The following is a 110,754-nucleotide window of genomic DNA, read 5'->3' on the forward strand; positions in this document are numbered from 1 at the left end:
ACTGTGGAGGTCAGTTCACAAACACTACTGGGGGCAATCCTTCGAAGAAGGATGTCAGCCCAAAAAGCAGGTGATGCAGAACATGATTTGGTTGGGAGCTCAGCTTGCAGAGTCTATATGCACTATAGGTTCATGGATTGCACCTTGCCTGCACAGCCCAGCCAAGCAAGCTTTTCCTAGCAGACTGAACTGAATGACCAGCTACATACTGAATGACCTGCCCATTAAGTCCAATGTTTGTAGCTCTAAATATCCTGATTGTGTCCCAGATCTGTTTTTTCCTTTGATTTTTATGATAGGCTTTACCCCATGTTATTCCACACCCAGCTCACCTTCCCCAGTTCAAAATTGGGGAAAAGCAGGTTGGAGAGAAACTTTTTTGTTTTGTCCACTCCTTATTTATCAGTATTGCATTATATCTATTCTACCTTTTCTCCAAGGAGCTCAAGGAGCCATTCACAGCAACCCTGTGAGATGGGTAAGGCTCGGAGACAGTGGCTGGCTCAAGGTCACATACAACAAGTTTTCATGGCTGATGTTAACACTGGCTTCCCAGATCCTAATCCACTTAATATCCCTCTATCTTATTCCATACTCTCGAAATAAAGATGCAGACGTGAAAAGGCGTGATTTCAACCATATGAAGTGGAAGGGAGGTGCGCTGAAATCGTGCAAGTTAAATCCAAGCAAGGCAGAGAGTTTAAAGGCACTCTTTGTGCCAGGTCTGCTTGGGGTTACCTGGCGTATAAAGAACTTTAAAGCTCTGCTTTGCTTGAGGTCTAAGGCCTGCTCAGTGTGCTGGTTCAGGGATCCTTGCATAAGATTTCGCAGTGCCATCTGAGTTCCTGCAAGATCTCGTGCAAGCATCCTTAGCCTTCCAGAGCTTGCCTGCTGAGAGGGCCTTACCTGGCAGCTTCTAAGCTCTCCACCTTGTTTCCCAGGCAAGGCCCACTTGGCATGTGGGCTCTGGGAGTATTGGGGGGGGTTCTTCCTCTCCCTACCACTCACTTGCACCTCCAAGAGTTTGAGTATACTGATTTTCATGTATACACAGAACCCTTGGAACTGAACCCCCACATACGAACACCTGAACAGGCCTTTCCCAAGAGGTAGGTGACACTGGATGGAGAAGTCAAAGGTGAGTAAGCAGAAAGACATCAGCACATGACCCAACACAAAATCTCAGCTGGGGTTAAAGCAAAGTTTTTATTTTGGCAAATGCCTGGCTGCTTTCGGGAGCTTCTACAACACTGACCCCAGACCAAACCAGAAGAAATATGATGATTGTGCAAGGGGATTAAGGAACCACTTTTCCCACGTAAAGATTACCCTGATCCAGGGAACTCCCAAGTATAACAGAAGCCTGTGCACATGTCGGCTGCTGCTCACAGGAAGAAGAGTATGCTCCTAGGAGACCAATCTTCATGCTTCCAAATGGAGATTCCTGTGAAGACCCACATGTGGTAACAAGTTGCTGGTCCTCCCCACCCAGACCCTCTCGCAGAGGGTTCTTGGGCACTCAACACAATTCTGCATGCAGAAAATCTGTTTCCACACATGGGATGCAGATTCTGCACTGGAATGAATATCTCAGGTCCTTGTGGCAAAGAGGAGGGAGGTTTTATCAACCTCAACTATTCTAGTCGAAAAAATCTTGGAGAGAAATGCACATATCAATTCCTATGGAGCAGTCCTCCTTAAGGACCAAATGCATTATTTCTAGTAAAGGCAAAGGGACCCCTGACCATTAGGTCCAGTCGTGACCGACTCTGGGGTTGCGGCGCTCATCTCGCTTTATTGGCCGAGGGAGCCGGCGTACAGCTTCCGGGTCATGTGGCCAGCATGACTAAGCCGCTTCTGGCGAACCAGAGCAGCACACGGAAACGCTGCTCTGTAAATTCTTTCTAGTAAAAGAATTATTCTAAATCTGGTCCTGTATGAAATCTGCAAGTCGGAAGGGTGGCGACTTGGACGATAATGAGTTATTAATGGAGAGAGATAAACTACATTTTGCCAAACTGAAAGTATTAGTGAGTTGGACATCACCACCCACACTTTCAAGAGTTAAATCTGTTTTCCTATGCAATGGAACCCACTGAGGCAATGGCTGGAGAACACTATTCTGAAAACACTGGACAGCATACCTTGAGAGAAGCAATATCTGCCACAGGGACTGTTGAATTGGAGGAAGCAGAGAGGGATCCTTTTGACAGTGGGATGTATTTAGTAAAAGTAGGTGGCAAAAAAAGTTATCTGAAAAAGGCTGCTAGGAAAACCAAGGACGCTTTCCTACAATTTCAGAGTCAGATTCAAAAGAAAAAACATGATTCAGAATTTACCTTTTTTAGCCTCCTTGAGTGTTTCAGACTTTTGAGAATTTGGCTGATACAAAATTAACTCCCAAAGGATCTCACAGTGAGATTAAACTCCACTTTCAAGGCAAGATATCCAAGCATGGCTTTAAAATTTTGGTGGTGGAGAGGAGGGGGCTGGACTGAGGAATCTATTTTAAAAACTTTTAACACCTTCCTATGTGTAATCCATTGCTGTGCCAACAATCATAGCAGGGCAAACGAATTATAGCGCTACAAGAATTCTCTCTGTAGGAGAGAGCCAAACAGAATCAACTTGAAAGGTGAAACTGTCCAATCAGGATTGTCCTTACGTGACCAGTCCTTGCCTACAATCGAAGAAGCTCGATTCCTCTTCGGGAAGGGCTGGGCTCAGGTACAGTGCCAGAGAATGCTGGTGGTGACAGTGTGTGCACCAGGGCACTGGGAGATTTGAAGGATGGCTTTACATGTGGGCCTCCATGGCTGGAGAACCGGGGAGAAGCTCTCCGTTCATAATGGTCTCTGAAACCAGCATCTTGTCTTTCCCAGAATCCAGCCGCTTCTTCCTGAGCTGTCTTTGATGGATCAGAGGAACAAGAGACAGAACTAGACCCCCAACAATGGGAGGAACACCAGCAAAATAGAAGGCGAGGTGGTAATTCCCAAAATGTTCACCAAGAAATCCTACAAAACAGGAAAGAATGGTTTTATCACCAGCTTTTGCCAACCTGGTACCTTCCGCCTGTTTTGGAATGCACTCGTGGCTGTGCTACTTGGACAGCGTTCCAAATTCCCCAGGTGCCAGGCACATTTTGGTACTGGTGCAGGTCCAATTGCGGCTACATGGAGATTTCTGGGCTATAAGGCAAGAGCCCAGTATGAGTCTGCACACCCTTTATCAATTGCTTATGCCTCTGCAGGGAGAAGTCCTGTTGGATGTTCCAAAAACCATTTACTCTGATCAAGGTAACCCAGCCTGACAATTCACTTACCTGCAATTGGAGGACCTGCTGTCATTGGAATGGCCATAAGTCCCAGGAGATAACCAATGGCTTGAGATGCCTGCATGGGCCCAACCAGCTCGAAAGCAATGGGAGCCATGATGGTTATGAAGAGTCCATCACAAAGTCCAAGGAAAAGGCAGACAATAATGACCCCCCAAAACTCTTGGCACTGTGGGATCATCATGCACATTATACCCAAGAGTATAAAGGAGGCAACCTGAGGAGACAAAATACTGGTGTCATTCAGGCAACAAACTTGGAGCGACTCCACCACATCCAAGGGGGTTAAGAGACTGAAAGGACTGTAAACTAGGAACAGCACGCAAGAGGAAGGATGGCTGATTTGTGTATTCTCAGGGCCCAGTGATTCTATCCTCATCAGTGGTCTGGGGGCCAGACAACTCACCCCTCTCACAGATGCTCCAGTTAAATATTAAAAGTAAGTATCACCTGTAGGAAGGGCTTAAATGCACAGAGCACCTGCACTCTGAAGGCAGGAGGTCACTGACTGGGCCATGAAGAAATGGACGGCCTTCCCAAAAGATTATTTGAAGAGGCGGACTGGAAGTGATCCTTCAATACTACAAATGCTGTAACAACTCAGAGATTCGCTGCCTACCTGTAGGTAAATCTTCTTCGGCCCATGGATGAGGTCACTTATTGGCCCTGAAGCCAAACGCCCAACCCCTGATGTAGCTCCAATGCAAAGCAGCAGAATCCATGCCCTTTCTGTTTCCTTGAACTCCTCTTCCACGTACTTCACCTGGGAAAGTGAGGAGATAGAGGGAACAAGGACATCAAGTGTGCATTTGTTAGTGGGCTTCACCTGCAGGAGCTTGAAGCAAAAGCAACCCCTGGGACCTGCAGTGTGAATGGACCACAGCAGCAGAGACAATGTTCGGGTTAGCAGTGAATTATGGATTGAGGAGCTCCAATGATCTGCCTCACTAGCAAGGTTGTCTGCTGCTCTGAATTCATTTCCCCCCCCAGTCACCCTTGCTAAGCATTGTAACAATAGCACCTTCAATGATCAAGTTTTGACGCGGATCCTATCTTTCTATTTCATTCATAATGCCTGATGTTTATTTTCTTCCTCTCCTTCACAGCACTGTCTGGGCCCTGGGGACCAGAAAGCTGTCAATCATGAGAATGGCTCCATGAAACAAAAGCACGTGCCACTCGCATTTTGGCTCTCCAGAGAGATCTAGTTTGGCACCATGACTGGAACAGCCTTGCATACAATCCTTTGTCTTGTACTGGGCCTTAAGGAACTGGAAGCTGAAGTCTAGCCTAAGGGGACTTTTGGAACCAGAGACCCTTAAAGCAGCTCCACATGGTGACTCACCTACCTCACAGTCATAATGTGATGTTCCTATCACCATATTGTTCCTCCACTTCACAAGAAGCATCACATGTTAAGGGAGAGGTAAGTTGGGTGGTTAATGTGCATAACAACCAGGCCTCATGCAGTATGTGCACATAATCCAGCCATGAAGAGGGAAGGGTGTAATTTCCTGGTCAACATATGTAAGCCCCAACATGTCTTGGAGAACGTCTATATATATACATAAACAAAAAATTGTACATTCACTAGTCATTATGCACAATCCCAACAGGACTTGGGGAATATGCATATATCAGTTTTGCACACTCTCCGGCCATAATCCATAATCTCCAACAGGCTCTGAAGAATGTGCAATGCCCTACCCTGTTCTAGAAGGTTCCCACATGGTGCACTATGCAGGCACAACATCTCCTTGGGTTTCTGCAGAGAGAAAATGAAGTACTGTATATATCACTGAAGGGGATCTTGAAAGGATTCTGAAAGACTTTTGATGCCCTACTCAGTTGCCCAGTACACAATCCTGGTATTCCACACCACAGAGTGATAAGAAGGGCAGCAAAGTCCTTGCATGGCTATCTGGTTGGGGCTGATGGGAGTTGCAGCCCAAAACATCTGGAAGGCGTCTGCTTTGGAAAGGCTGTCTTAAAAGACAAGCTTGTTTCTAACCAACCACTGTAACGGCAAAAAAGCTGAAATTTCACTTTAAAAATGGATAACAATGCCTAGGATATAGTGCTCAACCCTATTGAATAAGTATTTTCAGTTGCCCTGAAATCTCATATCACTGAATAAATTAACCTCCAGCAGCAGGAGAACAGCAACACCCAAAACAAGTGCAGAGCAGGTGAAACTTTTACCATCTTCCTACTCTGCTTTTGCTGCTGCTCCCCCTGAAATTAGAGGAGAGGTGCTGGACCATTCTTGGAGGACCCTGGACTCACCCACCACAACTTTACAGCAGCTGGCCTTATTGCCAGACTCCTGGGTGGGGTGGAGAGATTTAAAAGAAGGAAAATTGGGTTAATGTGAGTGATTTGGTGGCTAGGGAGGATATTGTTGCTGTTACTATTTATTGCATTTATATCCACCTTTCCTTCCAAGGAATTCAAAGCAGCTTACATGGTCCTCCCCCTCATTTCAACAACAACCCTGTGAGGTAGGTTAGGCTGAGGTACAATGACTGGTCCAAGGTCACCCAGTGAGATTCATGGCTGTGTGGGGATTCAAACCCTGGTCTCCCAGGTCCTAGCCCAACGCTCTTGGTGTTGAGTTTTTATTTTTATCTGCTAGTCAGTAGGTTGGAGTTTGTTTTGTTTACTGTTAGCATGCTGCCAAAGTATTCTATCACTGTTATGGGGGACGCTGGTGCTGTTGTTGCTTGTTCTTCTTTTCCTAATACGTTGTATAAGTTTAGCAAGCAAACAAATGGGTAAGATGATATCTGCTTTGTGACTTACAGCATCTCATGTCACTCAGCACTAGGCAAAGAGAACTGTTTTCCTTCACTTTAACTACAGTGCTGGATCCATTGATGAGGCAGCAGAATGCTCTCAAGATGCTGAGTTTCAGGATAGCTCTTATGTTTCCAACTTGGCTGACTTTCAATGAACTATTTTTGGTGGCTTGTAATAACAGCGAAGTCTCTCAAGCACTGGCATGCAATAAGGAATCTGTGTAACCCACAATCGTTATTATGAAATTTATCTCAGTGGCAATGTACCAATTTTACAGTCTCACCAGGTAGGAGGAAAGTCAGCCAATCAGAATTAGTCTCATAATATTCCCTCCTGCTCAGATTGGCTGTGTTCCTGTGGAGCTTCTTCATCAAAAACTAATCACACTGGTTTCTGAACCACCTTCACCATCCCTCACTCCCTTATATCAACCTTTCCCAACCCCCAACTGTCTCCTCCTCCTCTCACCAGATGCATGTAAGGTACAAAGTACCCCAGAACGGCAGTTGCAATCCCGAAAGCCCAGATCCGGTAGGTCTTTTTCCTGAAGACCCTCAGGCTGAAATACTTCCGCATCTGCGATGCACATTGCTGCCGCCAGCTCCGGCTGTCTAGCTTCACATGCTCCACATCGTGGGGGTCAGAGGTCGAAGGGAACATGGGACGGAAAGTTAGGGACAAGAAGATCTGGACGAGCATAAAGGCGCTGAGAACTTGGAAAGTGTGGGCCAGCCCAATGGCCCTGCCAACAATCTTCAAGAGGAAAGGCAGGCCCATGGAGAAGACGCAGCTGCCAGCCGTCACCAGGCCATTAGCCAAGCCTAGGCGCCGCTTGAAGTAGTGACCAAGGATGACCAGAGAGGGCTGGAAGGCAAAGGAGCTGCCACAGCCGAAGAGGACTCCATAAGTGAAATAACGGACTTCAAGAGACCTGTTGGAAACAAATAAACACCAGTTACTTTCCATCATCACCGTTGTCATTGTCATGTCATTGTTCTTACGCCATCTGATGAAGCCTATTTTATTTTATTTTATCCTTTGGGAACTGACTGTTATTTTTTAAAGAAAGGGCTTTCAATAGTGCTGTCCTGTTTTTATTATCTGTTTTCTAATATGTTTGATTTTTATATTGTTTTAATCCTGTTAGGGTTCAATTATCTTTTAATGATTATCCTTTATATGTTTTCAGGTTTTTTGTAATTTATCTGTGTTGTCTGAATTTGTGTAAGCTGCCTTGAGTTTGGGGAAAAGGAGGGATATTAGCAGCAGCAGCAGCAACAACAACAATATGTGTCTTCAGCATTCGTCGAAAGCTCTACAATGAGGGTTTCAGATGCACCTCTGGTATGTGGGGAGTTTAACAACTTAGGTTTAGTAAACTAAATCAAAGTAAAAGTAAGACAGTGAAAAGTAGATAAGCACATTAAAACCAGATTCAGGGATACAGTATCATAAAAGGGCTCTTCTCAAACATACTATCCCGACCTAAGCTGAACACACAACCTAAAGGAAAGAAGATCAACTCATCCAGCCAATGATGTTACTCAAATGCCCAGAGGACCAAAAATCTATTTGTCTGGTGCTGAAAAGATGAGGAAGTTGGCACCAGGAAGGGCTCCCTTAGGAGAAGATTCTATAGACCAGGGTAGCTGTGGTGGTGCTACTACAGAAGTTACTACTACTACCACTACTACTACTACTACAAAGTTTATCTCTGACATCAGACATATCCTGGTCTGGTCCACAGAGCCTTCCTCTTTTATGTAGACCTATCTGCACTACAGCACTGGGAGTTATAGTCTGGTAAACTGCTGTGTTGAGAATCCCTAATCTCTAATCATTGCCCTCCACCCCAGCCCTTGATGCAGAACTACAGTAGTACCTCGGGTTATAGACGCTTCAGGTTACAGATGCTTCAGGTTACAGACTCCGCTAACCCAGAAATAATACCACTCTGGGAGTAATCTCTACCAGCATCACTCCAATACTTTCCAACTACTAAGACTTTTTCTTTCTTTCTTTTTAAAAAAGTAATAACAAGATGGCTGCCAGAAGGCGATGCCATTCATTTCAGAAGGATAATCATATAGCTTCATCCACTCTGCGTTTCAGCAGAAAGTTCAACAAAGCTCTGTCTGCTGAACCTTGTAATGTACTGTGGAAGGAAACTGACTTAAAACAACATCTTATTCTTTTCTAAAAACAGAACATTCATAAATTGCTCCTAATAAGGCAGGTATAGGTGGTCCTGCCCACAAGAAATGAGGCAAGAGGAAATTAAGAAAACATTTATGAGGGTATCATTTATTCCACGACATGCCTTTCTCCTTGGCTACTCAAGCACAAGGAGACACACAATTTCTACCTGATGCTATTCAAAGGCTGTCCTGAAAGCCGATTTTCAGTTCTTCCAGAACCACATCAGAGACACCTTGGGAGAAGCACAACATCACAGCCACTAACAGCTACAGCGCTCAGCTACTTCAAAGGCGAAACTCTTCTCTGTACTAAAAAAATGCAAACTGTACTGTGCCAATGTGCAGAGATGGAGAACAGATCCCAGAACAGATTAAGATCTCCACTCACTTCTTCCCTCACAGCTCAGCTTTCAAAAATGAAAGTTTTCAAGGCTAGCTGAAATGAAGTCAACGCCCCACATCAGAATCAAACAAAGCACAGATTTTAGGCTCCTTGGGAAAGATGCCCTCCATGCCTCTCCTCCTTCAGTGAATCTACCTCCTCATTGCAGCAGGTTCTTAGCAGACCTCCTGCTGGGGTGCGGGTACTTGGCAGATTCTCAAATATTCTGTGCAACCCTCGGCAAAATTCGGTGCAGTCCATGATCTATCGGCCCTTTTGGAAAGTGTCTTCAAGTAAATGATTTTGCTTAGTTTTCTTGAGATGACAAAGCCACAGCCCATGGTAGCTAAGCCTAATTTGCCATCTCAGAACATGATCTGAAACCTCTGACAAAGCAGCAGAAGTCTGTTGACCATGGGGTATGTGTATTCTTTTTCTTTTTCTTATTACCTGCCCTTCCCAGGCTGAGTCGCAGTAATTAAGGTACAATACTACTATTAAAAAACAAAATTATGCATTATTAAAAACAGTTTAAAACAACTTAAAATTACATAAATAAGTTGGTCCCTGAAAAGATGTATCTCAAGTGTCAAAAGTCTGAGTAAAGAGATGTGTCTTCAGCATCGTCCGGAAGCTGTATAATGAGGGGGCCAGATGCACCTTCATGAGAAAGGAGTTCCACAGTTGAGGAGCTACCATGGAAAATGCACTCTACTGTGTCACAAAACACAGAGCCTCCAAGTGTCCCTATTTTCCAGGGACAGTCCCAGATTTACAGAAGATGCCCAGAATGTCCCGTTTTCCCTTAGGGCGTCCCTATTTTCATTGGAAAAATGTTAGAGGGTTTGGAGTTATGCAACCCCTGATCCAAGGAAATAAGTAACTTATACAACTTTTAGAAGATACCTGAAGGCAACCCTGCATAGGGCAGTTTGTTTATGTTTATTTTTTTATCATGCTTTTATATATGTTGGAAGTCGCCCAGAGTGGCTGGGGCAACCCAGTCAGATGGGTGGGGGTATAATAATAGTAACAACAACAACAACAACAGCACGTCCCTATTTTCATTGGAGAAATGTTGGAGGGTATGCAAACACATTCAAGCTTCTGAGGGTGGAGGAACTACCAAGAATTGGGGTGTATTGTACAGAAAGTGGTACTGCACGCTGAGGTGTCATCTTACTCCATGTCATCCATTTAGAACTCCATTCCATCTCAAAGAGTATCCGGTAACAGGTATTATAGCTGAGTTGCAACACACATAAATAATAGGTCCAATTCTTAGCACCTTTAGTTACAAAAAGACCACCACTCATGTGACAGGGCTGAAACAGACCCTTCTAGAGGCATTGGAGAACTGCTGTCCATCAGGACCAGACAATACTTGACTAGATGAACTGAATTGGTATAAGGCAACTTTCTGTGTTAAAAATTAACCCCCACTTTCAAGGATGTTTGGCCTGCAAATGTTCTGGGCCAGTCATACTGCCTCGTAGCCAAACAGTACACATTCTAAAACTTCCCAATAAATAAATAAAAAATTCTGAGGGGTTTTTTTTGGCCCACTTTTGTCATGCTGCAGTCCCTCTTGATAGCAATAATGTGGTAGCATTGGGGAAGCATTGCAGAACAAGTAATAAAGCGGAACAAATCCACCATTAATCACTATTGTGTCAAGAACATGTTGCAGAAGGCAGCTGCAGTAACGACAGCAGTGTGGAGGAGTCCTCTGCCTTGCCCTCATGTTTAGATTATCTCTCCAATGTCACTATACAGTCGTACCTTGGAAGTCGAATGGAATCTGATCCGTAAGTCCATTTGACTTCCAAAGCATGGCTTCTGATTGGCTGCAGGAAGCTCCTGCAGTCAATCGGAAGCTGTGGAAGTCCCATCGGATGTTTGGCTTCCGAAAGAACGCTTGAAAACCAGAACAGTCACTTACGGGTTTCAATCGTTCGGGAGCCAAAACGTTTGAGAACTAGGCTGTTCGAAAACCAAGGTACGACTGTACTTTTAAGGCTTTAGTTGGGCAATATCTTGCCTGGTTTCTCTTCTGGAGCTGAATGCTGGGTGGGATCCAGCCAAAGCTGTGGCATTTTAATTTAATGATTTCAGTGGGACACTTTCAACATGTCTTTAGTTTTTTATTCTCCTTTTTTAAAAAAACACCACTTGTTTACAATAAGTGCTTAGCTCTCTTGCTTGAAGTGAGTGGAGTTGAAAATGAAATCTGAATTTAATACAAGCCAATACAATGAAGTCAACATTTACATAATCTCTTAACAGTGCCTAATTATGGCTGGATTGTATCCAGAGATTTTAAGATACTTTACAATGTTACATAAAAGTGGTATTCCCACCCCCAACCTCAAGTCATAACAACATGATTTATTTCCATTATTTTCCAGCAGTTTGTGGCGTTGTGTTTTTTAAACTTGAGGATTCTGGTCATAGCCTATAATTTGAAGCTTGGCTGGAGGAGTTACAGGTTATAAAGGACAAATGGAATGGAATTCTTGGCCGCCCAACGATGCTTCAAAGATAGAGGAAGACTGAATGGTTTCAATTGTGCTGGCCTGTAAATCTGTTGAAAATCTAACCTGCAACTTGCAGCAAGCATGAAAGCCTCAGACATTTTGAAACCCTAAAAATAAACAGAAAAAGAACTCTGTGTTTTGGTTGGAACAGCACATTGCTGAGGGGAAAATAAGTATTTTATGGCAAGAATGCATTCTTCGCTAAAAACCCATTTAATATCCTGATGTTTCCTTTTAGTATGCATAGCCAAGCAAAGCTTGCAAGGGCCATTTGTCATTGTGTTCTGGCTTACATAAAAACATGAACCTCCTCTGTTTTTTAATGTTAATGTTGCGTTTAGCAGTTATTAATGACTTTAGTGTGGCAGAAAAAAAAATCTTCTTTTGAAAGCTGAAGGATGTGGCCATCTGGGCTATAGTTCAGAGAAGATGGTCTATTTCCAAGTAGGCAGATGGCTATTACTGGCAATTCAGGTTTTCTCCAGATTGACATTTGCTCTGATTGAGCACTGAAGAGCAGGTTTTCCCTAGGAAAGGAGCGGGGAAGGAGGAAACCACTTGGACCCCTCCCTGCTTTCTGGGCAGAGGATAAGTCAAGTGTGGACAATCCCTGAAAGGACCCAAGAGGCTTTCAGAAGATGCTGATCCTGCTTCAGCCGAACTTGTTGTTGGGCCCAAGTCCCTCTAGCATTCAACCGGCACTAAAAGCTTAAACCAGGGTAACCACCGTGATGGTCCTCTCTAAATGTTTTGGACTACCACAGTCAACATCTTCAACCAGCATGGTCAATGGCCAAGGACAATGAGAGTTATAGGCCACGACATCTTAAGAGCAGCACCACAGTGGTTAAAATGCTCTAAAAGGCATGGGAATAGTTTTATGTCACTAAACATTTGAACATAGGTGGCTGAATGCTTGTAAATTTCAAAGCAAAACAAGGCTGACTGAAAGTTTCTGCATACTCAGAGTACTCCCTAGGCATGCAGATTTAATTTTATATAGTAAGAGAATATTATTTGGAGACAAGATTACTGCAATGTGTTTTAAGTGGAGCTTCCCTTGTGCTTGATCTAGAAGCTGCAGTTAATGCAGAATGCTGCAGCACAACATAAAAGTAAGAAAGGCAACTCCTCACTGCATGAAGAGGGAATTTCTGGGTTCAGACTGAATGTCAATGACAGGAAGTTCTGTTCTTGCTGCTGCCTTTGATTTGGGGGAGATGGGATTCATATGACTTGCCCAACCGCTTCGTTAAAATCCTGGACTCACGTATGAGCTAAGAATGGAATAGCAGAACCAGACCCTGTAGAAGTAATCATCTCCTACATCAATGCAAACTATTGCAACAAACTTTGCTACCTTCCTTGTTGGGACACATAATACTTATATTGAAAATAATGGGGCCACTTTATTTGATGTGCATTGCCTCTCCTTTCTTGTTACCTTATCTCCTATTAGGTATACTATTTTATTTACTTCCAGGATTTTATCCTTTTTTCCTATTTGTTCTACATTTTGAATCTTCTATTGCATTATGTGAAAAACCAATAAAATTAAAGTTAATGGACATGACTGACTAGGTTTATCCATTTCAGTGGGTTTGCTCTGAATAGGACTTCATTGAAACAACCAAAGGGTTTACAGTTAGGCGGGCTGTGCAAGCCTAAGAATTGTGTTTATGGCTGAAGGACACTGAGAGTCAGCTGGGGTCGGGTAAATGAGGAGAAGGGGAAGAGAGAACTAGGCTGGCTGAGCCTAATAATACCCTGGGGTTGAGCAGTAGGGTTGTGAAGGGAATGTGTACGTGATGAGGTTGAAATATATCCTTTCCTCTTGCATCTTAGTAGCAACAATAAACCCAAATATCAGGCAGACAGCTTGGATCCTGAGCCATTTTGCACTATACTGCACAGCACCAAGGGTGGATGGGGCGCAGGAGGAGGTTGGATGAGGTGGAGAAGAGGGGAAAGGTGCCCTTTGCAAGTCTCTAAAATAACTAGAAGGCTCCATGTTTCAGGCTAGCTAGAGCCAGGTACACAGGACAATATTTTCTCCTGGGCCCTCAACTTGCACCCCTTCTTAGGCTGAGTTTCCTGAATGTGCAACATTCTGCAAATGCATGCCGCTCTGAAGGGTGTCAACAGAATCAGGCACTTCAGACGGTTGCTTGCATGCATGGGATGGACCATCTAAGATGAATGCCACAAACTGGCTTTTTCTAGCATTACCCCATAAGAAACAGCTGCTGGATTGGGCCAATGGCTCATCTAGCCCCAATACTGTACTCACAGTGGCTAACCAGATTATTGTGGGAAACCCGCAAGCAGGACCCAAGCACACGGGCACTCTCCTGTCCTGTGGTTCCCAGAAACTGGTATTCAGAAGGATGCTGCCTCCAACCATGGAAGGCAGAGCATAGCCCTGTTTGGGGAAGTTTTTAATATTTGAAGTTTTATTCGGTTTTTAATGTTCTGTTGAAAGCTGTCCAGAGTGGCTGGGGAAACCCAGCCAGATGGGCAGGGTAGAAATAATAAATTCTTATTCTTATAACCCTCGTGGCTAGTTGCCATTATGCTCCATTAAAGTGGACCTCTGCATTGCAAGTGGACCTCTGCAGCTGATCTGAAGTGACAACCAGGAAGAGAAAAACACAGTGCACAGGTCCTTCTTCTTCTTCTTCTTCTTCTTCTTCTTCTTCTTCTTCTTCTTCTTCTTCTTCTTCTTCTTCGCTAAAACACCAATTGCCTTGGTTTGGTAACAGAGTATAAGAAGAGCCCTAAAGCACAATTCACACCAGACATTAATGCTGGACAGTGATGCAGGATCAAAGTTCTGAAGACTTACTTGGTGAAGGAGCTGGAGAAGAGCCCTATGAAAGCGATGGCTGCTCCCGAGGCAGCCGTCGTCCTGCAGCCGATCCGGTCGGTGAAGATGCTCACGATAGGAGAGCAGAAGAATATCATCCCCATGCCCAAGGATCCAACCCAGGCTGCAGACAGGAAAAGAGAGATGGGAGGAGAGGAAGGTGAGAACGGCACCTGATACAAGCAAGATCCAGTTGGGCATCAATGGCAGTAAAGAAGCCAAGGTGCAGTTAAGTCCTTTTAGACTCCAGACCAGTGATGGGTAACATTTTTTTCCTCCCAAGGGTCACTTTCCCTTGTGGGCAGCCTTCCCAGAAGTGGGCGGGGCCAGGCACAAAAATGCAGGAAAAGCAGTAAATGCTACCTTTCTGCAGGAGGCTTTCTACACACAAACTCCTCTCTATCCTTCATCCAGACAAGCAAGAGGCATTAGTATCAGGCGGTAGTTCATGTTCTGAGGACTTCAAGACTGGATTATTGCAATGTGCTCCTCATGGGGCTTCCCTTGCACTTGGACCTAGAAGCTGCGGCTAGTGCGGAATGCTGCAGCACGATTGCTGACAGGAGTGAGACCTTGCCAGCATATAACACCTGTGCTCAGAGACTTGTGCTGGTTGCCAATTTTCTGCCTGGCCAAGTTCAAAACGTTAACTAAAAGTATACAAATCCCTTCACAACTTGGGACCAGCTTCCCTGAGATGCCTTATCCCATATATGCCCAGTTGACCACTTTGACTCATAAAACTGGCCCTGGTCTAAGTGCCACGTATTAACCATTCCGTATTTGTAAGAACTCAATATTTTAATGTGGCAGCAGTCATGTTTTAGCTTATCATTGATTTTAATTATTATTTTTTATGTATTAAATAGCTGTTTTTGACTGCTTTCATGGGAAAAAATATTCTTTTGTTCTTTTCATAAATCGCTTTGAGTTTTCTGAGCTGTTTATTTCTTTTACAATCAAGCTGCAAATAAATGCTATGAAATAAATCAATATTAACAGAGTTAAAGAACGCATTTCAGCCATGCAAAAACAATCAAGGTGTGAAGAAGGACCAGTGACAGGTGTGATGCCAGGAGAGTTCCAAAGGCCAATAGATTCAAATGACAAGAAACAAAATTCTTTTTTTCCAAATAATTTTTTGGGGAAACTTTTCCATCATACAATGCAATAAAAAACATATTAATCTAAAAAAGAAGAAGAAAAAGAGCGAAGAAAATTCAAAGCCCTCTCTGAAAGGTAGATCTTAATCCTTGTCTCACACAGAAGGGGGTGGACCCAACTGGTTAGAGTGTGATGCTGATAATGCCAAGGTTGCAGGTTCGATCCCCGCATGGGACAGTTACAATATTCTTGCCTTGCAGAGGGTTGCACCCGATGATCCTCAGGGTCCCTTCCAGCTCTACAACTCTATGATTCTATAATCCTATGACCCTCCTAGCTCTCACCTGGGAGCTTCCCTTTCTTCTCCCAGCCTCCCACTCTGAGAGATGTTCCCTTCCCTGCCTCTCGCACAGGGTCCTTCATCAACCAACCATCACCTTCATGTGCATACAGTCCTTTCAATGACCCAGAGTAGAGGACACACACACACACACACACACACACACACACACACACAGCAAGGGGAACAAAAGAAAGAGAAGAAAGATAAAAGTAATAAAAGAATGAAAACAGAAAAAAGCAAAAATCGAAAGAAAAAGGGCTTCTGATTCTCTGTTTGTCAGATACATATAAAAAGATTATTCAAAGTATTCCAATTATTCACTCCAGGATGACATCCAGCTGTTCCTCCACCTGTTAGGTGATATTTTCCCAACCTTCAGACCCAAACATCTCAAGTCCATTCATTTTCCTTTCCACACATAATATGGGTTCCTCAATTGTTATTATCAATTTACATCAACAAGAATCACCCTCCAGTCCAGCACAAGAACTTTACCTCCAATAACTTCAACAACCATTCCTCCATGTTGAGAAACAATAAATCCTTCACCTTTATTCACACAAGAGCACCTGTGTGAAGATCCTCACAATTTTATCATCAATTGCCACCAACTTTAACATTTTGCTCTTCCTGTTCTGGCAGTCCTTTATCAATAATATTCTCTAAAAGTTCTGTGTTTTCCTTAACCTCATTTTCCATCTCATCTTTCTCTGGTCTATTTTCATTCATTATCTTATCCATCTCAGCTCTGATCTCTTTTAGCTGCTCATGCAATAGCTGCTACACAATGCCAACAAATGACCCTCAGGATCTCCTTCCAATCTTACAGTTCTATGATTCTATGATATTTCCCTTCTCCACCTCTCTGTTGCTGTTTCTTTCTACCAGAACTACCTGTAAAATTCAGTTTTAAAGCCTGCATGTTGCATTTCTTGTTCCCCTTAAAACCTATATTATGCCTCCTGTGTGAGATATTTTCTCCAGGTGTCCAAAGAAACAGGTTTCTACTTTCATCACTTGGCTGATGGGGTGCTACCTTTGGATATGCTGCCTTGCCTAGTAGCTCAGTCTCCCCATCATGGTGCCCTCTAGGTGCTGCTGCACTACAACTCCCAGGCTGGGGCTGGGACTAACAGGAGACGGAATCCAAAAACATCTGGAAGGTCACAGGTTGGCAGAGGCTGAACTAGATCAACACACCTAACATCTGAAACAAAAAAGTACTATTAAATCAATTGAAAAAGGGGTCTGTCCATGCAGCCTCTGGATGGTCTTGTTGTTCTGTAGTTATGAGTTTCCGTTTGTACTGCATGAATTCAGCAAATGACTTGGTCTCCCAGTACAGCCAGTCCTCATCACGCCTCAAGATATTCAGAGAACAGCAAGTGCCCAATTAAGAAGGAAGCTAAGATGTCCAGAGTGCTTTCTTCAGCCCAACCTTTTCCCAGACACTCAGCACAAAGAAACCTTCCATTGTGAGAGCAGATTATCTTTCAAATTAATTATATTTTCCCTCCCCAAACCAATTTAGCCAAAGGCTTTCCTGTAATAAATTGAAAGCTTTAAAAAAGGGCAATAATTGAGACACAGCAGGGGGTCCCTGGGATCGACTTCACTCCAACTGGGCTCCTGTTTGGGCTGGGTAAAATACAACCGGAGAAAGGGCAGACGGGAGGCAAACCTTTACTGCAAGTGGCTCTTTTGGATACAAACAGGGCACACAGTGTAATCAAGTACTCCTAATAGGATTATGTGGCTCACTTCCAAAATACTGCAAATAATAGATATATATGAAAAGGTGCAGTTGTGGGGTAGGTGGAGGTGAGGCTGGAAAAAGCAAGCTGGAGCCGACTTATTAAATTGGATACTTCCAAAAAATGTTCCTGCCTATTGAAACTGCAGCAGTAAAATGTTATATGGTCTCTGTATGGTTTGAAATTCATCCTGTGATGTGGTTGTTAAGGGGGAATTTAGTCCAAGAAACACTGACACAAAAGATTCTTGAGATATTAAGTTTAATGGACCAGATTCAGAATGCAATTAAGAAGGATTTACACATGAAGAGTTGGACTGAAATTTGGTCACATGGGAGAAGATCCAAAAAAGCATGCACACAAAACCCATTGACCTGGAGTTCAGAAAGTTTTGCTCCCCCCCTTCCCTTAAAGGGGGGGGGGGGAAGGCTGTAGAAGAGCTGTTCCTAATCTGGTGATCTCCAGATGTTTCAGGCTGGGGCTGATGGGAGTTATAGTATAAAACAACTGTAGGGCACCAGATTGGGGTGGCTGTTCTGGAACAGTAGTCTTCAGCTTCTTCAGACCTTTAACTTCTAACCCAAACAAGCATTTCAGAACCTATAGCTTAATTTTTTACTGTGTATTTGTATGGTGGTAGTGTTGCTGTTAAAATCAGTCTGTGACTGGGTAATGGGTCCCAACCCACCTGCTGAAGACCACTGGTTTATGGCCTCCAATTTGTAGAAGTTGTATTTGCTGGCTGAAACTGATGAAAATTGGGAGGGAAACTCCATTCAACTTTACAATACTGATAGCAGTATTTACCAGGCCATGTCTTCTGCCCAGATTTGTTGTTCAGTGAGGAATGTGTACTTTGGCAAGGATACCCAGAATAATGCAGAGAAGAAATGATGCTTACTGATAACCATGTTAAGTCCGTGTCACACAGGGACTGAAGTTTTTCCATATGATCAGCCATCATAGAAGAAGTCATTTGTTGCTATGCAAACTGTGATGCTTTGAACAAAGCATGACAAGATTAAGTGTCTGGTCCTTTTAACATGGCACAGTTGGCATTTGGTGAGCTTCTGTGCCAGCTGGTCAGTATAATAATACCATCTAAGAACTGATACCTGAATTTGCTTTCCCTTCCCTTCCCTCTCTGCTCCTTCCCCCTTGCATGTCATGCTTTTAGATTATAAGCCTGCAGGCAGAACTGTCTTGTTTTACTTGATTGCACATATGTCACTTTGAGAGACTTTTTGGCTGAAGAATGAGGTACTTTCTAATTTAGGGAAAAGACGAGTCAGAGGTGGCATGATGGAAGATTATAAAATTATGCATGGCATGGAGTAAGCAGATATAGAACAGTTTCTCTCTCTCATAATGCCAGAGCTTATGGACAGTCAATGAAGCTGAATGTTGGAAGATCCAGGATACATAAAAGGAAGTCCTCCTTCAGGCAGTGCATAGCTAAACTATGGAATTCGCTCCAACAGGAGGCAATGATGGTCACCAACCTTTAAAAGAGGACTGGGTGCATTCATGGAGGAGAGAGCTATTGATGGCTACTTGCCAGGGCTAGCTGGCCCATCCACTAAGCAAGGTGAGGCAACCACCTCAGGCAGCAGTGTCCACATGGGCAGCAGTTTCCGTCAATATTTCTTCCCTCCTTGTTCCTGATGTAGATCTTCCCTCACCCCTTCTTCCTTGGTGTGAAGGGAATGCCTCAGTTTGGAGGCAGAAATGCTTCTGAATACTAGTTACTGGAAACCACAGGAGGGGAGAGGGCTCTTGTGCCCGGGTCCAGTTTGCAGGCTTCTCACGGGCATCTGGTTGGTCACTGTGAGAACAGGATGCTGGACTAGATGGATGGGCCAATAGCCTGATCCAGGTGGCTCCTCTTATGTCCTTTATTACTGAGTTGAAGTCCTTACCTATAGAATTTCACCATCTCATGTTTATACATGAAACATCTACCTTTTCATTAACAAATTATTCCCACTCTTTCATAATTATATATATCATTGTTAATTGATTATCATTAGTAGTAGAATCATCATACTTTTCTTTCAGAAAAGTTTTCAAGGTGGTATGCACAGTTTCTAGGAGGTCTTTTATCTGGGCACTGACCAGACCCAAACCTCCTTATATTCTGCAAGATTCCTGCAGCAGATGTCTTCAGGCCATGCCCCTGGATAAGGTGGGGGGAACCTTTGACTGTCCAGAGGTTACGGAACTACAATTCCCATCAACCCCACCAAACAAGGTCAATGGCCAAAGAAGATGGGAGATATCATTCAGCAGCATGCAAGGGCCCAAAGTTTCCCCAAACCTGCTGCCCTAGATGAAGGCACAAGCCAGTCTAGTTGCTTGCTGAGATAACTGTATCCAGCAGCTATAGATATTAGGGCTGGATATTTGCAAATGCAGCCCTGTTAAGTGAGACAAACCATCTATACAATGGATAATTAATTTTTTACTGACTTGTTTTTCCAGGAACAGGAACAAAAAAGGAAAAGGAAGGAATTGTTTTAAGGCAAAACCTCAAATCTCCTTGGGCATTTTTGCTCAACACTGCTACAAAAACACCACCATTAAAAATTGCCCTCTGTGTTTATTGCAACAAGTCTTTTCATTCATCATAAATTGACCTCTAGAGAAATAGTGGGAAGGCATCTGTTTCTTGGATTAGTGGTTTCCCCCTAAGGACAGAAAAGGGAGCATGCTCACTGGAGGATCAGCAGGCAAGTGCACGACATCCTGTCGCAGGCCTCATCCATTGTATGAATTTCCCCAACCACTTCCCATCTTGCAATTCCATCAGATGGATGCAGAAATAGAATGAAACAACTGTGAGCTGCTTAGGGTATTACAACTGATGTCAGGGGGGAAGAACTAGAGAAGTGGTTCCCAATGGGTGAGGTTCCACCTTCAGCAGGATTACCTAGAGGGGCACTAAGAGGCAAGGGAGAGGTGGATAAATTAATTAAACTAAATAGTTTTAATCAGATTTTAAATAAATGTGCAATTAATTATTACTGTTTTGAATTTCATTGGGCTATTATCTTCTTTAGGGGGTCAAGCAAATCACTGTTCTGAATAATACAAGGTAGGGGCCACTGGGGATGAGTTTATGGAACTAAGGGGGAAAACATTCCCAAGAAAGTTTGGAAACCACTGACTAGAACAGTTCCCCTGTGCCATCACTAATCTTCTGGAATGCTTTTCTTCTGAGCCAGAGGCAGCCTTCTCTTTAACACCTGTGAAAGGTTTACATTGAAAGCCTTACTTCATTCTTACATTTCAGGACCCGTGTAACTGTTCTAAGGATGTCTCCTGATTAGAAGGAGACAAAACTAGAACAGTGATTCAAGCAGGGTTGCAAGGGGAAGCCTCCTCTGAGTACGTGTAATTCTGCAAGTAATTTGAGAAGATGAGTAGAGCACATGCTTTGCACATGTGTTCAATCATCAGCATTACCAAGTAAGGCTTTGAGTGAGACAGGGTAGCCAACATGGTGTTCTCCAGATGTTTCAGGAGTAGCCCAGTGAAAACAGCTTTTCCCAGAGCCGTGGAATGTTTTGTGTTTGTTTGGGAAAGAAAATTGGGAGACTGGAGATGGAATGCAGGGGGAACTAGCTAGCTGGAATCCTGAACATGTCTTTGCATCCATCTATCTTGAGAGACATCAGAGTGCACCTCTGGGAGTGAAGTCAAACCACTGCATTAGCAGCACCAGTGACCTCCCTGGGGCGCAAGCCTGGGCAGTGTGTGGAGGTCCTGGGCTGCCAAGGCAACAAGAACCCCCTCTCGGCCTCACTGATGTGGTCCAAAGAAAAGCAGAGCAATACGTTAGGCACCAATGTGCCTGCAGGAGTTGCCAGAAGGAGGTGTACAAGGCCTCCACTCTGGATTTGCGTAGGGTTTACTCCTTAGCCTCTTATCCCAAAAATATCCTGCAAGGCAGAAGAGGTTTAGGGCCAGTTTCCATTTTCCTAGATGAGCTACCTCCCCAGGTTGATGAGTTTCATTTGCCCATCACTTCCCTCTACAGTATGTGCAGAAACCAACTTCTTCAACAGTGGACCCACTATTGGGTCTTGTTTGCTCAATCTGCAGGAACCAATCTTCACATGCAGGGGAAGTCCCTAAATCACTGAGGGTTTGAGATCCATCGGCTACCCTCACCTGGTTTAGCTGGCCAGTTGAAGCTGTTTCTGGGTGTGGCCGCTGTCGCCTGCTGACAGCTTCTAGCAGCCACAGGTGAGAGCTGAGTGCAGGGTGGGGACCCAGGATGGACAAACTACCCCTGAAGGAACATGATGTGTCCTCTGACAGAGGTATTAACCCTCTCCTAACACCCCATAAAACCCTGTACTGTATACATACAACTCTGAACAGAAACACTCATCTTAGGAAGGTGAGGACATAGCAATTTTGTTGTTGTGGGCCCACATTCTATAGGGGGAATTACTGGTTTCTAGAAACTAATTCTAATTTGTTTAGAAAACAGGTTGGCTACAGAGCATTCACTGGGCTTTTGATTTCAATTTTCATATATAACTTTGTAGAAGGGAGGGAGGGGGCACCCCTGTCACAAGCCAACCAGAGTCCAAGCAGGTCTAGCAAACCACACTCAATGTTCCATTCTTAGGCGTATTATAGCAGATTAAGAAGGAATGTAAATACCAATAAAAGAGGGTTGTTGTTATTCACTAAAGACTTTTATTACCATCAACAAGTTGTCCACTGGGAGGGGGCAGGAACCAAGAATAGCCAAACTATTTCACAGCATCTCAACAGCACTTTTGCTTATCAAGCATCCTGACTGCCTCTCTGGCCCATGGACTTCAAATGCAAAGAGAGGGAAACATGATGTGCTGAATTTTGATCCTCAGAGGATGCAACACCCCCCCCTTCTATCTCTCACTTGGGGATTTGCCAGGCAAAATAACCTTATGCTAAGCTTTCATCCCAGTCATCTTATCTTATCTAGGCAGGGATCTGCTTAGAGAACAGTGACTGGGTGTTTTCTGGAAGTTCAGCAGATTCTTCACCTGTGGTCTGACTTGGGGCACATGTCTGCCTATACACTCAGTCTTATTTTTAAAAAGGCTGAAAACATATTTTTTTAAAAATAGTCACAATGCTACTCCAGGGAATGGGGGGGGGGGGAGAGAGAGAGAGCACAGGACCTAGCCAAGTGGCTTTGCCCCAGACAAGGTTGCCCCACAATTTGAGCTGAACCACACTGCAAACTTGTGGAACTGTGTTTGACAGCTTGCTCTGAGAAAAGGCTAACTTAAGAAAACCCCAGCTAGATCAGGCCAGTGGTCCATCTAGTCCAGCATCCTGTTCTCACAGTGACCAACCAGATGCATGTGAGAAACCTGCAAGCAGGACTCAGTACAAGAGCATCCTCCCCTCCTGTGGTTTCCAGCAACTAGTACTCAGAAGCATGACTGTGCCCAACTGTGGAGGCAGAACATAGCCATCCTGGCTAGTGGCCATTGGTAGCCCTATTCTCCAAGTAAAGGAGGATTGTGTGCTTGCACCCAAAATTGTGAGTTTGCCCAAACCGGCGCTGCTGCTTTAAAATATTGCGCCCACCTTTTTTGCCCTATGTGCGAGCAACAGGAGCACAGAGATGCTCCTTCCAGCTGCAGAGATTGGCAGGCATAAACTAAGGTTTTCACTGCACTGTTGTGTGTGCCTATATAAGGGCTGCACTGTGTTGGGTAAGGCACTGTGGTTTGAAGGATGTCAGACTAGACTGGCAAGGGTGATGCGTGTGGTCAGGGAGGACTGGCCCTATACCTTAGGGATCCAGGGGAAGTCCAGCGCTCATTGATTGAACATATGATTTGAATGCAGAGGGTCCCAGGCTCAGTTACTGGGATCTCCAGATAGGGCTTGGGCACTCCTCTGCCTAGGACCCTGGAGAGCCACTGCCCATCAGTGTAAATACTGAGCTAGATGGACCAGTGGCCTGATTTAGTATAATGCTGCTTCCTTTGAATAGGGAAAGGCCACAGCTCCATGGCAGATCAGATGCTTTGCATGCAGAAAGTCCTAAGTCTGAACCCCTCCTCAAGGTCTCCCCGGTCCTAGTTCAACACTAGTAATCCAGGTGTAGGGAAGCTATGGCCCTCCATGGAAGACAACGTCCACCATTCTAGAACTCTAAGCACTGCATCACTCGGGCTCTTTAGCCTTAGTGATGGTTGACTCCAAGCTGTCCTCCATCCTGTGGCTATGTCCCTTGGTACATTGGGAATTCACATTTCCAAAGCATATCTTGAGGACGCTCCGTTCAGTCGCCCACACATAAATTCAACATCCCGTCACCAGGGGTGTGCAAAAAGCACCTTTTCCTATGCCCCAGGGGTTGCTCCTGCAAATGCCAAGCATTTTGATAGGTTGCTTCTGGAAGAAAGAATTGCCCTTTCCTCCCTCACTGCAGGCTGCCAAGTCAGGCAGTTTTCTTGGCGAGAGTTTTCTGGCGAGTTGCAAATGTGTGAGGTCAACAATCCCTGAATTTCATTTCCACCATCCCAAGAGACAAATCTGTCTGAAACCATGTTTTCCTAAGAGAGCTCAAATTAGGTATGAAGCTGACCTGAATTATGGTTTCTGGTAAAAACTGCTGGCTGACCAAGTTAAAATCTGGTCGTTGTGGAGATAAGTTTGAGGCTTGGAGAGACATGGCAGGCCCACACAGGGTACGAGCTTTTGAGCCACTGGAATTGCAGAGCGACAGATCAAAGCTGCCACACACATCGAGGGTTTGGCTAACATGACTTTCATTCTCAGCACAGGGAATATGTCAATGCAGCTTATTGTGTATGGAACAACATCACCTGGATACAATAGCTTAGGGTGAACAATACAGTTGCATTTCTCAGACTTTATTTTTCAGAGGTTTTTTGTATTTAAATGCAGCAAAAAGCAACAACCGAGGAGTTCAGTTGCACTTTATAAACTATAATAAATTAATAATAATAAAAAATTTTATTTATATCCCACCCTCCCCAGCCGAAGCCGGGCTCAGGGCAGCTAACAACAATAAAATAATGCAACATTCTAAAATCATTTCATTATAAAATTAATTCAAATCAAATATATATTCTAAGGCTGTAATCCAATTCCATTTACCTGGGAATAAACCCAGTGCTTTCAGTAGGACTTACTTCTGAGTCAACATGGTCCAGATTGCAGCCTACTACATTTATTGTGGCACAAACTTTCCAAACTTAAATGAATTAGAACCCAGCATCTGATGAAGAGGATCCCACTCCACAAAAAGCTTATGATGTAATAAATTTGTTAGTCTTTGAGGTGTTGTAAGACTCTATGTTGACTTTTGCTGCAGTGGACTAATGCAACTGTCCTTCTGGATATCAGTTTTGCATCTCCCTTGTAGTCAGACCTTCAGTTGATCAAATATTTTGCTTTGCACACCTAGGTAGCCTTTGTTCTTACTATGTATATAGAAAGAGTTGCCTGTTCTATGCTCATCCCTTTGAACTATGTCTTCCTGACAGATGTCTCTGCCAATATCCCTGGAGACTCAGCAGTTGTGTAAGTAAGATTTCAATGGATCATCTCCCGTCTCTGCTCTTAAAAAAAAGGGGAAAGAAATTTTCAAACACTTTGCTGGTGGTTGGTTCTACCTAGCACAGAACTGCAACATCCTTCCTTTAATTGAGGAAGGATTGCTATGTTCATTCCATGGATAGCCAATTATTAGTTGGCCGACTCACCATTCCCATGGCCATAACTCATCTGAGGAACAGAACTTTGCTTTTGAACATGGGGTAGGTACAGTCTATGGCAGCCTTCCCCAGTCTGGTCCCTTGAGAAGTTTTGGGACACAGTTGATCAGCAAGCATGGTCAACAGTCAGGGTTGATAGGAGCTGTAGTCAAAAATACTTGGAGGGCATTAGGTTGGGGAACACTGGTCTATGGATTGTTTGAAGCCTAGGGCATGCCCACTTGAATTCCAATTGATTGAAATTAACTGGATTTTTAATTTCAGATGACTTGCGCTTTGCTTTTGGCCAATGGGCCATCCTTAAGGAAGGTACTCCCATGGGCACTGAAGCCACAGCCTTGGTGTTAATAGGAAAGAACCCCTACCCACTGAACCACTGGGCCCACTGAGACTGATAGATTACTCTGTCTTGCCCCTATCCCCAACAGTTATGTGGAATAACTGTTTTGGGGAGGTGAGTTTTGACATCGCTGAGTTCCAGCCAACCAGTGCTTTGCCCAGCACAGAACTGGTGGCCCCTGAGTTCAATCCAGGGAAGAACATGGTACATCTGCACAACCTGGGGCAAGTGAATTTCCAGAGTGGTCTCGCTTTACTAATTATGTACACACCCCACTAAATAATCAAATCCTGCATTTACGGTAATTATCTTGCTGCCTGTTGATTCTAATTGCTCTGTAAATCAATGAAATACTACATGGTAGGAAACTGGGAGGACTACGTAGTTGTTTTGGTTCTTTGGCAAGATCTTAAGGGATGCTTCCAACATCTCCCAGGACAAGGAAGTAACAGGAAGACCGTATTAGCAACAAGCTTTGAACAGCATGTTAGAAATTCTGTTAGATGAGTTTGCTTAATGGCTTCAAACAGATCCAGCCAATGATAAAAAGTTAGTTGAGTAAAGTAAACTTGGCTGATGTCACAAAGGCACCAGCGCTTCCCTGAAGCTGGGGGGGGGGGGGGAATGTTCACACCATCTTGAAGATTCAGGACAGAGAAAAGAAAGTATGTATTTCACAGACGATGTGGTTAGACTATGGCATGGGTAAGCAAACTAAGGCCCAGGGGCCAGATCCGGCTCAATCGCCTTCTAAATCCGGCCTGCGGATGGTCTGGGAATCAGCATGCTTTTACAGAGTAGAATGTGTCTTTTTATTTAAAATGCATCACTGCATTTTAAAATGCATCTGTGGGGCATAGGAATTCATTCTTTTTTCTTTCTTTCCCCCCCAAAATATAGTCTGGCCTCCCACAAGGTGTGAGGGGCAGTGGACCGGCCTCCTGCTGAAAAAGTTTGCTGACCCCTGGACTATGGAATTTGCTCCCTCCCCCAGGGTAGCGGAACAAAACACATGTGATTGGTAGTGAAGTAACCACAAGAGAGGAGAGGGCTGTTATGCCTGAGTTCTGTTTGCAGATTTCCCACAGGCATCTGACTGGCCATTGTCAGAACAGGATGCTGAACCAGATGGGCTTCATCCAAGAGGCACTTCTTATGTTCTTATTTGCACCTATGGCATAAAGTAAAGGTTAAAGGACCCCTGGATGGTTAAATCCAGTCAAAGGCGACTATGGGGTTGTGGCACTCATCTCACTTCAGGCTGAGGGAGCCGTTGTTTTCCCACAGACAGCTTTCCAGGTCATGTGGCCAGCATGACTAAACTGCTTCTGGTGCAATGGAAAACCGTGACAGAAGCTAGAGCGCATGAAAAGGCTGTTACCTTCCTGCTGCAGCGGTACCTATTTATCTACTTTCACTGGTGTGCTTTTGAATTGCTAGGTTGGCAGGAGCTGGGACAGAGCAATGGGAGTTCACCACCATCATGCAAATTTGAACCACCAACCTTCCGATCAGCAAGCCCAAGAGGCTCAGTGGTTTAAACCACAGCGCCACCCGCGTACCTCTAATATATAGGCCTATTTGATTGTTTGCAACAGGAACCTGAAAACCTAAGTGACCTGGACAGAACTATACGTGCTCCTCAAGGATCATCCATTCATTTTATTTCTACCCCACTTTTCCCCCTGAAAGGAAGTGCAAAAGAGCCCACACCATCCAAAATCAAAAACAACAGCAACAACATGAAATATTAACTGACAGTTCAGTTAATAATCACTACAAATCCATAAAATGATGTATCATTAAACAAGCCAGTGTTGTGTAGTGCTTAGAGTGCCAGATTAGGGCTCGGAAGATCAGAGATAAAATCCTCCCACTTAGCCATGAAACTCACTGGGTAGATGACCTTGGGACACCCACTGTCTCTCAACCTAATCTACACCACAAGGTGAATGAGAAGATAAAATGGCAAGGGGAAGAACCATGATGTCACTGAGAGGTCCTTGGAGGAAAGGTGGGATAGAAATGCAATAATAAATACAACAAACAAAAGGGGATAATAAATCAACACCAAATACACCTCAGCTGAATATATCCTAGAATCAGCAGAAACCAATTGGAAAATAATCCTGTGATGGTTTGACATGTTCTATGTGTGGTTCATACAATGCTACATAAGTGTGCATATGCATATGAGAAAGATAACACTTCTTCCTGAAATGGTGCCCCTCACGTGCTAAACCCCTGCGTCCTGAGCCACCGATGAGACCAGTCCTGTTAAATCAATGGAATTAATTCTTTAAGGAAAAATTTGACAGATCTAAGGATGTTTGAGGAACTCAATTTCTGTGAATTCCTATGCAAACTCACGTCCTGAACTAAGGTGTGGTTTGGAACATAATTATCCTCTGGGTTTCACACCTCTGGATGTTGTGATACGATTCTTTGCTCAAAATAAAAACCACAATATGTTTTAAAATGTGTATTACAGTATAAAATCCATCTAGAGATGCATACCTTGAGATAAAACACATGTTTTGTGATAAAATATGTATTTAAATACAATTTTCAGCTGAATAAATCCCCATACCCTGATTAATATGGGAAAAGGACAGAACAAGGTTATAAATTAATGCCTGCAAAACTGATAACAGAGCAGAATAGGCAGATCTGTTCGTGCCCATCACACAGTTGATAACTTAATGTCTTTAAAAGAATATTTCTACATTCAAGGTCCATCAAGCTGGATCAACAGCACATACTCTTCTTAGAACAGCAGTCCTTGCCAAAATTGGACAGGGCTCCAAGTCAAATGGGCACCTAATAATTAACTTTACAGATTGCCCTGCTATTGCAAAACAGCTTGAGTCAGCAAAATGCTCTGAGGACTCCAGCTTCTTCCAAGTTCTAGACTTGAAAAAGCAGTGATCTGAATGGACTTCCTTGTCTTTAGGATATGATTAACTGGCTATCACTGTACAAACTTTGCTGAGCTGGAAGTGGGTCTATTGGACATGGGTACAGTCAACAGTTACCATTCACTAAAGTTCAAGGTTTCTGCTCTCTGATCCTAGGACCTTAACAGAGGGGTTCACTACTGAAGTAGGAGTTCAACATGGAGCAGACTGGCACCAACAGCTGGTCTGATGGTCTGAACCTACTCCAAAACAGGCCTCTAAAAGGTGGCTCTGGACTGGCACTTTGCAGCCTCACACTTACCCATCAGTGGTCAAACCAGGTTTTTCAGTCTTTTAAACTTAAAAAATAGGGTTCTGAAGTGTTAATTAACCAGCTCCTCTTGTTCAAGGGAAAACTGTCTGTAACTTTTCAAAATAAACAGATGACAGACTTTCAGAACCATCTGAGCCCATGCAGTGATAGAAAGATGGTGAAATTTCTTGGAATATTTATCTAACAACACCTCCCATTGATTTCAACACAAGGTATTATTTATTAAAAGAGGATTGGAGAAAGTAACTAATCCAAGGATCCCAGCGACCTTCACAACTGATATGGGATTTGAACACAGATCTCCCTAGCGCTGACTCCACTACATCACACTGCTTCTTCTTCGTAAACATGCTTAGCTGCATTACAAGCTTATCATTACAATGCCAGAGTTGGCAGTATGTTGTAGGATCAGTCTCAGCTTACACAGTCAGCCGATGTGCCCTCCTGGCATATTCAATCTAGCAGAAGAGGGTCTGGTCCAGGCTGCCTTGAAAAAGGAGGTGGCGTCACCACTCCTAAATGGAACACCTACTGGAACAACTATTGACCAGTCACAAATACCTGCCTCTTGGGGAAGATGGTGGAGAGAGTTGTGGCGAGGCAGCTGCAAGGATTCTTGGGAGACATGAGTATATTTACATCCATTCCAATCTGGGGTCAGACCTGGCCACAGGACTGAGTCTGCCTTGGTCTGCCTCATGGATGAGCTTTTTGGGGAGCAGGACATGGGGAGTGTGACCTTGCTCCTGCTTCTTGATCGCTCTGAGCTTTCTGATAACATTGACCATAGTATCTTCCTGGATCAACTCAGTGGAATGGGAAGTGCAGGTATTACAGTGGAGTCCAGAGACTCCATAGGATGGAGTCCAGAGAGAAGGACTGGTAGAGTACTATTTGGCTTCCTGACACTATTTCATCCCCAGTGTCATTTAATATCTACATGAAGCCACTGGGAGCAGTCATCAGGCATTTGAGGGTAATGAGGAGCCATTCCTCACAACTATAGTCAGCCTGTGGACCCAGAATCATTACAGTCATGCATGCACATGTTTAAGTTTTTTGCAGTGTCCACACATGATGTCATCCTCATCAAAACACCATCCTTATTGCTCCCAAATTAATTCAGATTTCCATGGTGCTTTTTAGTTTTCAGTTATCTAGATTCCCCACAGAAATGGTAAATCTGTATTAAAAGAGAAATTAATGTGGGGTACATTTTGATGAGGAATTTCGTCATGTGGACAGTGCACAAAGAATTGCAGGGCTTCAGCAGCACTGAATCTACAAGAAACTGCTGTTGGCCTTGTTTGTTGGGGACAGGGCTCAGTCACTGGAATCACTAAGTAGGACTGTCTAGTGTGGGGGTCCCCAAACTTTTTAAACAGGGGGCCGGTTCACTGTCCCTCAGACACTGTTGGGGGCTGAACTATAATTTTAAAAAAATATGAATGAATTCCTATGCACACTGCACATATTTTATTTGTAGTGCACACAAAAACAGGAAAAACAATACAATATTTAAAATGAAGAACGATTTTAATAAACATAAACTTGTAGGTATTTCAATGGGAAGTATGGACCTCCTTTTGGCTAATGAGATGGTCAATCTGGCTAATGCTTGTCCCTACAACCCAGCCTATAAACGTGTCTGCCTGCACACACCCATCCCCACAACCCAGCTTATACTATGGTTACCAGATGTCCCCGTTTCCCGGGAACAGTCCCCGGATTTACAAATCTGTCCCCGGACAAAATCCGTCCCCGGAATGTCCCTGGATTTCATGTAATGTCCCTGGATTTATATTTTAAGTGTTGTAGATTTATTAGTAGGGAATGAATGTTGTGTGATTGGTTCAATGGCACAAGACACATCATATGGGGAATTCTGGAGAGGCAAAATGGGCATCACGGCAGCAGGCAGCTCCTGAAGCCAGCCAGAGCCAACTGCACTACCAGGCTAGCTCCGGGCTGCTGAGACTGCCGCTACCGCGGGGGAACCAGGGATGCCCGGCGCATCAACTGGGGGAACCGCTGACACCCCCCTCCCGTGTGACCAAAATCTAGCTGGGAACGAGAGTGTCTGGCCACCCGGCCAACTGCCCAGTGGCGCTCCGGGGCCAGTAAAAACCCCGGAGCTGATGCAGTGAGAAGGAGGAGAGGAGAAGCAGAAGGGAGACAGAGAAAGAGGAAGGAGAAAAAAGGAGAGCCCTGACCTTGCTGTGCCCCTGCCGCTGCTGCCGCTGAGGAGGAGAGGTATGAGAGCACCAGGAGGGCATGGACATGTGACCGAGCCCAGGCCCAACCCAAACCTACTCCATGGCAGCTAGCGTTCCAAGAGCAGGCTGAGGCCCAGAGGAAGCCCGAGCAACAGAGGAGACCACAGAAGAGAAGTTATTACTTCTTCATTTTTTAAAATAATTTTTTAAATAGTTTTTTTCCTCTCTTTTTTTAAAAAAATTGTCCCCAGATTCTTTGAAAAAAATCTGGTAACCTTAGCTTATACACATCTCCCTAACACCCTTCCCCACGACCCAGCCTATGAATGCTTCCCTAACCCAGATCCCCATGACCTAGCCCACACCCATGTCTCCTTAAGTCCCATCCTTATGACCCAACTTGCCCGTGTGTCTCCCTAACCCCTATCCACCACCACCCCAGCTTGCACACCTGTCCTCCAATCCCAAATAGAACCTGGAACTCTCTGCTTGCCAAGTAAGAGGTGTGACCCTTCGCCAATTGTTAGGACAACTCCTATATCCAGAAATAACAAAGTCCAAAAAAACCCAGCAGCACCCCCCCCCCAAATGCCCCTCAGAAAATCCCAAGCCACATAAAACTACTAGTTGTGTAATCAGCATAGGATAGTTAAAACAACCTTTTGAGGGTTCAAGAGGAGGGAAGGCAGGCAGGCAGGCAGGTAAAGGGGGTGATGTACATTTTACTGGGCAGTTGAGAAGCAGAATCAGCAAGACTCCTGCCTCGAGTGGCAGCAGGTGCGTGGTGGTGGGGCAATGGGAGAGAATATTAAGGAGCCCTTGTCTGGCAGAATGATCAGCGGTTTTCACCCACCTGGTGCCCCTGTGTAAGTTTTGGACTACAGCCCCCATTGGCCCCCGGGGCATCGTAGTCCCCAACCCTATGAAAGACATCCAGTTGGAGAAGACTGCGATGATGCAAACGCTTCCCCGGAACTTGCTGGCTTTATAAGCAGTGCATTCAAGGGGCTGCAGGGTGATCACGGAAGAGAGAGACCTGTGCCAACAGAGTGCGCCCCCTTCTCCGAAGGTGGGTCCTCATGTATCCATAGTGACACCATTCATGACTAAGGGGAAGGTTATTTGCCCCCAAAGTTTGCAAAACTACAAAAATACTCTAGCAGGTGCGCGAAGTCCCAAGGGGAGGACATATAATGAAGACTGAATAGTGAGCCTAGAATGCTGAAGAACTGGGAAGGGCAGAAGCGCCTTCTCCGTTGCTGGAGCGCACTTGGCATTTGCTTTCCCGCCGCTCCCGTCACCTCCTCCCGCCTCAGCCTTTCGTCCCAGTGGCACCATCTCTCCTCAGCCACTCGCCTTCCCGCCTTCTTCGACTGCGGCTAAACCGAGGAGGAGAATTCCCACATGCCTCGCCCCCCCCGGCGTGTGTGCTCCAGAGCTGAGGGGGCGCATCTGGCTGCCTTCTCATGCCTCCTCCCGCCAGTCGCGGAGTTAGCTGCATGGCCAGAGCAACGGCCATGCTTATATCCAGGGGGCAGGGGACACCATGCACTGCAGTGGCAGCACAATCCACTGTGCACAATGGTGGAGTGCACCTCCTGTGGTGCCCTCTTCAGAGATGGCACCCGGGGTGCGCTGCCCCCTGCCCCTGCTTACGCCACTGCGTGTGGGGATTGGCTCAGTCAGTCCCTGCATGCTGAGATAAACCCAGCAAGGCGTTTCGGCTGGCGGGCCACATTTACGAGCCTGGTGGGCCAGATCCGGCCCAGGGGCTGTAGTTTAGGGACACCTGGTCTAGTGCCTAAACCCTGGAGAGCTGCTATAAGTGGGTGCAAACAGTACTGAGTTAAATGTGACTTGGTATAAGGGTGTGTCCTAAGTGCCCCAAGTCAGACTCTTGGTGCACCTAGTTCTGCTGCCTGGTCAAGCCTGCAAAAGCGGTGGGGAGAGAGGTGCACAACAGTTTGGGAAGGACCTTCCTGAATGCAATTTCCGTTGCCTTGCACCCGACCAGGCCCACACATTATTTTTGCATGGTGTTCCGCTTGCAGATCACTCCACCTCTTGCACCGGATGACACCACATTTCTTTGGCAACCAAGTTTTCAAAGCGGGACTTGCTTTTCCAAAACCTGTTTGCTTTTTCTTGGTTCCTTCTGCAGCCCTGACAGCTGGCTGGCTCTCTGAAGACACTGGGGCCCACAGGCAACAACCTCAAGGGTTTATTATTCCTTTTGGAATTGCTCTGGAACTCTTTGCTGAGGCCAGCAGGGGCCGCCCCAAGGGGCCGACATCCGCCTCTCTCCAAACATCCGCTACTGCAAAGCGTCAACTTTGAATCCCAAACAGAACTCTTCCTGTTTTGGACTTCCAAAACTCCCTCCGGGCTTGCACCTCTCAGGGGGATTCCACTTACATATTGTCTTCAGCAGGATAGAAGCCCACAGGACACCTTCCCCTCATTAAGGCAGGACGTTAAATATCAAGAGCTTGGATGAAAAGCTGGCCAAAAGCTGGAGCCATTCGGGGGTGCAAGGCTGGGAAGGCCCTGAGAACCATGCAGGGCCAGGGCTGGGAGGCAAGAGGGGATGGGCTGCCGACACCAGATAAGAACACCAACAGGAAAATGTCCATTAAGGAGAGCATTGAGAAGAGTCTGGGAGCGCCAGCCACAAAAGGCTGATGGGGGGGGCAGGCTTGAAGAGGCTGTGGGAGAGAAAGAAACTTTGGCTCACCTCCAGGATTCAGCTGGCTGGAAAAGACCCCCCCACTTAAGACCCCGGGGCAGCTTTCCACAACCTGGTGCCCTCCAGGTGCTATGGACTTCCCAGCTCCCATCAGCACCAGCTGAAGGGAGTTGAGAGTTCAGAACACCAACTTGGGGAAGGCTGCCTTTGTGAGCCACTGGCAGTCAGGGCTAACTGACTAGCTAAGATCTTCTCTCTGCTCTTGAATGGGGAGGGACCTAACAGCAAACCTGAGGCAGTTTCTTATCAACAAGGGGCTGTGCAATGTGCACTCCATGGACCAACTGCTCACACTTTTAACATAAGCACATGGCTTATGTTGTTAGGCCATTGCTTCTGCTGGGCCCATTCTATCTACCAGTAATTGGTAATCACTCCTCAGGAGATGGGCCTTTCCTAGCCAAGCTCCCTGAAATATTTTTAACCGAAGGTGTCAATGATTGAATGCCTGCAAAGCTCTGCCGCTGAGCATCTGCCAGGACTTGGGCATAGCCAGGGAGGGGCAGGGAGGGGCAGCTGCCCCTTCCCCAGATCAAGTAAAACAATAGAAATACTTAACAAACTTACCAATCACGATGGTCTTGCCCTCTGCCCCCTGCCCAACAAAAGCCTTGCCCCCCTAACAAAAGTGGCTCTGCACTATCTGAAAAGATCAACTTGCAAAGCACAGAAACTTGCAGCAAAGTATCTGGCCACTACACCCTAATTGTTAGATCTGAAGCTCGACTTACACAGCTCTACCTCTAATGTGCTCCAGTGCTTCCTCTTTCTCAGGCACCGCACCAGAATGCATGGTCCTCACCTGGGAAATCACTGCCCCAGTTTTGCACTGCATAGAGGATCAGAGAATACTTAGGAATGTGTAGTAATTCTTGCTTCTAGGGTGCACACCACTTAGGAACGAAGGAAGCTGCCTTAAACAACGTCAGACCATTGGTCCAACCAGCTCACAATTGTGTACACTTGTTGGCAGTGACTCTCCAGCACTTCAGAGTGAAGGAGTTCTCCCAGCCCTGCCTGGAGATGCTGGGGATTGAACTGGGGTGCTCTGCCACAGAACCAAAGCCCTTCCCCACAACTGGAACTGTAAATCTCCTAAGGTACTGTGAGACAAGCCAGTTTCTCCCAACTCTTCCTTCCCTTGACCTGTTGCCCAGTCCTGTTATTTCACTGCTATGGCGTGCAAATCTCATAACTCTCTGTGTGTGTGCACGTACACACGTGTGGGGGAGAATGGAGGATGGTGAGTAATAGGATCAGGGAGGGAATGAGTATAAGGACTTGCTGACTTGGGTAATTGAAGGACCACCATTTAATGGTCAAGCCTGGATTTTTAATGCAAAAGGTACTGGGTTCAACCTACTGCACCACCAGATATGGCTTTGAAAGACCCCATCTTTGATATCTTGGGTGAGTCACTGTGTAGACAACAATGAGATGGATGTGCCAATGGTCTTATATGTAGGGCTGGCCCCATCATTAGACACAGTGAGGCAACCACTTCCAGTGGATACTGAAGGCAGTGGTGGCAACCTCCTTACTGCTGCCCTGGCCAGTCCCTTCTGCTGGAGGACAGAGCTGTGTATCCTTCACGGTCTCTCCTCGCCAACCTTAATGAGCCTGATGCGATGGAGCATGCCATCCCATCACCAGTGTTGGAATAAGTAAGATGCAACTATAAGTCCAGTTGGTTTCTGCACACAGCATGGGCAGGAGGCACCATATTGTCCTTCACCTCAAAAGCAAAAATGTACTGGGCCAGCTCTGGTTATAAGACAGCTTCCTGTCTGCAAAGGTTTCTACCCAGAGTCCACAGGAAGAGTTACCCTATATGTTCAGGATAAAATGTGCAGAGCAAGCAAAGAAGAGCCTTCAGCTCTACAACCTACACAAGAGGATGAAGGCAGCTTTGCAAGCAGGTGTCTTCTTTTCTGAGGGAGCTCAGATATGTAGGTGTTCAATATTGCGGCTCAGGTGGCAAGGGTGATCTTGGGTCACTTACCATCGCTCAGCCTAAGCTATTTCAAAGGGTTGTTATGGATTAAAATTCAAGGGGATGGAGAACCATGTCTAATGCCTTCAGCACTTTGGAGGAATTGAAATGTGCCGTCTCTTCCAGGACAACTAAATATATTGGCTTCTGATTTTTGTAGTTCACACATTGTGTTGGGCTCTGCCAGTTCAGGAGTCAACTTGTTATAACAATTCAGATTTAAGGAAGTCTGTGAACCATAGAGTCCAATAAGGTTACTTACACTACTATCTATTTTAACGTAAACTCAAATTTACCAAAATTTGATCCTAATGTTTTTTCAACTAACATAACCAAGATTCTCAAAGTATCATGGAAAACTTATTCTTGCTATAACATACCTTCTTTTAAAAAGTAAACTGCTAAAGGAGACAAAAGGGCAAACATATTGGAGATAACAAAACAAACATCTATATTTGTAATATCAGCTGTGATTAAGTATCCCAGAAATAACTGGCTCTGAAATACGCAAGATGTGAAGCTTATGTTCTTAGAAAGCATAATAACAATAATTATTTAACAAAAATTTATTACCAGTTTCCATTTTTGGAGGAAAAGCTAGATATCAAAAATAACGCCACCTCTCCCAATCCTGACACAGCCTGAGGTCTTTATTTTAAATAGAGAGAATGACGATTACAAGACCCTTTATGTATTTAGAGGCAGCTAACTTGGCACTGTGGGTTAAACCACTGTGCCACTTGGGCTTGCCAATTGAATGGTCGGCGGTTCGAATCCCCGCGATGGGGTGAGCTCCTGTTGTTCGGTCCCAGCTCCTGCCCACCTAGCAGTTCGAAAGCACGCAGTGCAAGTAGATAAATAGGTACCACTCTGGCAGGAAGGTAAATGGCGTTTCCGTGCACTGCTCTGGTTCGCCAGAAGCAGCTTAGTCATGCTGGCCACATGACCTGGAAAAAATGTCTGTGGAAGCGGACCAACGCCAGCTCCCTCAGCCTTTAAAGCGAGATGAGCGCCACAACCCCAGAGTCGTTCGTGACTGGACTTAATTGTCAGGGGTCCCTTTACCTTTACCTAACTTGGCTAAAGAATGGAGAGAGGAGAAAAGGTTGGCAGTAGAGCACAAACAGAAGGTTCTGGGTTCAATCCATGTTATATCCAGTTATTATTGATTATATTTGCTGCTTTCTTCACAAATGTAAAGTAGCTCGCAACGTAAAAGCAAAACGCTTAAGGCTGGGAAACTCTCAGTCAAGAAAGTTAGGGTGCATTTTCACTCCCTGGCACAAGTGGGATATTGTGAACATTTGGCTGGTCCCACCTCTATGGAGAGACAGCCCCATTGTAAGGCATGGAAAACTAGCTGCGCATACCATGCAGCTATTGTCAGTCATTGGATGTCAATGTCTCCTGGGTGACATATTGCCACATTGTCAAAGCACTTGGACAAAAGGGTCGAGGAGCCCTGTTGCAGCCCACAGAGAGGGCCATCTGGTTAAGTCTTGAGCTGTTTACCCATTCTGTAGCTTCCGCTCCCTGCAGAGCCTAATGAGCGCCTAGCAAATATTTCCTACTCAGAGGGCAAAGACACAAGGTGCTAATGCAGAGCAGATGGCTGAACATCACCGCAGAAAGGAATTTCAAAGAGAAATAGGTTAAGCGTAGGGAAGGCCAAGGAAGAAAGCTCAGTTGCTAGAGCTAGGATTAGAAGTTCAGAAGGTTTAACAAGGCACACTAAGATACAGTGTGCATGGAAATAACTGTTGTGGAAACTATTTACGAGGGGGGGGAGAATACTAAATGAGCCCCACATTCATAGCCTTCACAAAGAGTCTGCACAGTCCGCCCAGTGACAGTGGGGGAGAGAGCATTCCCATAACAACAAAATGTGGTGTCCAGGAGACCTTTGTGTGTGCAATATATATATATATATATATATATATATATATATATACACACACCACCCTCTTAAAAGTTGTTTCCGTCCTGAGCTTTGCTCAAAAACATTTTGTTTTAAATAAAACATGCCAGCCTGGATAAACATTAGACTCCGATGAACACAGGCTGAGCAGACACGGTTGGTCCTCCTACAAGGACCTCTTTGTAAACACTAAGGAAAATTTCAGCCCAATTTGCAATTGGAGAGGTTGGCTGATTTGGGTCAGCAAAGTCCCTGCTTGTGGACTTTGAAGGCATAAACAGAGTTAAGGTTGAAGCAGTTTGGTTTTCGCTCTGGTACTTGTACCTTTTCAAGCAATTAGGAAGGTCCTGTACAGCAGGAGTTTCAGAAGGTGCAAATTAGGTAGGTTCGCCTTTACATGGTGAAGTCTGATTTGATTTTCTTCCCCATCCCTAGTTAAAGATGAGGTAAGTGCAGTGCTGTGCCATACCATGGTGACAACAGTTTTCCCCACCCTTCATATTTTGAAAACCATAGCAGAGGGTCTCTTGACCTTCAGGAGCAGCTTTTTGAAGAGGCAAGGGGGATGCCTGGCAGCTCCTTAGGATGCAGCATTATGTAGAGTCACACCATTCGTCCAGCCAGCTCAATGTTGTCTACATGGACTGGAAGCTGCTCTCCAGGGTTTCCAGCTGGCTTCTCTCCAAGCCCTACCTGGAGATGCTGGGATTGAACCTGGGAGCTTCTGCATGCACCACCCTTTCCCTCTGCATTTGGGAGACACTGGAGAGGGACCATAGCTCTGTGCCATGGACATCAAGTACTTGAGACAGCCAGTGTTGTGTAGTTGTCAGTGTGTCATGCTAGATCCTAGGAGACCAGGGTTTGAATCCCCATTTGGCCATGAGTCTCACTGAGTAATCTTGGACAAGTCACCAACTCTCAATCTTACCTACCTCACAGGGTTGTTGTGAGGATTATATAGAGGGAGGAAAAAAGGACAATGCATACCACCTCAAGGTCCTTGGAGGAAAAGTGGGATAAAAATGCTACAATATTTTTTTGAAAAAATGCAGGTGACAGGTTCAATCCCAGGTATCTCCAGTTGAGAGGATCCCATGTAACAGGTTTCGGAAAATCTTTTGCCCAAGATCCTGGAGAACTACCGGCTATGAACTGAGGGCACTTCCCCTGTTGGCATTAGCAAGGGCCTTCCAACTCCACCAGGATCATCAATAAGTGAAGAGGTATGTTAATGACAAAAGCGTTAATGAAAATCTCTGAGTCAACACAGCTGTGCTGAAATTTTATATGCATGCAGGGCAGCTTGACCCTTAATGACTAAGCTCCATTTTATCCCATTGCTGTTCATGGATTAGAGTTAAATATTTGTTTTCTTCGGGGGAAACGTGGTGACATTACACCAGAGTAAGACAAGGCAAGAGTCATTTGCAAAACTGATGACTGACTCTGTCCTTAACTTACCTCATAAGGATCTGAGTTTGCAGGGCAGGGAAGGAGCAACTGAGAAAGAAAGACCTCAGCATTAACTGTGTTGGCTGCAATATCTGCCCAGAGACAGAGGGGCAGAGGGGTTGCATTTTCATCTTGGACTGCATTGACATGGCTTTGGAAGAGATCACGACTTTTCTATTACCTTCTGCACAGTAGTCATTGTTGGTGTATAAAACAAGGCAGGGGAGGGCTTTATATATGTACCAGGCATGACTGTTTAGGATGTGAGACAGAGCCTTTTCTGTGGCTGCAGAGAAGTTTGGTGTTTCCCAAACTGTGGTATCCCAGAGATTGATTCTTGCTCTTTTGACTGTTTGTTGCCTGATTAAATGCAGGTGTACATTTAAAGCACATTCAACACACAATTAAAGCACACAGCTTCCTCCAGAGAATCCTGGGAACTGTAGTTTCCCCTCACAGAACTACAATTCCCAACACACTTAAGAAACTAAGGTTCCCAGGATTCTTTGGAGGAGGTCATATATTTCAAATGTGTTTTGGATGTGCTTTAAATGTGTGGAGTGGATCTGCCCTTAGACTTTATTTTCTTTATTGGAGCAGGCATTTGACTGGAGTATTATTAATCTGTTGTGCCAGTATATTTATATGAGTTAACAGCATTATTAATATTTTAATCATGCAACCTGTTCTGGGTGGAACAGCCCTCACCCCGAAGGACTAGGTTTGCAGTTTGGAGGTGCTATTCGACCTAGTGGCTGTTGTGAACACAATAAGAGCCTTGCTGAATCTAGCATGCTGTTCTCATGTATCAGGTGCCTAAAGGAAGCCTGCACACAGGGTCTGGGCACAACAGCACTCTCCCCACTTGCGATTCTCAGAAAATGATACTGACAGGCATTTACTGTCTCTGAGAGTGGAGGTGGTGCAACAGCGAAGATGACCTCTGAAGTCCCTCCAAACTCTATGATAGAAAAATGAAATAAAATCAGCTCAAGCAGGCTAGGAGAAGTCTATTATAATCTTAAAAAGCAATGTCTCTCAAACGTTTCTGAAACTGTCCCTTCCTAAAACAGGGTCACTGCAATCCCTGCTTCTGGCAAGGGTTCTTTACAGCTGTGGCTTGAACTCCATCGCTTCCAACCGCTCTTCATTCAAAGTTAAATCACCTGATGTCACATGACATAAGGGGAATGGCAGGTAGGCAGCAACACACACACTGTGTAAATTAAAAGAAAAACAGATTGACAAGGACTTGTGGTCCTCCAGGATGGATAGCTCAGTTGGTTAGAGTGTGGTGCTGAGAATGCTAAATTTGCAGGTTCGATCCCCATATGGGACAGCTTCATATTCCTGCATTGCAGGGGGTTGATGATCCTCAGAGGTTCCTTCAAACTCTATGATTCTAAGAAAATGTGGCCAGCAGGCTCAGGTAAACTTCCTCCATGGGGTCAGTTTGCACATGGTGGTGCGGAGAGTCTGCAGTCTGAATCCAGAACGCTATGCTCTTTGCTGTGCTCCCCCTACTTTATTGTCATGGTCTGGAAGTGATGGACCTCCTCCTGTACCACCTTTTGTTTTCTACAAAAATTGTAATTTTTTTTTAAGCTAGAGATGGAGGGGGGAGACTGGAACTTTGTACAGTTGTACGATTGCTTGTGAGGTTAGGATTGAGAGGGGAAATCCTAGATGTTGCAGATCAGACAGCTGTTAACACCACCACCACCACACACACACACACACGGTAGCAACTGCCATCTACGCCATGTTTACATAGCAGATCAAATGCTGCTCTTCTCTCTCAGCTGAGGAGCAGAAAAACAACAGTGCACTGCAGCATCAGAAGCAGGCCTCAGACAAAAGTGGGTCACTGGTTTTGGTTGCCTAGCACTGCTTGTGGAGCAGTAGAGCAAGCTGAGTGACAGGCTGGGCGCTCCACTAATGCTTTGCATGCACATTCTGCACTGCTAAGTCACCGAAGCTGTTGGTGTGCAGTTGCTTCTCATACAAGCATGTGTGTATACACACACCCCTCCCAGAGTGCCAGCCGATTGATTTTTCAAAGCACTCAATTCCAGAGGGACGGTAGACATGACACGCATTTCTGACGTGTTCCACCGGACGCTGAGTGAGTGACCTGGGCAAACAGTTCAATACAAAGACTTTCATGGTTTATGCTTCAGTATTTACCAGTTAGGTTGGTAATACTACTACAGATACTACTATTACAGCAGCAGCAGCAGCAACAACAACAAAGTTTAATCAGTTAGATTAATTAACTTTTCAAAACCAAAAAATGACCAATTCAATCTAGGGCATCTATTCTGAAATGCAGAAGGGCATTGGTAGTGCATCTGCTTTGCATGCAGAAGGTCCCAGGTTCAATCCCCAATGGCATATCCAGGTGGGAGAGGGAAAGGCTCATGTTTGAAACCCTGCTGAGTTTCTGCCAGCAGTGTAGACTGAGATTCCTGCGTTCCTTAGATGGGGCCCACTGTATCATATGCAAGATACGTTGCTTAGTTGTATTCAAAAAGATGCAGATTTAATTGATTAATATAGTTAATTATGAAAATTATGCACACAAGTTTTAAGAAACAGAGATACTCTACATTTGAAAGTGACATCTCATAGATGTAACATGTTATATATTCGTTAAGTAAGGCTATATCCAAGACCATTTGCTCCAGAACTGGGGACATAAATTTGCCAGAAGAGGCTGACTGGACTACGTAGCCCAGTCTCCAGAGAACTTTGATCACTAAGGTACATTTCCAGACCCCAGACAATGACCAAAGGAAGCCACCACAGTGCCCTTCAGGTATTTTGGACAACTCCTGTTTGCCACAGAGTTGTGGCTTGTGGTCAGAGACAATGGGAATTGTAGTCTGACAACATCTGAGGAGCTCTATGGCTATTCTTGAAAGCAGCATGGTCTTTTGAGAATCTAAAAGCAATCCTTTAGTCTGAATAGGCATGTTCACACTCAACCACTGTGCAATGTGTGTATGCAACAATTTGTAGTTACCCACATGTAATGTTCAACATGTGTATTTTAGTTTTTATTTATATTAGTTTCTTCTATCTTATTGTATCATGAAAAAGTTTTAATAAAATATTATTTTTTAAAGTTTATGTTTTTATTTAGATTAGTTTCTTTTATATTATTTTATTATGAAAAGGCTTTAATAAAATCTTATTACAAATAATGTAAAACATGGGTAGTTTGTGTACACAATAGTTGAACTATACAAATCAACAAGCGTACACTCTTTCAAACAAACACCTGTACATGTGAGGAGTAGAGAAAGCTTGTAAAGTGGGCTTTCCTGTGGAGCAATGACTTAAGTCATGACCTTCTCCCTGTAGAAACAGCAAGTCGGCTATTCACCCAAGGACATCCAAGGACACCCAGTGACTTACTAAGATGCTGACTTCCCAGGAAAGCAAGGCTGCAACTAACACAGTTGGCCTTATAGCATAAACAGATGTGCAATACAAGGAGCCAGGCAACATGGAAGTCACATGAAAAATATTGACCACAAAAGAGTGACCCTCATTGGAGGCTCTTGAGTTCAGCCAAATGGCTCTTTGAGTTGTGCTTTTAACAGTGTAAAACACTCATATTTATTCTGTTAAGACTGACAATAAACTAGAAAAGTAGATGGAATGATCAGAGGAGCCTATTCCCTCTGCTATGAGATCCATGGCTCTGAAAGAGTACCTGGTAAGAAGGTGGCAAGTTTAGAACAACGGTTCCTGCAGTGACTTAACAGGTAGCCTTATCAAATATAGGACTCTTGTATACAAAGAAGAATTACCCTCCCCATATTATTTATTCTTTGCATTTATAATCCACCTTTTCCTCTAAGCAGCTCAAGGCAGTATATACATGGTTCTCCCCCTCCTCAATTAATCCCCACAACCACCCTGTGAAGTGTGTTAGGCAGTGACTGGCCCAAGGTCACTGGGTCCTAGTCTGACACACTAGGGGGTTGGAGCGGGGGGGGGGGTGACAGGGGGAATGAACCCACAGGTTAAGAGTGTTTAATGACTGCATTCTTGGGAGCTGAGCAATGTGGGATGGAGAGCAAAGAAAACACAAAGGCAATGATGAGGAGAGTGGGGGCGAGAGACAGAGACATGTGTGAGGTGCCACAGTGGGGAGTGGGCCGGAGCTGAATCCTGAGTCATCACCACCAATGTCACCAAATGCCTCCCAGCTGTGCCGTGTCTGCCAGAGTCGGTTTGTGCAGCTGCAGGGATGAAGCGTGTGTGCGCACACACACAAAAGAAATTCAAAGGGAGAGTAACAAAAACACTTTAAAAGAAACAAAAAAACCCCAAACCAAGGCGGCCCACCCATGAGGCAAGGTGAGGCAACGGACTCAGGTGGCAGGATCCACAGGGGCAGCAGATTGCGATGTAGATTTTTATTCCCTCTTTGTTTCTTATATAGATCTTCATCTATCCATTGTTCCCTGGTGGGGAGAAGGGCATCATTTTGTCATTCATATCAGATGCCAAAATGTCTTGGGCCAGACCACACACACACACACACAAACGGAACAGACAGAAGCAGCAACCTTGAAAATAGCATTTCGGAGCTTGTCTTCCAATAGGTGAAAATGTATTTGGTAAAGAGCAGGCACTGCAGCAACACATCACGGTCCTCAGACACAAAATCAGTACATTTAAAATGCCAAAAAGAGTGTGAGAAAGTGACTTCCTGTTTCTAGGCATGACCTACTTCTTAACTTTGTTTTTTTTTTGTTTGTTTCATATCCCACCTTTCCTCCAAGGTGCTCAAGGTCCTCCCTTTCTGCATTTTATCCTCACAACAACCCTGTGAAGTAGGTTAGGCTAAGAGTGAGTGACTAGCCCCAAAGCTCACTTAGTGGGCTTCATGGCCAAGAGGAAATTTGAACTCTGGTCTCCCAGGTCCTAGTCCGACATGCTAACCACTACACCACAATGTCCCTTAAAAATGGTTGCCAGAACACCCTGAAAGTTGTCGAGCTTTTTAAAGGAAAACCCGAAAGTTGTTGAGCTTCTTTTGCCTAAGATCCATGACAAAGAAGCGCCACCTTTTCGGAAATTCCCCCTGACATATGGCAGCCCTACCTAAACTGCCAGGGGTATCAATTGACTCTGCTTGGCATCCCAACCCAACAGCATGGTTCACATCATCACTGCCGGAGCTCTTGGATGAACTTGAGCTCGTTAGGGCCCAGTGCTAGGAGGAAAAGAGACCATTGGACAAGACTAGGGGTTGCAAACGTTTTACAGCCTGTGGCCACGTTCTGGTTTTTGTTTTATTGCAACGTCTAGTTTATCAAAAAGTAGGGGGAAACCAAGAAATCTGTGAAAAAGAACATCAAAAGTAGGAGAAAAAGAGCAGAGCTGGTCCACAGCATCACCAGATTGCAAAGCATTCATTACAGTATATCAAGTTTTTCGAGACAGCCACATTTCCCAACATAGGGGAGGGGGGGATGAGAAACGACAAAGTGTTTCGTATATCTGAGTCAGAGGGTATATTAAAAAGAAGTCCCACCAGACCACATGGAAACATTCTGGGTTTTTCACCCTTCAAGACTCACAGCTTGCACATGATCTTCTCTGCTAAAATCAAGCCCCATATGTTTTTGCACCACAAAGAAATCTGTAAGTCTCTTAGACATTCCCATTGTTAGGTAGTTGAGATTCTAGCTAGCTTGCCACATTTATGGGAGTGTGTTGTGGGCACCACCCCCTCTGCTCACTTCTCTCCCCTTTCCCCCCTAGATAAAATACCCCACTTCTCCCAAGAGGTAGAAAGTGTGCGTGCGTGCGCGCGCGCACACACACACTTCCAAGGGATCTGTGAAAAAATTGGATCCAAAAGAATTAACCTGAGTCTCAGTCTGTAAAAGAGAGAATAATGCTACTATAAGTCTTCCTGGGTTGCCTGATAAATTAGGGAGATTCTGCATGTCAAGCCCTGAGGAAGAGAGGAGACGCATCAGAGAGACAATTCCTCCCCCCCACACAGGGGGCAGAATCAGTGCCTGAAAAAATAAATTAAGCAGCATGCCGGGATAGATAAGAATCAACCTCTTTAAAACTCCAAGCTATGGATTTGAAAAACATGCAGAGCAAATTTAAAACAAAACAACAAACATTTTTATATTAATGCAATATTACTCTACGCCAGTGGTTCCTAAACTTTTTTCAGCTGTTGCCTACTTGGTTCCATGAAGACACCTCCAGTGTCTCTCCAGTCTAGCCTATAAAAAGCATTATTCAGAATAGTGGTTTGCACCACACACTATGGAAGATAATAACACAATAAAATTCAAAGCAGTAATAGTTAATGACACATCTACTCAAACTCCAATTAAAACTGCATAATTTAATTAACTAATTAAACAACAACAACTGGTGAACCTGATCCAGAGATACTAGCTTTTCAAGGTCTGATAGTCATTTATACCTCTAGCATTCCTCCTCTTCCTGCCCCCTTGCCTCTTTGCATGCCCCTCAGTAATGCCACTGCCCCCCAGGGGGAGGCACTGCCCACCATGGGAGCCACTGCTCTAATATCAGCTTGGGCACTTGTTTATTTGAATGGAGCAGCTCCATATTTTAACCCAGGGTTTTAATTAATAAATAGTTTTTAGACTTCTCCTGCATTGCACACAGCTTCAGAAGGCAGCCTCGTAAAATTTAAATGCATCAGTGAAAATGTGAAGACACTGGGCTCCTCCTTGAAAGACTAGTTCTGATAAGGGGGGGGGGGAATTGCAACAACTCACTTGGAAAATACAGGCGAACCCAATATAATCTACAATATTAAAAGGACATTGCAGTTGTAGCGTTCTGGCAATTACAATCCCGGCCTCATATATTTTGGTGTCCCGGAAGTAGAATCAAACAAAATCCCTACCTGTTGGTTAACATGGAGCACAATCCACTGTGAATTTCTCCTTCATAACACTGATTGAAATGCTTAGGAACTGCTCAGGTGCAGATCAGGGCCTCTTGCCTGGCTAGGATGTGTCTTTCACTTTTTGAAAATGCCTCTTGCATGCCAGGATAGAGACATGACTGCTGTGTGTGTGTGAAAAACCCCTTGACATGTGTCCGCTGTGTTCCACTCGTCCTGTGCCTAGCAAGCATAAGTCCGAATAGTTTTCTGCTTGTCCTATGGTTCGAGTGGTTTTGTCTTTGCCCTGCCGCTTTCTCCAGGAAAAGCCACTCTTTAGTGACAAATTGGAACAAACGGAAATCCATGGAACGCCTGATTGCCATTCAGTGCTAAACGGCAGGGCAGGTTTTCCCAGGGGAAAACAGTAGGACAAATGGAAGTGCATTGCACATGATGCCATGCTCTCTACAGGCACGCCACCGCTGGGAGGTTGTCCAGAGGTGTTGGAATTGAGGAAAAGGGAATTGAGGAAAAGTATTCCCCATATCTGCCATGGATCAGTTTTTTCAGTCTCCCACAGTGCTGCCTGAATGATGCCCAAAGGGGTAAGGGGAAAGTTCAGTTTGATTTGCATCTTAATGCAAACTTAATTCGCATTTCCTGAAACAATGCATAAACCATCACCTGTAGCCACCCTTTGAAATTTGTCCTTCTCAGAGTTTCATGGTGCCGTGCTCCCATTGGAAATGTGTAAACCTCCGCCCCGTCCCCAGCAAAAAAAGCAGGATGCCAAAAAATTCATTTCGGTAGGGAAACTTTCTTGCAAAAATTGCTACATTAGGTAAAACTGCACACAGAAACATGGTGAACATATACTAAAAATGCTGACATTTTTTGAAAGGACTTAAAAAGATGTTCCACATACAAATGTGGAAATGTGGAGAATGGAACCTAAGACCAGAAAAAGGAAAAGCTCAGAGAAACTGAAATTCACGGATTTCTTCATCCCTAGTGATCCTCTATGTCTAATGCCTGAAGCGTCTGCCTTCATGGGACTCACTGGTAAGGTCACTTCTTCCTCTTCACACCGTAGAAGTTCTCCACCAGGCAAGTTATTGAGGATGCAACCTCCCTGGCATGGACAGATTTCTCCCTGGCATGGACGTATGCCTACTTATGGCTGCTAAAACACAAACGTTATAGGCATTTCAGGGGGTGGAGGCCTATGTGTTTAGTCTCCATTCCTTGTTTCAACCCAATGGAAGTTACTGGTAGCATATCCACTGAGCCCTCTGGTCTGGTGTGCTGTTGCCCATAATAAAACCACAAATGCTGTCTTCAGCAGCAGCCCATAAGCCTCCAACATCATCTAGCTCTTTGCTGGCTTGCTTCCTACTTGGGAAATATACCTGGAGTCTACTGAAAGTTTGCATCTCCTTATAACAATAGAGAACACTCCCTGTTAATGAGAAATGCCTTACCTAATAGGTTTCAATTGCCAGAGATTGCTTATCAGTGAAGACACTTGTGCAATTGGGTTTATCAATGAGAGAGAGATCAGATGTTGGGCAAAATCCTCACGTCTCAAAATGTTGCCAATGTACTGTGTAATCCTAGGCATGTTTACTCAAAAGTAAGTTCCAGTGTTCAATGGGGCTTACTACCAGGCAAGTGTGTTCTAGAGATGTTGGGGACAGGGGAGCTTACGTTACTCCTCCATCCATAGCAGGGAGGGACAAATCTGCCTATTTCATTTCCTCTCAGTTTTTTGCATCTTAAATTTATTTCTCCAAACTCCCTGATCAGTTTGCATTTTTTAAATAAAGGTTCTCATTAAACTTAATTTTTGAGTCATGCATTGTTTTGGAAAAGGTGAATTAGGTTCACCTTTAAATGAAAACCGAACAGAATTCATTCTCCATCCCTAATCCATAGTTCCCTTTTCACAGTATTTCCCCTTCAGGAAAAATAGCTACTGGCTAAATATTCACACACACAAAATAAGAGGCTCATTCACAACAATGGCTCACCAGGCAACCAGCAAGTGAAATCACGTTGGTTGACTTGACCACTGCAGGGTGGTTCAGGGACACTGTGGCTAGAGGGTCAGAATATTTCAAGATCATATTGCAGCATCATACCTGGAATTTTGTATCTGAACTCTCTTTACCTCCCATTACCTTACGGAAATGAACGTAAACAATCACCAGGAGCCTTAATAGCAAGCTAGGCACACATACCAGTGACTGGCTTGGTATCTGAGGCCAGCTTGGCTGCTAATCAGTCACATCAATATTTCAGCAGACTGACTGTTGCGTAACATCATAGAGGTGAGGATTTCTCTATTCCCAATCACCACAGAGTATTCTTCTCCATTGCAGAAATTGCCAACCCTATAAGATGTGCAAATGTATCTGAGAACTAAGGGACACTCCTTTGCTTCTAGAAGCCCAAATTGTGAAATTGTTTTGAGAGTCGGTGTGGCCCAACAACTCAGTAGCAGAGGATCAGCTGGCGGGGGGGGGGGAGAGAAGGGGGGAGGGAGGTGTACAAATACATTTGCTGCTTCCTAGTAACTCTTCCCCATTCTCAAGTACAGTCGTACCTTGGTTCTCGAACATAATCTGTTCCCAGAAGTCCATTCAACTTCCAAAAATGTTCGAAAACCAAGGCACTGCTTCTGATTGGTTGCAGGAGCTTCCTGCATTCAATCGGAAGCCAAGTCGGACGTTCAGCTTCCAAAAAAAGTTCGCAAACCGGAACACTTACTTCTGGGTTTGCAGCGTTCGGGAGCCAAAACGTTTGAGTCACAAGGTGTTCAAGAACCAAGGTACTATAAAAATATTGGATGGTATTCAACTAAGATTTAGAATAGACACCACTGGACAATGTTGTTACTCCCCTACCTTTTCTGCACATTTAGGAGAAGGGCTGCAACTCACTGGTGGATCATCTACTTTGCATGCAGGTCTCAAGTTCAATCCACAGTGGCCTCTTCAGTAAGGCTGGGAGAGACTCCTTGCATGAAACCCTGGAGAGCCACTGTCAGTCAAGGCTCATCCACACTTTCCTTTGCCCTGCACTTTGTAGGCACAGGTCTGCCCTTTAAAACTGTGTCAGAGTTTTAATCCTCTGTGTCACTTTAACCCAATGATTTTCCAGGTTATGCGGGCTGCAAATGGATTTTTTTCTAGGATCACAAAACATGGAAACAAGCACAAATTGACAGGGAAACTGAATAAACTGCCATGTGAATGCAGCCCAAAGCAAGCTCATCTGAGCCACACTCCCAAGGGACAGTCCCTGAGATTTCCCATGCATGAATGGCTCCTGGTGCACCATGGGGAAACTGATATATATTGTCATAAATAAACAATCTCCTAGTGTTGAGACCAAACACACACAGCTGCTAGCAGCGGTTGTTCCTTGAAACTCAGCTGGATGGAGTCTATCTTCTATGGTCCTAGAGTGACTTTCACTATAGCACTGCAAATCTGATGAGATGAGGAAGAGTTCCCACAATGGCGTCACAGTCTGATGCGTGGAACATCTGGTGCTCTGGTTTGTTGCATTTCAAGCGGCTTCCCATGCTTCTGGTCTGTGTGTATGAATTGGATCTGATTCTTATTACCATAAGGACATGAGCCAGTAGCTGGGCATGAACTGGTGATCTCAAAGTGGGGATTCAGCCTATGTGTCAGAGAGCGATTAAGTGTAGTGCTATGGAGACGGCTCCACCAGCACAAGTCTTTCTGCTTGCCTAATGGAAATATTTCCTCTCTGCTCCTCCTGTGCACCGTTCTGGAGGTTCTCCAGCCCCCTCACCCAACTACTTTGAGGGGTCAGGGGCACAAAGTGGGCAGAGGAGGGGAAAAGCCCCATTGCACTGTGGAAGTTCATGCACAGGCTTCTGCTAGCATAGTGGTTCCCAAAGGGCATGGTAGGATTACCCTAGGTGTGGGTGCTAAGAGGCATGGGTCAACAGGGGGATGTTGGATGTAGTGATTTAAGGCACCTGCTAAGGGACTTTAAATCAAACTTTGAGAAACTGGTATCACTAACACTAAGAATTTACAGAAAAGTGAAGTCACTACTAAATGCCATATCTAAGACTCTTGCAAAATAACCATCAGGCTTTGAAAAGCTGGCAACGCTAGATCAAGTTCATCAATTTCATTGAATTAATTAAACTAAATAGTTTTAATTGGGTTTTGAATAAATGTGCAAGTAACTGTTACTGGTAAGACTTTTTTGTGTTGTTATCTTACTTAGTTGGTTGTGCAAACCACTGTTCTGAATAATGGTTTTTATAGGGTAGGGCCACTGTGGATGAGTTTATGGAACCAAGACAGCAGTGGCCCAGAAAAGTTTGGGAACCACTGGGCTAGATGAATCTAGCCCACACAATCCAGCTCGGCCAAATAAGAATTGCTTAGAGGTGGAAGGAATTTTCTTTCAGGTCAGAGTGGGTGCAGCAATGGACCTTAACACGTATTATAAAAACTTCCGGGTCAGCATGGTTTGGTAGTCTGGGCCAGCCTGGAGACCTGCTCTTGTTAAACACGAAGAGCCACCTCTGCCTTCATCCCTCCCTTGCCTGCAAAGGGGCTGGGCCTGACATACTTACTTTTGTTACTTAGCAGGTTCACTAGCTCTTATTTTGTATGTCTGGCTGCCTTAGACCCTAAGCTGAAAACGTTTCAGCAGACTTGGGTCTCATACAACTGAAAATTGCCTTGGGCATGGCCTCTGTTGGCCAAGAAGAAAAACTACTGGTCCTTTTTAGCTTTTTTTGCCCTTTGCCCAATCCCAGCATTGTGATCAGAGGAAACGATGCAAAATGGGGAAATGGAAGTTACCAACCTCCCTCCATCATTACTTGACATAAAAATGGGGTGTCCCCTGCTTTAAGGATTTGTACTTTCCTTTTGGCTCAGCTCCACGCAGACTTCACCTTTCCTTTCAGCCTCATTTCATTCCAGGTGCTTGACAGGAGGAATTTCACTTCTGAGAGAAACGGGGTGTGCAAGGACATGAAACAGAACCCGGGAGCTCTGCCAGGTTTGTGGACAGTGAGAATATGGATGGCCAGTTTAGAGAATGCATCTGCTCACTCACCCGTTTTAGCAAACACCAGCCTTCGTTTAGGGAGAATGACCCCTTTTGTCCCTGGTGGAAACATTTGCTTAGAGAAGGTTTAGAAAGAATGATTTAACAGTAAGCGAATTTCCTCACAGTCTCACACTTGCCAGCTCCCCCCTCCCATGCACTCCAATGGAGGACCCAATAGTAGAACAAAGAAAGTCACCCAACACAAACAACCATAGGCCCCTCATAATCGTTGGCTGCAGCCAAAAATTCCTGAATATTAATGGAGGGGAGGGTAGAGAAGAGAATGTACTGTGTCTAATCTGCTTGGTGTGCTAAAGCTGATTGGGTATGATGCTAATGATTAAGAGAGAGCGAGAGCTGCAGATTTTAAAGTAGTAAATATAGGCAAGAAGGGGTGGAAAGACCCAGAGACTTATTTGTTCCTGATAAAAGTAAAGCAAGATTGTTAGCATTCACAACTTCAGAAGATCTGACACTTTCGCCCATAAAAATCAATGTGGCATGCAAATTCAGCAACTTTACTGGCTACGCCAAAAGTTTCAACAGCTTCTTTTTCACAAATGAATCTAAAAAACATTCTTTCCCCCACTAATTTATTTTCACAGATTCAGTGATAAAAGAAAATAGATATGTACATTTTTAACCCATATTATTACTTACATAGGGACGTGGGTGGTGCTGTGGGTTAAACCACAGAGCCTAGGACTTGCCGATCAGAAAGTCGGCGGTTCGAATCCCCGTGACGAGGTGAGCTCCCGTTGCTCGGTCCCTGCTCCTGCCAACCTAGCAGTTCGAAAGCACATCAAAGTGCAAGCAGATAAATAGGTACCGCTCTGGCGGGAAGGTAAACGGCATTTCCAGGCGCTGCTCTGGTTCGCCAGAAGCGGCTTAGGCATGCTGGCCACATGACCCGGAAGCTGTATGGTGGCTCCCTCGGCAAATAAAGCGAGATGAGCACCACAACCCCAGAGTCGGCCACGACTGGACCTAATAGTCAAGGATCCCTTTACCTTTACCTTTATTACTTACATACAACAAAACATAACAAACTTTGTAGATGAGGGCAATACTGTATTTCCCCACAAACTCAGATGAAAATTTGTGTTACTATCAGGTCTTAGGGTCAAAAGGCGGGAAATAAAGGTGGTCTCCACATATTAGACAAATGCCTTTTTATACTACTCAAGCAACTGTAAGGAACCTTGCCCAGTCATCAGATTCCATGCATAAGCAGTTTTAAGGCTATTTTTTTCTCAAAAATAGCTGTACTTTGTGCAGCAAATGTTAACAGGAATTTGCTTCCCCCATTTCCCTGGGTAAGGAAAAGGTAAATAGAAAGAGCACAGAGATCAGAATGTAATAACATCAGAAGAACTGTGCTGGATCAGGTCTGTGACCCATCTAGTCATAGAATCATAGAACTGTAGAGTTGGAAGGGACCCCAAGGGTCATCTACTCTAACCCCCTGCAATGCAGGAATCTCAACTCGTGGTCCTCATCCAATTTGAAACCATACCGGGCCCTCCTTAGCTTTGCAAATTTGCTAGCAGTTTTATAGGAGATATAGTCCAGCATCCTTATCTCACAATGGCCCACCACAATGGTCTGTGGGAAGCCCAAAAGCACAAGGGCACTCTCCCCACTTGTGAATCCCAGCAACTGGCATTTAGAGGCATCCTGCTTCCGACTGGGGAGTGAGAACATCATGACGGGCAGTCACTGACAGCCTCATCCTCCTTGAATCTGTCTAACCCCTCTTTTAAAGCTATCCAAGCTGGTGGTCATAATGACCTCTTCAGGTAGGAAATTCCATAGAGTGTGTGAACTGCCTAATTATGTCTGTTGTTCCAACATTCAGCTGCATTTGGTGGCCCCAGTATTATTGGAGGGTGGGGACTTCTCCTCACCATGCAAAACTTTACACACCACTATTGTTCCTGCCTTCCCTTATTCACATTGATGTCTCCCAAACTAAAAAGCCCCAAATGCATGCTTTCTTCTTAACGGGAGTTGCTCCAACCCCTTGATCATTTTTGTCGTCCTTTTCTGAACCTTTCCCAGTTCTACAACAAAAGCTAGAAATACACTTCTTTATTTTTGCCCCAGTTTGCATCACTTTCCCCTTGCTTGTTTTTGACCTTGGGAACATCAGTTCCTTGGACAAAAAGGACCAGCCCAGCACCTGCATTTTTCACAGCTGCTGCGCATTGGGTCAACATCATCACTGAGCTATCATCTTCCAAAGACAACACTCATAGCACAGGCAAATATGCTGACTCGGCCTTGATTGATGCAAACGGCGGAGTTCTTTGTCCTGAGAAGAAAGCGCCTTCTGGTACTGAAATGCTGGTTTGACAACTGATAAAAGATTCAAGACACGTAAAAGCACATAGTTAAACTATGAAACTCACTCCCATAGGAGGCAGCGATGGCCACCAACCGGAATGTCTTTAAAAGAGGATTGGACAAATTAATGGAGGATTGGACTATTGAGGGCTACTAGTGGCTATGCTCTGCCTCCACAGTTGTGTTTCTGAATACCAATTGCTGGAAACCACAGGAGGGGAGAGTGCTTTTGCGCTGGAATGCAACTTGCAGGCTTCCCACAGGTGGGCCACTGCGAGAACAGGATGCTGGGCTAGGTGGGGTCACTGGCCTATTCCAGCAGGTCTCTTCTTATGTTCTTAAGCATAGCCTTTTCTCAGGGCAAGCTCTCAAACATGGTTCCACAAGTTTGCAGTGTGGTTCAGCAAAAAGTGGAGCAACCTTGTCTGGGGCAAAGCCACTTGACTAGGTCCTGTGTTGTCTCCTCCCCTTCCCAGACCCTAGAGCAGCATTGTGATTATTTTTTTAAAAATGTTTGCAGCCTTTTAAAAAAGAAGACTGAATGTGTAGCAGAGCGTAGGAGAGAGAGCTCATTCAGGCTGGCACTGGCCACAGCCACGAAGCTGACAGAGACAGGAAATTCAAGGGACCAACACAGGCCCAGTGGTTCCATGCCGTGAATGAGCAAATAGCTTTTCTGAAATGCTGTTTATGAAAAGAACACAATGGCAGGTGGATGTACAGTGTGCTTTGTATATAAAACATGTGTCCAGCTTATGTTGTACATAATCAAAAACACAGTAAAGAAGGAAAGCAACCAACCTCAGTCAGCACCACTGAGCAAGAGAAATTATTAGGGGGAAGTCAGTGAAGAGGGGGCATCTCTCCTCCTGCTGTGGTCTCTTGTCACCAGCCAAATTTCTTTTCTTTAACTCAATAAGTATACTGTGGATCTCAGACAAAAGGAAAGCAGTGTTTGCAAAGAACCATGCATTGCTATAGCCTTCTCTGTCTCTACCACCCATGCAGCAAGCAATCATTTCTTTTGACTACAGAAAGAGGAAATCTTGCTTGTCATTTTAAAGAAGCATTGCTACCAATTTGTTCTGAGGTTATTTTATTTTACTTTTTGTATACAGATACTTCTTTCCTTAAAAGTCTATTTATCACACCATCACTCGTTTTCCCTGCTATTGTAACTGTTCAGAGCATTTTCATCAGAGTAATCACAGACCATCAGCAGCAACAAAATATAGGGAAATATAGGTATTATTATACCTAAATATAGGTATTATTATTTACATTTATTCTACTCCTTTCCTCCAAGGAGCTCCAAGTGGCATACACAGCTTTCTTTCTCCCCATTTCACACTCACAACAACCCTGTGAGGTAGGTTAGGTTGAGAGCCAAAGACTGCCCCAAGGGCACCCAGTGAGCTTCACGGCCAAGTAGGAGTTTGAGCCCTGGTCTCCCAGGTCCTAGCTCAACACCCTAAACATTATGCCGCATTAGCTCTCTGCCAGGAATGTTTCATCTGGATGGATCTGTCCATTTTTTCTCCAAGCCACTTTTGCAGATGTCCATTTATAGGTCCATTATCCAGCAGTGGACCCACTAAAGTTAATAAGCGTGACTAACTGAGATCCATTAATTTCAATGGGTCTGCTCTGAGTTGGATTAGTGTTGGATTCAACTAGTTCCTCCCAGCTTCCCCATTATCCTGCACAAAAATTCATGTTTAAATGTCATCTTAAAACATTCCATCGAATTATTTTCTCTGAAAGTATATACTTAACATAGTCTGTTCTACGGTACTTATTTCTAAACACCATTTATGCTAAAATACACTCTTTTTAATGCACTGCGGAATGTTTTTTTCAGCTAAGCACTGCATCACAAAAATTCTGAAGATAAAAATCCAGTTAATATCATTAGCCCAGGTGGTGCAGACGAGCTTGGTTCGCATTGGAATTCACACTGAATGAATTCCTTCAGGCCATCTTTTACTACACCAGTGGAAATCTGCCCCACAAGGCAGCCTAAATGAGGCGTGGGAAAACACTGGCCCTCCAAATGTTGAGGGTGGGAAATTAATAATAACAATACTCTGGGGTATACAACTTCTGAACATGGTGGTTGTGTTTAACTATTATGGCACCCAGTCATGTGTTTCAGGACTGGAATGATATCAATGACCAATGAATCGCCTTCTCCCCCACAATGCCAAGCAAAAAAACAAGTGTCATGGGATCCCAGAGCACTGTCCAGAAAAACACAGATCTGTGCGAGGAATTTTGTTAACAGAATTGCTAGAAACATAATGCCTGAGCCACTTGGGATATCCCTGCATGTGGCACGTGCTACCTGAATGTTCCCTGACTCTAGCTGCCCTCGTCCCCACTCAAAAGCCAGCCTGGTCTCATTTTCCTTGTACACACAGTGGATGAAAAGGACCAAGTGAGCACTGATGAGGCCTCTGCTACCTCCAGGCCAGAAGTGATGTTGCCTGGGTCAGAACAAACACTGGAAACCTTTGCACAGGTGATGCAACTACAGGGTGCTGGCACTTCCTTCTGAAGACCCAGGGACACTCCACCAGACTTAATTCATGTGCACTCATGTACAAAAACAGGACTGTTGTCTGGGAAGAAAGGGAAGGGCAGACTTCTCAAGAGACAATGGGCAAATAAGGGAACAAATTTATAAGCTGTGTTGAAGGGGGCACGAGGAGCCAGATGCTGCTCCTATAAGAACATAAGAGGAGCCTGCTGGATCAGGCCAATGAACCACCTAGTCCAGCATCCTGCTCTCACAGTGGCCAGCCAGATGCCTGCAGGAGATCTCCAAGCAGGGTTCGATCACAAGAACACTCTCCCCTCTTGTGCTTACTAGCAACTGGGATTCAGAAGCTTTTCTGCCTCCAGTTGTAGAAGTACAGTATAGCTACCCTGCCATTCATTGGCCTCTGTTCCATGAATCTGCCCAATCCTCTTTTAAAGCCATCTACAGTTGGTGGTCATTACTGCCTGCTGTGAGAATGAGTTCCACAGTTTAACTATGGGCTGCATGCATGAGCGTTGCAGGGGGGGCAGAGGGGGCAGCTGCCCCCGCAAATCAATAAAAATACATAGCAAACTAAGATTCTGCCAACAAAAGGCCTGGCCCCCTCCCCTAACAAAGATCCTGGCTACACCCATGGCTGCATGGAAGAAGTTTCTTCTACCTGTACAGAATCTTCCAGTGTTCGGCTTCTTTGCAGCTGCATAGGTTCTAATGTTATGAGAGAGGGAGGAAAACTTTTCTCTATCCACTTTTTCTATGTTGTGCATGATTTTATAAACTTCTAACATGTTGCCTATTACTCACCTTTCCTCTACACTAAAAGGTCCAAAAGTGAGGTTATGAGACTTCTTTGGTCAGCTGCAAGGGAGAAGCTTCCTGCTTTGCTTCTGTGACTCCTGAAAGATTTACAGTTTCAAAGTCAGTGCTTGTGCAGTGGTTATAGTGCATCAGGCAATGATTAGTGAGAGCCAGGTTCAAGTCTCCACTCAGCCATACAGCTAACCGCTTGGGTGGCTTTGGGCTAGTCACTCACTAACTCTCAGCTAATACATCCTCACAGGGTTGTTGCAAGGATAAAAATAAACAAGAGGGTAAAAAGACTGCATAGGCCACCCTGAGCTCCCTTGAGAAGGGTGAGGTAAAAGAGTAATGAAAGAATAAATAAATAAAGCTGCTGGAGAGCATATTAAAGGGCTCTTCTATATAAATATTTCAAAATGATTTTTGCTAGCCTCTCAAGGTCGCTCGTGCAAAGTTAAGAACACAGCACTTAGAACTACAAAAGAATGCAAACACAAAGGGGCAGTTGCCTTATTCTAAGTCATACCATCAGTTCATCTAGCTCAGTACTGTCTACACAGACTGGCAGCAGCTCTCCAGGGTTTCAGGCAGGAGTCTCTTTAATGTCCCTACCCTGCTGGACATTGGACCTAGGACCTTCTGCATGCAAAGCAGATGCTCTTACTAAGCAGCTTTCTTTCAAAATGGAAGTAAGAGTCCAGTCCTCTTGATTCTGATTTAATTAGAAACATGGAAAGCTGCCTAAAATTGAGTCACTTCACTAGCCTACCTAGCTTAATACTGTCTACACTGACTGGTAGGGTGTCAGGTGGGGTATCTATTCTCATCCCTAATTGGAGGAACTGGGGATTGAACCTGAGACCTTCTGAAATGCAAAGCAGATAGATGCTCTGCCACTGAGCTACAAAGCAATGGAGGACCAAGCGCTGGTGTGGGCTGTTTATCTTTCAAAAGTCCAGTGTGACTTACTGTCTGAGAGGTCTGTTGACCATCGCTCCCTGCATTGCCCCTGCTGCTATCAGTTCCATGCTAGGCTTAGGTGTGAATGAAAGCACTCAGAATCGGGAAGAATAGACGTTCTGCAATGCTACAGAGATTGCCGGTTGCTGCCGCCATTCCGTAATTGAGCAAAATAAATGCTGCATGGAAAACGCAGGCGATCAGGGTTACAATGGGGGTTCATTGGGGAGAAGTGCCCCAGGACACTGAAATGCTGCAGCCATCAATGTCCGAAAATCATGGGCAGTTTACAATATAAAAGTGGGAAAATGCATTCCATAGTGACTAACAAAATCAATACACTGTACCCCACCCCCAGTTTAAAAGATTAAAGGATTATTATTATTCTACAGGCACAGAAGCTTGCCACACTCTGGACTGAACCCCAAAACTGTGACTTGGAGTTTCCCTGAAAACATAATGGGAAGACAAAATATACTGGGGTGTTAATGCTGTAAGCCCCTGCCCCAATCTTATGCTCTGGTTGTATATACAGGTGGCAATCATTTTCTGTGGGGGTTCTGTTCCTGGCTCCCCCACGCAGTCAGCGGAGCATGCATAAGCCCTTGCTGCCTCATTATGCCCCCGTCCCACCTCGATTCCACCATGTTCTACCTTCTTCTAGGGTCCAAAAGAACCTGCGTGTCGGCAGTTGCACATCTGTTGGGCAAGAACAAAATGTTTCTTGCCCGTAAAACCATTTATAGATATCTACTGGTCTTCATTCCAAGGAAACTGAACCCTGGATAAGTGCTAGAACCCTTTGAATCTCTTACGACTTGAAGATTGAGGTACATGCAGCAACAGATTACATGGACCCATTTTAAATACAGATATGGGTACATGCAAACATATTTTTAAGCTATTGCCCATGCTTCCCCTTTCTATTCCTCCGAGGTGCTTCTGCCAACCAAAGCAAAGCTAACCCAAGTCTTGAGCCCTGGCATCTCCCCGCCACCCCACCCCACCCCGAAATAAAACACACATCTCCAGAATTATTAGATAACCTTCCTTGAAGCTATCGCAGCCTCCCACAAGGTTCTAAGATGTCTCCTGGCAGGCATTACTGCTATAAAGGGAACTGACACTGTTCAGGCTAATTAGCAACTCGTTTTAGGGTCCTTACTAACACAGCATGACCCAAGACTTTCTAACCAAATTATGCTCTTGCTTAAAATATCCACAGAAAGGATGAGAGGACCCTCAGAGGCAGCAACAGGAAAGCACCGGCAGGCAGGCAGGCCATCCCCTGTTGCATCAGCCCAAAGGGTCAACTAGCCGCACTGCCTTCTTTTCAAGAACAACTAGCCAGATGCTTCCTGAGAGGCCCAGGAGGACCCAGCAGGAAGGCAATCTGCACATCCCCAGCATCTGGGAAATATCATTTCAGGTTCAAAGTGAAAGAGAAGGCAAGGAAACATGTGGGGTGTTTGGCGAGGGGAGGTTAATGGTCTTCCAGTCTCAGTGCATGGGGTGGGGGGTGGGGGGGGGAGAGAGAGATTTCTACCAACGTTTTAGTCTACAGAAAAGGTGAGTAATAACAGAAATTTAGAAAAGTGTGCATGCCATGAAGAAAACAGAAAGAGAAAAGTTTTTCTCCCTCTCTCATAACACTGGAACCCATGGACATCCAATGAAGATTTGGGGAGGATAAAAGGAATGACTTCTTTATAAAGCACATCACTGCACTGAGGAACTTGCTGCCCCAGGAGGCAGTGATGGCCACTAACCTAGATAGCTTCGCAAGCGGATTAGAAGAATCCATGGAGGAGAGGGCTACTGATGGCTACTAGCCGCAATGGTTATGCGCTACCTCCATGTCCAAAGGCAATAATACATCTGGGAACTGCAACAGGCATAGGAGCCAATATTTGAGGGGGTTGGGCACCCCAAAGTTGATGGGCATCACCATTCAAATGGTGTGGGTTTCACCCCATCATGTGATTAAGTGTGGCAGGGCTTACCTGCCCGCCCCCCAATATTTTATTCAAGTGGGCACCCCTGGCACAAGGGAAGAGTGCTCTTGCACTTGAATTGTGCATGCCTCATCTGGTTGCCCACTCAGGATGCTGGACAACAAGGGCCATTGGCCTGATCCAGCACACTCTTCTTATGTTCTTATTGTTTTTCAGCATTCAGCACTGATAGCCTAGCTCAAATTCCCTTTCCTTCTATGCTCTGATTCATTTTATTTCAAAGTCCAGACTTTTGTTTTCTTAAGGCCAACATGAAGAGGAAGACGGAGACATTCTGGTTCTGGAATAAGAACACTCCATCTTAAAGCACCTGCTTCTGTTTACATAGCAGCCACCTCTCCTCCCTTCTCTATTACGCTCCCTGCATACCCACTATAATGGCATGTTTTCTCCCCACATCAATCTCTTCCCACTCCCTTTCGCTCCCACTGGGTGATAACAGCACCCATTGTTTATACAAGGCTTTGGAAATTAAGATGTACTTTTGCTAAAACAGCCGTCAGGAACATTGCGACTGTTGCTGATCCTTCTCCAGCGTGTGCCAAATAAATAAGTGGTGGGAGTTCGATTGCTTGTGCTGCACAACGCTTGAGAAAGAGAGCTTGTTTGCATTCCTGCACACCCAGTACGTTGTAGGGAATGCATTAAAAAGTTTCCAGATTATTGTTATTATTATTATTACAATTTAATTTAATTTTCTCAAGGCATGTAAAATACATTACATGTAAAATAATGAAGAACGGTTTTAAAAACACAAAAACAACAAATGTATTTAAAAACAAGACTGAAACCCTAACAAGTATAGACTCATTTATCCTGCTGAGAAAACCTGTTGGAACAAAAATGTCTTCAATTGTTTCCAGAAAGTTCAGATAGTGGGTGCCTGTCATATTTTGACATAGATGCTATTCCACAGAACAGGGGAAGCCTCACTAAAAGCCCTGCTCTGAGTTACTGCCAAGTGGGCTTTGGAACTTGCAAGAGCGACTCTCCCTTAAACCATACAGATTTCCTGGGTGTATAAAGGATAAGGCTGCCTTTCAAGTAACCTGGTCCCAAGCTGTATAAGGACTTATATGTTGGTACCAACACATATTGAACTTGGGCCAGTAGCAAATTGTCAGCCAGTGCAAATCCCACAATAAAGGATTATATGCTGGTGGCAGTTTGCCCCCACAAGCAACCTAGCCACCGCGTTCTGCATAAGATGCAGTGCACAGAGCACATTGCAGTGATCCAACCCTTATCCATTGCCAATTACAGTGTCATGGCAGGAATAAGGAACCAAAGGCTGGAAGCCCAGTTTGGCCCCAATGCCGCACACAAACACACTTAAACATTGTAGTTGATTCCTCCCACCTGAGTCAAGACAATCGTACATCCAAAAGAGCTGTGCATGTCACTTGGAGGTCTCATGTGTTTGCCTACATCAGCCTTCACCAACCTGGTGCCCTACAGATTTTTTGGACGACATCTCCCATCAGTCCCAGTCAGCACAACCATAAGATTCTGAAAGTGATGTGGGAATATTGTTAAAACTGGTTGGGGCTGATGGGAGTTGTATTCCAAAACTTCCAGAGGGCGCCAGGTTGGCCAAGTCATGTCAATAATGCTATAAATCCTGCTACAGACACTGGCTGGCTGCTCTAGCTGCCACTTCCTTCTACTGCTTGCTTTGAGAAAGAAGAAAACAGCTGAAAGACATTGTTCCTCCCACCAGTAGTGCTAGGTTAGCTGAGCAAACCCAGTTTTTGCAAGCTTCAGCCTCCCCTAACATGCAGGGAACATGCCTCCCTGCTCCCTCAAATGCCACTGCAGGAGCAAGTACCCCACAGTCAAGTGGTGCAACCTCCTCCCATATTAAGGAACTGGAAGTGAGTCATTTTATTCCCCAATGGGAGAAGGCAGAGGGGGCATCACAGCAGTTGGGCAGAGCCTGTTGCTATAGCGCTGGTGTGCTATAGGCACAGGCAAACTGACCTGGTTTGCATGTAATGCTAAACCATGGCTGGTTAAGTAAACCATGAATTAACCACAAGCTGTACCACATATCACCAAAGGAACCATGGTTTCTTTCTTCCAAACTTGGCTTGTTTTGCAGCTGCTCCTGACTCACACTTTTGTAGTTTGGCAAGTGTCTGGGATAACAGACAAAGACAAGTAATGAAGGATGCTGTGTTTGCGTGTAGCACCATGTCATGGTTAAAACAAACCAAGCCAACAGCAAACCATAGTTTGAGGTTGTGGGTTGTAGTAAACAAACTATAACTAAGTTTCTGGACAAGGTTTGGGTGATCAAACAAACCATGGTTTAATAAGATAAGAGTTTAGGTTATAAGCAAACCAGACAACAGTTTAGGTTACAAGCAAACCATACCATTAGAGAGAAAACTCAAAGCACATTCACAAAACTTTTGGATGTACACCTGAGTGGTCCCTGCAATAGGAATCCACTGAGTCACCTTACCTAGAACACATTAAGGAGAATATGCTTACGCAGACTGTATTAATAATGTGTCAAATATATTTGAGTAAGAAACACTCAGCCTTGAACTAGTGTAATAGAAAAAGAGGCACCCTGTACTTCTTGCTGAATCAGGCATAAGCTTGGATAATGCAAGCATGCTTTCCATCTGTGAACATGACTTCATTTCTATGCATGTGTATAGCTGAGCAGAGACAATGCCTCTATAAAAGCCTATGTAATTTATGGGCCTATGGAATCCACGTTGGAAGGCTCTCCAACAGCCATTGTTCTGTTCCACCAAATAAAGCTGCCTTAAACTTTCCTTGGTGTACTCATTTGGATGTATATCTGAGTTGTCCCCAAATTAAAGTAAAAACAAAACAAAAAACTTAGCAGGCAGTTGTAGAGGGGTGTGGGGGGGTTGATAAGGGCAGAAAACAGGAAGCCGAAGTTAAATAAGTGTTCTCCCACTGCTGATTTCCCTCACCACAAAATCCAGTGGTTGCTATAAAGCTTTTTAAAATAAAAAACCCTATCACAAATCTCACACATTATATCAAAGGGACAGCTTAATTTTCCTAACTACATGAATTACTCAGGTATGCTGGAATCACTTTTATGGGATGTGCTACATGCAAATGATGTAAGCCCAAAGGTGGGGCCAATTGTGTGGGGTTTTCCCACAGAATCAGCACTCAAGTCCCAGGGCCATTCTGGAAAGCATCCCAAAAACAGTTCTGGAAGGGTGTGGAGGGGGACGGGGGGGGGGTGAGAGAGCATACTGCTGCCCTATCAATGCCAGGTACTCTGGGTTCACAGGAGGATTCAGTGACTCAGTTAATTTATCTCTCGTGGAACACCATTTGCAACGCCTTTTGTGGGATCTTTGCACTGTACTCTAAAACAGCAGTGGGCAGATCCCTCAGTAAATATCAACAATGAGGCTCATGGGGTGCCCCTAGGCCAGCCACCGCCTCTCAGCCTAACCTACCTCACAGGCCTGTTGTGAGGATTAAATGAGGAGGGGAAGAATCATGTACACCACCCTGAGTTCCTTGGAGGGAAATGTGGGTTATAAATAAATAAATACAAAACAGTGGCATTGGTGGTGCAGGGGGCACTTAAGGACCAGTGTTCCCCCAAGCACATGGTCAGCCCATGGATGGAATTCATGGGGTATAAAGCTATCAGTAGCTGCTAGCCATAATGAAGTCTATGCTCTGCCTGCGAGATTGGCAGAAATGCCTCTGAATACCAGTAGTTGGAATCCATGGGCAGGGTAGGAGGGAGAGATTGCTCTTGTGCTTGAATCCTGCTTGCTGGTTTCTCACAGACATTTGCTGGGCCACTAGAATGCTAAATTAGATGGGCCACTAGCCTGAACCAGCAGGCTCATATCATGAGCTCATGTGTGGTGTCGTTCTCTCCTCCCCACTGAAGCTTTATGGTAGGTAGTGTAGCCTAATTTAGGAAAGAGAGCAGCTGAGTCAAAGGCACTTGCTGATCTCCTGCAAATGACCCTGAGCTCTACTATGCTATCCTGGTCTACCTTCTGCTAAAAAAAGGGGTGCAGAATAGGATAGCAACTCTATCAGGCCACCAGGCCCCTTGTTTGTATTATATAGGTCACTTTCCTTTGCAAGTTTATCCTAAGAAAGGCAAGTCAACCAGAGTTCATTCCCTGCAAACAGAAACTATTGTTCAAAGCTGGTGAAAGAGTTCTAAAGAACAACACCTACATAGGCCATTAAACCACCCAGCTACGCCATTCGTCTCCTTTCACACACTGCCTGTAGCACAGGCAGACTTTTGCAATGGTTTTTTGCAAAGCTGTCTGTGTTAAGCAGGTAACGAACAGGATTCTCTTCCGCTTTCCCTACTTGGGTGAGGTGGGGTGGGGAGAGTGGCAGGAGTCCAAGACACCGGCTCTCATTGAGCAAGCAAGGTTTAACAATGGCCCAGAGGTACAAGCAGGTTTGTGAGATGCAGAGCAGGATGGAGTGCAAGGCTGATTAACTGACTTTGGCTCCCATGCTGAAAAAAAAAGTCAAAATTGAGCTATTACAGCAAATAACCCCCCTGCCACCAAGAAAGCGTGTCGTGACAGAGCCAAAAATGTAGATGGAGCATGCTACTCCACAGTGGAGGACATGGGAATTCTGCAAGCAAAACCAGCATCTTCGTTTGGAGCAAAACCCACCTTCTGACATGGATTCTTCAGGAGAAGCAAGGGGACTATTCACACATTCCAGCCCAAGAGATAGTGGGAGAAAGATTGGCTGTGGCTCAGTGGCAGAGCACCTGTTTGTATGCTGAAGGTCCCAAGTTCAAATCCAGGCACCTCTGAGTAGGGCTGTGAAAGACTCCTTCCTGAAATACTGGGGAGCTGCTGGGGAGCAGTGTGGACAATAACAAACTAGATGAACCAAGCAGCTGACTTATATAAGACAGCTTCCCATATGTCTACCTTCTTCACTAAAGAATATTCGCTCCAGTACCAAAGCAGGCAGAGGCCAAATGCACACTTCAGATGAAAACAAAACAATGCCATCTGCCTTGCCAGTGGTACATCTGTATTATTTAGATCAGTTTTCCTCAACCTGGTGCCTGTCAAGGTGTTTTGGGTGACCATACTCTCCAACACCGAAATGAGGGAAATTGGGACATGACCTTGACTGAGGCTGGGCCCCCTCTCACTTACGTCCCTCGCTTTACTGTCAACTCCAAATCTCTCCCTCTCCTCCGCTCAGTGTCATGATGCAAGAATTGCCCCCACTGCACACCTGGGCTGAGAGATTTAAACTTCTCCCCTCACCCAGCACAGCCATGGGAATGCAAATGAATGTGCATATGAGGCAACAACTCCTCGGCTTTTCAGACAAAGAGCCCTATCTGGAGATGCTGGGGATTGAACCTGGAACCTTCTGCATGCAAAACACAAGCTCTGCCACTGCACTATAGCTCTTCTCCCAAAATAAGTGCATGCTTATTTTTAACCTGTGGAAGTGAATGTGAAACTAAAGTATCTAGGACAGGGGTGGGAGGTTCTGTTCACACCCCTGGCCGTGAATGGGCCAGCTTTCATTGACAGAGACCCATGGGGCATTTCACGCACATGTGTGCACTGTACACAGTTGCTGATATCGATACCCCCACCAGGGGGTTCTTTTCTCCCTGCACATGTGCTAGTCCAATCTGAGCTTCTAGGGCTGATGCATCTGCTTGCTGATAGTACAGAGAAAGACCCTGTTATACCAGGCAGCTGCAAGATATTTGAAATATGAAAGCATGTAGCAGAATTACCAAATATGCAAAATCAGCTACCACCACTACCTCCTCTCTCTTTTGAACCATCTAACTGAAACTCAGGAAATGAAAACAGCCAGGAGGAAGGGAAGTGACACCCTGTAACGAACCTATCACTAACTCCAATTAAATGTAGCAGATCCCACCTCTAACTTAAACCTGTTGCGAACCTACCACACAGTACACCAATTAATCAAAATTTTAAATTACCACAGGTAATCTTTTTGGGTTCTTGTGGGAGGGAAGACTTAAGTGATTTGGAGTCTTAGTCAGAAGTAAGAATAAGAATAAGAAAGGTTTTATTTACAAAACAAAGTTGATAAAACAAAGGTGGGTCAGGAGTTGTGTTCTTTCAGGAAACAATTAACTTATTAATTACACTAAATCTAAAGATGTTGCAGGAGTTAAAACAAAGTAGTAAATGCACAGCTTCTCTTAAACTTCAGTTGCTAAAAATAAGTTGTTACACTTCAGGTAGGTGTTCAGGTTTCTAGGTGGTAAAATGTTTAACTCAGTTTCTGTTACTTCCCTCTCGTTCCTTTACTTAGTTATGACAGGTGTTACAGTTAAATACTTTTGACACAGCACAACTTCCTTCACAGCTTAATACTTTGGTTCATGTGTGAGGGGCCCTTTTTGTCAGTTACCCAGCCCCTTAACAATCCTACTCCAGGGGTATTTCCAAATAGTATAACAGACCCTGAGGATTACAACACCCCTTGTTACTGGTTTGGCAGTCTTCTTTACCTAGATCAGAAGAAGTCTTCTCCCCTGATTGGAATGAGACCCAGATAGTCTATATTACAAACAGCTTCAGACTCAGCCCTCCACTTAACTCCTGATTGCATACTCTCCCAAGACAATCAGCATGGTCTTACTATCTAAGCGGCCCTGACTCTCTAAGCTACAAGGCTCCTTCCTCTAGCTCAGGGGTCAGCAACCTTTTTCAACCGTGGGCCGGTCCACCGTCCCTCAGACCATGTGGTGGGCCGGACTATATTTGGGTGGGGGGAATGAACGTATTCCTACGTCCCACAAATAACCCAGAGATGCATTTTAAATAAAAGGACACATTCTGCTCATGTAAAAACACGCTGATTCCCAGACCGTCCGCGGGCTGGATTGAGAAGGCAATTGGGCCACATCTGGCACCTGGGCCTTAGGTTGCCTACCCCTGCTCTTGCTATAGATAATTCACCTTAGGGCGGATGTCAAGCTCAGATCTGAACCAACGGTCTCAGACAAACCCTATACTAATCCCAATCTCCCATCTCAGATCAAACCCTATCTCTCAAACTAAACCCTATATCTGAAAACTTTCTCAAAAAAATGCTCTTTTTATTCTCCCTCCCAAAGTGCTGGCTCCCACCCCGCCACTCCACACCCCATCTTGGTAACCAATCTGTGAGAGGCTCCAGAACTCTGGTGGAATTCTGAGGTGTTACATCACCAGACTCTGATCTGGCTCTGCTGTTCATCACATACCCCTACAAGAAGCTGGCAGCGACTTTCCTGGATTTCAGGCAAGAGACATTCCTGACCCTACCTGGAGCTACCAGGGGTTGAGCCTGGGATCTTCTGCAGGTAAAGCAGATGGTGCACCCATAGAGCTACGAACCTCACCTTTGGTCCTTTTAATATATTGTATGGTTGTTTCTATCAATTATATTGCTTATGTCCTGTTTATGGGTCTTGTTAAATCTGTCAGTAATTTTGGTGTTTCCATCTGATTACATCACATGTGGTTACACTGCGCAAACTAAATTAGTGGAAGAGTTTTATGGCAATCAAATGACAGCATCTGATGCATGATGAAGCAGACTCTAGACTATGAGAGGTCACGCCACTATAAAATGTGTTACTCTTTAAGGTGCCACAAGACTCTTAGTTGATTTTGCCGTAGCAGACTAACACAGCTACTCTCTGGAAATTGCACAAGCAAGGCATTATTACTCCCATTGCTCACAGCTCTGACTAATGCCAGGAATATGGGCACGCAGCTCCTTAGCAGCAGCACAGTAGACTAAAATCTGTTACAAAAATCCACACACAACCATCAGATTTAAGATTTCTCAAACGCCTACAACAGCCGGATGCTGAACATAGCACAAGCATGCACGTATCCAGGTAACAAGTCAGGGCTCCCCAAAAAGCGCACAGAGAGGAATCCTTGGGAAGCACAGAAAGTCTTTTGTTTTTCTCTTTTTGTTTTAAATGAAACCTGGCTTTTGGTGGCCAGAAATAATGAATGAATATATTGGGTTGGATCCAAACAATCATGTGAGGGGAAGACCAAGGTCACCCCAGCTGGGCCATCCTCACCTACCCATTGCATGGGAAGGTCAAAAGTAAGAAGCATGCTACTGTGGTGCCCCGCAAGACGAATGCCTCGCAAGACGAAAAACGCGCAAGACGAAAGAGTTTTTCGTTTTTTGAGTTGCTTCGCAAGACGAATTTCCCTATGGGCTTGCTTCGCAAGACGAAAAACAAAAACGTCTTGCAAGTTTGTTTCCTTTTTCTTAAAACCGTTAATACCCTATGGGAAACCGTGCTTCGCAAGACGAAAAATTCGCAAGACGAAAAAACTCGCAGAACGAATTAATTTCGTCTTGTGAGGCACCACTGTATATGCATGTAGACTTTTCACTTTAGACCTGGGGCAGGGAACCTCAGGCCTCCCTATCTGGCCCCTGAGACTCTTCCCGACCACACCCCTCACTGCCCCTGCTTCTCAACCTCCATGTATGTCTCTGCCTGGCTTTAAATTTGTCATTCAACAATGCCTCTTGCTTGCCTGGATGAAGGAGAGAGATGGGGTGTGTGAGGGTGCTGTACAACGGTAGTATTTACATTCAGTGCTCCTGCCAGTTTTTGCCTCTGGTCTTGGCCACCACAGGAATGTGGCATCCAGATGATAGGTCAGAAGGGAATGCAACCCTTGGGCTGAAAGGGGTTTAAAGTCCCTGCTGCAGACCTAGCTCCATCATGTGTAGATAAATGAGCCAGCGAGGATGCAGCCAAGAGGGTAATATCAACCAATGGTTGAACAGAACATTCTGGTAGTGGGTGGGCCTAAACCCAGAAGCCATATCCTAGTGTGGGCTTTTTGTGGATAGGGAGCAAAGACCAGGGTAAAATGCAAGTTGTGTGTGTGTGTGTGTGTGTGTGAGAGAGAGAGAGAGAGAGAGAGAGAGAGAGAGAGAGAGATGGAATTTGGACAAGAATACAAATATTACTATCAGGTATCTTTATCAAGACTAAAACACGAATCTACAATATAAATAAATGCAAAAAAAACAACAAAAAACCCCCAAACCTATTCAACACATTCACTCCAAGATGTTGTTGTTGTTTAGTCGTTTAGTTGCGTCCGACTATCCGTGACCCCATGGGCCAGAGCACGCCAGGCACTCTTGTCTTCCACTGCCTCCTGCAGTTTGGTCAAACTCATGTTAGTAGCCGACTCCAAGATAACACCCAACAAATCTGCTTCCTGTTAAACCAATTTTATCTTCAGCCCTCAAACCCAGATATCATAAGTTCATTTTCCTTTTCATGCAAAAAGTATTTAAGGAAAAAGCAAGCACTTACTGCTATGTGTACTGCTATGACAAAGGAGCTAGCATGGTGTAGTGGTTAGAGTGTCAAATTAGGGCCTACATTTCAGGGGATTGGACTAGATGACCCTCAGGGTCCCTTCCAACTCTACAATTCTAATTCTATGAGACCAGGGTTCAAATCCCCATTCAGCCATGAAGCTCACCAAGTGTGCCCTTGTGCCAGCCACTGCCTTTCCCAGCCTAATCTACCTCGCAGGGCTGTTGTGGTGTTCAAAATAGGTGCAGTAGAACCACGTACATCATCTTGAGTTCCTTTGGAGGAACAGGTGGGATATAAATACAATAAATAAATGAATGAATGAATGCAAGGGGAAGAAATGGCCTCGGGGGAGTCTGCCTTGCTCTTAAGGCCGCTGCTCCAAAAAGGGGGTGGGGGTGGCAGTGAGACGAGAGAGAAAAGCCTCTTACAGCTTAAAAGCAGACTTCTCAAGTCTGGGAGGCTCTTCAGAACAACAAGATTGAACTGTTTGCTAGCCATGGGTTTCGATATTATTTATAGCATAACATTATACGTTCTGCAACTTTGACACCAGGAGGCCAGATACAAACAAATCCCCTGTTATTCTAGTCATTGACCTCTGGCTCTGTGCCAAGCAATACCGAATAACAGGCTCGCTGTACAAGTGAAGGGGAGGGTGGGAAAGCTTCCCAGGTCGCTAATTTTAGAGGCAGCTGGGGGGCCGGGGGCGGGGAGGGAAGTGGCGGTGGCGTCTGCACCCGGTGCCCAAATTTCTGCAAGATATACAGGCTACCGACAGGTATTTCCTGTTAGGATTAGCTCCTTCTTAGCTCCGGAATATTGCTCGGATTCTAACTGACAGTTGGGCCATAAAGCCCCATTTTCAGCGCTCTGCAGACTGCAAGTTGCAACAGAAAGCTCAGATGAGGCCTCTCTCAACAGGCCTAGCGAGACTCCAGCCCTCAAATAGCCTGCTTGCAACACACCCCAAGCAGCACAGAAAGATGAATGGAGGCCTTCTGTGCTTAATCTGAGGCCCAATCCACAAGATATCTGCTTCTTCTGCCCAGAGACCAGTGGAGACTGGGTGTGTGCAGACACACACAACCCTGCAAATAATGGTGTGACTCATGCAACACACCCCAGTTTGTCTGATTACTTCGAAAGCTAGCATCGCTATAGCATGGGGTGGGTTGGGGGGTGCTATGGCCCTCCAGATGTGGCTGGGTTCCAACTCCAGACAACCCCAAACACCACAGCCGGCAACCTCTGGGAGGCCACAGGTTCCCCCCCCACCAGCTGTGTGGCAGAAAATGGTGCAAATCAGGAGATCCACACAAGCAGCAATTTGTGTTTGGTGAAGGCAACATTAGCCCTCTTCAGGCATTCACAGCCTGTGTGTGTGAGGGCTCTCCACCTTTCAGTCATTCAGATCCGTGAGCACATGGGATTACAGTGGTACCTCAGGTTACATATGCTTTAGGTTACATACGCTTCAGGTTACAGACTCCTCTAACCCAGAAATAGTACCTAGGGTTAAGAACTTTGAGAACAGAAATCATGCAGCAGCGGCGCAGTGGCAGCGGGAGGCCCCATTAGCTAAAGTGGTGCTTCAGGTTAAGAACAGACCTCCAGAACGAATTAAGTTCTTAACCCGAGGTACCACTGTATTCATCACATGAGAAGCTTTTCTGCACAAAGCAAGAGCCCCACTTTGGACCTGCCCACCTCTTGTGAGGCCAGATGGGGTGGATCCAGAGAGCACAGACCTATTTGCTCCCTCATCATGTCAGCTCTGAGCCCCTGAAGAGAACTAGCTGCTCTCGAACTTCTGATAGCTAAGGCACACTTCCCCCTAGTTATTGGCCATTGTGAGAACACGAAGCTGAACTAGATGGGCCTGGCCCATCAGGATTGTTTTTATGTTCTTACACAACTAATGGGCCTTACTTTATTTATGCCTCTATGAGGCACAGCCTAGGGCAGGGTTTCCTCCCTTAAGTCCAAACCAGTAGCCCTCTTCATCCAGGGCCTCTCCATGTTCAGGGATCATTATTTTCTAATTATTTATTCAGGACCACAAGGCCTGTTCTGTCAGATAGCCCATTCTTGTCCTTTTGCTACAATTCCTGGCCATGTGTCATCTTAACAAGGCTTGGCTGCTTGCTGATTAAATTAAGATGTTCAAGGAGCTGCAGGTCTCAAATGAGAATTCTGATAGTGCTATTAAGCTAATTGCTTGTGTAATAAGAGCCAATTGATAAGGAACAATTTACAACATAAAGGGGGGGGGGGAATTGCATGGTTGGGAGGTGATAGAAGAGAATGACTTCATACAAACGTTCCCAACTTCTAAGCAATTTCACTTTTATTCCATGTAAACATTGATAGTAACACTGAAAAGATTGTATTTCTGTCTCAAACTTTCTAAGTACTTCACATATATTACCTCCTTCCTTATAATAACAACAACACTATAGAGGCGGTGAGAGTCATTTGCCTAAGGCTGAATGGCAAATGAAAGATTGAAACTAGGAGCATCTTGATTCAAAGCTAAAGTCTTCATCACTTTGCAACACCTTCAAGCATCTCTATACCCATGATCCCTCTTATCTATCCTTCTCTCTCTCTCTCTCTCTCTCTCTCTCTCTCTCTCTCTCTCTGCACCTGATAACCTTTGAATACTCTATAAATTCTGTGAACCACCCTGAGGCCTCTAGGTATAGGGCGGTATGTAAATTCAGTAAATAATCATAACAACCCCAAAGTTGTGGCCTCCATTTGGGAGCATGCTGTTCCTTGTGTGCTGCACTGTGCTGTTTTTAATGTTTCGTGGGTTTTTTGTTGCTTATTACAAAGTTCTCCAACTTTCATTTAAAAACATGAATACATTACGTTATTAAAAATTCATATAAAACATTCACATTCTCATCCAAGCACCTACAAATCTTACACACACACACACACACACACACACACACACACACGTCCCCCCACTGTACTTAATACAAATCCAAGTGCCCTCACTGCCCTGCATTAGTCTTTAAATCCTGCTGAGAACATGCCTCAGTAATACTGAAGCTTTCTACCAACAGGTTTTCTTGCTATTTAAGTATTATATTTCAAGAAACATAAAAAGCAATGGCAGCCAGGTAAATAAAAATTAACTCCAAAATCCACAAACCTGGGGAATGCTTTAGCATCCTTCAGCAGACAAGTTATGCAAAGGAGGGAGATGGGAAGCAAAAACTCAAAAGAACTATTTAAAAAATGGCTGGTGGTATAGCTATGAGGTCAGCCTTTAGACTCAGGGGGCCTCCCAAGTTCGGTATTTTGCAGGAGAGATTCAAGCACATCTCAGAACATCAGATCTACAGTGCAACAAATCCACTAAGAAAACTAAGCAAAAATTGGCTCTTTGCAGTTTGGAGATATGGAAATGCATGCTTAAAACATGGCACACAAAGCCTTTGGAAGAGGTATAGTAGAGCTGAACAGACTTCAGATTTGGGGGATCTACCTTGGTCCAGAGCCAGCTGCAAAATGGTGGCTCAGAAAGGCAGGCTTATGTGAAATAGTAGCTTTGTGGTGGGACCCAGGACTCTGTTCTCAACACTGGAACTGAACTCACGATTCCTTTGTACAAGAGAACATAAAGGAGCCTGCTGGATCAGACCAACGGCCCATCTAGTCCAGCATCCTGTTCTCACAGTGCCAGCCAAATGCCTCAATGGAAAGCCCACAAGCAAGATTTAACCACAAGAGCACTTGTCTCTCAAGTAGTTTCCAGCAACTGGTCTTCAGAGGCATTGCTGCCTCCAACTGTGGAGGCAGAGCATAGTCATTGTGGCTAGCAGCCATCGATAGCCCTGTCCTTCATATATTTATCTTATCTTCTTATAAAGCCATCCAAGTTGGTGGCCATCACATAGTTTAGCTATTCACTGCATGAAGGACTTTTTTTTCTCTGTCCTGAATCTTGCAACACTTCTGGTTTCTCCTCAAGGTCCATTAACTTCAGAAACACACCTTTTTTTGCTTTTTTTAAGCTCTTGCTTAACAATCAGGGGATGGAAATCTTTGCCAATCCACCACAAATGACCCAGAAACCTACTTATATATCCTGATTTTCCTTTAGACACCCCTAATATATAGATATTTTCTTTGCAATTTTCAGTATTTGAGGGAAATGGTTAAAACATTTTATAAGAACTTTAAAGTACTGGACAACCCCCCCCCCCTTAAAAAAAAACCTCATGCCAAAGCTAATAAGGCAGATCGAGATAATCCTTTGCCAGGCTTTTGCTCACTAGGGAGTTTTGCTGTATAAACACAGAAAGTAAGAACAATTCTGAAGGAGTTTAAACTGCCTTTAAAGTTGAGTTTTAAAGTGGCTTTTGTACTTATCTTTAATGAATATAAAGATTCACTTTATTAAAGCTGTTTACAGTCTGCCACTGTAGCGTGACCAAGCAACAGAACCCAGGAAGTAGCTATCCAAATCTAAGGTTATTTTCTTAACGTCCATGATTAATTAGGGCAAGAAGTAGGTTTGGTCTCCAAATCTTCAGCACAGGGCAGTCCAACACACGACCCGAGGGCCACATGTGGCCCTCAAGGCCTTCTTTGGAGGACCTTGGCAACATCTGATGCCCCCACCACCACAGCCCTCGTGCCGCCTTCCGAAAGCCGAGGGTAGATGAGGCTCTGGGCTTTGGGAAGAAGACCTAAGGCTCTGACAAGAAGCTAGAGTCCTCTCACATCCTTCCCAAAGTCTAGTTAGCACTTCCCCAGCTTTAGGAAGGGGGTAGGAAGGCTTTAAGGGCCCTGCCAGTGCCTCACAGTGCAAGGGCTGTGGGAGAGGTGTCAAATTTTGGGCCCACTTCCCCTTCTCTACCTCCAACCCCGTGCAACAAAGCAGTGTGTGGCTCGTGGGTTCCTTATTGAAATACTCTTGCAGCCCACTTGGTATGAAAAGTTGGACTGTCCTGCTTCAGTACCTCCTTGTCTCCCATATAGGGCAATGGATGCCAGTCACTCCTATGGAGAAAAGAACTGAGTTGCTTGGGAGGTCAAGAAGCAGGTCTCTGGCTCTGAGAAGATCTCACTGGTTCTTAAGTTCCCCATCAATGCTTGCACCCAGGCATAGTTTTTGCAGCTCAGGTGTGTAATCCTACAATCAAAGAAACCTGTGCCAAATCCCACATTGATTTTTAAGTGGGCAGGATTTGGAGGCTCGGAGAATAAATGGATTTGCAGCTAAGCTAGAACTCAACACCACGATGACAGGCCTAATCTTGAGTCAGCCCACTGCTCCATCTAGCTCAGAACTGCCTACTCTGATTGGCAGCAGATTGACCGGGGGGGGCGGACCTTGCGCAGTCCTACCTGGAGATGCCAGACAGGATTGAATCTGGGACCCTATTCCATGTGGATCAGAGCTGCAGCCCTTCTCCAAGACAAGGAATGTGGATCAGTGTGTGATCTGACCCTAATGACCACCTGTCTAGCCTTGCAGAAAGGGGTATTAGCTGGGAGGTTACTGACCAGTGTCTGGTGCCCATTAGAACTAGTGGGACAGGAGTCCAGGAGCAGTCAAAGCCAGATCCAGCAGGTTCTTGTTTTGTTCCCACCTTCTTCCTCCTTGCTGAGGGAAATGTTGAGGCTAAAGAGGAAGGTGGCAGCCTATGCCACCTCCTGGACAGGATATAAGAAAGAAGACAGGACAGGTGGAGGCTTGCTATGGGGCAGACCGAGACTGGCTGAGCTGTGCCCCGTTAGAAACATAAGAAGTTGCCTCCTACTGAGTCAGACCATTGGTTCATCTATCTCAGTACTGTCTACACTGACTGGCAGCAGCTCTCCAGCATTTTAGACAGGGAGCTGCTCCCTGCCCTACGTGGAGATGCCACTGGGAATTGAACCTGGGGTCTTCTACACGCAAGGCAGATGCTCTACCTACTGAGCTACAGCTTTTCCTTGACCATTCACTCTTCCTATAGCCATTCATCCTAATGGACCAGCCTGCAATGGAAAATGCTCTTTTCCCATGCCACTTTAACACAGCTGTTTAATAGCTGCTAACTGCTCATTTATCCCCATTTGCTCCCTTCCTTTTTTGCCCAGAGCTACAATACGATTTTTCTCTCATTTTCTCTCTCACTTCTCTTATTTTCTTTTCAGTTTCAAAGGAAGGCAGGGCTGGGTGGGTTTGGGAAGTGGGGGGTGAGGAGAGCAAAGGCAGGAAACGCCGCCAAGTAGATGGTGTTTGAAGAATTCAAACACCCCTTGGCATTTAAAGTTCAGAACGTGGTTAGAAAGCCTGTCTTAAGCAGAAGATTCTCCGGGCAATGAACACACCCTCTGGGTGATTTATGGCAAATGCACATTAATGGAGACAGCTAGAGGAACAAAGAAAGGAAGAGTTGGCACAGCACTTCCAACTCCTGCATTGCTTTTCTCAAATTTCACCCACCCACCCCGCTGCCTTGATTACATAACTTTCAGGTCTTCCCAGGGTCACAGTTCTTAAGTGTGCATAAAATGAGTCCTCAAGTATGTTTGCATCACTAGAAAGCTTGCAATTTATAGGATTAGTTTTTATTTTTGTTTCATTTTTTGCTGTTTTCTACCAGCCCAGCACTGAAGAGGTATAAGTACCCTGAACCTTATTTCTGCACACACACCCCTTCACATACAAATCAAGCCCTTCTAGACCTGCTTCAGAAGGAATGGCAACATAGTGATCCAGCAGAAACAAGACACCCCAGGTTCAAACCCTGATATGTCCAGTTGTTGTTGTCGGTAATTTAGTTTTTATTGAGAATTTTTAACGCAACACAGGACATTAACCACAAATCATCAACAAACCCAACCCTGGTACATTTTGGCAGTCAGGGTGAAAAAGGAAAGAGAATTAGGGGAGGGAAAGGAGCAAAAAGGTACCACACAGTGGAAAGGTAAAAAAACAATATCCCTGATAGAAGAATGGAGGCTTTTCACGGACTATTTTTAAAAAATGCTATAGTCAAATGAAATAGTGAGCAGGATTCAAGATAAAGGCAGTGGAATAAAAATGATAAAATAACTGTAATAGAGAAACTTGTATTAAATAAAGAGATAATGCAGTCAAAAAGATTTGAGTAAAAGCACTGTGGAGATGGGGTAGGAAGTCAACTATGAAACAATGCAATTATTTGATATTAAGATAATTGTGAAAATGTTTGAAAACGCTAATAAAAAAATTATACAGCAAAAGAAATAATATCCCTCCAGTGATCAGGTAATGACTTAGATGTCATATAAATGACAAACTCAAGCCAAGGGCCAGATGTCTTTGGGGAATAACACCAGACCACTGGGGAAGGCGAGAATCAGGCCAGGAGAGGGGCTGACACATGACAAATTCAGTAAACGGAAACCAAGTAAATGAAACAAATGACTTAAGATTTTATTCCCCTAAAGGGATCATCCACACTTCTGCTTGCCCTGTGCCTAGAAAGCATAGGTCCAAGAGGTTTTCCCCTTGTCCTGCCAGTTTCCATGAAAAATCCCACTGTTTACTGCTCAGTGGGACATCAATCGGTTTCTGAGGACTGATTTTTTTTTCTGATTCAGTGGCAAGCAGCGCTTTATCCAGAGTGCGGGGTGGGAGTGGCAGGACAAGTGGAAGTGTTGACATACCCATAGCCGTGTTTTATGCTCTGCAAGATTCTCAACTGCTACCAATTGCCATACTTTGTTCCACCACCCTCCCAGAGAAAAATGAGTGTGATACCTCCAATGGGTTGACAAAATGGCTGGGTTAGAGGAAAATTATGATTCAGGCCGAAGTGGTGGTGCATGAATGCAGTACAAGTCATTTAAGATATTAGTAAGTTATCTCCCATTTGCTTGGAACAGTCTTTACGCACCCGAAAAGACTAGCAGCTAAGCCAAGTTGTAGTCCAACAGCATCCGGGAGGTACCAAGTTGGTGAAGGGGAGCTTAGGGCACACCCATTTCCACAGCACTTCGCAGCAAGCCACCCGAAGGAGGAACTGTGGTCAATCTCTGTGGTGGGATACAGCCGGCTTTACTCAGCTGGGCTTCAAAATGGCTGCTGTCCCAAGCACACTGTATCATTAGGGTTTCCTCTCTAAGCCAGCAGGACCTCACACAGAAAAGTCCCCGGGCTGGGTTTCGGCCTGCCTCTGGAAAGCCATTCCCTCCCAGCAGAATGTCTCATAATGTCTCTGTTTCTACAAGAATTTCCATTCTCCATCTGCCACCAGCAGCTTTCAGGCTAGCAGTACGCTTACAAGTCATTCAAGGTTAAGGACTCTACTGAGAAGGGTGCCTAGCTGAGGTCTGGGCCTCTTCTATAGAGCAATTGTCTGGTGGCGAAGGTAGTTCTGTTGCTGCTGCCTTGGTGCTCTGAATACTGTGCTCAGGGATGTCTGTAGCTTGGTGACAGAGTAGGGCTGGGAAAGATTCCTTGTCTGAAATAACTGGAGAGCTGCTGCCTGCAAAAGGCATCCTTCCCCAGTTTTGGGTCCTCTAGTTGTTGCTAGGATTACAAAGACCACCACCCCCTGCCAGCATTGCCAATTGTAAAGGATGATGGGGGTCGTAGTCCAAGAATATCTGGGGACCCAAGGCAGATGAATGCTAATGTAGACAATAGTGAGCTAGCTGGGCCAATGGCCTGAAGTGGTATATGGCTGCTGCCTCCCTCTCTCAGGTAACTGGGGGAAACTGAAGAAGGAGAGGGTGGGTGAAACACGCAACCCATTTTTGTGTGTGTGAAATTTCTTTTATTATTATTAGTGTCTGTGTGTGCAAATAAATTGTACACAGAGAGGGGGGAAATGTTGTTTTAAAAAGGGAGCATATACTTATTTGAAAAACTGATGCACCCACTCCACAAAGGGATGTGCTCCCTTCTCCCAGGGTTCTTTCCAAGCAAATTAATGTTAGGCAGGAGGAAAATTAGAAGGAATGCACAGGAAGGTTTGTAGGTACAATTTCTTTCATCTAAATGTAGGTGCCCATACATGCATTCACCTTTCTTCATTCAGCTTTCTTTTCTTTCTCTTTCTCTCTTTCTTTCTCTCTTTTTTTTTAAAAAAAGGGATAATGTAGTCCAGAAAAGGCCTCTGAGGTCATCTTCTATGCTATGTCAGCCAAGACAGGGTTGAACTTAACGAAGTGCACTGGCAAGTGTCCTACACATTTAGCAACTCCAATATCCTGTGCACTTTTGCTCTGTGCCTGATAATTTCTCCAAGCTTATAGGAAATTAAATATAATGTTGGATGTGCACCTTTGATTCCAAAGAGGCATCCCTATACTTGACACTGTAATAAAAAACTCTGCCAACATATCCTAGAGGGAAGTTGTTTTCCACACTGCTATGAGAGGCAGACAGTATGCTTCTAACAAAGAGTCCACGGTGCTTAATTGCCTAATGACAACTTTGTTCTAAAGTGCACTGCCAGATCTGCTTAGGCACCCCATCACTGGCTGCATGAGAATTGCATGAGATTTGCTGCATGGCACAGCACTTTTGCAGCCCACTGTTGGGAAAACAGATTGGCCTCCAAAAACATCCCTGGATAAGCACTCTGAGCACTTAAGTGTTCAGCCCTACCTTTCCTCATTCTGCGGCCTTGAATAAGGTGTTCCCTCCCAGGTGCAGGTCTGCAAAATGGGAATAATTCAGCTACATGTTTTCACAAAGCTAGTGAAGGCAGAATCTGAAAAGCATCTTGCTGACCTGGCTTAGACCTGGGAGAAAGGCGAAGCTGGCCAAGGAGCAGGAAGAGAAGACAGCCTCTTAAGGTGCATTTATTGATGCACCTTATTGACAGGAAAGCCTTTACAGCAGCCAAGGACTATCCCATTACCAGCTCTGACTTGCTACTGCTGAGAAGATCCTCTTTCTGTTCTACCAGGTCTCCTTGCAAATCCCTCTTCTGGCCCCTGAGCTGGGGGGCATTAATGCACAGGTTAACTGCACATCATTTCCAAGACCCACTGTGAACTTCAGCCCTGGCATGTGAGAAGAATAGAGGCAGCATGAGTATAATAAGACATCCGCAGCTCCTTGAAAAAGTTATAATCCCGTACAGGATCAGGATAAACAAGTGGCAATGTTGAGCAGTTGCTTCAGTTTATCCAATTTCACAAGTGGTGAGCATGCACCCTACTCCATCTTCATGGTGCTGTCCTTTTTGAAAAAAGGGGGAGGAGCTTTAGCAGAAAGCTAGAGAATGCCACCTGGACACCTCTCCCCCCTCCCCCAAAGTACAATGTTATCTAGATACCAAGACACGAAAAAGTGGCATGAAACTACAGGAGAGATAGAGTGAAGAGAACAGAACCTTATGGCACTTTTACAAGTCCCAGCTGGTGGGGGTGGACTTTGCTGGCACTGATGGGCTGGCCTGGAGTCTTAGGATAACTTCACAAAGAGAGTTTGTTGTGGACTCTATGCTACTCATGCATGCAAGGGCTTGTTTGTTTGTTTGTTTGTTTGTTTGCTTGCTTGTTTGTTTCTGCAGCATGCACGCAACATTGTTCTTCTCAGGGTTTCAGCCACGTTAATCCAGGTTTGCCATTTCCAGTGTGTGTGTGTGTGTGTGTGTGTGTGTTAACTTAATGGATTGCCCACAAAAATTGTGAAAGGGAAAAATAATACAGGTCAGCATTTTGATGGGAATGCATTGAAGAAACAGTAAAAAACCTCCTTGCATGAGCAGCACAGAGTCCTTGGAGGTTAAGGACTTTTGGAGGTAGAGCTATAGTTCCAACATGAGTCAGAACCCAAGAATTCAGGCCAACATCTCCCTGGCAATGTGTGGTTGTTTTGTGTGTGTTCTCATCAGAATTTGCTAGATGTCACCAATAGTTTTTGCTGCTAGTTATTTATTTATTTTCTGAATACTTCTCTGGAGCAAAAACGGTACTCCAAAACAGCACAGCTGGTTTTGCAGGGAAGGGCTGCAGTTCAGTGACGGAGCATCTGCTCTGCGTGAGGCTCAATCCCACATGGCATCTTCAGGTAGGGCTGTCTGAAACTCTGGAGAGGCACTGCCAGTCAGTGTAGATAATACTGGGCTTGATGGACCAATGATCTGACTCAAACACAAGGCAGCTCTCTAAGCTGAAGAGATGGGAAGAGACAGCAATCCAACTAAAGGGTGTGTTTGGAGTCACAGCAGTACTTGCTTGTCTTCTTCACTACTTCACTTAAAAGGAGTATATTGTTCAGTATATGTAAACAAACGAACTGCCGGTGTTGTTTTGATAGCCTAGTCCTAAATTTGATCTAAAGGGACCTTGTCTTGTATAAGATCAAAACCTGGAGAACGTGACATTGCAAGAGGTGGCTGAAACACGGATAATCAAAGCCCTGTGTGCTGTTATTGTTTGGGTTGGGTCCACACCTTGCATCTGTTGATGTTCTTTAGCATAAGTCCTATTTTTACAGGCATACACTGTGTCCATAAAACTGTGCTGCACGTAGACCATGAGAGAATGGCCCAAGCGTCCAGCCACTCAATCCACTGAGATAGGCAGACTTCAGCCTGAAGGTGCAACACTCAACACACCAAAAGAACAAGGAAAACTCAAGGGTATCTCACACAGAGTGTCTTGATTAAGGCCATAAAGTGAGTCAGTGCCAGAGAAGGAACTTGTAGTAAATTTCTGACCCATGCTTAGCCTGTGGCAGATTCTCAAAATAAAATACAACGTTTACTGGAAGTATAGGCACTAACATGCCCAGTGATATGCCTTTTCAACTCTTCTATATCACAATGAGGTGGTCCCATAAAAATACAATGTTAGGATATGTCTTTCCTGTAAAGACCGGGGGGATAAGCAGCTTTCAAGAACATATGTTATTAAGACGTGGAAGCTGCAATAAAATGCTGCAGTATACAGTGCTCAGTCAGTCATGCCTTATTCCAGGATATTCCATTCCATTCCCTCAATCCCGTTTCTACTCCCTTCCAATCCTCAGCAAGAATTATGTAGCTACTGGGCATGCTCAATTCTGACTGGGATTTCATTTTGTTGTACTTTTGCAAACTGTGGGGACTCTCCAAGCCTCCCAGTACCTACTTCTTGTGGGTATATGGTTCTGTTTTCACCAAATAAGAATGGGCAGTTGGAAAATGAGAAATATATTGCCACACAGGGTTTGCTTCATTCATGTCAAACCAAAGCACTTAAGGAGGCATGCAAAGTTCTCTCCCATCCCTTTTATCAGCAGAACCACCCTGCAAGGTGGAAGTGTGCATGCACACGAAAGCTCATACCAAGAACAAACTTAGTTGGTCCTTAAGGTGCTACTGGATAATTTTTTTAAAAAAAATTATATATTTCTACTGCGTCAGACCAGCACGAATCTAGAACCCTGCAAGGCAGGCTTTCCTGAATGACAGACACACTCAACAAGCATCATGGCTGAGTGAGGATTTGAACCAAGCCTCCCAGTACTAGTTAAGGATACTCAAGGTCCCCATTTTAAAGCAAGCTGGCCCAGTCTGTACTTCCCATGCATAGAACAGAGCACTGTTATCTCTTTGTTTCTGATACATCTCTGCATTTTGCACAGTTCTCAGCTCAGAAAATGTACAAAAATGCATACAAAAATTTTCCAGCAATTTTTTTTTTTTAAGTTTGCATAATGCTGTGGCCACAGTATGGAACAGACCAGACTCTAGGCTTTGTTTTCCCTAAGGTAGTCAACATGCATTTTGCTATACCACTTTAGACTGCCGGGGGGAGGCCCATGCAATAGATTGCTGGGTCATATTTTTTAAAAATCACTCTGCAAAGGTAAACTACATGTAAGGATCTAGAATACAGTGGTACCTCAGGTTACAGACACTTCAGGTTACAGACTTCGCTAATGCAGAAATAGTACCTTGAGTTAAGAACTTTGCTTCAGGATGAGAACAGAAATCGCGCAGCAGCAGCACAGTAGCAGCGGGAGGCCCCATTAGCTAAAGTGGTACGTCAGGTTAAGAACAGTTTCAGGTTAAAAACAGACTTCCGAAACAAATTAAGTTCTTAACCCGAGGTACCACTGTAGTCCTGTCCCCAAAACTTGGGGGGGGGGGGGTTGAGCAGAGGATTATTTTGTACAGAGAGGCATTCGAACGTGCAAGCCTCCACCTGCGGTCGAAAGACGTACAGCTCAAACAAAGGCTTAGGACAAAGGGGAGAACAGTCCTTAGCCTCAAGGCAGGATCCTCCAAACAGGACTCCCATTTCAGACCAGGTCAGCTAGGTAACAAGCTGGCAGAAGCAGAAAACTAATGCACACAACTAAATACAACTTTGTTTGAAACCAATGTGTAAAATAATAATAATAAGAATCTACCCAGGTGGCTCAGGCATGTGAATTATGTTCCACACTAGAACAGAAGGTTTGAGGGGGGAGGACCTTCCTGAGTGACGGAAGTCTATGAAGCTTTGGGGCTGGAAGGAATGGTGGGAGACTGGCTAAGCAAGAGAGGCCTTGCAAGACAGGAATTGCAGGATTCTTATCAAAGTGAACCTCTAAAGTGAAAATTCAAATAGGTAAAAATAGTTTCTATCCCCCCCAAACCAAAAAAAGAACGAATGCATACAAAATCCCTCAAAAGCTAGAATAAAAAGGTCTGCTTTAAACTAACAAGCAAGCAAACAAGCCATTTGAAATATGTTTTCATTCAATGACACAATTACAAAAAAACTGTAGTCGTTTTGGAACTTTCTAACCACATGACCTCCCTAGGAAGCTATTTCTTCACTGAAGGCATACTAGCTGCTGATTCAAGTAGTCCCTGGGTCCAACTTGCATTCCTAGCTCTGCCACGTTCCAGCAAAGTAAACATGGACAGGACAGCCGGCCTCTGCCCCCTCCCCTTTACCTTGTCCACTTCATTACTAAGCTCTCAAGCAGAGGCCTGTCCGTCTCCTTGAGCCTATGGAATATCTAGCAAGGGGGGTCATTTTATGGGAACTGAACTTGCCTGCCAGTGTTTTAAGCCAATGGGTGAGGTCAGAGCTGTGACTGGTAAATGAGTTTCAATCCCTGGGGTCCTTAAGAGCTATTTACTCCTCCTATTTTGTGAACTTTTCTTGCTTCTGACTTATAATCCAGTCCCCAGATCCTCCCATTTACTACTCTATTTTGCTGCCTGCCAGGTACTTGCAGCAGCTGGCAGGCAGCTATATAATATGTATGTAAGTGTGTGCACTGGGGATCAAGGTAAGTGCAGGAATGACTTGTATTGCTGCCTGCTAACCATGTTGAACAGAGGTGCACTCAGGACCATTGCTGGGAGAAAGTTTAGGTCTTGCCCTGAGAACCTTAGTGCAGCCTTCCCCAGTGTGGTGTCTTCCAGCTATTTTGGACTACAGCTCCCATCAGCCCCAGCCAGCACAGCCATCCTGCGCAGCAATGAAGCCAAAGTGTGCATAACTAAAATGATAACATATTCTTCCTGTTTCTCTCCATCTCCCTTCCCTCTCCCTTCCACTGCCTCCCATTGTGTTAAATTCGGTATTTTCAGTCACATGGTCAAGCCAAAGCAATCCTTAGGATTCAGCATCACACACATAAGAATACTGCACCACAGATAATGAATACTGAAGAAGTATCTCAATGGTTTGTGGACTCAGATTTTCATTTTATTAAAATGCAGCAGTGGCTGGGATCCAATATGCCTGCATTTGCTCTGCTACAAATGCACTGCACAGTTTTGAGCAAGTTAATTGTTCCTAGTCTCAGTCTCTCCCATATCCAATGTGCAAAATGGGAATAACCACAGCTGACTTTGAAGGTTTATTGTCAGGGAGAGCACAACACAATACTGTTACTCTGCTGGTGGTGCCTGATGGGCTGAAACAAAAACAATTCCATTTTCACTTGAGGAGAATTAAGAGGCAAGCTGACAGGACTACATCTTTTTGCCAGAACCTGCGTTGCATCTTTCAGCATTGAGTTCAGCCTTCCTGTAAAAAAAAGTCAACGAACCAAAAGACAGTTAATGGCAAAGCTCATTAACTTCTGTTCAAGTTTATTTGGAACAACAGTGTCTGACCTGAATTTCCCGTTATTCCCTATAACCTTTACCCTGCTGAACGTGGAGTAAAAGCAGTTTGGGTAGGTGAACCCTGGTGCACTGGTCCACTTTACTCATTACATTTTAGTTGTACAACTACAATGGGACTGTACATCAAAGAATGTAAAGCAGAAATGTGTCAAATGCATTTGCAAACACATGAATCATAGACCTATGTTTCCCCAGGAGCCAGGAGCAGCTCATCCACTATCTCAAAATGCACCATTGGTACCCTGTGAAGGCACTTTATAGGCTGGGCTATATTAGTCAGGGTAGTGAAAAAGGCTGCCTCTTTCATCTACCTCTGTTTTAGCCTGTGATGATGAGAGGGCAGAGTTGACATGAAGGGTTTTGTGGGCTATGGTTAAGTCTTGGTACCCTGCATTATCACCATATTAATGGCCTTGCGTGCCGACCTGAGAGAGCTGTAATTCTTTGAACTTCTTATTGCTATTACAAATGTTTACAGCAGGAACTTGATTTAAATATTTATGAACTTTACATGATGTTTAGTAACTGAACTGTTAACTTTTACTAACATACTTATAACTGAGGAGAAGGGAATTGATAAGGAGCAGGATCTATTGGGAAATTAACTAGAGTAAACCAATTGAACAGGAGCTGATGCTCTGCCTCAAGGTACAAATTAGCTGAAAAAATTATTAGGGGTGTTTCAGACTGGAAATTAGTTGGCTTGTATTCTAAATTCTTCTCCATACATGCAGGTCAGCATATGCAAATTTGTACCTAAGGGCCTATGTCCCTGAATCATTAAGTAACTTGCAACATCCGTGGTTGCAGCCCAAGCTAATCAAGTCACAATACAGCATGACCAGCATACAATAAACAATCATAAGTGGATAATCAAATGCAAGTTTGGACTAAAATAATGTCTGAAAAGACAGAAGACTGTTGCTTGGGGGGTGCGGAAAACTATCTTCCAAAGGAACTTTTGACTCTTGCAAAAATTCCAGTATATTCCTATTGCAACCAGCTCTCTCATGCCCCACTCTCCAAAAAGTAATCAATATCTAAAAGCATTTCATATTAGAGAAACAAAAATGGAACAATCTGGAAACAAGATTTGGGTTTCGGCTGGGTGGAGTAAGACTTCCAGGAGAAACATGCATTTGCTGCCTTTCAACATGTGAAGCAGCCCAGAATCAAAATGTGAACCATCTCCACACCGTTACCACTTCCAGCAGCCCTACAATCTTTTACAAGTGGACAGCTCCTTTAAATGCATAAAATAAAAAGAGCTTTTGACATAGATGTTAGCTGTAGCTATGATTTCAACAGCGCAGCAACAGAAAAACTTTTTTTAAAAACCTGTATTTGTCTTTGCAGTGTAAGAACTTCTGGATTTGGGCTATTACCGAAAAATTGCACACAAAGTGCATGATTTCAGGAGGGTGCAGGATCCAGAACGCCCCTAGGTCATTTGGTGGGATTATATTTCCTATGCTTTGGACTTAGATGTTTAGCATTCACCATCCAGAGCAGCTTGGGAAATATGGATGCCTTGATTTGTACTGGTGTGTCACCGAACCTCTTGGGCTTGCTGATCAGAAGGTTGGCAGTTTGAATATACACAATGGGGTGAGCTCCCATTGCTCTGTCCCAGGTTCTGCCAACCTAGCAGTTCAAAAGCATACCAGCGCAAGTAGATATATAGGTACAATTGCGGCAAGAAGGTAAACAGTATTTCCGTGCGCTCTGATTTCTGTCACAGTGTTCAGTTGCGCCAGAAGTGGCTTAGTCATGCTGGCCACATGACCCAGAAAGCTGTCTGTGGACAAACGCCAGCTCACTCGGCCTGAAAAGCACGATGAGTGCCACAACCCCATAGTCACCTTTGATTGGACTTAACCATCCATAGGTCCTTTACTTTTTTAAAACATTATTATTATTATTATTTATTGTTTTTGTTTCCTGTATACCCTGGTAAATGGTAATACCCTGCTACTGCACTTTTGTTGAAAAAAGAAAAGCTAAAAATAATGAAATTTACACTGATGAAATGGTAAGTCCTATAAGATACTCAAATTCATCCGGACTGGGATTCCCCAGTGTATCTGTTCACAAAACTCAGTGAAAGATCACATGAGACTCATTGGTGTCTATTGGGTAGCAGGGGCCTGGCCTTCTACAGAACCATAAACTTAGCAGGAAGTTTCTGAACAGAATGCATTCAAGTAATGGCGGGGGGGGGGGACTATGTCACCTGTGGAGAGTTAAAATCATCTCCATATGACCAAGTAAAGGAGCTTGTTTAAACTGGAAGTACTGGCTTTCTCCCTCTTTTCCAAGGCCATTATAAGGTAACTAATATTAAGTGTGTATGTCAGCAAATGAATTAGTAGCAATTCCTTCTGCACAAAAATAGCAGAGTTAACTTGAAAATTACACACATTTAACTTGTGCACATTCAGCTTTACATGCTTGGCAAAATAATTTTTAAAAATTAAGGGGGGGGCGCATTCAAAAGAAAAAGACTTTGGGAATCTCATCTGCCATTGAACCTGATGTGTTTTGATTATGCACAATGTTGGCTTTACGCGCTATCCCTCAAACATAACCCCAGCGTAAGTTGAGACTCGTCTGCACCACAAGGTACGTTAGTGGAAAATCAAGCAAGAGGGAATTTCACAAGATCCAAACCTCTGAAAGGAGCAAGCCAAAAATGTCTGAGAATTCCCTGTCAGGGATGGGAAAACCCTGGAACTGCTGCATTTTTGCATAAGCAATTGCTGCCAGTTACATAATTAATAACATATGCATGAGGCACCTTGCATGAAATGGTTCAGTTGCACGTGATACCCAACAGGATTTCACTAGGGAGAACTCATCCTGGGAGCAACTGGCACCGCACAGTCCCTCAGCCCTTGCAGACTTTCCCCTTCCAAGTAGAAACAGAATTCTGAAAATAGCCATTTTGATGCAAGAGCTGTGTGTGTATACATTTAAAAATTCATATGCAGAGACAGCCTTCTATGGAGAGCTGGCATTCAGGAGGAGCCACATTTAAAATGCTTTAGAGGGGACATGGGTGGCTACATTCACATGTCTGAGAAATTTGAGACAACTAAGATAAGAGAAAGGGAATAGGTGCGTCCCAAGGATAAATTTTCCAAGTTGTCATCCCTGTCCCTTCCCCATTCACAGGGGAAAGGGCTGCATTTTTAAAAACCTTTCCAGAAGTATGGTAAATTCTCCTAGCCTCAAAACGACACAGTGCAGGCCTAGGGCAGCAAAATTAAGTTTCCCCTGGAGCGGCAATATTGCTTGACCCGGCCTTGTTCACAAGAGTTGTTTGTTTACATACATCAGTGTTAAACTAAATGTTTCCCTATTAAGCGGCAGGGGCGGTGGAGCTATCAACCACCCTGCTGCTAATTCCATTACACACACAAAACCCACCAAAACTACAAGTGAAACATTACAAGAAATCGGAACTCCTGTCCAAGAATCAAGAGCCAGTATAGGAACACCCTAAACAAACTCAGTTTGCTTCCATTCCAAAGTCTTTCACCATCCGGATTTATGGGGTAGTTTCAACATGACGGTTTCAAAGTTTCCTACACTCAGATACATCTGTTGTAGCCTTTGGCAACTTGGTGCTCTTCAGGAAATGCTGTCTGGAGCGAACGGAAGTTCAAGCCCCAACATCTGGAGGGCACAAATGTAACCAGATATGTTAAATGGTGAACAACTTCAGCATTGTAAGTTTAGAACTGTTTTGATGGAGCTAAACAATAAAACTGTTGACAGCACCGCCACAACCAAAACAAAACTAAAACACAACAATGATCCAAAGCCATTGTGCATAATTTCTAGTCTTCCTTATTCACTGTAACTGGAACCTACAATTCATCACTGGTATAAAATGATCCTCTTAAGGCAGGGTAGGAAACCTATAGGATTCCAGATGTTGCTGGACTCTATCCCTCAATAGCATGGCCAATAGTAAGCAGTGATGAGAATTATACTCAAAAACACTGGGAGGGCCACAGGTTCACTGACTCCACCACTATCCCAAGCTCTAGGCCCTCATCTTACCTGGACTTCCATTACCAGCAGATTCTTCCACCACCCCACTTCTCATTTGACATGTCAACCAAGAGAGATTATAGGTTCTCCAGGAAGGAACAGTATATTCCAGCCTTCGCCAACCTGGTTCACCCCTGAAATGTTGGACTACAATTCCCATCAGTCCTGACCAGTATGGCTAAGCTCCCATCACGTTTTGGAACCTTGCAGCTGTGCAGGCTATTGCAGTGGCGTAGCGTGGGGGGTGCAGGGGGGCCGGTCGCACCGGGCGCAACATCTGGGGGTTAGGGTTAGGGGGCGCAAATCCACGGGTTAGGGGGTGCAAATTACTTGCCTTGCCCTGGGTGCTGACAACCCACGCCACGCCACTGGGCTATTGCCTGCCACCCTGTTGGCACACGCTGGTCTACGTAATGTACCTAAAATGTTCTCAATACAAGATGTACAATGAGACTGAGATGGGGTGAGTGCCAGGCTGAGCTTCCAGGACTCCTAGAGCCATTCTAGCATTACACAGTCGCCACATTTTCTCCCTATAGTTTGGCTTCCAAGCTTACCTAGGGAGGTGTGTAAAGTACCATCTCCAGATACAGAATACAAATATGATTTGCAGCTAGGTAGCAAGACTAGAGAATTATTACTATGATTCCGAAAAATACACTACTTGCAAGCAACAGGGTTAATTGGCCTGCACACTAAAGAGGAGGGGAGAGGGAGGTTTTTAACGTTCAAAATAGGATCAAAATGTGTGTGTGTGTGTGTGTTCCTGTTCTTAATAGGCTGCTGCTAAGGAACCGGGAGGCTCTAAGACTTCCAAGCTGCTCTGATGCTCAGAGAGACCAAAATCGCACATCTCCTCCTCGTGGGTGAATGTATACACTGCCGCTATTATTTACTATCAGGCGCCGGCAGCACGCTCGGCGCTGTACACGTTTCGCTGTTGTTTTTGTTATCATTGCTTGGGGGATTCAGAATAGCTTTTGCAACTGTGGGAAGTTTTCAAGCAGCGGGGAGCGGTGGCAGGAAACCGGCACCATAGCTGTCAACTTTCCCCTTTTCTTGCGAGGAATCCTATTAGGAATAAGGGAATTTCCCTTTAAAAAAGGGAAAAGTTGACAGCTATGACCGACACTGAGGCGAAGGACTCCACACCGCAACCCTAAACAGGGGTGTTGAGAGGGTGGCCCGCCGATCAAGCTCCCCAGCGGAACTTTTGAAGGAAGCATCCTACCTCCCACCCCCTCCAAACCCCACCACCACCTTTTTACTACCATCTACTTCTGGCCCGCCTACCTAGGCGCCCCTAAATGCAGCAGGCCGGAGTGTCAGCGTTGTTCGTTCCCTCCAGCCGCGCAAGGGTCTCCCCTAACCCTTGCAGCCGCCCCTTACCGACGCTCACCTGTCTTAAACTTCAGCGAGGGGTCTTCGGCGGCCCCGTCGTCCTGCAGCAAGACGTAGAGCATCCCGAAGGAGTTGTGGATACCGAAGATGGAGCCGTTGCACCAGGTGGCAGCCAGGACCACCACCCAGCCGAAGCCTCCTTCGGGGGGCGTGAAGCCCTGCGCCGCGGCCCCCGGAGGGCCCCCTCTGGCCACCACAGCGCCGCCAGCCGCGGCTTCCCCTCCTTCGCCCTCCTCCCCTTCGTCTTCCAGGGCCCCCTTCTCTGACAGCGCTTGCTCCTGACTCCGCAGTGCCATCGCGACCGCCGGTCGAGCTCCTCGGATCGGCAAGAGGAGGAGGAGCTGGTGCTGGTGCTTTGGCTGCTAACGCTGTAGCTCGCTTGCAAGCCGGTCCCTCACGCCTCCTCCTGCTCCGCTGCCTGCCTCTCCTCCTCGGTCTCCTCCTCTAGCTTCCCCCGTGGTCATCCCGCCGCCGCCGCCGCCGCCGCCGCCTCCTCCTCCTGCTGCCGCAGCGAGAGGGACCCTCCCCCTCCGCGTCCAGCCCAGACAAGCCTCGCCACGCCCCTCCGCCTTGCCTAGCTGCCTCCCGCCTGGATCAAAACACGCGCGGCTCTGCTTGGAGACGCTCACGGCGGGCGGGCGGGGAGGCAGCGCGTCCGGAACTGCTGTCCCCGCCGCTGCTGCCGCCGCCGCCGCCTTGCACGGCCCCGATTCTCCACCGGAAGCTGCCTCTGGGGTGTCACGTCTCCGTCCTACCGGAGGGTGGTAGGCTATTTGTGCAAAAGGAAGGAGGCCGCGGAGGATGCGAGCGATGGGGTCGCCCCCCACCCGCTCTGCAAAGGTACCGCTCTGGCGGTTGCAATCCGGGCTCAGCCCAGCTGTCAATCCCCCAGAATGTATTGGTGGGCCTTGCCTCTGAATACGAAGGGCATAGGAGTGCAGCACCTGCAGCCGAGGGGTGGGGGGGTGTTGGGGGCCTTTGTTTTCCTCCCAAGGAAACCGAGGGGGAGAGTAATGGCAGCCCTCGCCCACCAGGAGAAAGAACAACTGCGCGCACTTGCAGCTCCTCTGAAGTCATGGATTTAGGAGGAAAAATTCGAGCGGCCGCGTCTCGGCTGGGGGAAGGCAGGCGATTCAGGGGCTCTGGAATCGCCCCCCCTCACTTGTCTAGGTGTCCCGTTTCCCCCTGCCCGCAAGGTTGCGGCGTGGTGTGTTCACCGAGGCTTGGCCGACGACGGGAGGCGACAGATTAACCCCGAGATTGGGAGAATCAGGGATAATCCACGCCCCCCCCCCATGGCAGCAGTGGGTTAGGTTGCTAAATGGGTGAAATGGCGTCTAAAATATGGGTCACTTTATTGTACGGTGAAAAATGCTTGCGCGTGTAAAAAAATGTTTCGCCACCACTACTCAGTGTCGTAGTAGTAGAAAACTGGTCTTGAGCGCGTGATCAGACACGTTTGGAGGAATGGAGAGAGTGTAAGTCCCCAAAAGTGAAGGTGAGAAAAGCAATTCCTGTCCTGCCTGCGCGGATGCATGATTCCCCGCCCCCGACGCCGCCGCCACTCTTCAGCAATGACACACCGGGGAGTAAGCCCCACTGAGCACAGCAGGGCTTACTTCTGAGCAGGTATGGAGAGGATTGCGCTGTTCGGCTTCGCCCCCCGCTGGTCACTAGCACTTACTTACCTGGGAGTAAAACCCATTGAATACAACGGGCCTTCCAAATAAACGCACCGAGTCTACATTAAGCCAGCAGGCTTGGAGCAAGGGAGGATTCCCCACTACCTCCGCCCAGGCATCTGCTTGGCACGTATTGGGTCCTCCTCATACAACAAAACAAATTTCAAAGAAGGTGGGACATTTTCAAGAGCTGGGTAGCTTATTTTATCTTTTCTTTAGGAAAAAAAAAGTCTTCTATTGGGTGGGCTCAGTAAAAGAGTAATGGGAGAAAGATTCAGCAAAATGGCTCCTTCCTACTACCTTCTTTCCTTCCTACTCCCCCCCCCCCCATCAGTAAACAGGTTGATGCGTTTGAGATGGGGGGGGGTGTTTCGCAAGCAAGGTGCCCACGCGCATTTACTTCCACAGAAGACCATGTGAAGCTCTCGCATTTTGATCCATCATAATAAATTGTTGTTATATTGTTACTGCTTTTATTTTGTTACTGGTTGCTCTTGTGAGATGGCTCTGCAGCATTTCCGCCCAGGCAACACACACGTCTGCCTTCAGAAGATCCATAAGGATTGAAATCCCATGGGGCAGCAGCTGCTGCTCCAGACCTCCCTGCCCTGTATGTGAGGGCAGCAACCTGAGTCCTTTTCCCCTCTCCCACCAGCAGCAGATGACATTTGGATAAGGAGGTAGAGCGATCTGAATGCTGCCTCCTTGACTCTCAGGTGTCTGTCAGACTCAGACCCTGAGGAGTGGGAGCCAAGAAGGCTGGCTGGTGGTGCTGTGACTGGGAGAGGATGGGCACCCACCCAGTGGGTCAGGGGAAATCGGGATGGCTGTGCCAAGTGTCTCAGCAGTGAACTCTGGTGGTTTAAGGAAGGGGTTGTGGAGCTATAAATGCAAGACCTCTTACCATGCCAGGAAGAAAATAGCTCCCCTCCCCTTGATTTCTGCTGTGAACCTTTGTTGTTTTTTGCTGCTTCCCCTGCAAAACCCCAAAGTCCTGACAGCCCATTGGAAGCAGCTTTCACTTCCCTCCAGGAAGCCAAGGGGCCATGCAGCCCCTCCCCTTGGGATCAGGGAGTAGTACTCCCCTCCCCCCAGGAAAAAGCAAAGAGCACTCCTAGAAAGCTTAGCAAAAGGTAAAATAAAATGGAAGCACAACAACCATTTCACTGCCGGCCTCACCTAGAAGAGATAGATTTGAGTGTGAGTGCGTCTGTGTGCCTGAAGCATTCTCCACCTCTTCACTCACACACAGAGAGAGGTACTCAAAACTGACCTTTCTGCTATGGTTTACAAGAAGGCCTAACCAGCACTATGACATCCGAATGGTGGAAGGGCACCGGTGGCGGGAGGCTTTATTAGGGAAAGCGTAGCTCAGTTTAAGAACAGTTTTGGTTTAAGAACGGACTTTCGGAACGGATTACCGTAAGTTCGTAAACTGAGGTATCACTGTACTGTATATATCTTCCCTTCAATAAATATTCCCTGGGAGACTTACAAGCAAAACAGTGTTAGAAACACAATATATGATAATATATGAAAATCAAGAAGAAGAAATAGACCACATAGTTTTACAGGCTGGATTCAGCTACCCTTAGGTCAGAATAATCTGTGCTTAATTTAAACTAGGATTAAACTTCATGCCACTATTAAAATGACCCTTTCTTTGATTCAGCAAAGCACTCAAACTTGAAACACCATACATGACTCTGATATGCATATCTCAAAAAGAATATGGTAGAGCTGATGAACATCAGCAAAAGGCAACCAGAATTATCAATGGACTGGAGCAAACTCCCCAAGGAAAGGTTACAACTCTTGGTCCTTTTTTATATATAGATTAGGAAGGAAATGAATAAGAAAGACATGGCAGAGGATTCGGTAGAGACTGAATCCATTCAGGCAAATGAAGGGCTGCTCTGCCAACCCCATATATGTCCACTTGACTACTTTGATTGATGGACTTGGAACGATTACAGATGCCACATAATACCCATTCTGCATTGGTAAGAACTCAAATCTTTTAGTGTAGCAGCACCTACACCCTGGAATTCCCTGCCTATTGACGTCAGGCAGGTGTCTTCACTGTGCTCTTTTCTGCACCTGCTAAAAACATTGCTTAGGCAAGCCTGCCCAGGTGTTAGAGATGGATTGAATCTGCTTTTAGCCTATTGTTTTAACTTTTCAAAAGTCTTTATTTGTTATTTTTTATTACTGATAATTTTATTGTTTTATCTTTTTTGTAAACCTCTTTAAGGGATGTTGCTTTTCTCTCTTTTTTTTACAAACAAGCGGTGTACAAATTTTATGGAATAAATTACCAATAAACCTGAGTCTACACTCAGTCACTCGCCACCTGCCTGCCTTCTTAAAACCAGTCCGGTTGAGGTAGGGGAGACACTGTCAGCATCCCCCGTTTAATATTGTCTCTTCTACAAGTAAGCAGAGGTGGGTGGGGAGGTGGGCTGGAATTAGTTGGCTCCACCCATCATTGGCTCTGCTGGGTTCTCTGCCTCTCCCTGCCAGTTTTGCATTTCATGTGGGAAATGGATAGACATTTTTCTCCCTCTGAATGGAAATGGAGGAAGATTCAGTACAAAGAAAAGGAAGGATGTCTTCATGCAGCACATAGTTACTATGGAATGCCCTCCCACAAGACATCATGAGATAAAACGGGATTATTCATGCAGGATAAGTTTATCAATGACTACCAGTGTTGGTAGGGATGTCTAAACCACAGAGCCTTGGGCTTGCCGATCAGAAGGTTGGCGGTTCCATGCACTGCTCTGGTTCGCCAGAAGCGGCTTAGTTATGCTGGCCACATGACCTGGAAGCTGTCTGCGGACAAACGCTGGCTCCCTCGGCTATAGAGAGAGATGAGCGATGCAACCCCAGAGTCGTCTGCGACTGAACCTAATGGTCAGGGGTACCTTTACCTTTACCAATTTTGGTGGCTGTATGCTACCTCCAGGTAGATCTCTGAATTCCAGTTGCTGGGAAATCTGTTACCCTCAAGTCTGACTTGTGGGTTCCCCCCACAGGCATCTGGTTGGTCACAATGCTGGACATGAAAGGCCTTGACTTGTGTCTGATCCAGAAGAATTCTTTCTTTCTTTCTTTCTTTCTTTCTTTCTTTCTTTCTTTCTTGCTCTTAAATTCATCTGACTTGGAAATCTGACATCCATGCTGTTTTCCTAAAACACTCTGCCTGGAATTAAACCAACACAAATACTACCAAGAAAGGGAACCAACCCCACGCCCAAAGCTGCAAGCTCTTCTATTGCTCCACCTCCAGAGCTTTGTGATTACACACATTTGTAGGGCTGGACTTAGCTATTGCTTGCTAGATGAACCTATCATTTATTTAGCAAATACAAAGGTTGCACAGCCTGGCCAAAGAACCATTGTCCCAGGGTTGAAGAAAGCATTGCATGCAAGCACAGGCATGTGTAATAAAAAGCAAGGGGTGGGGTCTAATATTAAATGCAAAGCATTGTGGAGAGGAAGGTATTTGAAGTGGAGGGGTAGTGGAAGTACTTAACTCTTTCCCCCTTTGCCCACCGCTTTCCCCAACACAGGATTCACAGGTTATGTTTACAAACTGAAATACAAACATCTACCTCAAAAAATGCAATGGAAAAATACCCATTTTTACCCAGCATTTAAATGCCACCAGGAAGATGGACATACCTCCTATAGCAGTGGGTTCACAGCCTGGGGGCCTCTGCCATCAACAGGACATGGAGCAAGTCCCTCCATTCAAACCCTGAACTGGTGGGCAGGATGACAAACATCTACCTGGCCCTCAGGACTTTCCCTAAGCTGTGTCCCTTATTAGTCCTTTCCCCATACACACACCCCTGAGCGCTTTTGCCAGGCATCACTGCACTGTGATAATGCCTCTTGCATGTCTAGATGGCGAGAGATATCTATAGAGTGTTTGCGTGTATGTGTAGAATCCTCTGACTTTTGCATGGCTAGAATACAACCTGTGGCCCCAGGCTAGGTGTTACATCTGTTGCTATGGCCACTTTTGCCTCTGGCCACACCCATCACTGGTACGTGCTCCCTCAGAGGTCTTCCACCAGAAAATCTGGCCCCCACGCTGAAAAGGATTCCTTATCCGGATTTAAGGTATCAAACACCAAGCAACACTGAATTGGGCCTGAAAGCCAACAGAAAGCCAGTGAATAATAATGCACTGACATTACAGTATATGCACCACCTGACCTGCTCTGGTTAAAATTCTCATAGCTATATTTTAGTGGCCACTACATGGTACTTTTCAGCATTATTCAAAGGCAGTCCTACATTAAAATCTGGGAGCTTTATATAGTGGGAATGGATTATTGCATACCCTCTATGTGTCCTGATTTTCCAGGAACAATCCCAGAATTACAAAAGCCGTCCTGGCTTTTGATTTGATGCTGGAATGTCCCTATTTCCTCTGCCAGTGCTGCTGCTACTGAGCTCAGAGAGGAGAATGACCCGCCGCTTGTTCTGAGGGATGGTGGCGGAGGCTGCTGCAGCTGCAAAAAAGCATTCTGTTGCCTCTCCGTGGCCACCAATGCTGACCTTCCTTGGGTAGCTCATAGCAGCTGCTAGAGAATGGGCAAGGCGGAAGAGAGGCTGCCACTGCCTAGGCCCAGCCCTGCATGACGTGCAGCCCCTGAGGCACAGGCAGTGGGCAGAGCCCCCCAAGCTGGAAGAAAGGCAGGAGCGGAGCACAAAGTTTCTTGGTTTTGTGGTTTTTTGTTTGTTTTTTAAATGCTTTGAACATTTGTGCCTAATCTTTCCCCTTTCTAAAATTTATTTATTGGTGTGTGTTTTTCTTTTTGCAAATCTCTCAGAGAATAAAATAAAATCGGGATTAAGTGTGCTGTGTCCCTTTGCTGTAGTGGTGGCGGCTCCCCCCCCCCCCCACAATTTTCTGATAGGAAATGCTCTGCCAGGTGGAGGGACAAAAAATGGGGGGGGGGTTTCAGTTGCAGGGGGAGTGAGAAATGTCCCTATTTTCATCTGAGGAATGCTGGAGGGTATATTGTTCTTTTTTACCATCATTCTATTAATTGCCTTCTAACTACCATCTGATTTACACACCCCAAAATTATAAACTGTTTAAACACACACAAAGCAAAACTAGGAACCTAACAAATGGACACTTGTGGTAAAGACCCATTTATCCAGCTGGGGAAGCTTGTTGGCAGGGCTGGTCAAAGACATTTTTGCACCTGAGGCAAACCACAGAACAGGGCCTCCCCACCCACCAGGGACGAAAGGGTGAATGAAGACCTACCTCAGGAACAAGGGCGGCAGGGGAGGGGGAGTGCAGCAGCAGCAGCAGCAGCAGGTAACACTGTCCTTGGAGGCCAGATCTGCTGCCCCTATGCATCCTTTTGACTGAAGCGGTCACCTTACCTGCTCTCATGGGTGGGCTAGACCTCACTGTAGGGAAAAAAATGTCTTCAAATGTTTCCAAGAAGTGCAGACAGTGGGTGCCTGTTGTATCTCAACAGGAATGCAATTAGTAATAGTAGTAGTAGTAGTAGTAGTAGTAGTAGTAATATTTATTTATATCCCATCTTATCCCCAGACCAGGACTCAAGATGGCTTACACAGATTAAAACAACACAGAAAAAATACAAAAGGCTAAAAACATACAAGAACATAAGAAGAGCCTGCTGGATCGGGCCAGTGGCCCATCTAGACCAGCTTTCTGTTCTCACAGTGGCCAACCAGATGCCCATCAGAAACTGGCAAGCATGTCCTGGGGACAAGAGCACTCTGCCCTCTTGTAGTTTCCAGCAACTGGTATTCAGAAGCATTGCTGCCTCCAGCCACGGAGGCCAAGCATAGCTATCATGGTTAGTAGCCATTTATAATCTTATACCCTTCATGAATTTGTCCAATCCTCTTTAAAAATCTATCTGAACTAACATTTGCAGGAGTTGAGTCTGAAGAACTAAGACAGGTAGCAGTGACAAGAGATGACATTCTAAGCCTAACAGACAAAATAAAAACTGACAAACCGTCAGGTCCAGATGCCATCTACCCGAAAGCTCTCAATGAACTCAAATGTGAATTTGCCACTCTTCTAACGAAAGTATGTACCATGTCCGTCAGATCAGCCTCCATACCTGAGGACTAGAAAGTAACCAATGTAACGCCAGTTTTTAAAACAGGGATCTAGGAGCGATCGTGGAAATTATAGGCTGGTTAGCTTAATGTCTGTCCCCGGAAACCTTCTGGAAAGTATTGTTAAAGATAAAATAACCAAGCACACAGAAGAACAAGACTACTGAAGTAGAGTCAGTATGGCTTCCTCAAGGGAAAGGCCTGTCTCACAAACCTATTGGAATTCTTTCAGCGTCTCAACAAGCAAATAGGTAAATGTCAGGCATGTCCATCTTCCAAGAGACTGTGATCTACTCCCACTAAATAAAAACTGGCAGTGATCTACCCATTGTATTGACCAAGGTAGTTGAGCTTTTTGGGGGGAGGAAGACCCAATGTTGTTGACCTTTGGGGGGTTGGGGAGGCGATCTATCAGGATCATGCAATCATCCAGGATCGATCAGGGACGACCCTGATGTATACAGTGGATTCATATTGGGACCGGTCCTTTTAAGCTTATTCATATATGATCTTGAGTCAGAAGTGAGCAGTGAAGTAGCCAGGTTTGCTGATGACACTGAATTGTTCAGGGTTGTTAAATAAAAAGAGATTGCAGTGAGCTCCAGAATGACCTCTCCAAACTGGGTGAATTGGCAGTAAAGAGGCAAATGCCATTCACTGTAAACAAGTGTAAAGTGATGCATGTTGATGCAATAACAATAATAATTTTATGTACACCCTCGTGGGGCGTACACCCTCATGGGGTCATAGTAGATAGCTTGATGAAGATGTCAACCCAGTGTGCAGTGACTGTGAAAAGGCAAACTCCATGCTTAGGGATCATTAGGAAAGGAATTGAAAAGAAAATGACCAATATCATAATGTTGTTATACAAATCTATAGTGCAACCATATTTTTAGTATTGTCTACGGTTCTGGTTGACTCACCTCAAAATGGATATTGTAGACAGTGGGTGGTGCTGTGGTCTAAACAACTGGGCCTAGGGCTTGCCAATCGGAAGGTTGGCAGTTCGAATCCCTGCGACAGGGTGAGCTCCTGCTGTTCGGTCCCTGCTCCTGCCAACCTAGCAGTTCAAAAGCACATCAAAGTGCAAGTGGATAAATGGGTACCATTCCGGCGGGAAGGTAAATGGTGTTTCCATGCACTGCTCTGGTTCCACCAGAAGCAGCTTAGTCATGATGGCCACATGATCCTGAAAAAAACTGTCTGCAGACAAACATCAGCTCACTTGGCCAGTAAAGCGAGATGAGCGCCGCAACCCCAGAGTCGTTTGCAACTGGACTTAACTGTCAGGGGTCCTTTACCTTTTTAGACTTGGAAAAGGTTCAGAAAAGGGCCACCACCCTCTCTCATATCACTAGATCTCGTGGACATCCAATGAAACTGAAGGTTGGGAGCATGGCATGGACAGAGAAAAGAGAGCACTTCATGCAGCACAACTGCCACAGCACTCGTTGCCACAGGAGGCAATGATGACCACCAACCTAAATAGCTTGAAAAAACAAATTCATGGAGGAGAGTCCTACCAATGCCTACCAGCCATGAAGGCTATGCTCTAGTTCCACAGTTGGAGGCAGAAATGCTTCCAGATGCCAGTTGTTGGAAACAACGGGAATGCAAAGTCTCTTGTGCTCAGGTCCCGCTCAGGTCACAGGCATCTTGGCTGGCCACTGTGAGAACAGGATGCTGGACTAGATGTGTTATTCTTATGTTCTTATGTTAAGTTGGTGGCCATCACTGCCGCTGTGGAAAGTAGTTACTACATAATTTAACTATGTAACTTCCTTTTACCTGTCCTGAATTTTCCAGCTATCTTCCAACTTGAAGAAGCCCGCTCTAGGAGGAACTGCTGCACTACTCTGATTAATGCTTTTTATAGGGCAGGGCAGGGTAGGGTAGGGGGCACTGGGAATGAGCTTATGGAACCAATGGGGCATTGGCCTGAAAAGGGTTGGGAGTCACTGTACTAACCCATAGCCAGTTCCAAAACTGAAGCTTGCCTGCCTCAGTGTGCTTCCTAGCATGTGGGCTGTTGCTGTCCAGATTGAAAGAAGAGGTCATGAGAGGTACAATAGGCAGAACCACCACCTCACACTCGCTCTGTCTTGCTTGTCTTTCCAAGAGCCTGGGCTGGTTCCCACCCTCACAGCAGTTATTGGCAATACTCTCACATAGAAGTGCTGTTTGTGAGAACTGACACTACCTTTGGGAGCTGTTCCATGCTTGTTTGTTTGCTTAATCAATTTATTATAACATTATGTTCTAGGGTTCTACCCTTCCTCATTTTATCCTCATAACAACCATTGGCAGTGGTAGAGTAGGGAGCAGCAGGCTCATTCACCCCTGCCAAGGTTGCTTTTAATTAATCCATTTTAAATTGGGAGGTTTGATTGCATTTCTGCCACCATCTCATCCAGTGCAAAACATACATCACCTGTGGAGCTCAGCACTCAGACTTTCAGTCCTGCAACTTGATTGCCTATTTAGTAGAACAAACAAATAAACAAACCTCATAGTCACTGAAATTAAGTTCTTCTGTCAAGTCCTGGATTCCCTTCAGGTAGCACTTTAAAGCAGTGGTGTAGCGTGGGTTGCCAGTGCCTGGGGGTCACATGGAGGAGTGGGTGGGAGGGACGGAAATGGGTGGAGTACACATGCACATTGAAACGCCCAATGGCGTCCACGTCACCCTGGAGATTGCAGCTGCAGAGATAAGAAAAGAAGAGACACTCCTTTGTCTGGAGAGGTCACTTCCTGGTTCACATTGAGAAGCCATTTTCAACAGAGCACAGTGCCATAAGCACACATCTGTATTGAGGCAGCACCAGGTGCTGAAATTTTGCACCCCCTAACAATTTTGTGGCCAGGGCAACTGCCCCTGTGCACCCCCATGCTATGCCGCTGCTTCAAAGCAAAGCTATTGTGATAGAACAAGTCAGTGTCAGCAAGGTTAGCCCCAAACTCATAACCTTGTTGACTTTTAAATTATAGGGATTTGTGGGGTGAGGCAACAAATGAAATATATTTGGATCTTTGGTCCAAATAAACAGGTTGCTAATACCTGCTTCATTCCTCTAACTTGCCTTGTGTAACTCTGACTTCGGAACAATGCATTGATGTCTCTCAAAGGCTATTGTGTCACAATGCAAATATTTTGTGTTTCACCTCTGGAGAAAGGTGTTCTTCCTCTTATGTTCATTGCATCTGCTTTCGTCAAAGGTAACGTCAGCTGCAAAGTTTGTTTGGTTTGGAAATACATCTAATTTTGCAGAGCCAAGTGGGCAAAACAAATCAAAATGTCATGATCATCAAACATTACAATACAAACATTACAGGAAGCTGAACATCATGGCATACCGTAGTTAAAGGAATACAAATTCTAAAAGAATTTTTTTTTTTTTAGAAAAAAGTTAATTCATCTTTAACATAGCACTGATTTCTGCTGATTGTTCCTGGAGCTTGTTCCCAGCCACACACATCTGCTTTCTTGAAATAATACAAATTGAGATGTTGGTCATATTGGTATGAGTTGTCAGCATTTGGAAATAGATTGTGTTTGCAAATGGCTTCCAGCAGAGAAATTTATATGCTTGAATGTGGTTGCATATTTTCCTTTGTGTCGTAGAAAAATGCTTTCCCCCTTTGAGGATTCAGCTGTTCTGGCTGGCTGGACAAAGACAAGCAAAGAAGACTCTGTTGATTACAAAAAGGCAAAGGGGAATGAAAAGGAGATGTGACATTTCTGCACTGCAGTAATTGGTAGTCATAAAAAAAGAGATCCGTCTTTTGTGGTTTTTAAAAAATTATTTCATTTTATAATGTATATAAAACAGAGAACAATTAGAACAACAGACAAAAATAAAAAGATGAAAAATAAATCTATAAATTAGGCAGGATGAGTAGTTACACATGAGTTAAAACAACAAAGCCAAATTAAAGACAATCAACATTATTAGATCATCAAGCATAGTTCCAGATTTGCCAAGATTGTGAAGAGGGTTGCCTTGAAAATGATGGTTCCACTCTATATGTCATAAAGGAATGACACATAATAATAAAAAAGAAATGTCTGGAGGTCCTAGTCCTTGTCAAAATTTCATATGATATGTGATTTTATCCACTCTAGCTATATTCCAGAGTGAGCTGTACCAAGCATCCAGTGTAATATTTTGGGCTGTTTTCCATTGAGTTGAGACTGCAACGCCTAGCTACGTAGAGTTGCTGACCAGAACAATAACAAATCCCCTTGTTTCTACCCTTTGGCTCTCACCACTGGACCTGATCCATTGCAAGGGATTGGACTCGGTAACCCTTTGGGTCCCTTCCAACTCTACAATTCCATGGTTCTATGGCCCTCTAGCCCCAGATCATAAATGTCCCTCCCCATGCCCAAGCCAAATGCCAGATTTAAAGATAAATAAAAAACCAAGGTTTACCAGGTTTGTATCCACCAAAAGCATCCCCACAAAGACAGTAGGTTATTGTGTAAATTTTTATCAGCCCTCAAAGGCAGCCCATTCTAGTGTAGTGCTACTGGGTTTTTATTAAGTTATGAAATGCCTCTTCTGATACTCTGGCAATTCCATTTATTGATTTAAAAACAAGCCACAAAGGAACACACACCATCCACAGTCTTGTAGGGAGGCAGCCAGGACGAGCCCTGGGCTGGTACTGAAACGACAGCCTGAGTTTTGGATAGGGATGGAAGAAAATGTCATCACTAGGGTACCAGAGTCTGTTTGTGAATGGTGGACATAAATAAACAGTAGCATGCAGATAATACTTGGGATATGAAGGGAAAATGCAAACTGCAAAACTGTGTTGGACAAGAAATTCCTGGGAATTTCTCAGGAATAGGTAATTGCATATCTATTAGGGAGCAATGGGGAACCAAGGAGTGATCCAGTAAGGGCCATTGGGAATGCAAAATTACTATCCTCCCAAGCATTCCTTTGAGGAGTGGACAGAGACGAGAGAATTAGCATGTTGCCAAAGTGAGGGGGGGATGTCACAGGAAAAATGGTCCTTTTTGAAATCTAAAGGTGTTCTGGGAACAAGAAGGAGGAAGCAGGCGGGACCCCCTTGGCACTGGCTGGAAGAGGCTGCACCAAGAGAATGGGACCCAGGACTGACTGATGCTCTGGACCTAAGCTTGCTGAATATATGAGGGGGGGGGTAATGAAAGACATTCTTGGGGTGCAATGTTCTGCAACCTCTCCACTGCTGAATCCAGGTGTAAATATGTGTCAATAAACCAGGTTATTGTTGGCTTGATTTTCCCAATGGAAAAACAATTATGTGAGCACCTGGAACCCCCTGGAATCTTGCTAGTGCTTGGCAGAAATTGGGGGTGGTGTACAACCTTCATAACAATGTAAGTCAGTGTGGTGGTTAGCGTGCTGGACTAGGACAGGGGTCAGCAAACTTTTTGAGCAAGGGGCCAGTCCACTGTCCCTCAGACCTTGTGGGGGGCCGGACTATATTTTGAAGAAGAAAAATGAACAAATTCCTATGCCCCACAAATAACCCAGAGATGCATTTTAAATAAAAAGACACATTCTACTCATGTAAAAACACGCTGATTCCTGGACCGTCCGTGGGCCAGATTTAGAAGGTGATTGGGCCAGATCCGGACCCCAGGCCTTAGTTTGCCTACCCATGGAGTAGGACCTGGGAGACCAGGGTTCAAATCCCCACTTGGCCATGAAACGGACTGGGTGACCAATATATATATATATATATATATATATACATAAGGTAAAGAGAACCCTGACCATTAAGTCCAGTCGTGGCCGACTCTGGGGTTGCGGCGCTCATCTCGCTTTATTGGCCGAGGGAGCCGGCATACAGCTTCCGGGTCATGTGGCCAGCATGACTAAGCCGCTTCTGGCAAACCAGAGCAGCACATGGAAACGCCATTTACCTTTCTGCCGGAGCGGTACCTATTTATCTACTTGCACTTTGTGCTTTCGAATTGCTGGGTTGGCAGGAGCAGGGACCGAACAATGGGAGCTCACCCTGTTGCGGGGATTCAAACTGCCAACCTTCTGATCAGCAAGTCCTAGGCTCTGTGGTTTAACCCACAGCGTCACCTGCGTCCCTATATATATACATACATTGAGATAAAAAAGAAAAGATTAAGACAAAAAAAGAAAAAGGAAGAACAAAAGAAAACATACAAAAAAATTGTATTATTATATAATCATTCAGTGAATTTCTAAAGAAAGGACTTCCAATTCTTCTCATTGTACTTGTATTGTTATTTACGTTTAACACACAGCCTTCTATTACCCTGATTTGTTTTCGTTGGCGCTGTGGTCTAAACCACAGAGCCGCTTGCCAACCAGAAGGTCAGCAGTTCGAATCCCTGTGACAGGGTGAGCGCCTGTTGTTCGGTCTCAGCTCCTGCCCACCTAGCAGTTCAAAAGCACGTCAAGTGCAAACAGAGAAATAGGTACCGCTTCAGCGGGAAGGTAAACGGAGTTTCCGTGCGCTGCTCTGGTTTGCCAGAAGCGGCTTAGTCATGCTGGCCGCATGACCCGGAAGCTGTCTGCAGACAAATGCTGGCTCCCTTGGCCTACAGAGCAAGATGAGCGCGCACCCCCAGAGTCGTCCGCAACTGGACCTAACGGTCAGGGGTACCTTTACCTTTTACTCTAGTAAATTAACATTTACAATATGCCAGCAAGTTTGGAAAACTCAGCAGTGGCCAGAGGATTGGAGAAGATCAGTCTACATCCCAATCCCAAAGAAGGGCAGTGCCAAAGAATGCTCCAACTACCGCACAATTGCACTCATTTCACACGCTAGCAAGGTTATGCTTAAAATTCTACAAGCTAGGCTCAAGCAGTATGTGGACCGAGAACTCCCAGAAGTGCAAGATGGATTTAGAAGAGGCAGAGGAACCAGAGATCAAATTGCAAACATGTGCTGGATTATGGAGGAAGCTAGAGAGTTCCAGAAAGACATCTACTTCTGCTTCATTGACTATGCAAAAGCCTTTGACTGTGTTGACCACAGAAAACTATGGCAAGTTCTTAAAGAAATGGGAGTGCCTGATCACCTCATCTGTCTCCTGAGAAATCTCTATGTGGGACAAGAAGCTACAATTAGAACTGGATATGGAACAACTGATTGGTTCAAAATTGGGAAAGGAGTACGACAAGGCTGTATATTGTCTCCCTGCTTATTTAACTTATATGCAGAATTCATCATGCGAAAGGCTGGGCTCGATGAATTCCTAGCCAGAATTAAGATTGCCGGAAGAAATATCAACAACCTCAGATATGCAGATGACACAACCTTGATGGCAGAAAGTGAGGAGGAATTAAAGAACCTTTTAATGAGGGTGAAAGAGGAGAGCACAAAATATGGTTTGAAGCTCAACATCAAAAAAACTAAGATCATGGCCACTTGGTCCCATCACCTCCTGGCAAATAGAAGGGGAAGAAATGGAGGCAGTGAGAGATTTTACTTTCTTGGGCTCCATGATCACTGCAGATGGTGACAGCAGTCACAAAATTAAAAGACGCCTGCTTCCTGGGAGAAGAGCGATGACAAACCTAGACAGCATCTTAAAGAGCAGAGACATCACCTTGCCGACAAAGGTCCGTATAGTTCAAGCTATGGTTTTCCCAGTAGTGATGTATGGAAGTGAGAGCTGGACCATAAAGAAGGCTGATTGCCGAAGAATTGATGCTTTTGAATTATGGTGCTGAAGGAGACTCTTGAGAGTCCCATGGACTGCAAGAAGATCAAACCTATCCATTCTGAAGGAAATCAGCCCTGAGTGCTCACTGGAAGGACAGATCGTGAAGCTGAGGCTCCAATACTTTGGCCACCTCATGAGAAGAGAAGACTCCCTGGAAAAGACCCTGATGTTGGGAAAGATGGAGGGCACAAGGAGAAGGGGACGACAGAGGACGAGATGGTTGGATAGTGTTCTCGAAGCTACGAACATGAGTTTGACCAAACTGCGGGAGGCAGTGGAAAACAGGGGTGCCTGGCGTGCTCTGGTCCATGGGCTCACGAAGAGTCGGACACGACTAAACAACAACAACAACAACAACAACAACAACAACCTTTTATTTTACAAGGATCAGTTTAGTTCCGCAAAGAGATATGAACAATATGTTTTTAGGTAATCTTTGAATATTTTCCATTCTTTGTATACTACTTTCTGGTCTGAGAGCCTTCTTACTTTCCCCATTATCTTTGCCAGTTCAAGGTATTCAATCACAAGAGTCTGCCATTCTATTATCGTGGGTGTTGTTTCATTTTTCCACTTTCTTTCCACTAATATTCTGGCTGCTGTTGCTCCATACATAAACAATGGTCTTATATCTTTTCTAATTTCCGCTGACATTATTCCTAGGAGGAAGGCTTCTGGTCTTTTTCTGAATGTAAATCTAAATAGCTTTTTGAATTCATTATATAATTTATCCCAAAATACACGGATGACTGTGCAATTACACCACATGTGTAAGTATGTCCCTGTCTCTTTTTTGCATCTCCAGTAAGTTGGTGATCTACCTTTATGCATTTTAGCAAGTTTTGCTGGAGTGTGGTGCCATCTATAAAGCATTTTCATTACGATCTCCCTAAGATTATAGCTCACCATGAATTTTATGTCCTTCCTCCATAATCTTTCCCATTGTTCCAGATAGATATTATATCCAAGAGTTTGTGCCCCCCTCACCATTACAACTTTAACTTGCTCTTCTTTCACTTGTATATTCCTGAGATATGTTTTCCTTTATACTGTAATGAGTTAGCTCTTTTTCAAAGTTAGATGTTCCTTTTGCCAGACCATCTCTCTTGTCAAAACTCAATCTTTGGTTTATTTGAAAATATTGGAGCCAATCTGTCAACTGGCTTTTAATTTCATCATATTTTTTCAGCATTGGCTTATCTTCCACAAATTCTAGCAGTACTCGATAGGTGGGCCATTCCTTTTTCATTTTCCTTTCTTTGACTGCTATGGCTTCTGCAGGAGAGGTCCACAAGTGTATCTTTCGCTCTAACAACCTTTTATATTTCTCCCAAATCTTATACAGGGATTTTCTTATCACATGATTCAAGAAACCCTTATGGACCCTCACTTTATCATATATCAAATAGGCATGCCACCCGTATCGATTATCGTGGTGGGGAAAAACCACGAATTAAACATCAATTGTTAATAGATAAGAAGGAGAGTGGAGGCTTCTCACTCCCCGACTTAGAACTTTATAATACGGCTGCAGGGCTGGTCTGTCTTAAAGAATGGATTACATTAGAGGACACAGACATGCTAGATCTTGAAGGCTAAGATAAATAGTTTCTTAAAGGTGCCAAGAGTTGTCAGGAGACCCCTATTTTACTCACAGTGCTACAGTTCTTAGAGTTCCCTGTAAAGAGGGATAAAGTGTTAAGCTACTGTGGGAATTGTAATACAGTGGTACCTCAGGTTAAGAACTTAATTCATTCTGGAGGTCTGTTCTTAACCTGAAACTGTTCTTAACCTGAAGCACCACTTTAGCTAATGGGGCCTCCTGCTGCCGCTGTGCCGTCGCTGCGCGATTTCTGTTCTCATCCTGAAGCAAAATTCTTAACCCGAGGTAATATTTCTGGGTTAGCGGAGTCTGTAACCTGAAGCATATGTAATCTGAGGTACCACTGTAAAACTGCTACCCTGAGAATCCAAAAATGGTAACAGCGACATGTAGAAGAAGACTTAGGGGTCAAAAATTAATCATGCTCAGAAAGTTGATAGTTTTCACGAATTGCTAGATAAGTGGGGAACAGAAGGAAAGGTGGAGGGGAGACTAGGAGGAACCAGTGGCGGAGCATATGCCCATACTGCCCAGGGCGGGAGTGCTCCCAAGGGGGGCGGGGCATGGAGGGTGCCTTCCCAGGCATGGGATAGCCACTTGGGTGCACAGAGCGGCGCACCTGCCCTGCAGGTGGGGGCGGAGCAAGCCTCCGATGGCGGACATTCAGTGCGCCACCCACCCGCGACTACCAAATGTCACCCCCCTCAGCGAAGACACCCGGGTCAGTCCGCCCCCACCGCACCCCCTTCCTTCGTCCGTGGGAGGAACCCCACTCTTCTTGCAGCACAAGTGTAGGGTAAAGTTGATACCACCAGCTCTGACATTTTGCCACACACACTGCAGCAGATGGGTTTTTCAAATGGGACACGGGAGTTATTTTAATGCATCTATGCAGCCCAATGTGGAATCAGAATCAAACCACTGTCAGCTTTCAGTAGAGGGAAAATTACATTTCCATCTCCGGTTTCTTATTATGCTGTAGCCCTGACACCTAGTGGTACATGGAAGGATTGCTACCACCTTCCTGCATCATGACATGAAGCACATTATTTTCCTCAAAAAAAATCTGAGCACTGTAGTTTGCTCCTCTTGGAGTTACAGTTCCCAGAAACTCTCAACAGTGTTGAGAATCCTTTGAAAGAATGGGTTTTGAGTGTGCTTTAAAGGTACAGTGTGTACACAGAAATTTCTGATAATTGCGCGGAGCCTTCCACAGATACCAACCCACAATCCAAAGCCCTGGGAATCAATCTCTGCACTGACTGCATAGGTGGGCTAATGTGGTGAAACAGACTAAAGTCATGCAGACCCTGGATGGAATCTCCACTTAGCCATGAAGGGCACTGGATGGCTTTGGGCCAGCCAATCTCCTTCTGCCTGCCTCTCATACTCCACCCTAGACCACAAGGTTGTTGTAAAGATAAACTAGGGCATACTTCTCAAACCTGGTGCCCTCCAGATGTTTTGAACTAAAATGGCTGCACTGGCCATTGCTGATGACACCCATAGTCCAAACAGCCTGTGGGGTCACCAGGTTAGGGAAGGCTGAGCCATGTGCACTACTGTGAGGACCATGGAGAAAAGGTGGACTATAACAAAGACTTTGGGTTCATGGGAGAATTTATTGCTGACAGTTCTCCTGCTGCATGCAAGTGTGCTCTGGCCTAGAGTTTAGAAATTGCTGACTTAAGAAAACACATCACCTAGAAATGGTGGGGGTGTGTTTTTTTTTGGGGGGGGGAGAAATAACTCACTCACCTGATCAGAACATCATCTGGCCAGAACCAAATTCTTTGTTTAACTCATTGTGACACATAAGGAACTGTAGTTGTAACCACTGGCGGAGGAATAGGAGTGCGGGGGGAGCGCACCGCCCCTGGCAGCATGATCCCGGTGGGGTGCCATTGCGGCTCCCCCCCCACTCGCACTGGGCGCCATGCCCCTACAGGCGGTGTGCCCCACCCCCAGAACGCACACCCCACCCCTGTGGGCCATGCACCACGCCCCCGGGACATGCGCCAGCCCCGCCCTCGCCTGCTCTCCACCCCCCGGTGCCAGAGCATGAAGCTCCACCACTGGTTGTAACACTTCTGAGGTGAATCTTTTTCTGTGAAGCAACTAATCTTCTTATATAGATTTAAATATTAAAAGTTAAATTATTTATGTTTAAATTTCAATTTTAAAAAACCTAAACATTTTAAAAAATCCTAGCACTGCAGTGTACATAGAAAGCTTGTTCACCCAAAGGAACTTCAACCTGTATTATTGGAAGCTGAATAAAGAGGTCCAATACTTGTAAACAGGTTCAGTGCAATGGGACTTACTGCCAGGTAAGCGTGCATAGATTTGCAGCCTGGGAGTAAGTGCCATAGATCAATGGTAGACCACATGCTTGGTATGAGGCGGGTCCCTGGTTCAATCCCTGGCATCTTTGGGTAGGGCTGGCAAGAACCCCTGGAGAGCCACTGCCAGTGAGTGTAGATACCATTCAGCAACAGAATATACTTTAATGGCACCCATGGCACACATGTGCATGCCATTTTCCATAGGGGGCAGCGCATGGTGCTCGGAGGGTGAAAGGAGCCTGCAGCACGCCAGCCAAGCCCTCATCACCCCCACTGCTGGAGCAACACCAGTTCCAAGTCACTTTGCAAGGCTGTGAATTTGATTAGGGTTCAGGCTGAACAATGGGGGTGGAGATGCTCCTTCGGGTATATTGAGCCGAGGCCTTTTAGGTCTTTAAAAGTTAGTACCAACACTTTGAATTGAGGCTCGGAAACATACTGGCTGTAGCTTCCATGTCACCTTCAAAGGTAACCCCACATAGAGCTGGGGTTGGAAGAAGAGATTAGCAACTGTGTCAGTTTGCTGTAGCAAAAACAAGGAAGATTCCTGTTGCAAGGTGAAGACTAACAAATTTAATGCTGTAAGCTAATTGGGAACCACAACCTACTCTCCTCAGATACATGAAGCACGATACCGATTTGGAAAGCATGTACACACATGGTGAGGTGTGGGGCAATGAAATCACCAGAGGGAAATGAAATGCATAAAGAACAGAAGGTGACAATTATCTGAAAGTAAAACAGTTACATTGACCAATTAATGAGGCAGCATAGGTGAGAACACCAACACTGTGGCACTGGTAAGCTCATTAACACATGCCGTGTGATAAAAAAAACCTATAAACTGTGATCTTGATTCAAGCCCCAGGTGACAGACGGATTTGAATTGCCTGAGTAGTTAAGAATGCACTCCAATCTGAAATTTTAAAGTTGTAAATTTATTTTTATATTGTAAACTGCTACAGGTTACATTTTATGATTTTGGAAGAAAGTTTTCCTTTTATTCTCTGTCGTCCATTGTAAAGGCCTTTAGTTGTATAAAATAAAAATGGGGGGGGGGGGGGTGGAATATTCCACTCATAGGAAAAGAAGTTTCTTGGTGTATTTGAGTTCTGCAGTGATTCCTTTTGGTCTTCATGTCCAGGCAGGGAACCTGTGGCCCTCCAAGATGATGAGCCTTGGAATCCAGTAATGTCCCATTCGTATTCCCTGACTCACTCAGACCTGTGGCCAGTGTCTCCAAATGGCCAGCGTGGTGGACTGAACTGAACACAGCTCAGCCAGCCTGCTTTTATAGGCAGCCGGCTGTCAACATTGTAACAACAACAGCCCAGGGTTTCCCGCCTAATTTAACTGACGTGGACCTGAGTGAAAACTATGGTATATACACTATACCCCCCTGGTGGCCAGGGTGAGAATACATAACACCCCTCCCCACCGAGATAAGGCATTAATTACAATCATAGTGGTTCCATTACATACAGCAATAACCTTATTCATTCAGTAAGGCACATAAGTATATTGATTCCAATTTTACAAATTCGCAGACATAACTGTTTCACTATCAACTATATTGTCCGTAAGACTCACCATCATATATTAATTGACCCTATTCACCATACAGTGTTACATGTGCAGTTTGTCCAGTGAACATAGTCTTTTAAATAAGCTGGGCGCTTGGAAACCCTGCCAGACCGCCGAGGGCCAGTACC

General features: G+C 45.1%; 1 protein-coding gene across 1 annotated transcript; it reads right to left on the reverse strand.

Moving 5' to 3' along the window:
- Positions 1 to 1,187: 1,187 nt before the first annotated feature.
- Positions 1,188 to 90,056, reverse strand: SLC16A2 (solute carrier family 16 member 2). Its single transcript, XM_080989870.1, has 6 exons — positions 89,568 to 90,056; positions 14,099 to 14,243; positions 6,605 to 7,067; positions 3,957 to 4,100; positions 3,326 to 3,554; positions 1,188 to 3,017 (listed from the first exon to the last, which is right to left on the reverse strand). The coding sequence occupies exons 1-6, from the start codon at positions 89,863 to 89,865 to the stop codon at positions 2,797 to 2,799; spliced, it is 1,500 nt and encodes a 499-aa protein (XP_080845996.1). The 5' UTR covers positions 89,866 to 90,056; the 3' UTR covers positions 1,188 to 2,796.
- Positions 90,057 to 110,754: the final 20,698 nt, after the last annotated feature.

This window comes from Podarcis pityusensis (genome assembly GCF_964106645.2).
Source record: "Podarcis pityusensis genome assembly, chromosome: Z".
Lineage (NCBI taxonomy): Eukaryota > Metazoa > Chordata > Lepidosauria > Squamata > Lacertidae > Podarcis > Podarcis pityusensis.

Excerpts from the sequence above, each read along its gene's own strand:
- SLC16A2 (XM_080989870.1), bottom strand. The coding sequence starts at position 89,865 with ATGGCACTGCGGAGTCAGGAGCAAGCGCTGTCAGAGAAGGGGGCCCTG. Across the intron at positions 7,068-14,098 it reads TTCTCCAGCTCCTTCACCAA|GTCTCTTGAAGTCCGTTATT; the intron begins GTAAGTCTTCAG and ends TGTTTCCAACAG. Across the intron at positions 4,101-6,604 it reads TTGTACCTTACATGCATCTG|GTGAAGTACGTGGAAGAGGA; the intron begins GTGAGAGGAGGA and ends TCACTTTCCCAG.